This window comes from Taudactylus pleione, unplaced genomic scaffold, assembly GCF_031769625.1.
Source record: "Taudactylus pleione unplaced genomic scaffold, aTauple2 ptg000205l, whole genome shotgun sequence".
NCBI lineage: Eukaryota > Metazoa > Chordata > Amphibia > Anura > Myobatrachidae > Taudactylus > Taudactylus pleione.
Window position 1 is genome coordinate 2,627,087 of NW_028284607.1, and position 144,179 is coordinate 2,771,265.

General features: G+C 42.4%; 1 pseudogene and 2 gene segments (V, D, J or C); all 3 read right to left on the bottom strand.

Moving 5' to 3' along the window:
• Positions 1–13,459: 13,459 nt before the first annotated feature.
• On the bottom strand, positions 13,460–19,253 carry LOC148517957 (Ig lambda-1 chain C region-like). The segment is given in 2 exon segments: positions 13,460–13,779; positions 19,160–19,253. Coding segments are annotated over 2 exon segments (414 nt in total).
• A 3,938-nt stretch (positions 19,254–23,191) lies between these two features.
• Positions 23,192–114,936, bottom strand: LOC148517958 (immunoglobulin lambda-1 light chain-like; annotated as a pseudogene). The gene is made up of 4 exons (XR_015879236.1): positions 114,874–114,936; positions 114,458–114,788; positions 24,984–25,036; positions 23,192–23,746 (listed from the first exon to the last, which is right to left on the bottom strand). The product of XR_015879236.1 is annotated as an immunoglobulin lambda-1 light chain-like (transcript).
• On the bottom strand, positions 27,755–62,297 carry LOC148517959 (immunoglobulin lambda variable 5-45-like). The segment is given in 5 exon segments: positions 27,755–28,308; positions 31,426–31,464; positions 53,178–53,183; positions 61,783–62,097; positions 62,252–62,297. Coding segments are annotated over 5 exon segments (726 nt in total).
• Positions 114,937–144,179: the final 29,243 nt, after the last annotated feature.

Genomic DNA, 144,179 nt, shown 5'->3' on the forward strand with positions numbered 1-144,179 from the left:
AATGATGTTAGCTATATTTATTATCCAGATAGATTACCAACCAGGATGAAATACAATTTGCCAGAGTATATGTGATGTTAGATGTGTTTGTCCCATTGTTTGGTGCTAGTGGCGGTTAGTCCACACGTGCTACAGCTTAACCAGGTCTTAGGTTAAATAGAACAACAAGTAGCATAATACCCAGGGATATAATAGGTATAACAGAAGTGTAGAGGCAGCCTGGAGCTTATAAGTAATGCTGGGCATTGTAGTGTGCCGAGTGACTGGGTGGTTAAAGCAACGATGGATGTTAGCACTATGCCGACTCACTATAGCGGTGGTGGTGTAGTAAAGAGATGAGCTGTTCGGTTATGCTGAAAACCAAACACAAACGAGATTTGGGGTTTTGAGTAGTACCGAGTCCCAACTCTGGTCTTCTTGCCAAATTTGGAACTCTGTTCAAAGAAACGGATCTTGTGTATTATGGATTGCATGTAAGTTCCTCCCTTCTGATTTCAAGTGCTGTGAGGTGGTAAAAATTGACTGGAAATGGCTGGAAATTAATGTTATTGATGTTAATGATACTAGGAACAAAAACAGGTCCAATTTACATGATTTTAGCTGTTTTTACCAATATTTAAGAAAACCAAAGCTAACAGCAAACAGAAACACTTGACGGTGGTTTTGCCAAAACCGAAACACAGGGGTCCGCACACATCTCTACTTGAAAATAGTGTTGTTATTTGTTCACTGTAAATGCTAAGTTAGTTGGAGTTTGTACTACACAAAATATCACTGTTTCAGTCGATCTATGTGGTACATGTATGGTATGGTATGTACTTAAACATATTGTTATTGGAAAGGAGTTAGTGACATCAACTGTTTACGGATAAGCATTTTTACTTAAGAATACCATATAACCTTTCAACATTTCTAAATGTCATAAAATGCATTGTGCAGTGTGTCTAGAGATAAGGAAATATGGTTCCTTTATATACTGCTGGCCAACCACATTCACTATCACTATCCATTCATTTAGAGCAAAATTTTCTACTTAGAAGCAAATTTGTTCATCCAAGATGCATGGCCCACTCACAGCATTTATTATTTCTGTATACTGTACAGTATATTCACATTATAATATTGATGCCTTAAGGTGAATGTTTAATGTAATGTTAAGGTATGTTGTGGGATTTTTCAATTTCACATATAGATAATAGAAAACATCAAACTAGCTATACAGTTTGTAGAACACCACTATCTATGCTGTAATTATCTAACTAGAAACATTTTGATTTGCTGTTTCATTAATGTTTATGTAATGACTGATTTTGACTGTGACACGTACTTACCTACTCTCCCAGAAGCTGCGGGAGGCTCCCAAATTTTCATGTAGCCCCTCGCACCCCTGGAAGAGTGTCTGGATCTCCTGCATCCCACCTTCTTCCTAGTGAATTGGGTAGGATGGGGAGATAATTGCTGGGATTCGCAGCTCCATATGGAGGGGGTGAGTATAAATGAGGCGAAAATGCGTCATTTAGCCCCACACCCTTCCCACGGTCCCACGATTTACACCAGTTTATCATGATGGGGTGGGGCCTAATGAAATAGGAGCCACCCAAAGTGGGCAGTTGCACCTCCTCTCCGTACTTCTCTTGGAGAGGAGATCTAAAAAGTATGTCATGAGTGACACAGTCATAGTAATAAGAATAATGTAGTATGATGCACTTAGGTTTCAATTGTTATATTTTATAATGAATAATAACAAATACTTGATAAAGATACAATTGTTTATTGAATGGCTCACAAAGACAATGTGACCTATAATGACAGGTATTGTCCTAATAAGACCTGTTACAGGTATATGATGAAGGAAGAAAGAGTATGAAGAATATAGAAGATACAAGAATTCTAAATACAGATTAGAGAGAGAGAGATAGCACTTAACTGTGTACCTGAACAAACCATGTTGCAATGCAAGGGGTGTAAATACATATTTTTTTTTTGCATGTAGGTAGTATTTAATTATGTCAGAGTGATAGAGAGATTGGTATGCAGGAGAATGACATCCAGAATGCTGAAAGACCATTAAATTAATGGATACATTTAAAGTAGGAATAAAATAAGATAAGTGTAATTTTATATGGAGTGAAGATTTGTGGAGAAATATTAAATAATAGAAAAAGTGTACATAGAAATTAATGTGATTCTGGTAAATGTAGTACTTACTGAGGACGTTGAGTTGGGTTCCACCTCCAAATAGAAACCACAGTGCTTCAGCATAATACAAAAATGAGGTCTTCTGGCATTCAGGTGTGGGCAATAAGCTGCTCTCCAGCTGTTGTTGAACTACACATCTCATTGCCTTGCAACAGTTTTAACATGGCCAATTACCAAATCTGTGGCAGGGTAAGCTGGGATGTGTAGTACTACAACATGTGGGGGGGGGGGCGCTTATTGTCCACCTCTAAGTCATATGTCCTGTCCCAGACAACATTCCAATCCCTTGACTTGTGACACAGGACGCATTACTCAGTTAGTTATTCTATAGTAGCGCAATATTCCAGGGCTTGGTACAAGTATCCGCATGCTAGTTTTATTTGCAGAAAACACATTAATAAAGCATAAAAATAGAGGCTAGCCTGTCCGGCTTTAACTAAACATAATCATTCCCTTTCTCAGAGTGGAGGTACCTAGTGTTCCCTATCAATAAACAACAATAGGAGCACAGTACTTACAGCCAGTAATCACAGTGCCTCTCCACAGGCCTGCTGTTTGTTCCCCTGGTAGTGAGAGACTGAGACTGGCAACTGACACACCTTATATCAGTCTCTCACAGGTGCTCTGACCATCAGTGTTGCCAATAGTAATCTGTCCACCAGATAGAAGCCAGGAAGCTGGGCTACACATAGCTCCTATTTACAACTTTTCATGTGCTTTTATCACAGTACACATGGAATCTGTATTTCTGTTCCCAATATTTGTAATGAGTTTTTAATTTACTGTATTTAGGGTATGCAGTTGGGATGTCGACAGTCTCAATGCTGACAATCGGCATTCCGACTGTCTTATCCTGGCAAGAGTCTAATGACAGGCATCGAGATCCTGACGCCTGTCATTTTACTTATGCCGGGAGCCTGATGCCCGGCATCACGATCAAAGGTAAGCTGGGCACAGGGAGCAGACAGCTGTAGGGGGGGAGGGTTAGGTTAGGGGCTCCCGGGGGGGACTTAGGGTTAGGCACCCCCCCGGCAGGGTTAGGATAGGGGAAGGGGGGGTTAGGCACCCCCGATGGGAAGTTAGGGTTAGGCACCCCCCCGAGAGACTTAGGATAAGGCTGCGGGAAAGGGGGTTTAGGTTTAGGCACTTACAGGGGGGTTAGGGTTAGGCACTTAGGGGGGAGGTTATGGCTAGGCACCCCTAAGGGAGGGTTAGGGGGGTTGGGTTAGTTAGTACTTACCTTAGCTGCTGTCGGGATCTTCACTGGTGCCGGTCTTCCGGCGTCGGGATTTGTGTCCGGCGGTATTACATACCAATCCCGTATTTAGAGCGACTACTTTTCAAAAGGGCTCTGTGTATAATTAAACTGTGGATGTGGCGGATCATGATTCCATAAGCATTTCACTGACAGCACATTATTATGTGTTATGTGCTTTGCATTACAAAACAAGTTACCACTTTAACAGGGAAAGAGCTGAGTATTAATACTCTGTAGTTACTCAGTAGTTACAAAGCAATTACAAGATCTGTCTACAGCAGTGTTTCCCAAATCAGATCCTCATGACACCTCCACAGCTCATGTTTTGAGGATTTCTGTCTCTAAAAATGTGTTGGCTAATTACTGATCCAGCCACGTAGACTAAGTCACCTATGTCTGCTTAAATAAATCCTGAAGACATGTCCTGTTGCGGGTGTGTAAGGATAGATTTTGGGAAACACTGATCTACAAGGTACTATGCATTCATTGAACTCCCCAAACTAAAAATTATTTGGACAAGATTTTTGTGCCAAGCTTGGAACAAAAAGGGTGAAGGGCCATGTACATTAATAACATCAGTCTACTGCACAGCAGCCCTGGTGAATATAATGGGTTGCTCTGACTGTAAAAGTGATTGCTAGGATGGAGGTGATGCCCAATTCTCATAATTTCTGGGTCACTTATGGGTTTGTTATTTACAGAATTTAGCTGTAACTATAAATGTGCTGGTGAAACCAGATATACAGTATATAGGTCACCTATATTATTGGATACTAGGTAGTAATTCTCCTAATGGACTCTACATGTTTTGATAAACAATGTGATCTGTTTATAGATGGAAAAACTTAATTCTATGTCCTGTTGGCCAATTGTTTTCACCATCACAGAAAGATATTTAATGTCAATTTATCTTCTGTAAAGAGATATTCTTTTATCTAATGAACATGGCCCACACACAGCCTTTACTATACAAATATATATTAGTCTTACAACACTGTAAGTATAGAATTAAATATTATATTAAAGGATGTTTCTATTTCATGCGTAGATGTTAGTAGTCATTAAACTATCTATACAGTTGTCCGTACACCACTATCTATGTGGGGGATGAATGCTAAATATACAGATGTAGTCACACTCATCTATGCCGCAATGCGGGTGCATCACAGCATGGATGGTGCCACTAGTGTGCCCGCGGCTATGGTGTGACTGTGCATATGCACGCGCATACCACAGACTTCAATGCGGGTGCTTGCAGCCTGGCGATTGCTGCGCTATGCCGCAATGCATGCGAATGTGCAGGCACATCGCGGCAACAATGAGGCTGGCTTCATCTGTAAACATTGATTTCAATGTCTCATGTTTGTATAATGAATAGTATCTAGAGATAGTATATACGCATAATGCAGTATGATGGGATATACTTAGATGTTTACTGAATAATAACAAATACTTGATAAAGATACAATTATTTATTGAATGGCTCACAAAGACAATGTGACACACATAGGAAACAAGATATGGCTCATACAGATATTGGGCTAATGTGATCTGTTACAGGGATTTCATAGTGAGAAGAATATAAAAAAATGCAAGAATTCTAAATAAAGATAATCTGGGAAAATGCAACAATTTAATCTATCATTTGCTTCAAGAGGCAGAGACATTTATTGTCATAACATTGTCCCCATAGCAAGGAAGAAGTGTAACTTAAGAACTCAGGTCACTAGACGATAAGGCAGAAGAAGGGAGGGATGTTAAACACACTCTGATCTCTTCACTGTCTTGACAATGTCTTTGCCCTGATGTGTCACTTTGCAGGCGTAACCATTATGTTTGGTGTACTCAGAGGACGGCATGGTGAGGAAACTACTCCTCATGTATGTGTTGTCGCTCTGCTTGCTGACCATCGAGGTGTGGACTCCATTTGTCCACTTCACTCCATCCACCTGCCACTCCACTGTCACAGTGTTTGGGGTGTAATCACTCATAGCACAGACCATGGTGGCCTTGTCTATCTTCAACTCATCCTCAGATGGAGGGTAGATAAACACAGCCGGGGTCTTCACTTCACCGGCTGTTGGATGAAGGGAAAATGGACACAGTCAGAAATCTGACATAGAGTGAAGAAATAACATCTAATATCATCTTTAAAGTTTATTCTTTTTAGCTTAGGTTATTTACACATAGAATAGCAGATAGGCATAACTTGGAATTAGTAGTCACAAGAATATGAAATAGATCATAATATATACAGATTGTGGACATTATTATATTAATTAGCTTAGCCAGGAAGTAGCAGCAGGATACATAAATGTGCCAGTTAGAGTCAGGTGTGAAAAGTATTTAACACAGATAAAGTTCTTCCAATTTGGTTAATAATATCTATATTATGAGACAACCACAGAAATGTATACGCTCCAGCACACATACTGTACATGTATACATATGTCTTGGCAGTAGCAAAATGTCCTTGGTCACTCTTTGCTTTCTATACCTTTGCCATGTGATGTGTGATGGCTCCTACTGACCATTGTCAGAATAGAATTGAAAATACTAAATTATTTGATGCTGTAGCATAAATAATGTAGACTGACACTATCTAGTCATATAGTAATGATCACCTATTCTACACACAGCACTCACACTTCTGTCCCTATGTACAAATACCTCAGCACAATAATATTGTCCTCATGGCAACACTGGCAGAGTGACAGAATTAAAACTATTTGTTCTAGAGTGACACATTAAAATGTTACCTGTTAAACTATACATTTATTTATTTATTTTTCTTTTAGCAATACAGCACAGACAGTATAATGTCTGTATTGGCCCTGATTATCTAAAATAGTTTTTAGTAATTTCAAACACCATAGTCTATAAAATCTGTAATAATAATTTCACAGTAGCTTTACATAAACTGATATTTATAAATAATGTCAGAGGGAAAAAATTACCCAAACCATTACAGTTAAAGCAAAATAATTTCACAAAGGCAACTAAAAGTTGATATTATGAAAATGATTGCATTTAGGAAATGATCCTGCAACACTTAAATTAATCTAAATGTTTACTTTTCAACATTTTGCATCTTATATTCAATTATGCCAAAGCAATAGAGAGATTGGTATGCAGGAAAATGACATCCAGCATGGTGAAAAAACCTTAAATTAATGGATACATTTAAAGTAGGAATAAAATACATTTAATGTCATTTTATAAGGAGTGAAGATTAGTGGATACGTATTACATTAAAGAACTAGTGAACACAGAAATTAATATGATACTGGTAAATGTAGTACTTACTGAGGACGTTGAGTTGGGTTCCACCTCCAAATAGAAACCACAGTGCTTCAGCATAATACAAAAACTAGGTCTTCTGGCACTGTATACTTATGACATTTCTGTCAACTTATGGCAAGCTGGAATTGGAGGTAGACTAATCTTCTGTAAACATTTAGTCGTATCTCACCACTGACCTCATATCTACTGAATGGTGATCATTTTGTTCAATGTATGATGTATGATGCTGCTAAAGTAATATCACACCTCAGTAGCATAAAGAATAAAGTGTATTCTGGTTCAACCAGCTGAATATCTCAGCCATTAAGTCAAATGTCCTGTCTCAGACCAATCCCTTGTCTTGAGATACAGGATGCATTATTTAGTGCATCCTGGTAAGTACTTTGACAAGATCAGGGTAACAATACCGTCTCCTGTGGTAGACTGGTACACTTTCACACAGCAGCCAATTAGTAGCACAGTAGTTCAGGGCTTGGTAGAAGTATCCACAGCTAGTTTTATTTGCAGTACAAGCAAAAATAAAATATAAAAGAGAAACCTAGCCTTTACTTCTTTAACTAAACAAAATTATTTCTTCTCTCAGAGTAGAAGTACCAAATGTCCCTCTAACAAAACAACAGTATTAGCACAGTACTTACAACTAGTAGTCACACTGTCTCTCAACAGGCCTGTTGTCTGTTCCCCTGGTAGTGAGAGACTGAGACTAGCAACTGACACACCTTATATCAGTCTCTCACAGGTGCTCTGACCATCAGTGTTGCCAATTGTAATCTGTCCACCAGATAGAAGCCAAGAACCTGGGCCACAGATAGCTCCCATTTACAACTTTTCTAGTGCTTTTATTACAGTACACATATGGAATCTGTATGTCTGTTCCCAATATTTGTAATGAAATTTTAATTTACTGTATTTAGAGCGATTACTTTTCAAAGGGGCTCCGTGTATAATTAAACTGTGGATGTGGCGGATCATGATTCCATAAGCATTTCACTGACAGCACATTATTATGTGTTATGTGCTTTGCATTACAAAACAAGTTACCACTTTAACAGGGAAAGAGCTGAGTATTAATACTCTGTAGTTACTCAGTAGTTACAAAGCAATTACAAGATCTGTCTACAGCAGTGTTTCCCAAATCAGATCCTCATGACACCTCCACAGCTCATGTTTTGAGGATTTCTGTCTCTAAAAATGTGTTGGCTAATTACTGATCCAGCCACATAGGCTAAGTCACCTATGTCTGCTTAAAGAAATCCTGAAGACTTGTCCTGTTGCGGGTGTGTAAGGATAGGCTTTGGGAAACACTGATCTACAAGATACTATGCATTCATTGAACTCCCCAAACTAAAAATTATTTGGACAAGATTTTTGTGCCAAGCTTGGAACAAAAAGGGTGAAGGGCCATGTACATTAATAACATCAGTCTACTGCACAGCAGCCCTGGTGAATATAATGGGTTGCTCTGACTGTAAAAGTGATTGCTAGGATGGAGGTGATGCCCAATTCTCATAATTTCTGGGTCACTTATGGGTTTGTTATTTACAGAATTTAGCTGTAACTATAAATGTGCTGGTGAAACCAGATATACAGTATATAGGTCACCTATATTATTGGATACCAGGTAGTAATTCTCCTAATGGACTCTACATGTTTTGATAAACAATCTGATCTGTCTATAGATGGAAAAACTTAATTCTATGTCCTGTTGGCCAATTGTTTTCACCATCACAGAAAGATATTTAATGTCAATTTATCTTCTGTAAAGAGATATTCTTTTATCTAATGAACATGGCCCACACACAGCCTTTACTATACAAATATATATTAGTCTTACAACACTGTAAGTATAGAATTAAATATTATATTAAAGGATGTTTCTATTTCATGCGTAGATGTTAGTAGTCATTAAACTATCTATACAGTTGTCCGTACACCACTATCTATGTGGGGGATGAATGCTAAATATACAGATGTAGTCACACTCATCTATGCCGCAATGCGAGTGCATCACAGCATGGATGGTGCCACTAGTGTGCCCGCAGCTATGGTGTGACTGTGCATATGCACGCGCATACCACAGACTTCAATGCGGGTGCTTGCAGCCTGGCGATTGCTGCGCTATGCCGCAATGCATGCGAATGTGCAGGCACATCGCGGCAACAATGAGGCTGGCTTCATCTGTAAACATTGATTTCAATGTCTCATGTTTGTATAATGAATAGTATCTAGAGATAGTATATACGCATAATGCAGTATGATGGGATATACTTAGATGTTTACTGAATAATAACAAATACTTGATAAAGATACAATTATTTATTGAATGGCTCACAAAGACAATGTGACACACATAGGAAACAAGATATGGCTCATACAGATATTGGGCTAATGTGATCTGTTACAGGGATTTCATAGTGAGAAGAATATAAAAAAATGGAAGAATTCTAAATAAAGATAATCTGGGAAAATGCAACAATTTAATCTATCATTTGCTTCAAGAGGCAGAGACATTTATTGTCATAACATTGTCCCCATAGCAAGGAAGAAGTGTAACTTAAGAACTCAGGTCACTAGACGATAAGGCAGAAGAAGGGAGGGATGTTAAACACACTCTGATCTCTTCACTGTCTTAACAATGTCTTTGCCCTGATGTGTCACTTTGCAGGAGTAACCATTATGTTTGGTGTACTCAGAGGACGGCATGGTGAGGAAACTACTCCTCATGTATGTGTTGTCGCTCTGCTTGCTGACCATCGAGGTGTGGACTCCATTTGTCCACTTCACTCCATCCACCTGCCACTCCACTGTCACAGTGTTTGGGGTGTAATCACTCATAGCACAGACCATGGTGGCCTTGTCTATCTTCAACTCATCCTCAGATGGAGGGTAGATAAACACAGCCGGGGTCTTCACTTCACCGGCTGTTGGATGAAGGGAAAATGGACACAGTCAGAAATCTGACATAGAGTGAAGAAATAACATCTAATATCATCTTTAAAGCTTATTCTTTTTAGCTTAGGTTATTTACACATAGAATAGCAGATAGGCATAACTTGGAATTAGTAGTCACAAGAATATGAAATAGATCATAATATATACAGATTGTGGACATTATTATATTAATTAGCTTAGCCAGGAAGTAGCAGCAGGATACATAAATGTGCCAGTTAGAGTCAGGTGTGAAAAGTATTTAACACAGATAAAGTTCTTCCAATTTGGTTAATAATATCTATATTATGAGACAACCACAGAAATGTATACGCTCCAGCACACATACTGTACATGTATACATATGTCTTGGCAGTAGCAAAATGTCCTTGGTCACTCTTTGCTTTCTATACCTTTGCCATGTGATGTGTGATGGCTCCTACTGACCATTGTCAGAATAGAATTGAAAATGCTAAATTATTTGATGCTGTAGCATAAATAATGTAGACTGACACTATCTAGTCATATAGTAATGATCACCTATTCTACACACAGCACTCACACTTCTGTCCCTATGTACAAATACCTCAGCACAATAATATTGTCCTCATGGCAACACTGGCAGAGTGACAGAATTAAAACTATTTGTTCTAGAGTGACACATTAAAATGTTACCTGTTAAACTATACATTTATTTATTTATTTTTCTTTTAGCAATACAGCACAGACAGTATAATGTCTGTATTGGCCCTGATTATCTAAAATAGTTTTTAGTAATCTCAAACACCATAGTCTATAAAATCTGTAAAAATAATTTCACAGTAGCTTTACATAAACTGATATTTATAAATAATGTCAGAGGGAAAAATTACCCAAACCATTACAGTTAAAGCAAAATAATTTCACAAAGGCAACTAAAAGTTGATATTATGAAAATGATTGCATTTAGGAAATGATCCTGCAACACTTAAATTAATCTAAATGTTTACTTTTCAACATTTTGCATCTTATATTCAATTATGCCAAAGCAATAGAGAGATTGGTATGCAGGAAAATGACATCCAGCATGGTGAAAAAACCTTAAATTAATGGATACATTTAAAGTAGGAATAAAATACATTTAATGTCATTTTATAAGGAGTGAAGATTAGTGGATACGTATTACATTAAAGAACTAGTGAACACAGAAATTAATATGATACTGGTAAATGTAGTACTTACTGAGGACGTTGAGTTGGGTTCCACCTCCAAATAGAAACCACAGTGCTTCAGCATAATACAAAAACTAGGTCTTCTGGCACTGTATACTTATGACATTTCTGTCAACTTATGGCAAGCTGGAATTGGAGGTAGACTAATCTTCTGTAAACATTTAGTCGTATCTCACCACTGACCTCATATCTACTGAATGGTGATCATTTTGTTCAATGTATGATGTATGATGCTGCTAAAGTAATATCACACCTCAGTAGCATAAAGAATAAAGTGTATTCTGGTTCAACCAGCTGAATATCTCAGCCATTAAGTCAAATGTCCTGTCCCAGACCAATCCCTTGTCTTGAGATACAGGATGCATTATTTAGTGCATCCTGGTAAGTACTTTGACAAGATCAGGGTAACAATACCGTCTCCTGTGGTAGACTGGTACACTTTCACACAGAAGCCAATTAGTAGCACAGTAGTTCAGGGCTTGGTAGAAGTATCCACAGCTAGTTTTATTTGCAGTACAAGCAAAAATAAAATATAAAAGAGAAACCTAGCCTGTACTTCTTTAACTAAACAAAATGATTTCTTCTCTCAGAGTAGAAGTACCAAATGTCCCTCTAACAAAACAACAGTATTAGCACAGTACTTACAACTAGTAGCCACACTGTCTCTCAACAGGCCTGTTGTCTTTTCCCCTGGTAGTGAGAGACTGAGACTAGCAACTGACACACCTTATATCAGTCTCTCACAGGTGCTCTGACCATCAGTGTTGCCAATTGTAATCTGTTCACCAGATAGAAGCCAAGAACCTGGGCCACAGATAGCTCCCATTTACAACTTTTCTAGTGCTTTTATTACAGTACACATATGGAATCTGTATGTCTGTTCCCAATATTTGTAATGAAATTTTAATTTACTGTATTTAGAGCGATTACTTTTCAAAAGGGCTCCGTGTATAATAATAATTGTGGATGTGGCGGATCATGATTCCATAAGCATTTCACTGACAGCACATTATTATGTGTTATGTGCTTTGCATTACAAAACAAGTTACCACTTTAACAGGGAAAGAGCTGAGTATTAATACTCTGTAGTTACTCAGTAGTTACAAAGCAATTACAAGATCTGTCTACAGCAGTGTTTCCCAAATCAGATCCTCATGACACCTCCACAGCTCATGTTTTGAGGATTTCTGTCTCTAAAAATGTGTTGGCTAATTAAGTCACCTATGTCTGCTTAAAGAAATCCTGAAGACATGTCCTGTTGCGGGTGTGTAAGGATAGGCTTTGGGAAACACTGATCTACAAGATACTATGCATTCATTGAACTCCCCAAACTAAAAATTATTTGGACAAGATTTTTGTGCCAAGCTTGGAACAAAAAGGGTGAAGGGCCATGTACATTAATAACATCAGTCTACTGCACAGCAGCCCTGGTGAATATAATGGGTTGCTCTGACTGTAAAAGTGATTGCTAGGATGGAGGTGATGCCCAATTCTCATAATTTCTGGGTCACTTATGGGTTTGTTATTTACAGAATTTAGCTGTAACTATAAATGTGCTGGTGAAACCAGATATACAGTATATAGGTCACCTATATTATTGGATACCAGGTAGTAATTCTCCTAATGGACTCTACATGTTTTGATAAACAATGTGATCTGTTTATAGATGGAAAAACATAATTCTATGTCCTGTTGGCCAATTGTTTTCACCATCACAGAAAGATATTTAATGCCAATTTATCTTCTGTAAAGAGATATTCTTTTATCTAATGAACATGGCCCACACACAGCCTTTACTATACAGATATATATTAGTCTTACAACACTGTAAGTATAGAATTAAATATTATATTAAAGGATGTTTCTATTTCATGCGTAGATGTTAGTAGTCATTAAACTATCTATACAGTTGTTCGTACACCACTATCTATGTGGGGGATGAATGCTAAATATACAGATGTAGCCATGCTCATCTTTTCCGCAATGCGGGTGCATCACGGCATGGATGGTGCCACTAGTGTGCGCACACCATAGACTTCAATGCGGGTGCTTGCAGCCTGGCGATTGCTGCGCTATGCCGCAATGTATGCGAATGTGCAGGCACATCGCGGCAACAATGAGGCTGGCTTCATCTGTAAACATTGATTTCAATGTCTCACTAATAGTTTGTATAATGAATAGTATCTAGACATAATATATACGCATAATGCAGTATGATGGGATATACTTAGATGTTTACTGAATAATAACAAATACTTGATAAAGATACAATTATTTATTGAATGGCTCACAAAGACAATGTGACACACATAGGAAACAAGATATGGCTCATACAGATATTGGGCTAATGTGATCTGTTACAGGGATTTCATAGTGAGAAGAATATAAAAAAATGCAAGAATTCTAAATAAAGATAATCTGGGAAAATGCAACAATTTAATCTATCATTTGCTTCAAGAGGCAGAGACATTTATTGTCATAACATTGTCCCCATAGCAAGGAAGAAGTGTAACTTAAGAACTCAGGTCACTAGACGATAAGGCAAAAGAAGGGAGGGATGTTAAACACACTCTGATCTCTTCACTGTCTTGACAATGTCTTTGCCCTGATGTGTCACTTTGCAGGAGTAACCATTATGTTTGGTGTACTCAGAGGACGGCATGGTGAGGAAACTACTCCTCATGTATGTGTTGTCGCTCTGCTTGCTGACCATCGAGGTGTGGACTCCATTTGTCCACTTCACTCCATCCACCTGCCACTCCACTGTCACAGTGTTTGGGGTGTAATCACTCATAGCACAGACCATGGTGGCCTTGTCTGTCTTCAACTCATCCTCAGATGGAGGGTAGATAAACACAGCCGGGGCCTTCACTTCACCGGCTGTTGGATGAAGGGAAAATGGACACAGTCAGAAATTGCTCATAGCTTGAGAAATAAAATCTAATAGCAGTTTTAAAGTCTGTTGCTTTTTCTTAATTTTAATATTCATTTGTCATTTCACTGTAAAAGATTAACTGTATGGAATTAGTAATCACATGAATATGAAATATATCATACTATATACAGAGTGTGGACATTATTATATTAATTAACTTAGCCAGGAAACAGCTAAATATCTCTCACAGTAACAGTGATACATAAATGTGGCAGTTATAGTCAGGTGTGAAAAGTATTTAACACAGATAAAGTTCTTCGAATATGGTTAATAATATCTATATAATGAGACAACCACATAAATGTATACGCTCCAGCACACATACTGTACGTGTACACATGTTTTGGCAGTAACGAAAAAACTCTTTGCTTTCTATAACTTTGCCGTATAATGGGTCTGATGCAGAACTGGACGCAATTTGCGCTCGCTCGTCCAGAAAAATGGGCTGGCTATTTAAATTGATCGTTTGCTGTTTGCGGTCTGTTGACGCCTCTATGTCTGAACGAGCGAACAAAACATGCGGACGGTTTTTTGATAAAAACGCCCCCTGGCCGCTCGCATCATACATCATCTCCGCTATTTATTAGATTAATCGAGTACATCGAAAGGCGAATGAACTGCTCGCTATTCTTGTGGTTTGTTTTTCTTACCGCAATCATGCGAGCAGTTCTGGCTAAAAGACACCCAAGTGACATGGTCAATGACGCTGCTTTGTTAATTATGCACTCCCATTAAACGCCCGTTTGGACCATTTGGCACGCCTGCGTTCAGGTCTCCACTCCCCATTTTCAAGCACCTTCCCCTGTTACCACCCACAAACGCCTCATCCTGTCACTCAAATTACCAGGCATTCGCTATTTTGCGAGCACACGATTTCTGACCACACTGACTGGTTCACACATGCGTACTAAAACCCATACGCATGCGCAGATGTGCGAACATCGCTCCGAACGAACGAGCGGCTCTGAATCAGGCCCAATGTGTGATGGCTCCCACTGACCATTGTCATTGAAAATGCTAAATTATTTGATGTTATAGCATTAATAACGTAGACTGACACTATCTACTCATACAGTAATGATCATCTATTCTGCCCACAGGACTCACACTTCTGTCCCTATGTACAAATACCTCAGCACAATAATATTGTCCCCATGGCAACACTGGTAGAGTAACAGAACTGTAACTATTTGTTATAAGGTGACACATTAATGGGCGCGCTGTTACAGTTATTCATGTTGTAGTTTTGTTATTTTGCAACACAGCATAAAAGTTCATTAAGTTATACTATATATAGGTTTTGGACACTTCTTGTATATCTCTTACAGCAACAGTAATAAAGCTGTCAGTTATAGTCAGCTTTGTAATGTACTTACTATAAATGATGTTCTTACAATGAGGATAATAATATCTATTAATGAGACAACCGCAGAAATGTATAACCATAAGCACACATATGTATTTACAGTATATTACATGTCTAGACAGTAGCTAAATGTCTTTTGTCACCCTTTTCTTTTAACAATTTTCCTTTGTAATGTTTGATGGCTTCCAATGTCCTGTGTCAGAATAGAATTCTAAGCACTAATTCACTTGATCCTGTAGAGCAAATAATGTAAACTGTCACTATCTAGTCTTATAGTAATGATCATATATTCTACCCACAGCACTAACACTTCTATGTCTTTGTACAAATCCCTTGGTGCAATAATATTGTCCCCATAGCAGTAACTACACTGGCAGAGGGACAGAATTAAAACTGTTTGTTCTAGAATAGGCGAGCTGTTTTTGTTTTTTTTTGCACAACATAAACAGTTTAATGTTCTAATGTCTGTAGACTCTGTACTGGCCCTAATTATCTAGAAGAATTTATATTACTCTCAAACAGCATAGCCTAGAATTTCCCTGTAGCTGTAAATAAGCTGATATTTATAAGTCAGAGAGCAAATAATTATACAACTATTATAGTTAAAACAAAATATTTTCACAGTCAACAAATAACAGTTTATATCATTAAAATAAATGCAATTTAAGAAACTATCCTGAAACACTTTAATTAATATAAATGTTTACTTTTCAACATTTTGCATCTTATATTTAATTATGTCAAAGCAAGAGTGAGATTGGTACGCAGGAAAATGACATCCAGAATGGTGAAAAGACCTTTAAATGAATAGATGCATTCAAAGTAGGAATAAAACAAGATAAATATAATTTATATGCAGTGAAGATTAGTGGAGAAATGATAAAGAAAAGATGGCGTGAACACAGAAATGAATGTGATTCTGGTAAATGTAGTACTTACTGAGGACGTTGAGTTGGGTCCCAGTTCCAAATACATACCACAGTGCTGTAGCATAATACAAAAACTAGGTCTTCTGCATTGTATACCTAGGGCATTACTAGCATCTGATGGTAAGCTGGCATTTTAGGTAGACTAATATAAATGTTTTTTTCATGCCAGTCTTATCTAACACCTGATCTCATATCTATGGTGATGTAGCAATAAATGCTTCTCTTGTATATTTTCATGATGTTGCTACGGTAGTATCACATTTTGGTAACATAAACTGTATTTGGCATCGTCCAGCTGAAAAGCAAAACCAGTAACTAAATGTCTGTGTGCCAGACAGCAGGACACTCACATCCCTTGTTACATGGGGGCCAATGTGGAGCTGACCGCAAGTCGGCCATAATTGCTGCCACCGTTGTGCATGGAGTTGAATGTGTGTATTTGCTGTTATGCAGAGTTGTACAGGTCTCTGTGGCCAGGTCGGCCCTATCTGTACATCATCATCAGTGCGCACTTGCATCAGCCCCAGAGCCGGCCCTAGGCATAGACATTATAAGCCATTGCCTAGGGGGGACTGGAATGTCCAGGGGCATCTGATGTCTCTGATGCTGCCCCCACCCGGCACAGCCCCCCTGCCTGCCGCTGCCCAGTGGCGTAACTACGGAGGGTGCAGGGGGTGTGGTTGCTATGGGACCCAGCGGCTTAAGGGGCCCGCCGGCCCAGCGTTCACACCCCCTGCACCCTCCATTTGCCAGGCGCCCACTGAGAGTATGTTACCAGCGGGTGCCTGGCTCCATCTCTCCTCTCTCCCATCCCGGTGCCAGCGGCAGCCGGAGGATGGAGCCCACTCCTGAGCTCCGGCTTCTGGGTCCCGCAGTGCACTGTGGGTGTGACGTCATGACGTCACTCCCATAGTTCCGAGAAGAGGGTGCCGGGGACGGATGGCAGCAGCACTGAAGTGGGGTTTAAGGTAAGTATTGTTTTTTTTTTGGTGTGTATGTGTGTGCGGGGGGGGGACTTACTACTGGGTGCACTACAGGGGTCACTAAAGGGGGCATTATAGGGGCCTTACTACAGGGGCCTTACTACTGGGGGCACTATTGGGGGCACTATAGGGGCCTTACTACTGGGGCACTATTGGGAGCACTACAACTGGTGGCACTACAGGGGCCCTTACGACTGGGGGCACTTCAAGGGGCATTACTTCTGGGGCACTGCAGGTAACATTACTACTGGGGGCACTACAAGGGCATTACAACTGGGGCACTACAGGGGGCATTATTACCTGGGGGCATTTTTAGCAGGGGCACTACTACAGGGGGCATTATTAATACTGGGGGCACTGAGTAAGAGGCACCATTACAGTGGGTGTGTATATATATATATATATATATATATATATAAAATGTGTGTAGGGGTAGGGGGTACCAGTCCAAATTTTGCCTAGGGCATCAAATTGGCTAGGGCCGGTTCTGATGAGCCCTATTCTAGGTGCAAAATATCCCTTGAAAACAAGCGTATTTATGGTTCAGTGAATCTCTGTGCAGCCGTAGTCCCATCGGAACGCTGTCAGTGAGCATTACCTACATGAGAACACACTGTCACAGCTCACTTACATCCATGTTTTTGCGAGAGTAGGTGCGATTTTATTGCATATGACTCTGCGTCGCCCTTACCTACACACTCATTGGTTCAGGAGCACACGCAGAGTAAAAGTACACAAGATACGATCCGCAAACAGACTTATGTTCAACTATATTTTATTTTGCTGACAATATTTGTGATGAATGTTCAGTATATTTCGAACATCAGCTGCCAATAGGCTGTTATTTACTGTAATTATCATTTTAGGAGTGACTATAGAAGATCACAGTGCTATAAGTATTTCACTGCCAGCACATTATTATGTGTTGTATGCTCTGTATAACACATTTACTTATCACTTTAACAGGGAAAGAGTTGATTATTAATACCAGTGACTTAGTAGCTGCAAAACATAAACTGGTTCTATCTAGAGGATGCTATGTACTGAGTATTAGCAACTATAGGGGGTGAAGGGTCTTGTCCATTCATAACATCAGAGTACAGCACAGCAGACCTGGGGGCGCTAGTGATCGCTGTTAATGATAAGGGGATTGTTAGGTGGGTGAAACCAGATGTTTATGTATTGCCTTTATTATCGAGCATTCCACATAATCTTTCTCCTTTTCTAATAGATATAATACGTTTTGATAATCACTAAGATGTGTGACCTGAGGTGGAGAAACTTAATTCCTCTATATCCATTTTGACAATTCTTTTCACTGCTACAGAAAGACATTTAAAGCCATGATATTTAAAACATATTTAAAAAGATATTTAAAGCCGTACTTTGGAGAGAGATTGTTTCATCCAACGCACATGGCCCACAAACAGCATTTATTATTGCTATATTCATCTTACTCTATTGATGCATTTTAGTGTATGTTTAATTAAATGTTATCTTGCTGGATGTTTCCATTTCATGTGTAGATGTTAGTAGTCATCAAACTATCTATAAAGTTGTCAGTACACCGCTATCTATGTGGGGGATGAATGCAGCAAATATAAACATTGATTTCAATGTCTCACTAATAGTTTGTATAATGAATACAGTAGTATATAGAGATAGTATATCTGCATAATGTATGATGGGGTATACTTAGAGGTTTCACACTGAATAATAACAAATACTTGATAAAGATACAATTATTTATTGAATGGCTCACAAAGACAATGTGACACACATAGGAAACAAGATATGGCTCATACAGATATTGGGCTAATGTGATCTGTTACAGGGATTTGATGGAAGAGGAAGTGAGAAGAATATAGAAAATGCAAGAATTCTAATTAAAAATATTCTGGGAAAATTGAACAATTTAATCTATCAACTGCTTTAAGAGGCAGAGACATTTATTGTCATAAAACTGTCCCCTTAGCAGGGAAGAAGTGTAACTTAAGAACTCAGGTCACTAGAGGATTAGACAGAAGAAGGGAGGGATGTTAAATACACTCTGATCTCTTCACTGTCTTCACAAAGTCTTTGCCCTGATGTGTCACTTTGCAGGAGTAACCATTATGTTTGGTGTACTCAGAGGACGGCATGGTGAGGAAACTACTCCTCATGTATGTGTTGTCGGTCTGTTTGCTGACCATCGAGGTGTGGACTCCATTTGTCCACTTCACTCCATCCACCTGCCACTCCACTGTCACAGTGTTTGGGGTGTAATCACTCATAGCACAGACCATGGTGGCCTTGTCTGTCTTCAACTCTTCCTCAGATGGAGGGTAGATAAACACAGTGGGGGCCTTCACTTCACCGGCTGTTGGACGAGAGATAAATGGACACAGTCAGAAATCGGACAAAAAGTTCAGTGGTTTATTTTTTTACATTAATTTGTCAAAAAACATTAAAAAAGTGCAGAAAATAACTATTTTGTTGAATTAGAAATTAAAAGAATATGAATTAGATCCATAGTATATACAGGTTTTAAGCATTACTATGCATGAAAACAGTTAAATATATCTTACAACATTTGTGCCACATACTGTTATTGTGCCAGTTATAATCAGGCATTGTAATAAATATACTATTAATGATGAGCTTACAATGAGTTTAATAATGCATATAATGTATAAGGAGAAAACCTCAGATATTTATACATTCAAGAATAGATACAGTATGTATGTGTCAATTTTGTCTTTGCAATAGAAAATATCTTTTGTCATTTCTACATTTGGCTTGTAATGTTTGATACTCACTGACATATATCAAAATAATAATCTAGATACTAAATTAATTCCGTAGCGTTCATCAGGTTACCTGACACTGTATAGTCTCATAACAATCATCCTCTATTATGCTCATAGCACTCACACTTCTGTATTTTTTGTAAAACTACTTTGCCGCCGTAACTACACTGGCAGAGAGACAAAAGCTAAACTTATTTTGTGTATGTGACACTTTATATGGTGAGCTTTTGAATTGTGCAGTACATTGCTTTATGTTGTAACTGTATTTTGCAATACAGCATAAATTGTTTAATGTTTGTATTGATCATAATGATCTAGTAGTATAGAGGTATTTATACTACTCTCAGTCAGATCACAGTCTAGAAAATTTGTACCAATCTATTCATACTGTAAATCTATTCACAACATGTCTAAAAAATGAAATGTACTGTATGAATAATGTCATAGAGAACAAACCATTTTCATTTTTAAGTTTCCAGCAAAATCATTTATTTTAAGTTCCTCAAATAGCCAGACAATTGATTTAGTCTCTGCTACTTGCTCTTTGTTTGGAGAAAGAAGAATCAAACAATCAATATAGGAAGAACAATTTAATTACATTAAGTTAAAAATAAATCAGGCAACTACCCTGGAACACTTCAATTATTTATAGAGTTTTGTTTTCAAAATGTTCACATTAAATTCTATTGTGCCAAAGCAATACTGAGATGGTTATACAGGAAAATGACTTACAGAATGGTAACAGGACTATTAAATTAATGGATATATTTAAGTATGTATAAAATAACATAACAGGTGTGAATATAAGTGGAAAATATGAAACAAATGAAAAAATGGTGATATAAACTGACAAGATTTGGGTATTAATAGTACTTACTGAGGACGTTGAATTGGGTTCCATCGCCAAAAATCCATCACAGTGATTTATAGCTGTACAAAAACTGCAATGCGTTCTGTTACAGGGCACATATTATATTGCTGGTACTATGTCATATGTGAGGATGACTGGTAGAAGTGTTAAACACTTGTCTTAATAAACCTCTGAAATCATTCATCTTAGTCTGCATACACACGTAAAAATGTTCTGTCCAACCAACCAACTAGTTGATTGGTTGGAATGAAAATCTGGTAAGGTATGAAAGCAAATGACAATAAGCAAATTGCTCTCAAATGCTGGAAAATGGTCAAAAACTGTTGTTTGAACAAATTGTTAACATCAAACATTTAACAAACTTGTATGATGACCATTTTCATCTGTTTTCTGGCATTTAGGAGCAAATTGCTGATCATCAGTTACTCTCATACGTTACCAGATTTTCATTCCGACCAATCAACTAGTTGGATGGTTGGACAGAAAATCTTTACGTGTGTACCCAGCCTTAGAGTTTGCCATCCCTCAATATATCTAAATGTGGCTGTTTTATTGGATGTTTGCACTGGAGAATCAATCTTAGTGATGGCTCAGTAATTATCGCACATGTTCTTACACAGGATAATTCTTAACATTGGAGCTTTTAGGGGTACTTTTAGGAGAGGATAAAAAAAATTAGATTCATCTTTTCAGGTCCTCAATCCACTTTTATTATATCATCACTTAACTATAGTTTTTTTTTTAAATGTTAATCTACAGTGTTCTTGATCATGGCGCAATAATCTTAGAATTTCTTGATAGATACCAGTTAGAATCCTGGCACCAGCATCCCGACCGCCAGCATCCCCATGGTAAGTATTTTGATTAGGGGGAGGGTTAAGGTTAGAGGTTAGGGTTAGGCACTAGGAGCAGGGGTTAGGGATAGGCTGCTGGGGGGAGAATTATGGTTAGGCTGCGGAGGGGAGATTAGGTTTAGGCTGCGGGGAGGGTGGGTTAAATTTAGGTGTAGGGTTAGGATACTTACTGACAGGTATTCTATCCTAACCCTGTCGGGATGCCTGCATCAGGATTCTGACCGCCAGATTCCAAGATCTGGCATCCTTTACCCAACCCATTTGTAAAGTACTATCGTACCTTGGTAACATAAACTGTTTCCTGGATCATCATGTACTGTATGTAAAGCACAACATTTAAATGAAATGTCTTGGTCCCATACAATAAAACACTCCCATGTGTGGCGACACAGGCTGCTTCATTCAGTGCCTCCTAAAATGGACACTTATAGAAGATATATGTTTTTGTTCCCATCATTTGTAATGAATTTCAGGTCCTGGATATCTAGATCATCAACTGCCAATAGGATGCTTTTCAGTGCTATGTGTATCATGATTGGTGGCAAATAGTACTATAATTATGTCAGTGCCAGCTCCTTATTACAGCATCTGTAATGTGCGGTGTATTACATATATAGTTACCATTTTGACAGGGAAAGTAGTGATTCTTTTCACCATCGACTTAGTAGCTACAAAGCGTAACAGCACTAAGGGGGAGAGTTAATAAAGCTTGGAGAGATAGAAAATTGGAGATAAATAGCACAAAGTCAGCAAGCTCCTAGCTGTCATTTTTCAAACACAGCCTGTAAAGTGACAGTTAGGAGCTGATTGGCCCCTAAATCTACAGAATACTTTGAAATGAGTGTAATTTTCAAAATTTACAAACAATCAGAGTTTTTCGTCATAACATCAGTATACAGCACATTGGATTATCATCATGTCAGTACCATCTATGTGGCATACTTATGGCTTGTTATGTACTGAATGTAACTGAACTGGAAAGGCTTTGGGGAAACCAGCAATTTAGGGATCAACGTATTGAAGTATACTGTGCAATATTTTTCCTTCAATAATGGAAACAACATGTTTTGAATGATAATTAATGCGATGTGTAACTAGAGAAGGAGAAACTTGATTCCCCTATATCCTAAAGCCAATTTACTTACTTTGAAGACATACTAATTAATTTAAGGAACATGGACCCCACACAGCCTTTGTTATTCCTATATATGTTCATCTTTCAAAATTGATACCTTGAGGTAAATGTTTCATTAAATGTTATGTTGAATATTGTTTCTATTGTTTCCATGTCATGTGTAGATCTAGAAAGTTGTCAGACACCACTATCTACGTAGGAATGCAGTAAATATCTAAATATAAACATTTTGGGTTAAATGTCTAATAGTTTGTATAATGAATGATTTTGACAATGGTATAATGATAGTAAATAAGCATAATGTAGTATGATGGGGTATAGATAGAAATTTTACATGGAATAATAACACAAATTTGATAAAGATACAATTATTTATTGAATGGCTCACAATGACAATGTGACACACAAATGAAACAAGATATGGCTCATACAGATATTAAGCTAATGTGATCTGTTACAGGGATATGATGGAAGAGGAAGTGAGAAGAATATAGAAAATGCAAGAATTCTAAATAAAGACAATCTGGGAAAATGCAAAAATCTAATCTATCATCTGCTTTAAGAGGCAGAGACATTTATTGTCATAAAATTGTCCCCATAGCAGGGAAGAAGTGTAACTTAAGAACTCAGGTCACTAGAGGATTAGACAGAAGAAGGGAGGGATGTTAAACACACTCTGATCTCTTCACTGTCTTGACAATGTCTTTGCCCTGATGTGTCACTTTGCAGGAGTAACCATTATGTTTGGTGTACTCAGAGGACGGCATGGTGAGGAAACTACTCCTCATGTATGTGTTGTCGCTCTGCTTGCTGACCATCGAGGTGTGGACTCCATTTGTCCACTTCACTCCATCCACCTGCCACTCCACTGTCACAGTGTTTGGGGTGTAATCACTCATAGCACAGACCATGGTGGCCTTGTCTGTCTTCAACTCATCCTCAGATGGAGGGTAGATAAACACAGCCGGGGTCTTCACTTCACCGGCTGTTGGATGAAAGGAAAATATACAGTCAGAGATCTGACATAGAATGAGGAAATAACATCTAATAACCTTCTTTGCAGTTCAGTGTTTTTGTATTCTTAACCTTCAATTGTCATTTACACACAGATGTACAGAAAGTAACTATTTTGTAGAATTAGTAATCATAAGAATATGAATTAGATCCATAGTATATACAGGTTTTAAGTATTACTACGCATGGAAACAGCTAAATATCTCTTACAACATTTGTGCTACATACAGTAATTGTGAAAGTTATAATCAGGCATTGTAATAAATCTACTATAAATGATGAGCTTACAATGAGTATAATAATGCATATACTGTATAAAGAGACACCCTCAGATATTTATACCCTCAAGAATAGATATGTGTAAATGTTTGTCTTTGCAATAGAATTATATATTTTGTCATCTTTTACTATTTCTACATTTGGCTTGTAATGTTTCATAGATCTCACTGACATATGTCAAAATAGTATTCTAGATGTTAAATTACTTAATTCCATAGCGTTCATAAGGTTACCTGACACTGTATAGTCTCATAACAATCATCCTCTCTTATGCTCAGAGCACTCACACTTCTGTTTCTTTGTACAAATACCACGGCACAGTAACTATACTGGCAGAGGGACAGAAGCTAAACTTATTTTGTGTATGTGACACTTTAAATGGTGAGCTGTTGAATTGTGCAGTACATTGCTTTATGTTGTAACTGTGTTGTTGCAATACAGCATAAACAGTTTCATGTGTGTACTGACAATAATGAATTAGTAGAATTTATATCACTCTCAGTCAGATCACAGTCTAGAAAATCTGTTTAAATCTGTTCTTACTGTAAATATTTGAAGGTCCTCAACTATCAAGATAATTGATTTAATTTCTGCTATAGTACTTGCACTTTGTTTGGAGAAAGACGAATAAAAAAATCAATATGGGTAGAAAAATGTACTTAAATTAAAAATACATCAGGAAACTGTCCTTCAATTATTTAAAAAGTTTTTTTTTCAAACTGTTCACATGATATTTTATTGTGTCACAGTAATAGTGAGAGTGGTACATACAGGAAAATGACTTATAGAATTGTAACAAGACTATTAAATTAATGGATATATTTAAGTGAATAAAATAACATAACAGGTGTGAATTTAAGTGGAAAATATGAAACAAATGAAGAAATTGTGATCTAAACTGACAAGATTTGGGTATTAATAGTACTTACTGAGGACGTTGAGTTGGGTTCCATCACCAATAATCCATCACAGTGATTTATAGCTGTACAAAAACTGCAATGTATTCTGTTCCAGGGCACATATAATATTGCTGGTACTATGTCATATGTGAGGATGACTGGTGGAAGTGTTAAACTCTTGCCTTAATAAACTTCTGAAATCATTCATCTTAGAGTTTTCCATCCCTCAATATATCTAAATATGGATGTTTTATTGGATGTTTGCATTGGAGAGTCAATCTGAGTGATGGCTCAGTAATTATCGCACATGTTCTTACACAGCATAATTCTCAACATTGGAGCTTTTAAGGGTACTTTTATGAGAGGATAAAATAAATGAAATGAATCTTTTCAGGTCATTAACCCATTTTTAGATTATTATATCATCACTTGACTTTAGATGTTTTTTTGAAATGTTAATCCATAATGTTCTAGATCATGGTGCAATAATCTTAGAATTTCTTGATAGATATTTGGTCATTGGTACAAGTTCTTGTAGCTAATGGATATAATTGTTGGCTGGGAATCCTAATGTGAGCACTAACTTGGAGGTAGAGTAGATTAATAAACTTTCTGTTACATGTCTGTGGCACACTTAAGACATTAGTGTTTCAGTGTTTCTGGATAACTTTGTTATACCTTACTTTAATGATCTTTTTCTGTATTGATCCTGTGACTGTTCCATTCTAACACTGTAGACTTGACAATAATGAAATACGTTTTATATTAGTTGAGTTTGTTAACAATGCTATGCAGTAGTTTACTAGAAAAATCAGGTAATCTGACGTAGTATACATAGGGAACTACTTACAAAAGAAGCCAACCAAAGTTATAGTAACCTATTTAAAAATATGTTCAGGCCAGTCTTATCTAACCTTTCACTTCATCTCTATGGTGATCTATGCAATAATTGTATCCAATATGATATGATGTTCATAAAGGGATGTAGTTTAATTCCTGGCTGTCGGGATTCCGGCGCCGGTATCCCAACACCAGTCAGAATCCCGGCGCCAGCATCCTGACCGCCAGAATCCCAATGGTAAGTATTGGGGTTAGGGGGAGAGTTAGGGTTAGGGGTTATGGTTAGGCATTAGGGGGAAGGTTAGGGTTAGGCTGCTGCGGGTGAGGGTTAGGGTTAGGCTGCGGGGAGGGATGGTTAAGTTTAGGGGTAGGGTTATGGATACTTACTAACAGATGTCATATCCTATCCCTGCCGGGATGCCTGCATCAGCATTCTGGCCCCTGGGATCCTGAGTGCTGGCATCCTGAGTGCCGACATCCTTTACCCATCCCGTTTGTAAACTATTATCATACCTTGGTAATAAACGGTTTCCTGGATCAACATGCATGTAAAGCACAACATTTAAATGAAATGTCTGGCATCCTGGAATGGTCACTATAGAAGATATGTTTTTGTTCCCATCATTTGTTATTTCAGGTACTGGATACCTAGATCATCAACTGCCAATAGGATGCTTTTCAGTGCTATGTGGATCATAATTGGTGTGAATATGGAGGTAAATATGGAGGCACATGGTACTTTAATTATGTTAGTGCCAGCTCCTTATTGCAGCATCTGTAATGTGCGCTGTTTTACACATATAGTTAGCACTTTGACAGGGAAAGTAGTGATTCTTTTCACCATCAACTTAGTAGCTACAAAGCGTAACAGCACTAAGTCTACAGAATACTTTGTAATGAGTGTATTTCTCAAATTTACAATGAATCAGACAAAGAGTTTTCCATCATAACATCAGTATACAGCACATTGGATTATCCTCATATCAGTACCAGCTATGTGGCACACTTATGGCTTGTTATGTACTGAATGTAACTGGAACTGGAAAGGAGTTGGGGAAACCAGCAATTTAGGGATCACTGTATTGAAGTGTACTGTGTAATATTTTTCCTTCAATAATGGAAACAACACGTTTTGGATGATAATTAATGTGATGTGTAAATAGAGATGGAGAAACTTGATTCCCCTATATCCTAAAACCAATTTACCATACTAATTAATTTAACGAACATGGACCCCACACAGCCTTTGTTTTTCCTATATATGTTCATCTTACAAAATTGATACCTTGAGGTGAATGTTTCATTAAATGTTATGTTGAATATTGTTTCCATCTCATGTGTAGATGTTAGTAGATCTAGAAAGTTGTCAGACACCACTATCTATGTAGGAATGTAGTAAATATCTAAATAAACATTTTGGATTAAATGTCTCACATTGGGCGGAATTCAATTGTTTTCGCGGCCCGCATCTCCCGTCTAAAGTGATAGGAGATCGCGGGCCGCTATGCAATTGTTCAAGATTTTCATGTTGATCGCGCCCATAGAGGTCAGGTTTAGCCGCGTAAAGCAGCTAAACCCGACCAAAGTGCTGGGCACGATCGCAAAAAGTGATGTTTGGGCTCCCAAACATGTAACTTTTCACACATTTCAGCTCTCATCCCCCAGGGGCTGCGAGCTGAAATGTACCGCTTGGCAGCTGATCGTGCCCGACAGGAGCAAGAATAGAATAGCTCCGTCGGGCGCGATAGGGGCTGAAAAGATTTGAATTCAGCCCTAATAGTTTGCATAATGAATGATTGTGACCATGATATAATGATAGTAAATAAGCATAATGTAGTATGATAGTGTATAGTTAGAAAGTTTACATGGAATAACAACAAATACTTGATAAAGATACAATTATTTATTGAATGGCTCACAATGACAATGTGACACACAAAGGAAACAAGATATGGCTCATACAGATATTAGGCTAATGTGATCTGTTACAGGGATTTGATGGAAGAGGAAGTGAAAAGAATATAGAAAATGCAAGAGTTCTAAATAAAGATAATTTATGGAAAACAACAATTTAAATTATCATCTGCTTTAAGAGGCAGAGACATTTATTGTCGTAATATTGTCCCCATAGCAGGGAAGAAGTGTAACTTAAGAACTCAGGTCACTAGAGGATTAGGCAGAAGACGGGAGGGATGTTAAACACACTCTGATCTCTTCACTGTCTTGACAATGTCTTTGCCCTGATGTGTCACTTTGCAGGAGTAACCATTATGTTTGGTGTACTCAGAGGACGGCATGGTGAGGAAACTACTCCTCATGTACGTGTTGTCGCTCTGCTTGCTGACCATTGAGGTGTGGACTCCATTTGTCCACTTCACTCCATCCACCTGCCACTCCACTGTCACAGTGTTTGGGTTGTAATCACTCATAGCACAGACCATGGTGGCCTTGTCTGTCTTCAACTCTTCCTCAGATGGAGGGTAGATAAACACAGCCGGGGCCTTCACTTCACCGGCTGTTGGATGAAAGAAAACACTTAGACTAAATAACATAGTAAGAAAATAGACGCACAATTAGAACAATGGCTGACAAAATTTGTTTCATTTTATTTCAATTTTTGTTTTATTAATCTTCACTGTTATAGTGTATGTAATATAAACTTTTATATTGTGACTGTTAGACATGAGTACAACTAATCTAACCCATAACAGACTGACTGCATTATATTTTGGTTTACCACTTGAAAATATGAAAATTACTGTTGTATATGTGCAATGACCTAACCTCACAGTACATTGAGCAGTTAACTTACTACTAGAAATACTTGTACTGTAGGAAAGGGATACAGGCAGAGAACAGGCATTCCAAGCAAACTTATGTATGCAACTTGCTTTCATAGTTTTACTAGTTATTCACTCACATACAGACATGTAGAGATCCAGTAATTATAAGATCATTATTGCAACTCGGCTAACAAGACAAGATATAAGCTTCCATATTGTTGGTTATACAATACACATGTACTATTGTGATCTCAGTTACTGATGTTATGTGCATTTACTCTAACTGTGCAACTACACATATGTGTAACCTAACCAGAATAGAGAGTTATTAATGACATAGTTGACACACAGAGAGATGGTGGTTTGACCATCATATTAAATACACTGTGATCTAGTCTGAATAGAGCAACAAGCACAATGCAAATGCTCCTTTAAAGGTAATTAGGACATAATTATACTAAAAAAGATATTGTGTGAATTATATTATTTTAGAATGAGAGCTATTCTAATACTTCAATGAATTGCACATCACATAACTAAAATAAATACACACTAAAGCTACTCTGTTTATTTAGACACAATAACTAAGTAAACAGTGATAATATCCCAAACTTTCACTATTAAAACTTCAATGACAGATTTTTTGCTTTTTTGAGTTTGGTCTTCGGTTGTGACTGATTTGAATAGCCATCATCTTATCTAGATATAGGTGTCTTCAGAAGGTTTAAAGTACTTAGAACAGATTAAGTTTTCTGAATTTTCTGGTGCAAAAGTAATGGAGACTGGGTCACCTGTACTTTACTAAGGAGCCCTTGAATCATGGCCTAATAATGATATTTGTCATTTGGGAACAGAGTTTCTGACCTATAGTATCAACAGTAATACAGTGCAGTTTACTTTGCGAGAAAAAAAAAATCACAAATATGTTTTTCATTAACAACGCTGTCAGATATATAAAGAAAGAAATTAAAATAAGAGAATATAATTATCATCTGATAATTACATTACAGTTTCAAAGCTACAAACTACATACAGTATATCAAATGTATGGCTTGTAGGTACTAATAGAGGATTAGGGGTAAAATATAGAAATGAAGTAATGAGTACATGAAGAAATGTTTTTTATGGTATTTATAATACTTACTGAGGATGCTAAGTTTGGTTCAATCTCCAAATATTCACCACAGTAAAAGAGCACTGTACAAAAACTGTAATACCTACTGTTCTTCTCTACATACATTGCTTGGAGTAGACAAGCCAATTGTATATATGGGGATTGCTGATGGAGATGTTGAACCTTTGAAATTATTTATTTAAGAGCTCGTCATCCCTGTTCTATATACAGTATCTCCACAGGGCCATTTACTCTGGTTTATGCACTGATGAAACAATATAAGTGACTGGACAAGGATTCAGCATCCATGTTCTCACATAGGATAATCCTTAAAATTTTAGCTTTTCAGGGCGTTCCTTGAGTGATGATTCAAAAATACTGTGAACCATCTTTTGTACTCATCCACTTTTTGTTTTTTTACACCTATATTTCATCCTTTAACTCTGTTTATTTTAATATGTGAATATTATGGAGCAGGGCACAATAATATGCTTATAATTGAAAGACAATTGTTCACTGATACAAGTCTTTGTAGCTATTGTTAATAATAGTTTGCTGGGAATCCCAAAGGACAAGGGCAATTGAATTGATCCTCAATGCTAGTTTATTACAGTGTCAGTGCCATTGATGGGGCACTCAATGAAGGAATTCACTAGGTATAATAAAAAATCAGCTTATTGTATCGCAATAGTAAATATAAATATTTAAAAATGCTTATGTCTGTAATATAAGTTATAAATTTGTTACTTTCATATTTAGCACTCTTATCATATCTAGAAATAATAAAATAAAGATACAACCTGCTATAGTAATTCATATTAAACTGATATTTTATGTTAATTTTTCATAGACTGTTATTCATATATTTAACCGATTGCATTTATTTATGTACATTGTCATTTAAATAAAATGCTAACTTTTTTTAAGATTCACTGGAATCCAGTCCTCATAAATAACATTATATTTGTATGTACCTGTAATGCAAAATTGTATCTAACTTGCGAAAGGGAACAGTCAGAAAGTCACAAACTGTAAAAATCACTGGCTTAAAGTATTTAATGATGTTAGCAGTCGTGCCAATAATAAACTATACACACTTTAAATCATTTTACAGAGGTCTTTTCAGAGTTTTTTATAAGGGTGATTGTGGTGTTGTAATAGTTGTGCTGTTTTAATAAACAAAACATACAAAAAATATGTGCACTAAATCTTAAATAAAAAGTTTTTTCGAAGGTTGTGGTAGGATTCTTTTTCAGAAATGATATATACATAGATATTATGAGAAACATTTAAATTTAAGTTTTCAAGATAAACAAAATGTAAACAGTATGTGCTTTCAACATTCATGATTATTATTGCAAACAAAATATATTATTTATAAAACCTAGATGGAGCTTTTTGCATGGTTTTCACGTTTGTAATTGCTAGATGTTCTACAAGATTATAAACATGATTTATTTTATCATTATTTCAGATACAGTACACCATGCAACCAAATATACAAAGAAGATCAGTCAGACTGTCTATTTGTGTATTTAGTGTAGAGAATTTGTGATATGGCACTTTGATTGCATTTTGAGCAATACCTAAAATACAGTATTTCCATTTGTGATGTCTAGTTACCATGATAGTTGTTGAATTCTGTTCCTAACTCTTGCCTATTGTAAATATTTAGACAAATCAAAGAATTGGAACATTAGTTATATTAAAAAAAGAATAATGAAATGGTACTTACAAAGAACAGCCAGTTTGGTCCCGTCCCCGAAGATGAACACTGTAGTATAACCCCGTTCAATAACCATGTCATGTTTGTCAAACATGTACTGGTTCATACAATTTAGACTCATAACATGCAGGTGTCTTATTGTAAACATGGTTATGCCTAATAGGATCTAAACTACCTTTGTAATATATTCAAAATACAACTGTACTGAGCAGCATATAACAACCCAAACATTATTGCTGTATAATAAATTTGCCATGAGCTAGAAACAGACATGTATCCTGATGTTCGATAGCCTTCTTTAGCAGTATAGAATAGAATAGAAATGGGATTGACAAATGGCCTTGTAGAGTGTGACTAGAACATTTTCTTGATGTCCTATACAATAATTGTTTAGTAGTAGATTACTAATTAGATGTCATTTGAAAAATCATACAAAAATAAAAAAATGACTTAGCTTTTGGCAACTGTTTCCTAGCTATGGCTGCTTCTTCAAGCTGGGCAAATCAATGTACACAGTGGAGAGGGGCAAAATTTGATTCTATTGATATGGTTTATTGGTGGTACCTGGGTGGTTACAATAGGTGTCTGTGTGTGTAAAATAGAGGTTAGTCCACACAGTTTCTTGGTAAGAGCAGTAACAAACAGGGTGAAACAGCAGTACAGCAGTAATACAAGAATACAGTGGTGGTCACTACTGATGCTAGTGGCAGTGGAAAATAGTTGTCTCACCTGAGGAGCTAAGTACTACACATGTGTGCAGTGCTGGCACTTTAATACAGTGGCGTGCACATGCGCAGTGACATCATCACACTGAGGTCATTGCTACATAGGGGAGGAGGCAGCGTAGAATCACACTCCCTTCTTACACCCTTTCTAATTAAGTGATGTCTCTGGTCACATTACACTTTACTCTAATATTTTTTGCAAAGTCCACCCATAACCAAAGATACAGCATGGGGTAATGCAAAAAAATAAAATAAAACACTGAGGTAAAGCTGTTTCTTGGAAAACTAAATCTCTGGATTTTATAAGCTCTTTGCCTGTAATGTCCCATAGTCTGTATTATTTACTTTCTTGGCAGTATCTAAGCAAGATACATTCACTGCTTTGGAATCCAGCTTACTTCTCTTCTCTTTGGGTATGTGTGCATGTTCTCTGCACCAGAAGACTCTGAGATGATGATTGATGTTTGGCTTACTTCAAGACCATGCCTCTAGCAGTGTTTTACCTTTTACAGCTACTGTATGGGGCATAGATCTTCAACTATACTACGGTAAACACTGCTTCTGCCCAAAAACAATTGGAGTCTGCTATTTTGCTGATTACTTCACTTTTGGCTATAATGAAGTAAACGTTTGTCATTCTTTTGAAGTCATTGATGAATGTCAGGAAATATTGATATCTATTTTATTTCCAATGGACCACACACATATGTTTGCATCAATACAAGCGGTAACTCAGCTCTGTTGCTGACTTTGGGAAGGGACAGCAGGATTGCTTATGCTTTATACAGCTCTCACATGCCACCTCTCTGGATTGTTCATGGCTATTCCCATCACCATCACTTCAAGGAGATTCTGGCCTTTATCAAACTCTGTGTGGCCTAGCCACCAATGCCACAGTTCCATAGATTGACTTGAATCAGAGGCCATTATCACAGAACTTTCTCTATGTCTAGGACAGTGTTTCTCAAACTTGGTCCTCAGGACCCCACACAGGTCACATTTTCCAGGTCACCCAGCAGGTACACAGGTGTATTAATTACTCACTAACACATTTTAAAAGATCCACAGGTGGAGCTAATTATTTCACTTGTGTTTCTGAGAGGAGACCTGGAAAACATGCAATGTTTGGGGTTATGAGGACCTAGTTTGAGAACCTGTGGTCTAGGATGTACAGTTGCTAGCACCAGGTTGCTGTTGCTATCACAGTCTCTCTTTTATTTTGTCCAGCACATTTTCCCTCTGCAAACTTGACCTTGAATCCTTTTCCTTCTAGGATATATATGGCGATAAGGTTGGTCCCCAAATCTGGTACGAATAACACATCCTGGATGTCTGTTTCACTTGTTATTCTCAGGTGCACTATGATTGTCCTGTCTTTTTTTGGCTGTAAGAACTTTGTCTCCAATCTCTCTGACTGCTGTAGGTTCACATGTGCTTTATGAACCATTCTTGATTGCAACTGAAATGCCTTGTGGCTCCCAAATCCATGTACCTGCAATCCTTCCAATCTACTGTATAATAGTGAAAGCTGACTAGTTTCTTTTATCATATGTCTTCTGTGCACCATTTGAATATTTTAGTCTACATTCAAAGGCTTTTTGTCCTTTGTGAAAAGAGCAGAACTCTCAGTTTTTCTCTCAACTTGTATGTGTGCATGAAATGTCAGCAGTTTAGCCCTCATGATCTCTGTGATAGCTTGGTCACACAGAATTCCAACACCACTAATATGAAATCAAATTCAGCTGTAAAATTCTGCATCATCTTTATTGCAACCTCCTCATCATCCACCATGTCTCCTACAGATATCAATGTGTTCGTTAACATATCTGCATGCACTCCATTTTGCATTACCCAGTACATACCTCAGTTTATGCTCCTCATTAGACCTTTATCTACATAGACTGCCTGTTGGGATATCCACATGTCATGTGCTGACACTTTCCTGTGAGTTATGGAATGCATGTGCTTTACCACAGCTAGCCAATGGCTCCAATTGCTCTATCCTCTTCATCAGGATTTTGATTTCACCTGAATAATTTGTGATTTTCCACAGCTTTTCCTGCATCAGCTGCATTTCCATAGCAAATTTTCAGGTGGCATAACTCTCTGAGGGGTCTATTTACTAAGCTGTGTTAGGAGCTAAAGTGAACGGTGAAAAGGTACCAGCCAATCAGCTCCTAACTGCCATTTTTCAAACACAGCCTGTGACATGGCAATTAGGAGCTGATTGGCTGGTACCTTATCACCATTCACTTTATCTCCTAACACAGCTTAGTAAATAGACCCCTGAACCTCTTAATTTTGCAAAACTCATTCTGGCTGCTGCACTATGCATTTTCTGTATTGATTCAAAAACAGGAATTTTCTGTATTCTTTACATTTGGGGTGCCTGGGCCCATAACCTACTGATATGACATATTGGTGGAACCTGAGTGGTTACAATACAGTAGGTATCAGTGGGTGTAAATGGAGGTTAGTCCACACAGAAGGTCCTTAACCAGGCTTGCAGGTTTATTGGTAATACCAGTAACACACAGGGTTAAACAGTGGTAACAGCAGTAATAGTGGTAATACAGGAGTACAGTAGTGGTCACTACCTGAGGAGCTAAGTACAGCATATGTGTGCAGTACTGTGACACTCTAACACAGTGGCATGTGCCGGGTCGTACTGTGACATCATTCCACCATGGTCAATGCTACAGAGAGGAGGAGACAGCGCAGGAGCGCACTACCCTCCAACAGATTCAGTCTAGCTGGCCCATGGTATATAATATTCATTATATACAGTATATGAGATTAGCACAAATTGCACCAAATTGCACAAAAAAGCCCTGTTGGCGCACCACGTACTTTGCAATTTAGCTGCGCCAAGCGTCCCGCTAGATACATTTTTTTTTTCAAAATATGCATTTTATTCACATAATAATAGGACAAAAGTACAAAGTAAGGTTACCCTGGATACAGACACTGTCATTGCATGTAACTTCTGTGTGTGACTATGGGTAAAAAAAGCAAAAGACAGAGGTCCCGCACCATTTATCATTATGCTTAATCTGTGACTTTATAAATTTGTATGTGCCTACTATTACAATAAGATGCAAAATTCAATTTAAGTAAGAGTAAGAAATGTGCAGGAATCGCTACTCATGGCGGAGCTTCTAAGCCATGCCAGGTGTTATGTGCAATAAGGTGCAAAAAGAATGTGTATGAAGTCTGTAGCTGTTACTGTCATACTTAGCTGTAACTGAGGGATCACAGAGCTGGATTCAAGTAAAATTGGTTATTGGACTAACAAGTATTAAAAGGAGAAGATTTTTCGAATGTACCCTTTTTAATATAGATTTTTGTTACTAGAATAGGTACAAAGTATGCATACTTTATTCAAATGCATCTGTTTAATTATGTGCATATTATATATTATTTAATTATGTTTTGCTTTAGTTAGTAAAGATATGGCTCAAACCCGATGGTGTATTAATAATTTATTACTTGAACCAGGTCTGTAAATAGCTATGGGCAGAATGCAGAGGTTCTGTGGGCGGCACCTTCGCCGCCCAACGCCCATTGCTCTTGGCTAGCAGGGTGCCTGGAACAGGACCTGCAGCCAGGATTGCTGCTGCAGCACCCACAGAGCGTCCTGTGGACACTTCAGACAGGAACCCTCCATACTATATGCAACCGATCAGGCGTCCTGAGGATGCCCAGTCAGCATGCACTGACCGGAGCTGCCGGTAATGCCCCCTTTGCATGACATTAGTGGGCGTGGCCAGCACAGGGCGCTGATGTGCCCAGTTACTCCCCTGAATTGGACCCCCATACAATCCTGAATAAGTACCAACATTTTATAGCTTACTGGACCAAAGAATTATCTAGCAATTCCTTTAATGGAGACATCTAGCCCTATGCTAAGTTGCCCAAACACTGGTATTGTTGAAATTATGCTAGTTAGGTAGTCCTGTGTTTTTAGTTTACAGTGGCATGGGGAAGAAGCATATAGTAGGTTTTGTTCAAAACACTTTTTGGTTAAAAATGGAACAGAAAATCGCCCAGCTCTGTAACATACTGATTCATACATATATAGAACTCAGCATTTACAGTTCACACTTAATTTTTTTTAAATAAAATTATGGTCTAAACTTTAAAATATATTTATAATGTTGCATTTATTTATAATGTTGCATCTCACAGTTTAAAACACAATTTTTCTTTGAATTCAAAATCTTTTTTCAGCTTGACTTTTGCAACATGAACATGAAGTATGAACATAATGAAAATTCCCTTATCTTTTTTCAATAACCATTTGGTAGGGTTCTGTCTTTTAGAAACTCAGGGACTTTACGGTTACAAACTTAAAGGACTTTTGCTCAGTCCATCAAAGTCAAACCTCTAGTCTTTAATAAAGTCCAACAAATACTTTTAATTCAGATTAAATAAAATAAAAAATTCTAACAAAATACAGACTTAATATTGAAGATTTCTCACTTGAAAAAAAATAGGAATATATCGGTAACAGTGCTCTATGGTAACTTAATTCATCTACCGTTATCTCTTCATAATTCCTTATTGCATTTATTCTTGGTAAATCTGTCAGTTTAGCAGGTCCCATAGAAACCTATGGGGGCTCCTTTGTGGTCGGAAAGGGACGAACAGTAACAGTAACATTTGCAGTTACCACCCAATTGATACAATGCAAATATTCTTAAATAAAAATGCTCCTACAGTCAGGTGCATAAATATTGGGACATTGACAGAATTTTCATATTTTGGCCTCTATTCAAAACCACAATGGCTTTGAAATGAAAAAAACAAGATGTGCTTCAACTGCAGACTTTCAGATTTAATTTGAGGGTAATTACATCCAAATCAGGTGAACAGTGTAGGAATTACAACGTTTCTATATGTGCCTCCCACTTTTTAAGGGGCCAAAAGTAATGGGACAAACTAAACAATCCTAAATCTAACTTTCACTTTTTAATACTTTGTTGCAAATCCTTTGCAGGCAATTACAGCCTGAAGTCTGGAACGCATAGACTTCACCAGATGCTGGGTTTCATCCCTGGTGATGCTCTGCCCGGCCTCTACTGCAAATGTCTTCAGTTCCTGCTTGTTCTTGGGGCATTTTCCCTTCAGTTTTATCTTCATCAAGTGAAATGCATGCTCAATCGGATTCAGGTCAGGGGATTGACTTGGCCATTGCAGAACATTCCACTTTTTAGCCTTAAAAAACTCTTTGGTTGCTTTTGCAGTATGCTTCGGGTCATTGTCCATCTGCACTGTGAAGCGCCGTCCAATGAGTTCTGAAGCATTTGACTGAATATGAACATATAATATTGCCCGAAACACTTCTGAATTCATTCTGCTGCTTTTGTCAGCAGTCGCATCATCAATAAATACAAGGGAACCAGTTCCATTGGCAGCCATACATGCCCACGCCATGACACTACCACCACCATGTTTCACTGATGAGGTGGTATATTTTGGATCATGAGCAGTTCCCTTCCTTCTCCATACTCTTCTCTTCCCATCACTCTGGTACAAGTTGATCTTTGTCTCATCTGTCCATAGGATGTTGTTCCAGAACTGTAATGGCTTTTTTAGATATTGTTTGGTAAACTCTAATCTGGTCTTCCTGTTTTTGTGGCTCACCAATGGTTTACATCTTGTGGTGAACCCTCTATATTCACTCTTGTGAAGTCTTCTCTTGATTGTTGACTTTGACACATATACACCTACCTCCTAGAGAGTGTTCTTGATTTGGCCAACTGTTGTGAAGGGGTTTTTCTTCACCAGGGAAATAATTCTTCTGTCATCCACCACAGTTGTTTTCCGTGGTCTTCCAGGTCTTTTGGTGTTGCTGAGCTCTCCCGTGCGTTCTTTCTTTTTAAGAATGTTCCAAACAGTTGAGTTGGCCACACCTAATGTTTTTGCTATCTCTCTGATGGGTTTGTTTTGATTTTTCAGTCTAATGATGGCTTGCTTCACTGATAGTGACAGCTCTTTGGATCTCATATTGAGAGTAGACAGCAACTGATTCCAAATGCAAATGTCACAGCTAGAATCAACTCCAGACCTTTTACCTGCTTAATTGATAATGAAATAACGAGGGAATAGCCCACACCTGTCCATGAAATCGCTTTTGAGTTGATAGTCCCATTACTTTTGGCCCCTTAAAAAGTGGGAGGCACATATAGAAACCGTTGTAATTCCTACACTGTTCACCTGATTTGGATGTAATTACCCTCAAATTAAATCTGAAAGTCTGCAGTTAAAGAAAATCTTGTTTGTTTCATTTCAAAGCCATTGTGATCAAAATATGAAAATTCTGTCAATGTCCCAATATTTATGCACCTGACTGTATATGTATATATCAGCTCTGCCTTAAAAAAGGAGTTCTAGCCTAGATCCATATTGTCTCTCAGCCATAGTAAGATAAAGAAGTAGAAGCAAGTAAGCGTTAGGTTCTGTTTGGTAATTTAAAAATTTGCTAAATAAATAAATAAATATATATATATATATATATATTATATATATGCTCAGGAAATTTGAGTGATTAATATAGTTCTTAGCATGTAGTTAAAAACAATAAAATCCAGTGGCAAACAGCTGGAATGACTGGACGTTTAACTGGACATTTCTATCCTAATGATGATTGATATCAGTATCTGTGAATCATTTCCCCATCAAGTGTCATTTTTGAAACTGGATGAGGTAATTTTACTTACTGATACTTATCAACATCAACCATGTTCCGGGTTTCCATTTTACAGACTATCCAGCCCATCCATCTGCTTTTCATTAAAGTCTAAAGTTTTTACCTATATTGTAAATTTGATAAAGCATTTTATTTTATATTAATATCATTGCTCCTGTGTTCTTATTTTTTTGGGTCAGTAAACAGATCACTGAAGTTCTCGAGCAATTTTGAGTTTGTAAATCTCAAGAACAAAAGAACATTGAACTGTCAGGAATTTTCTTTCCATTCTTCTTACTTTAGTCATTGTTAGTGTGAGTGAATGAATTAATGAACACAGAGATCTCGACAAGCCATATTATTAAATACATAACAATATTAATGCTTAAAATTAAATAAATGGGACCTTGAACTCATCACCATCACTACAATTGTCTCAAGCTGCAAACTGCACTTGGTAGCAATAGCCATTTTTATTTTAAAGAAATTGCAAATAAAGGGACTTTGACATGGTTTTGCCCCTTGTTACTTTAACCCAGTAGAAACAACTGTACACATTCTTGCTGTACACATATATGGCAAAAATATTTACGTCTTAGAACCGTTATAGGGATACCTAAGCGAAGTACTTTCTTACAGGGTACTACGCTAAATGCTAGGTGGGGTTTTGTTTCCATCAACACTGTGCAAACACCATTTTACACTCCTTACCAAGCGGAGACGGCACTGAGCTGGGTATGACTCAGCATCACCCGTAATTGTGTACGCTTGACTCTGGAGCATTCACAGTGCAAAAACACACGACACATCCATAAAACTGACTTTCATTCATCTCCGCATCAACCCCATTGACTAACAATAAAGATTACTAGGCCCAGCAGCTCTCCATTCTATATGGAAACACAGGTGATGACATCACAATGATATCTGGGAGAAGCAAGTAGAGAGAGCATGATTTGCCTGCAATGTGTTCTCTACTAAATACTGTATAGGAGAGCTATATTAGTCGAAGACTACTTGTTATAATTTATTATTGTTACACAAGTATATCATTGTTCATAAACAGTAAATAAACAGTATGCAATGCACTTACACTATCCAAACAAAATACAATGCAGAGCGTTTTGTGATGACTAGTATACAATGAAGAGCTTCTATAATGTCCAAAATACATTACTGTATGGCACCTTTATCTGGTGTCTAATATACAATCTACAGCCTTTTCTGATATCTAAAGTACTGTACAAACACAACCCAAAGTGTCCCTTCTGTTGTCCGGTATATATTGCAGAGCCTGAACTGATACTCAGCATGCACTACATATCCCATATTAATTATTTGTTATACATCTCATCTGATGTCCAGTATGCCATCCAGAGCCAGTTTGGCTGTATAGTGCACATAGCCTAGCACCAGTTGAACAAGAGTGATTCACCTCAGCAAATCATGTTCATAACACATTGTTGGTTTTGGGCTAGGAAATATGACAATGGTTATTAGAGAGCTCATTGAGGAATAAAAGATTATGCAGATACAGATGGTGTGAGCTAGTATTTCCACAATTAACTTAAAAAAGGAATTTTTGGATGTCCAGTGAAATCCGAGTGGCAATTGGAGTCCATGGAAGAAAGGATGGTGGGAATCCCATTAGCCACACTGCCTGATTTTACTTAAAAACTCTTAAGTGGCCAATATGACATGTCCCAGTCCTACACTAAGTAGGACTGGGACACTCTCACAGTTAAGTAGGTGCAACATGACAATTATTACTGGGAGTGTACACAAACATGCAGGTGTTATTTACTAAAGTATTGTGGCTAAGGGATGGATGTAAAGCAAAGGATTTGAGCACAGGCAGCGGTATATAGTAGCTAGATGTCCCTGGTCCCCATTACAAATTTTAACTGGGATTAACACATTTGACACATATATTGGTACTGTACATAAAAGGGAATCGTTATAGCAGACAGTTTAAACATTGTTACTCACCCTACTTAGCCTGTGCTGTAGCTAGCATCAATCAATCCTACCACAATACAGTATTGATTTGTATGGTCCTTTAAAACACAATTAACACTTAGAGAGCATCAGTTTTGGCTTTAGCATATTTATTATGCCATAGCAGTCCTAGGCCACCTTCTGATGTCAGTTGAAAAGACATTACAGATGTAAAAATCTTTCAGCTGGGTCCTCTTGGTTGTTACACATTCCCCCTTTGTATGTAGATTAGCTCTCAGTGATTGGCAGACATAACACTAGAGTTAGAAAAGTGACAGCTGTAACTGACAAAGTAAAGTAGTTATGCACCATTAGCAGAGCAGTCATATGAAGAGGATATGTCTGGGTAATATGGATGGTTTTACAGGGTTGGCATTTGTTGTCTCTGTCTCCTAGACAACTCTCACCTAATAACACACAGAGCTGTGGGGTGTCACTCTGCAAATCTTGAGTAGCATCTGCTGGCTAAAATGCCAGCTCATGCATAAGGCAAAGGCAGATATAGCAGGAGGCAAAGAAGGCCTGTTACTGTATTTACAGTACATATTAAAGATCGGCGCTGACCCTCTTGTTTTGGTTTTGGATCTGGATTCATCTTCATGTTTTGGTTTTGCAAATCCACCCTCATGTATTTCGGTTTTTGATCTGTATTTTTTTTAAATAAAATAATAAAATCATGTAATATGGGCCTGTTTTTGTTCCTCAGTAACATTTCCAGTCATTTCTAGTCCACAGTTTACAATATTGTTCATCATTTTTTGTATGTAGTGGTAACGGAAGGAAGGATTGATTAGTTAGTTAATTTATTTTAATTGTTTGACTGACAAAGAACATTTATGAGGGAAGAGGGGGGGGGGGCAGCAGGTCAGTCTCCTAATATTTGTTTTCTATAACCCTTGTCGGGAATCCATGGCTATTAATATTAACATTGTATTTTTTTTTTTATTTTTTTTAAATGTGTAGTAATGTATTCGAGCAAACACCAATAACAATGTTTGTCTATGCAAAAAAGACCAACCCCAATGCCCCCACAAATACAGACCATTATGACAAGAAAAGTGGTGCAAGATGGAATTGTCCTTGTGCTCTCCCACCCTTATGTTGGATATTAAAAAGGACATGCACAGTTTAACAAACCAAGCACTTTAGCAACAGGGACTGACACTTTTGTGGCTGAAGTCCTTGGTTTGTTTGGGCCCCCACAAAACATTTTTTTGGAAGGACTTCCTCCAATCATTAATGAGGTGGTTGATGACAAAGTTGTTGGTGCTATTAGTAAATAATTTTTTTAAACACTGCAGTAAGTAACGGTGGCACCTACTGAATGTTAAGTACAGTGCCTGAACAACACACACTTTTATTTTTTTAAATGCTGTGATTGACAGCACTATTAGTAACGATGGCACCTATTGAACATTTTTTTATGTACAGTGCCTGAAAAACACAAACATTTTAACTTTTTTAACACCGCAGTAATGTTATCACCTACTGAATGTTATTTTGTTAAGTACAGTGCCTGATTAACACCCACATTTTTTTTTTAAACACTGCAGTAAGTAATGGTGGCACTTACTAACATTATTTTTCAAGTACAATGTATTAAAAACACAGACTTTTTTAAACATTGCGATTGACAGCGCTATTAGTAAAGGTGGCACCTAGTGAACATTATTTTTTTTAGCAGTGTCTGAACATGTCATGAACACAAACATTTTATTTATAGAAATGGTTTGGCTAACACTGACACAGTCACAGTTCTGCAGCCTAAAGCCCTTCACTGATGATGATGACACTGAGTGTGACACACAGTAGCTCACAGCCCTTAATCACAGTGTCACAGTCGCACTGCAGCCTGCACAGCAAGTAGATGGAGCTGGGAGTAACATTTGGTACTGGAGCAGCCATGGCAAGCGATGACTGAATATAGTCAAGTCAAGATAAGACCTCTATTAAAAACCACATGACCTGCCGTTGAGTTAATTTCTGACCTTCAAGCCTATTTATAAGGCTTTGTAGAGCACTTGTACTGACACTCTGATCTCCTGCCATGTGGCCAGTGTGAAACTGTCAGGCTTTCGGATTTTTGTGTTCCCGGGGATGACAATAGTCCAACTTGTGAGTACACCAGGAAGGCCTTTTATACCACTTACTGTACTGGGATTGGTAACCTGATTCACATGACTAAATCCTGTTCCGTCATTGGTGGTTAAGGAATCAGCTGACCTGTTCCAAAATGACTGCACCCACTACACAGAACTGGAAGGACAAAATGCTGGAAACATAGCAGGCCTCAACTCTGAACAATATGTAGCTGCCAGAGGGCTGCAGGAATGCTGGGATCCCTGTCCCCACAAGAGTGTATTGTGTACAGTATATGGAACAAATTTGGATATTCACCCGTATGCTGAGTTGTACACATCTCTTCAGCTGGCCTGCTCCTATCCCTATGCTTGATTTGATACTTTTCATCATTGTCAGTGCACACTTGCACCAACCAGGCATATTTATTCATACACACAACTTCGGGACCACCCGGAGAGACTAAAACTGGGGTTTGGGTGCGTGGCCATGTCCCCACCCACGAGGCCATGCCCCTTGCCACAATGCCACAATGCCGCACGCACTGCTAAGCTGCCCACCCCTACCCACACCTTATGCGTCAACAAGTAGGGATGCCACTACACAATAGCATCACAAAATAATTTTCACAAAAAGAAAAATAGGCTTCCCTCAATTGAGAGGTGCACTAGTGAAGCATACTGTAAGACAGTGCTTCTCAAATCCAGTCCACACTAACAGCGCATGTTTTCTAGGTCTCCTCACATTTTCGCAGTAGTAGGCAAATATGCATACTACTGCGATTATGTAGGCAAATATGCCTATGACTAAGATTATGTAGGCAAATATGCCTATGACTAAGTGCTAACATGTGCGAAGTTGACCAATGTGTTTTGAACGTTCATCTGCATTCAGAGCCGCAGCACAAAATTCGGTGCTCCTGGGAGGTAACAGGGTGGTGAAGCTGACTTGTGTGTATTGAGGCATGTCACTGAAATGGCTGCATTTAAAGACGCGCAGCCTCTCACACATGAGGCCATACTCAAACGGAGAAACTGCTTCTGCCAAATGCCTGGTGTAAGTTTCGATGGTGTGATCAATGGTGCATCTAAAGCTGCACGGTGACGGACATGCACTCAAGATCTGCAAGTGGGCATTTCAGTTGTTTGAAAATTGAATCCAGCATTAGCATAAAGATGCAGCCACATCTACATCCACCTCTGAATCAGACCCTATGTGATGTTATTGAATATATCATCTTCTGTTCAGAAACATTATAAGTGAATTTTATGCTGCTGCTTATATTAATGTTTATTTTAATAAATATGTCTTACTTTGTAAATAGTGATCCACATTTCCCATTTTTTATTATTCAAGCAAATTATGATTAGGAGATTTATACTGCTTTTTGTAGTGGTAAAGCAGTCTTACTCACTGGCATACTACCGCTGAGGAAGTCCATGAGGTGAGATATAGCTCCATCCGGATGAAACGCGTTGGTTGTATCTGCTGATCTAATCTTCTTCAGATAAGCTGTTATTTTCTCTATTTATTGTATGAGCAATTATATACATAATTGTGTTGTCATTTTTAAAAACCATCTTGCACTATGTATGTTTGTTTTTATCTTGTATGTGTTTTTTGGAGTCCTATTAAACCCATGAAAAAACCATACTGTGGATGACTTCGTGTGGACCTATGTGAAACTTTGATAAGCCTAATTATTCTATCCATATGGTACGGGTTCACTTATAAGTTGTATTCAATTCACATTAGTGACATTTGCACTCTATTGCACTAGGAAGTGCCTTTGTCATTTATTGTATATATATATATATATATATATATATATATATACAGTCAGGTGCATAAATATTGGGACATTGACAGAATTTTCATATTTTGGCCTCTATTCACCACCACAATGGCTTTGAAATGAAACAAACTGGATGTGCTTCAACTGCAGACTTTCAGATTTAATTTGAGGGTAATTACATCCAAATCAAGCGTACGGTGTAGGAATTACAACGGTTTCTATATGTGCCTCACACTTTTTAAGGGGCCAAAAGTAATGGGACAAACTAAACAATCCTAAATCTAACTTTCACTTTTTAATACTTTGTTGCAAATCCTTTGCAGGCAATTACAGCCTGAAGTCTGGAACACATAGACATCACCAGACGCTGGGTTTCATCCCTGGTGATGCTCTGCCAGGCCTCTACTGCAAATGTCTTCAGTTCCTGCTTGTTCTTGGGATATTTTCCCTTCAGTTTTGTCTTCATCAAGTGAAATGCATACTCAATCGGATTCAGGTCAGGGTATTGACTTGGCCATTGCATAACATTCTACTTTTTAGCCTTAAAAACTCTTTGGTTGCTTTTGCAGTATGCTTTGGGTCATTGTCCATCTGCACTGTGAAGCGCCATCCAATGAGTTCTGAAGCATTTGACTGAATATGAGCATATAATATTGCCCGAAACACTTCTGAATTCTTTCTGCTGCTTTTGTCAGCAGTCACATCATCAATAAATACAAGGGAACCAGTTCCATTGGCAGCCATACATGCCCACACCATGACACTACCGCCACCATGCTTCACTGATGAGGTGGTATGTTTTGGATCATGAGCAGTTCCTTTCCTTCTCCATACTCTTCTCTTCCCATCACTCTGGTACAAGTTGATCTTTGTCTCATCTGTCCATAGGATGTTGTTCCAGAACTGTAATGGCTGTTTTAGATGTTGTTTGGCAAACTCTAATCTGGTCTTCCTGTTTTTGTGGCTCACCAATGGTTTACATCTTGTGGTGAACCCTCTATATTCACTCTTGTGAAGTCTTCTCTTGATTGTTGACTTTAACACATATACACCTACCTCCTAGAGAGTGTTCTTGATTTGGCCAACTGTTGTGAAGGGGTTTTTCTTCACCAGGGAAATAATTCTTCTGTCATCCACCACAGTTGTTTTCCATGGTCTTCCGGGTCTTTTGGTGTTGCTGAGCTCTCCAGTGCGTTATTTCTTTTTAAGAATGTTCCAAACAGTTGATTTGGCCACACCTAATGTTTTTGCTATCTCTCTGATGGGTTTGTTTTGAGTTTTCAGTCTAATGATGGCTTGCTTCACTGATAGTGACAGCTCTTTGGATCTCATATTGAGAGTCGACAGCAACTGATTCCAAATGCAAATGTCACACCTAGAATCAACTCCAGACCTTTTACCTGCTTAATTGATAATGAAATAACGAGGGAATAGCCCACACCTGTCCATGAAATCGCTTTTGAGTTGATAGTCCCATTACTTTTGGCCCCTTAAAAAGTGGGAGGCACATATAGAAACCGTTGTAATTCCTACACTGTTCACCTGATTTGGATGTAATTACCTTCAAATTAAATCTGAAAGTCTGCAGTTAAAGCATATCTTGTTTGTTTCATTTCAAAGCCATTGTGGTGGTGAATAGAGGCCAAAATATGAAAATTCTGTCAATGTCCCAATATTTATGCACCTGATTGTATAAATATATATATATATATATATATATACATACATACACAGTGAATCCGGAAAGTACTCACAGCGCGTCACTTTTTCCACATTTTGTTATGTTACAGTCTTATTCCAAAATGGAATAAAGTCATTTTTGTCCTCAAAATTCTACACACAATACCCCGAATGACAACGTGTAAAAAGTTTATTTGAGATTTTTGCAAATTTAATAAAAAAAAACAAGAAATCACGTGTACATAAGTATTCACAGCCTTTGCCATGAAGCTCAAAATTGAGCTCAGGTGCATCCTGATTCCACCGATCGTCCTTGAGATGTTCATACAGCTTAGTTGGAGTCCACCTATGGTAAATTCAGTTGATTGGACTTGATTTTGAAAGGCATACACCTGTCGATTATAAGGTCCCACACTTGACAGTGCATGTCAGAGCACAAACCAAGCATGAAGTCCAAGGAATTGTCTGTAGACCTTTGAGACAGGATTGTCTCAAGACACAAATCTGGGGAAGGGTACAGAAAAATATCTGCTGCTTTGAAGGTCCCAATGAGCACAGTGGCCTCCATCATCCGTAAATGGAAGAAGTTCGGAACCACCAGGACTCTTCCTAGAGTTGGCCGGCCGTCTAAACTAAGCTATCAGGGGAAAAGGGCCCTAGTCAGGGAGGTGACCAAGATCCCGATGGTCACTCTGACAGAGCTACAGCATTCCTCTGTTTAGAGAGGAGAACCTTCCAGAAGGACAACCATCTCTGCAGCAATCCACCAATCAGGCCTGTATGGTCGAGTGGCCAGACGGAAGCCACTCCTTAGTAAAAAGCACATGGCAGCCTGCCTGGAGTTTGCCAAAATGCACCTGAAGGATTCTCAGACCATGATGAGACAAAAATTGAACTCTTTGGCGTGAATGCCAGGCATTATGTTTGGAGGAAGCAAGGTACCGCTCATCACCAGGCCAATACCATCCCTACAGTGAAACATAGTGGTGGCAGCATTATGCTGTGGGGATGTTTTTCAGCAGCAGGAACAGGGAGACTAGTCAGGATAGAGGGAAAGATGAATGCAGCAATGTACAGAGACATCCTGGATGAAAACCTGCTCCAGAGTGCTCTTGACCTCAGACTGGGGCGACAGTTCATCTTTCAGCAGGACAATGACCCTAAGCGCACAGCCAAGATATCAGAGGAGTGGCTTCAGGACAACTCTGTGAATGTCCTTGAGTGGCCCAGCCAGAGCCCAGACTTGAATCTGATTGAACATCTCTGGAGAGATCTGAAAATGGCTGTGCACTGACGCTTCCCATCCAACCCAATGGAGCTTGAGAGGTGCTGCAAAGAGCAATGGGTGAACTGCCCAAAGATAGGTGTGCCAAGCTTGTGGCAACATATTCAAAAAGACTTGAGGCTGTAATATGCCAAAGGTGCATCAACAAAGTATTTGTCAGGGTTCAGCCTAGGATCGGCTATCTCTAACCTATGTGCCTGCTTCCCCTGACTTCCTTGTGGTCAGACGCCTTGTGCAGTGATAGGCGAGATGCTGAGTATTCTGCCTTAGGTGCTTTCTGCCCTGTGGACTTCCATGGTCAGCTGTGTGTGTTGGGGAATCAGAGTTCCCAACATGAGTGCCGCCATGACAGTTTCTTCTCATGTGACAGTCCTCCTAACCAATGGTAGCATGATCTCAGTCAGCTGATGCAGTGCTCCAATTATCTGCTACCCCTGGGTATAAATCCGCCCCCAGAACTCCAGGAAGTTGTCTGATCAAAAATTGTCACTCCTAGTGTTCTAGTTGAGTTCTGTTCCAGGTTCCCTTGGATTCCAAGCCTAAGTTCCAGTGTGATTAACATCCCTACCTGTGCATGCTGGTTCTGTGATTTCCAGCTACAAGGTTGTCCTGAGTGTCTCACAGCTGCACCTCTGTGATTACAAGCTGCAAGTGTTCCCTGTGAGTAGCAGTGCTAATTACATCTCAGCCTGTGAGCTTTGTTTCCAGTGACTGTGCTATAACATCTCTGCCTGTGTGCCTAAGCCTCCGGTGTTTTCCAGTGAGTAACAGTGCAACCTAACATCTCTGCCTGTGTGCCTAAGTCTTCAGTATTTTCTTGTGAACAGCAGTGCGACCTATATCCCTGCCTGCACATTAATACCAATGTTTCCCTCTAGTGCACCCCGCAGTGCAGTAGTGTGTCTGCACATTAATACCAGTGTCTCCCTCGAGTTCACCCCAGAGTGCAAAAGTGCATCTGTACATTAATACCAGTGTCTCCCTTGAGTGCACCCCGCAGTGCAGTAGTACATCTGCACATTAATACCAGTGTCTCCCTCGAGTGCACCCGCAGTGCAGTAGTGCGCCTGCACATCAATACCAGTGTCTCCCTCGAAGTGCACCCCGCAGTGCAAAAGTGCATCTGCACATTAATACCAGTGTCTCCCTCAAGTGCACCCTGCAGTGCAAAAGTGTGTCTGCACATCAATACCAGTGTCTCCCTCGAAGTGCACCCCGCAGTGCAAAAGTGCGTCTGCACATTAATACCAGTGTCTCCCTCGAGTGCACCCTGCAGTGCAAAAGTGCGTCTGCACATTAATACCAGTGTCTCCCTCGAGTGCACCCCGCAGTGCAAAAGTGTGTCTGCACATTTATACCAGGGTCTACCTCGTGTGCCATCTCATTGCGCAAAGTGCATCCACACACCATTACCTGTGTCTCCTTCGAGTGCTACCTCATTGTGCAAAAGGGCGTCTTCACGTCATTACCTGTGTCTCCCTCGAGTGCCACCCCGTGGTGCAAGGTGCGTCCGAGCACCGTTACCTGTGTCTCCCTCGAGTGTCAACTCCAGTGTACCTCAAGTGCTAATTACAAATACTCCACAACTATCATCTCCAGGTGGATCTCCCGGTGTAATAGTGCCTTTGTTAGGCACTTCCCTTGGGTCACTGATATTCGAGTCTCTATTCCCACAGGGCTCGGATACCTGGTCAAAGGATCGTGACCTGCCTGCAGGGAGCAGCTAATCCCATATCCTGCTTGGAGGGGTCACTGGCGAAAACCTCCCTGTAGGTTAGACTCCGCACCTTTGACCAGGTCTCATCAACAACCAAGACCTGTAGATGAGGAGCCCTGATATCCAAGCCAGTTCCCCGAATTCTTCCAACACCACCATCACAACCCCTCACAAGGGGATTCCAGTACATCAAACCTGACAGTATTGAGCAAAGATTGTGAATACTTATGTACTTGTGATTTCTTAGTTTTAGTTTTTTTAATAAAATTTACAAAAATCTCAAAAAAACTTTTTACACGTTGTCATTATGGGGTATTGTGTGTAGAATTTTGAGTACAAAAATTAATTTATTCCATTTTGGAATAAGGCTGTAACATAACAAAATGTGGAAAAAGTGACGCGCTGTGAATACTTTCCAGATATATATATAAAGGTCTGTTAGAGAGCGCTTGAGTAACTTTGCAGTTTATACTGGAGAATTAAGAAAAGGCTGTACTGGATAAACACTTCAGCATACTACTATTGAAGTATAAAACATTCACATATAAAAACCTAGTGGTTTTTGTGGACAAAAAGCTGTTGACACCCTTATAAAAACATAATACAATTTATTACAATAAAAACATTTTGTACAGTACCAATACAATTTTAGATGGTGCTGATTAGGTTTACAGGGTTCCACATTTGAACTTTGACAATTCACCCTTAGGTTTAAAGCATGTATTTGTAGTGATGTAGTCACCAAATTAGGATCAAAAACACAGTTACCCTACGCATTTCGTCTCCTTGGAGACTTCTTCAGGGGTTAATCTTTGTGCCTTCACATAAAGGAATACATATTGTAAGTTCCAATTGGTCTCAGATATACTGGAACGATGGATATTCTTAGGAAACACTTGGTTCTCAGCAAAAGATGGCAGATTAGCACCTGAGATATTCAAAAGAATCAAAATTCTTTATGTACTGTATGTGATCAGTACTGGGTAGTTGAATCCCACCTGGGTAAGCAGAGCAGCACATTCACCTTCTTTCCTTATGGATTCAAAGTGGCTCCCAACTCACTGACGACTATAGTGACCCGCGGTCAACGATTCACCTGGAATTAGGTCATATTGGCTTTGTCTCCTCCCCAATGACCCGCATTTTGCCTTGAGGGGACAGGGTTTTATAACATGGTTCCTGCTCTCGCGTATGTTGGGGTGAGGGTTCTGGGTACCCCTGCAGTGCATTCCACCAGTGAAAACTGCTGTTCTAATCATAAAAGTTTTTTAGTTTTCATTACTGTATGCTTTGTTTTATTTGACAGCTAGCTCCAGGGGCTGATTGGGCAACCGGAAAAGCGGGACACTTCCTGCTGGGCCGGTCCCATGTCCCCCTCTGCTCCGCCGGCCGTTCATAATTCCTGCCTGGCCGGACTGTGCCGCGGCTGCCACGATCGGAGCTCGATTCCAATCAGGCAGTGCCGGTCAGGACTTGGACGGAGTTTCTGCACATTAAACTTTTCTAATATGGCCGTGGGAGGGCTGCTGTGCCTGTGCAGCCAGCCAGCCAGCCACAGCAGAACCTCCCATGGGCCTTTGCATCTTAACGAGGGTACGGGTATGCTGGGTCTGCAAGCAGAGAGGGGCCACAGCTGCTGACCAGACCAGAGCAGATCCAGAGGGGTTTGTGCAGTGTGCACTCTTATGTAGCAGTGGTCAATATGCTTTAGAAAGTACTTGTACAGACAGCCCTGCCCCCTTACTGCCTGGGATTCAAGAATGTATAGTAGGGGACGACCTGCTGCAAGCTATCCATGCCACAAGTGATTTGTTACACACTGGGCTGGAGATGCCGTGCTGCGTGATTTATAGACACAGCGTCCCAATCTGTGTGTCATGTATTTATAATTCAGTATTGTGATTCATGATATATATATTTAATGTATTTATATATCGGGTTATGTGGAACTTTTTTCTCTGTGGTGAGGATGTGCCCCAGTGTGTGGGATGCACGTGCACTAGAGAAGAAGGGGCGGAGTGATACGGATGGGAGTGATTTGGTCCCTGACAGGGAAAGAGGGACCAAGTTGAGAGAGAACTGTGTCCTGAGCGGCAGAGCGGTGTTAGGCTGCCGGGCACACGGGGGGTGGAGCCGGAGAGGGAACCCGTCACAGCCGGAGCTATGAGAGCAGCTGCAGCTGTCAGCAGAGTTCCCAGCTCACCAGTCCAGGGTGTTTCTGTATGCAGCCATCAGAGTTACCAGCAGGGTCTTGCTGTACAGCATAGTGGAGGCTGACATCATAGGCACCAGTCAGCTGTTTGTAAAGAGGAGGACCTCCGTACTTCAAGAAAAGCTGCTAGAAGGGTGTCTTCATGTATGTGGGCAGTGGCAGTAGTGCCAAGCCCATAGTTATTAATCCAAACTACACTACACTCAATAGCTATCAGGCATACCTTTATCACCTGCATCAATAGCTGTGCTTCATAAGTGAGCTGGAGGCATTGAACCTAATAGTATAACTGACTACGGGAGCAGTAAGAGTACTCCCACTACTGAAGCCATAACTTATACTGCATTCCCCCAAATATTCTTATATAAGAAGATGTTTGGGGGAGAACTGAGGAGATGCAGTAATAGGCCGTCCCATGTTTTCTGTCATTAGGTCAGCTGACCGTTTCCAGGGTGAGGCAGCTCAGCTTTTACTAGAGAGATTCACTGAGCAGGAGACCCTATGTTACAGCAGCTCAAAATGGAGGATACTTGTGGCCATTTAAGTAGATACATTTTAGTCTTATTTTATGACTTTTACATCTGCTGATTTTGTTTCATCAGTAATTGTCAACTGTTTTTGAACTATATCTACAAGTGGATGTGTGTTTTATATTTGTCTCTGTGTGAACATCCATAAAACAGTTAAGGTGCCCATCCACTAGGCGATGTGGGGACGACGGCACGATTACATCTGGAGAAGTTTGGAGAGGTCTTCCTCCCGGATCCTCGGCGGTGACGGGCAGCAGTCCTCGGCGATGGCGGGCAGCAGTCCTCGGCGGTGACGGGCAGCAGTCCTCGGCGGTGGCGGGCAGCAGTCCTCGGTGGTGACGGGCAGCAGTCCTCGGTGATGACGGGCAGAGTCAGCAGGGCACTGGTCTCTGGCAGCGGCTCCCAGCAGCGGACATTCCATGGCAGCAGCGTCCCTCTAGACAGTGAGTGACAGCGCTCCCTCTCTTGACACTCTGCTTTGTGGTGGCGGGTTCATCCCCGAACATGGCAACCTGACGGCAGTCGTCAGGTTGACTGTTATGTTCGGGCGATGATAGATGTTAAAAACGACCAGCGGGCACGCGCATCGTTGGTCGTTTTTAACCTTTTACTGCCCGATTTGCGGGCGATTACCAGTGATGGAGCGATAACGACCGGCGTTATCCCTCCATCTCTAGGTTTAATCGCCTAGTGGATGGGTAGCATTAGGGGGATAAAAATTAATCTTTTAAAGTGACTATTGCATGACCCATTGAACATTGACTCTAAGGGGAACAGTTATCTAACTGGCTATCAATATCATATACCAGTGCAACTTTAAGGTGTATGAATAACACCATTATATTTGAAAGAACTTTTGCAATACCGGATTTACAGTATAATATAACATAGGAGACAAGAAGACACTGCACTCAACGTTGCACTAAGCTTTTAACCATTAGAGCTTTATTATAGATCTCTTGAACTTAAGAATTACTTTGTTCAGTTAAAATTCAAGTATAAATATGTACTGACTGTATATGTCATTTCTGTCATGTATATGGAAGTACTGGTTACTATTTCATAAGAAAAACGAATATGAAACTGTGTAACTATATTTAAAGTCATACTTGACGACTTTTAGGCTGTCCCATCCGGGAGGGGACAGCCTGGACGACACTCTGTACACAGCAGGTGGGCGGAGCGGGGGGCGTGGCGGCTTAATCACGTCATCTTGGCCCCCCCGCTGTGCAGAGTCCGTAATACAGGCACTGTACTGCGGGGGGCGGGGCTTCGATGACGCGATTTAACTGGAATCGCGTCATCTGATCCCCCGGACTGCATACTAAGTGGCCAGCAATGGAGGGTACTGGCTGGCTGCGGCTAGTTCTGGGAGACTTGCCTAGTCTTCCGGGTGGTCGGGAGTGGCACACGATTTTCGGGAGGCTCCCGACCAAATCGGGAGGGTAGGCAAGTATGGTTAAAGTGTATTATTTGCTTGAAGGGGACTGGTAAGCTTGGTGACACAAAAGGAGACAAGAACAGGTCTGAATTCATAACTTAACTGCTATAAGTTTTTAGGTCACCCTAGATTATTTATGCATAACCCAATTGGAACATAAATGTTACTTTTCGTATTGGTACGCTTACCCCAGCAAGCCTAAACTGCCGATACTTGGGTGGAGGCACTGATAGAAAAAAGATACACCACTTAACAGGAGATTAAAGGTAAGAAAATATTAGAGAGTAAGGATTTTAGTAACCTGGTGACCCTTTACAGAGGTAAAAAGGGGGGTTACAACTAGCTCAATGTTAAAATCTGTAACATTGTCGGAGAACGAGACATAATTGCAAACTGATGGGGTGGATATTAGAATGTAAAAAATGGGACTATCTTGGGGAAAATGGGATGAACGTTACCACGGCATTTTAACTACCAATGTTTGGGGTCACACTGGAGATGGATTCTGTTGCCCAGCTCTCGGGTCTAGCGGTAGGATCAACTCTGTATAGTACTGTAAGCTTAAAAGTACGTCCAAGTATTTGAAAAAAGTAGTTACTTTGTGGCTTTAATTTATTTATTTAATAGTAAATGTTGCTTTTGTGTTTCTATTGAGGAGTATGCACATATGATTCTATGCACCATCTCCCTGCTGCTTTGGATACTGGGCCTGATTCAGAGCTGGACGCTCTGACCAGAGCGCTCGCTCTGAATCAGGGCCCACCTACCTAAACTTGGAGCGGTGTCCTGGCCACTCGCATAGCTGTGGGTGACCACCCACAGCATATGCGAGCGGCCAAAAAGACCATCGCGACCATCGGGCTTGCGACGAGACCCTGCGGTAGGGTCTCGGTGACCGCAAGCCCTGGAGTGATTTTGGCTCTATCAGAGCCAAAAGCACTCCCACTGACATCACTAGTGATGTCAGTGGTGCCGGACCCAGACGGTAGGCGTTCCCATGGGAACGCCTCCGTCTGGCAGCCACGCCCCCGGCACGCCCACCAAAGGGGGCGTGATGTCAATCAACATCGACAGCACGCCCCCTTTGATGCGAGACCCATAACGACGGCTACCCCGTCGTTATTCGGGTCTCGCGCATGCGCATGACGGAGCTCCCTCCGTCATGCGCATGCGCACTAGGGCACCATCGACCCGCTTGCGAGCGCTCAGCGCTCGCGAGTGGGTCTGAATCAGGCCCACTGTTCTCTATAGGGGACATATTTATTATAAAATGCAGTGTGCCCCCAAATATTTAGAATCCTTATTGCTGCATATCACAGCAATAAAGATTTTTTATTTGTTCAAATATACCAATTTGAATCACCTGGACACAGGCTCTGATAAAGGCCTGTCCCGATAATCAGGAAGAAGTAAAGTGATTGCATCTATGAGAACTTTACCTCTGGGCCTCTTCACAGCTACTGTATATGTGAGACTTTCAAGCTACGCAAGCGCAGCCCAGTAATGGCTACAATGTGCAGCAGGGCCTCCTGCAAACTCTCAATATCAGCAAACGCTGAACCTGCAAAGCGTCCCAGACAATATCTATGAAACACTGTTGCAGCCTTCCTGCTCTATCACTACACACTGCCTGAAGAGTTGGTATATGAAGGATATCCCAACTCTGCCACTACAATGTACTGTGGGCCTGATTCAGAGCCGCTCGTAAGCGGCCGCTCGTTCGCTCCGAGCGATGTTCGCACATCTGCGCATGCGTATGGGTCATAATGCGCATGCGCCAACCAGTCAGTGTGGTCGGAAATCGTGTGCTCGCAAAATAGCGAGTGCCTGCTAATTTGAGTGACAGGATGAGGCGTTTGTGGTAACAGGGGAAGGTGCTTGAAAACGGGGAGTGGAGATCCGAACGCAGGCGTGCCAAACAGTCAAAACGGGCGTTTTAAGGGTGTGCATAATTAACAAAGCAGCGTCATCGACCACGTCACTTGGTTGTCTTTTAGCCTGCACTGCTCGCATGATTGCGGTAGGAAAATGCTACCACAAGAATAGCGAGCAGTTCATACGCCTTTCGATATACTCAATTAATCTAATAAATAGCGGAGATGACGTATGATGCGAACGGCCAAGGGGCGTCTTTACAAAATAGCGAGCGCATGTTTCGGACGCTCGCTCAGACATAGAGGCGTCAACAGACAGTAAAGAGCGAGTGCTCAATTTAAATAGCCAGCCCCTTTTTCTGAACGAGCGAGCGCAAATAGCGTCCGGCTCTGAATCAGGCCCTGTATATGTACTGTATTTTGTATATATGAGCAACTGAACAGGACATCTTATGCTGTATGCAATTGTACGGTAAAGGCAGAACGTGATTATGCCTGCTAGGAGTAAGGTGCAAATATATCCTGATGAAGATGATGACTTGTTGCCAACAAGAAACGTTCTCTATTCTACAGATATAAAGGCATTTTGATATGTGTATGGTTCTGCATGCGGGTTGAAAAAATACAGTATTTTTTGGTTATTATTTATTTTAAGAATTAAGCCCAAGTTACCAACTTCTCTACATCAGCCAATAAATGTTTGACCGTATACCAAATATTTTTGATTGTTAAATAAAGAAAAGAATAAGCTTGGAGAGCCCAGTAATATAACTGTTCTTAATCCTCATGAAGTATAATATGATTTATATAATTGAGGCCACTGAGAATTGATCTACTCAGTTTTGTAAGTGTAAATCATCTAGTGCCTTGCAGAGTACAATATGTCCCAATAACTTCTAGACTAGAGCTAGAAAAGAAAATCCCTTTTTGGGGGCACTCATTTATAATGTATGAAAGTGAAATATAAGTTAGTGAATTTGTAATAAAATATAACCATTATTGTTACATGGGTTAAAAAGAAAAGGGATATAACAAGACTTAAAAAAAGAGAGATTAGACGAGTCTTCCCTTAAATCAACCTGAATTAAGACTACATCATATTTATTTCTTAATAGAAAATTTGTATTGGCTATTCTTAATGACAATTTATGTGGCAAAAATTATTTATCAACACTATTTATCAACAGTGATAGAGAGATCAGGTTGGTAACTGATATTGGCCGGAGGAAATATAATTAATCCAAGATGAAATGGCAGAAAGACATTCAGTGACTCGGACCAATACAGATGTTGATAAATCTGGGGAGGATAGGTAGATTTGAATATCATCCGCATGCAGATGGTACTGAAATCCAAAAGAGCGGATTAGTTTGCCAAGAGAGGTGGTATAGATTAGGGGTGTGCACCAGCCACTTTTCGTGTTTTGATTTTGGATCTGGATCTTTCTTCGTGTTTTGGATCTGGATTGGTTTTGCCAAAACCACCCTTCCGTGTTTTCTAGGAGTGGCACTGAAGTGGCAGACAGGATGGCAGTTTGAAAAACCAGTCCCCAAAGAGTACATAAATCAAAGAACAAAAACAGGTGCAAGATGGAATTGTCCTTGGGCCCTCCCACCCACCCTTATGTTGTATAAACAGGACATGCACACTTTAACAAACCAATCATTTCAGCGACAGGGTGTGTCACATGACTGTGGGTGAAATGATTGGTTCGTTTGGGCCCCCACAAAACAAGCTGGCAATTAATCTGTCCCTGCACAAACTGGCTCTACAGAGGCAAGATGTCGTCCTCATCCTCCTCATCCACCGATTCCTCACCCTCATCAGTGTTGTGTACATCTTCATCCTCACAGAGTACTAATTCGTCCCCACTGGAAACCACCACCAAAGGTCCCTCTGTACTTTCTGGAGGCTGGTCTTCCCAGAAGAATTGATAATTAATTTTGATGAACATCATCTTCTCCACGTTTTGTGGAAGCAACCTCCTACGCCTTTCGCTGATACGGTTCCCGGCCGCACTAAAAATTCTTTTGGAGTACACATTGGTTGAGGGGCAATTTAGGTAAAATAGAGCCAGTTTGTACAGGGGCCTCCAAATTGCCTCTTATTCCTGCCAGTACTGGTATGGACTGTCTAACATGCCTACTTGGATGCTGTCACCGATATAATCCTCCACCATTCTGTCAACGGTGACAGTATCATATGCAGTGACAGTAGACATATCAGAAATTGTTGGCAGGTCCTTCAGTCCGGACCAGTTGTCCAAACTTGGTCCTGCCTGCCTTGCGTCACCTCCAGCGGGTTGGTTAGGATATCTAAGTTGTTTCCTGGCAGCCCCAGTTGCGGGAGAAAATGAAGAAGGAGCTGTTGACGTGTCACGTTCCGCTTCAGCTGATAGTGTTTTCACCAGCAGGTCTTTGCACTTCTGCAGACATGCGTCCGCCGGAAAGAGAGACACCACCTAGAATCAAGCACGGTGGCCAAAATGTAGTGGTCTGATTTCAACAGATTGACCACCCTCGAATCCTGGGAAAGCGAATGAAGGGCTTCATCCACAAGTCCCACATACTGAGCGGAATTGCTCCATCTCAGCTCCTCCTTCACTTTCTTCAGCTGCTTCTGCAAAAGCCTGATGAGGGGAATGACCTGACTCAAGTTAGCAGTGTCTGAACTGACTTCACGTGTGGCAAGTTTGAAGGGCTGGAGAACCTTGCACAACACGGAAATCATTCACCACTGCGCTTGAGTCAGGTGCATACCCCCTTTTTTGCCTATGTCATAGGTGGATGTAAAGGCTTGAATGGCCTTTTGCTGCTCCTCCATCCTCTGAAGCATATAGAGGGTTGAGTTCCACCATGTCACAACCTCCTGCTTCAAGTGATGGCAGGGCAGGTTTAAGAGTGTTTGCTGGTGCTCCAGTCTTCGTTACGCAGTCGCTGAATAGCGAAAGTGGCCCATAATTTTTCGGGACACCCAAAGCGTCTCCTGCACGCCCTTGTTGTTTTTCAGAAAATTATTCACCACCAAATTTATTGTGTGAGCAAAACATGGGACGTGCTGGAATTTGCCCAGATGTAATGCCCGCACAATATTGGTGGCATTGTCAGATATCACAAATCCCCAGGAGAGTCTAAGGGCTTCATTCAGAGGCGGCCGTATGGTCTACGACCGCACGGCCGCCTCGATGTTTGTCCAGTGCGCATGCGCACGAGTGAGCCGGCTCCTTCGTGCGCATGCGTGAGACCCACTATGACCGACAGTGCCCGTCGTAGCGGGTCTCTTTCCAAAAGCTGTCGATGTTGATTGACAGCTCGCCTCGTTTGGAAGGCGGGCCGGGGGGGTGGCAGCCCGAACAGAGGCGTTCCCATGGAAAGCTCTCCGGGGCTTACGACAAGTGAGACCCTACCCTAGGGTCTCGTCGTAAGCCCCGATGGTCACGATGGTCTATGAGATCCGACAGAGGATCACAAGGTTTTGCTTTGCGCCTTGGATCGCCCCGAATCCCTGAAGTTCGTGAGGGTCCGGTTCTCAGGGAACTGGATCCGCTCATCTCTACATGAAACAGGAAGATTTTGTGCACAGATAGTAGCAGGTGGGTTGGGTGAGGGAGGGGTTTAGAAGCAGTTTAAATGTATTAAAAAGTCGCTTGGAGTTAGAAGCTTGAGCAGAGATTACAGATTGAAAATATGTTTGTTTGGCAGCGTCCAGAGCATTACGATAAGAGTTGTAGATAAGAGTTGTAGATAATCTTATATGTTAGGAAGTCACTTGGAATACGAGACTTATGCCACTGACGTTCTACTTTACGTGAGAGTTTTTGTAGATGTCTTTAGAATTCCATGGTTGACGTCTAAGTCTATGTGGTGTGTGATGGGTAGCTGGAGCTACTTCATCGAGGGCTTTTTCTAGAATCTGGTTCAGGTGTGATGCAGCAGTCTCAGGAGAAGTGAATGTAGAAATTAGTGAGAGTAGTTGTTGTAGAGAGGTGGATAGTTGTTGAAAATTAATAGCATTCATTTTTCTGCAGGTTTCAGGAGGTTTGGTTGATTTTAATGACATTGAGGTTGATGTAATGGAGGAGAGTGTGCAGGTGATAAGGTTGTGATCTGAGAGAGGGAAAGGAGCATTAGTGAAATCAGAAATTGAGCATAGTCTGGTGAATACAAGATCAAGGCAGTGGCCCTCCTGATGAGGAGTCAGTCCATTGGGAGAGGCCAAGAGAGGAGGTTAAAGAGAGTAGTTTGGAGGCATGAGGAGATTGTGGACTGTCAATGGGATATTGAAACCACCCATAATGATGGTGGAGATGTCTGAGGATAGGAAGAGAGAAAGAGGGGAAAATCCTGATAGAATATACTTCAAATTATGTGAATGTGAGTGAAGGTACCTGTGGGAGAACTGTGTATGTGAAACATTGGGATAGTAGTGTTCCTACTCCACCTCCTTTACTAATACCAGGCCTGGAGGTGTGTGTGAAGCGTAGTTCACCATGTGAAAGTGCAGCAGGGGAGACAGTGTCTGATTGTGTGAGTTATGTTTCTGTTATCGCCAGAAGGTTGAGGTTAGTTGAAATAAAGAGGTCATGGATGGATCTTAGCTTATTGCAAATTGAGCGTGCATTCCATAAGGCACATTTTAGTGACTTGGAGGGTGAAGGGAGGCATACAATGTTTATGAGGTTAGCTGAATTTAAAGTCCGTTGTGGGTGTGGCACGTGGGTTAGGCCTGGATTTGGTGATATATCAGCTAATTAGATATAAATATATTTGTGGGATTTGTATAAAAGATTTTTATGGCGACAGGTTGTGGATGTTATTGTCAATGTGTATAGATTAGTTAAAATCTCATAATACAGATTATTCAATGGAGAAATACCCTAGTAGTATCTATTCACATAATGTAATAAGAAAACTTAATAACACTCCTAATGAGTACTATGGCAGGTTAGGCATATAAAATTTAAGGTCTCTATTGACCGGTATAATCCCCTTGTACTAAATTATCACATAGGTACTATTGTGTCTTTCTGTAGTCAATGTATGGTCTGGACAGATAATGATAAAAAATTAATCTATGTCCAGACTCTGTAGCCAAGATTCATGCAAAAAAATGTGCATATAAGATACAATTATAATGTAATCAAGGCAGTGAACAATAAGTACTTTGTTAGATATCAAGTATTACAGATCTAAAAATTGCTGCAAAATAAATCCTGAGTACATGATCTGCATTACAAAAAGATGCTTTCAAGTTAATCCTTAATATATGGTCTGCATCTCTAATGTTCACTTTCACAGAATAATTACTACATGCATACGAGATGTAGTTAAATATAGTCCAGGCAATAAATAATAAGTAACTCATTAAATATCAAGCATTACAAATAGTTGCTTCAAAGTCGTACAAACAAAATAACATAGTACTCAGGGCCGTAGCTAGGGTAGTGCGGCCGGTGCCATCGCACAGGGCACCACAGGTCAGGGGGCGCTGTTTGGGCCTGTCAAATTTCTGTTTATTATCATTCTTGCTTGTAGCTTCCTCTTATTTCATCCCCAGCATCTCCTGGCCTCCCCTATCTCTTACCTGGCCCTTTCCCATGAAGCCATGGCCCTTTTTTGGGTGCATTATGTCCCGTTGAAAAATGAGGGGGCGCCAATGCTCTTTCTGGCACAGGGCACCAAAATGTCTAATTATGGCTCTGATAGTACTTATGTGATAATTTAGTACAAGGGGATTATACCGGTCAATAGAGACCCTAAATTTTATATGCCAAACCTGCCATAGTACTCATTAGGTGTGTTATTAATTTTTCTTATTACATTATATGAATCGATACTACTAGAGTATTTTTCCATTGAGTAATCTGTATTATTTTCACCACATAAATTATCACTAAGATTACCCAATAGAAATTTTCTATTAAGAAATAAATATGATGTAGTCTTAATTCAGGCTGATTTAAGGGAAGACTCGTCTAATGTCTCTTTTTTTGAAGTCTTATTATATACCATTTCTTTTTAACCCATGTAACAATAAAGGTTATATTTTATAATAAATTCACTAACTTTCATACATTATAAATGAGTGCCCCCAAAAAGGGATTTTCTCTTCTAGCTCTAGTCTAGAGGTTTTTGGGATTTAGGAATATTTTGTATACTTTATTCCGGTTAGCACCGCCAACACACGCAGATATCGATATTTGAGTAATATAAAAATAATAGTTGGTCTAAATATACTGTACATATTTATAATCCTGTGCGGGATCAAACTTATTCTGTTTGGTGAGAGTACAATATGTCTCAGTTCCCTATCAGAGTGAATCAGTGTGGAACTCTTTACCAGAAGGATGCCACATACCACAGTAATAATCTGCATCATCTTCTAACATAATTCCTTTAATGGTTAGATAACCTGTGTTCTTTGAGCTATCTTTGGATCCGGAGAAACGATCAGGAACCCCAGTGCCATGGTGTTTGCTACTGTCATTGTCATACCACAGAAGATACTGAGGTCTATTCCCTGTTTTCTGTTGAAACCAGTACACATAGCGATCACTTATGCTGAATCCACTAACTACACAGGAGTATGTCTCTGTGCCTCCAGGAGAGGCTAATGCAGATGGTGTTTGTGTCACAGTGAACTGAGCAGCACAATCTGAAAACACAAAAACATGGACAAATATCAGCTAAGAACAAACAACACAATAGAATAGTTTTGCCGGATTCAAATATCTTTTAAATGTATAAGAATTCCTAGATTCAGAATATTTCCTGATAATAATACTGCACAGCCCAGTCTCCCCTCTTACATGTGCAGAATAGGATAACAGTGATGAATGGTGCAGCCCAGGACATGATGCAGATGACTGAAGACAATATCTCTGGTTTGGACTATACTTCTCCAGATCATTAAATATAGGCAGGTGTGAAAGATAGGAAATCTATGTAAATGTGATGAGGGCGGATACTGCCTCCTCCTTCCCTACTTCTGGCTACAAACATGCAGTGAGCCCCATATACAAAGTGAAAAATGGCTGAGACACGGCACACACTATCAGCTTAAAGGAACTGGATTTTTTCCAAAAGCAGATGATTGTGGTAGAGATGGGAATCGAATATTGTTTCATCAGAACCATCAATGGTTTAGTTCCAATGGCTAACTCTGCAATGTTGAGGATCCAATGTTTCCTCCCCTTTGCAAGTTTTTTTTCCGATATTCTACCAATGTATTGGGGGTGAGGGGGCATCCAGGCACTCTCCTTTGATTGACTTCCACATATAGGAGAATATATGTTCATTCAATTACATCTCCCAGTATTTAAAACACACATTTCTCAATATGCCATACCTGGAACTTTAACTCTCAACCTCTTACTCTGCACTCAGCCACTTAACACATGGAGCTATTAATTCCTGCATAGGCTGGCCTTTAATTCTAACTATATAAAGCTAGGTGACACTGTTCATAGTCAGTTTACACCATTGCAGCTAAGCAGATTTATGTAGTGTGCAACCACTCTTCCAATCCCTTGTAATCACACATGGGGCCTGATTCATAGGTGGACACAGTAGAGTAGAACCTGCGACTTTTCCTCACCTCAGCGCCAAGGGAAGGGGGGGAGCTGGTCCTGATGTACCTGGTCAAGGGCTCACTGGAGGGCCTCCGTCTGCCACTGCCCCCCTCTCCACTGTCAGCAGCACCTAGCACACACTGCTGTGTGCTGAGCTGCAGTGAGTACAGAGAGACTGCTGCTGCTGAGCCCTGCACCAGATAGGTGGGGGTGATCACACTGATGGCCTTTCCCCCCCCCGATTTGCCCCTGGCTGAGAGGCAAAATGGCACCCCCCTTTGTCAGGGGGTATGGCCATGCCTCTTTACACTAGGTCTGCCCCTTCTCATTACCCTGGCCCGGCCAGACTCTCTACCTGTGACCATTCTTTATTCTACTAACCCTTTAACTAAACTGTCTGCGTTCCTTTCCAGCCACTGGATCCTGTCTGTTACATTATGATAGCTTGAATACCCTGTTGGTGCATATCTGATTTTAAAATATATATGAATCTTGATATTTTCCCTTAAATAAAGCACATGGATCCAATGGCATCTCAAGTTTTCCTTCACGGTGAAACTGTCGGCACTACCATAATTACATCACATAGAATTTTATACCTGCCCTCCTTAGAGTCTTTAAAAGTTTCACATGATTTTTGTTAAACCCTTGTGCAGATCAGCCTATTAGCAGCAATCTCTCATTGCACCAAACACACTCCAAAAAGGAAATACTACGAACAGCTTGCCAATGATAGTTAAAGCAGCATAAGCGGTCTATTTACTAAGCAGTGTTAGGAGACAGAGTGAAAAGTGATAAGGTGCCAGCCAATCAGCTCCCAACTGTCATTTTTCAAACACAGCCTGGGAGACGGTTGGCACCTTATCACTTTTCACTCTGTCTCCTAACACTGCTTAGTAAATAGACCCCTAATTCTTTAATGAGGGCAGTGCTAATATCCTGGAGGCTGAGGGATAGGGAACCTGCACAGCATATTTACCCATTTCTATTAAATAGAGGGACAGAGCACCTAGGCTCTCCCTATGCTCTGCCTGACCCCTGGTGGCAGATATGAAGGACACCCCAACTCAGCCACTACCATGTCTATGTATGTATTTTACATATATGGGCATCCGCACAGGACTCATCTTATGCAGTATGCTATTATCTATACAGTACTTGTTCTGTTTGTATGGATGAATTCACAATCACACAGTTTTAAAGTAAGCTGTTTGTGCTTGATCCATGAAAAGGTGTGACCAATAGTTGTGGTGGGGTTTAGGACATTTTGGGTCTTCAGTGTCCTTCATTATAAATCTGAAAAGTGTAATGTTTGATGAACAGCTTAAGTGGCTAATGCAGAATGAGAACAACATCATCTGTGTAGCATATTTTGCGTGATTTCGATCTACACATGCTCATAAAGGGGATGCATGCATACACGCATGATTGTAGTCCTGCAAACATCTGACATGTATGACTCCCTATGACTGGAGAAGCAGAAGAGATTGGATTAGGAGAATTGTCTAACGCAGATCAAGGGCCTGATTCAGCATGGATAGCAACTGCAACAGTGTACGCAGATTGATCGATGGTGTGTACTGCACATACGTATACATTGCGATCACCCAAGCAGAATAAAAGCCATCGCCAAGTGAGTGACAGGTTGTGAGCATTTTGGGGTAGTGACATGGAGTGGTCAGAGAAAAGCAGATGCGTCTCTCCGTTTGAAGAACGCCGTTTCCTAGGAGTGCATAAATTAGCCACTGAGACGGCATACACAGCTTGAGTACTCACTGCGTATAACAAGACTTGCAGTTTCTGCGGCAGGTCAGACATGCAGTAATTCTGTGTGAGGGGCTGATGTTACTCGATGTCACCAATGTATACACAGGACTGCAAGGTATTACGTATGTGAGATACCGGTAGTGGACGCCTCTATGCTGGCTGTGCGAAGGCTCTTCGATTGCATTCATTAGCATATTCTCGCAGGAGACCTTCGTGCGATTACTGAGTTGCGATCGCAGTAGCGATCCATGCTGAATCAGGCCCCAAGTACGTTAAGGTATCTTTACTCATAGGTAGTTCATGCAGAACTATCATTATTATTATTATTATTATTATTATTATTATGTATTTATATGGAGCCACAAGTGTTCCGCAGCGCCTTACAAAATATATAAACAAATACGTGACCAAAGACTTACAGTACAATAAAATTGAATGCAGGACAAGGACATGGATAATATACATTGCTACATTAGTGACTACAGCACCCACATAAGCAGCAGAGCTTAACCAATAAGTGTTAGGTGCCCTATTGGGGAGTAAGAAGTAGAGAAGGAAGGAGAAGCACAAGAGGGTAGAGGGCCCTGCACATAAGAGCTTACATTCTAAAGGGGAGGGCAGACAAACAGGTGAGACACAGATGGGGTAGACGGGGAGGAAGGCACATATAATAATTTTATTTATATAGTGCTTTCTCCCCTAGGACTCAAGGTCCTAATTAAAATCAACCTAAACCTAGATAGCACAATAAGCATATTGCAGGGTTGGTGCAGACATTTTGGCAAATAACTTCCATGGGTTATATATTCCACCCACAAAAGGTACCAAATGAGGCACCCTTCTTGGGCGCACTACGTAGGATTCCCCTGGGTGGAATAGCTTACGCCTAGAAGAGATTACACAAAATGGGTGTGGTTGCAGTGTCCTGATGCTCGGAGTAGGGTCCCACCATAATAAATCATAAAATGGAAAGAAGCGCTAACCTTAGAGATCATACAAACACATGAAAATACAATTAGATATTAAAAAATCTCATAAATTTAATTACCAAGATGATTATCAAAAAAATCTCTATCGAGATATACACACTGTAAATACACAGCTATAAATAAAAATAAATAAATCATTAAAATGCATCAAGGACTTTTAGCACAATTTCAATACATAACACCATATAACCACGGTAACCTGATATTGCACATTACTCTCATACAGAACCCTTGTCTGAAAGGTTTAAAAAAAAAAAGGGGTCAGTTATTGTGAAAGCAATCCAGCATGGATCTGATGTAATAGTCAGAGTATTTAGGTGGATAAAAAAGGAATGGCCTTCTAGGTGCTGAATGATCTAGGCTCAGAACAAATTCCTCTGTATAAGGAAAATAATATATTGATATATTGCAAAAAGGGCTGGTCTCTGTGCCCTGATGGAAAAACAGAACACCAAAATTGTCAGGTTCAGTAAGTGCTTAGCAGATGAATATGGCACTTCACTAGTATTGCTGGGTCATGTTGTACTCCATTCTATAAAAACAATCCACAGTGATGACTAATAGTCTCTGGCCGTGTACTGCTCTCTCTATGTTGTATGCTCACATCTGAGTTACTCACGTGGCGCAGCACTGTGCTTACGGTGGGGGAACAAAGGACCAAATGGTGTCTGTGTCTCCACTACCCCAGACCTCCTCTCCATCTCTGGGTTCTCCTCGTGCAGTGCTCCTCACCGTGTATACCGGGTGTGTGGCGCCATACTGGGAAGCACACGCTGACACTGAGACAGCTAATGTCCGGACACGTGATAGCCTACCAGGTGATGGATCATCACGTGAAGCGGGAGTCCCTGGGATCTAGACGGCAGAGGCTACGGGATGGAGCTGGTCATCCAACAAAAACGTCACTTGTGCAAAATATAGGAGGGTGAGCTTGACGCTTGACGCGTTTCTCAGCCGTATGAAGGAGGCTGTTTCATCAGAAGTAGCACCCCCTGTGATGGGCCATCAATTTATATTGGGTTTATCCAATCCAGAGTGATTCCACTCCTGAGGCATTTTGCACCCCTTATTACCTTCTTCATATTAAGTAAGCAGATGGTTATAGTAAAAATATATTTACTTTTTCTTTCCCATATATGAGGTAAGTAAAATCACCATGACAGATCCTGATACAAACAATATAATAAATAAAATGTAATCTAAACATGAGACAGCACCCGAACACAGTCTCAGGGGCATTGAAATGAAGGTGATGTGGCAGCATTCCTGTGCTGCTGTGTTTGAGAAATGGTTTAATTTTTGGTTACAAAGTAGTCAAAAGTCCAAATCCAATTCAAACTTCAGTTCTAACTCCATTCTTCAGTTGACATGCTTAAGATGCAGGCTATAATGGCAGGCCTGGCTTTAAAAGGAGTCCCTTTTGCAGGAGAGGCTAGGTCAGCTGGTAAAACAAACTTTCAGTGCAGACTTTTCGTGCAGTGAAAAGCATCAGATATGGAAGATGGCATTAGTTTACCTAGAAAGAGATGAAAGATGATATTAAAACTCCACTCTGGTTCTAACTCCATGCTTCAGATGACATGCTTAAGATGCAGGCTATAATGGCAGGCCAAGCCTGTGTGTGCAGGCTTAAAGAACATACCTATACATATTGTATCATTGATGTAACCACAAGATTAACCTCAATTAATCTTGCGGCTACGATGTAGCGGTTCCCACCATAGACTTCAATGGGGATTTCTCACCATAGAAGGCTATGGGACACACAGGCTGGCCGCATTCAGCTAATCAGGGAGCTGCTCCGACGGTGATGCTCCCTGATTGGCTGGCGGCCCCTTCACTGATGGGGCACATGTGTGCCCCGGTCATTTCCGTGGAGCAAAGGTATGTGTACACACATACCTTTACTCAGTCCGGCATGGATCGGGTTTTTTGGCGTTTTTTTATTTTAACCCCTGGATTGCCTACTTGGACAAGTGGACGTGATCTACGCATAGGAGAGGTGAGTATGGATTTTTTTTTTCAGGTACACCCCTATGGATTACTTTGGATACTAGGTGAGTATGTGTGAGTGTGAGTGTGAGTGTGCATGTATGTTTTAATAAAATTTTACATTCACGGTGTATGTTTGTTTATTTACGTATTTCTTTAGTTGTGGAACTACAAGTGCCAGCGGGCCCGTAATGCCCCGCATGCTGGTATTTGTGGTTCTCCAAATACCAGCATGCAGGGGAGGCTTGCTGGTACTTGTTGTTCTACAAATAAAGACAATATGGAAAATTTATTTTTACACTCTACACTAACACTATCAACCCGGCACCCACGGGCATGGAATTGGTATGAAATACCGCCGGCCGCATGGTTCGATTTCCGTCAGCGGCAGCCCGACATCAGCAGAGTTCTGAGCAGCGGAAGCCCGACAGCGCTGGAAATCCCGATCGTGGCTAGGTGAGTATCTACTAACCTAACCTAACCCCCCTAACCCTAACCCTCCTTAGGGGTGCCTAACCCTAACTTCCCCCCCAAGTGCCTAACCCTAATCCCCCCTCTAAGTGTCTAACCCTAACCATCCCCTTCCCCGCTGCCTAAACCTAAGTCCCCCGGGGGGTGCCTAACCCTAACCCTCCCTCCCCTAGCCTAACCCTAACCCACTTAGGGTTAGGCACCCCCCCGGGAGCCCTAAACCTAACCCTCCACCCCGCGGCTGTCAGCTGGCGGCGCCCGGCATCACTACGATCGGGATGCCGGGTGCCGGTCACCCGGCGTCGGGGAAATGCGGGCATCTACATCTAAATGCCCGGCATTTCACCCTTGCCGGGATATGACAGTCGGGAAGCCGGCTGCCGGTATTTAGGCAGTCGGCTTCCCGATTGCATACCACGGGCATAGGGTGCCGGGGATAGCCCCGGGCTATCAGTCTAGGCCTGGGGTGCCCTGGAGAGGGGTACCCCTTTAATGGGGGGGTGCCCAACTCCCCAGGGATCCCTGGCCTGGACTGACTAGCGGTCAGGGATAATGCTTTGGCCGGGGACACCGGTGAAAGGTTTTCCCTGGCTGTGGCATAATCCCCTCGCTAGAATGAGTTCGGTGCTGTTTCTGGAATTTTCAGGGGACCCCTACTCATTTTGTCCCCTGATTTTCCAGAACCAGGACCAGCTCAACAAAGCCCTGTGCTGGTTCTTAATATACAGGGGCCCCCTACGCATTTTGACCCCTGTATTTTTAGAACCAGAACAGGCTTTATAAAGCCCGGGGCTGGTTATGCTTTTGGGGAGGGGTGCATGTCATTTTTTCTAATTTAAAAACATTTAACATAAGTACACACAGAAACATGTACATATCTCATGGATATGTGCATGTTTCTGTGTTAATCTGACTTGCTCAGGATGTACTCGCTAGCCTGAAGCAGGTCTATTATATGGGGACTTTTGGTAATCTTTTTTTTGCGAGTCTGAAACAGACACTCTATTACATTGGGCGAGTTGATTGTTTTCAATGTGAAAACATCTGGATGCGAGTTTGAGAATGGAGAGTTTTAGTAACTCTGAAAAATGCGAGTTTTAGTGAACAGACACCCTATTACATTGGAGAGTTGTGAAAAATTGCGAGTTTAGCACCAAACTCGCAATTTACCAAACCAGACTACCTATTACATTTGGCCCAATATCTCTGATTTGTATTACACTTCCCCAGATCATTAAGTATAGGCAGGAGCGAGATATAGGAAATCTATGTAAATGTTAATGTGATGAGGGTGGATACTGCCTGCTCCCAGGGGCGCCGAGAGGGGGGGAGCGGGTACTAATTACCCGGGCTCGGGCATGCCAGGGGGCCCGGAGCACACCAGTACCACTCTTTTTTTTTTCAATGTCAATCACTTTGATTACACCTCTGTGCGGGCGCCCAGCGGGCAGTGGACCGGGAGGGGAGGGACTCCGAATGAGTCACTGGCCAGTATGTTCATGACCTGAAGCTTTGTTTCCTTCCTAGACCTGCACGGTGCCGCCTCTGCGGAGCTCCTGGTCTGTGGTCTCGCGATATGATGACATCATCATCTCGCGAGTCTCTCTCTTCTCCAGGCTCCGGGGGCACTGAGGGATAGGCAGGACGGCTGTGCAGCCACACTGTGAGTCAGATGAATTGGGGGCAGGGAGGGTTTGTCTGTCGGATCTGTGCGACTCGAGCCTGTGAGGAAAGAGCGCACTGGCTGTGAGTGACACTGTAGTGCTGGTAAGTTCAATATACATGCATCCATTAGTACAGTGATTCCCAACCTCGGTCCTCAAGGCACACTAACAGTCCTGGTTTTAGTGATATCCGTGCTAAAGCACATATGGTTAAATCAAAATAACTGAGGTACTAATTAAGTCACCTGTGCTCAAGTACGGCTATCCTTAAAACCTGGACTGTTAGTGTGCCTTGAGGACCGTTGCTGGGAAACCCTGCATTAGTATATTCAGAAGCATGCGCCATATATTGGTATTTTTGCCATGATTTCTTTGTGAATATTGTCAATATAAAACTGTGGGTTTCTAGTGCACCACACACACACAAACATATACAGTATATGTATAGATATATATGGTGTGTGTAAATATATATATATATATACACACACGTGTATATATATATATATATATATACTGTATATCTATCTGTGTATATGCTATATAACTCCTGTATATGCTATATATATACTCCTCTAGTGTAGGGCAGAACGCCGTGATAGCGGTCTCCCCTACGCAGACACAAACACACAGCTGCACGGAGGGAGCTGGTTGGAGCTCACTCATGAGCTCCGTCTTCTGGCTCCCTCCGCGCGTAATAGAACAGAGCAGAGCGGACGGCGGCAGGAGCGGGGATTCAGGTAAGTTTTTTTATTTTTTTTTATTTGTGTGTTTTTAAGGGGGCGCTACTGGGGGCACTGCTACTGGGGGGCATACAACTACTGGGGGCATGCTAATGGGGGCACTGCTACTGGGGGGTATACTACTACTGGGGGCCTACTAATGGGGGCACTACTACTGGGGGCCTGCTAATGGGGGCACTACTACTGGTGGCCTGCTAATGGGGGCACTACTACTGGGGCTCATACTACTACTGGGGCACTGCATAGGGGGTCTTACTACTATGGGGACTGCATAGGGGGCACCACTACTGGGGGCATTGTGTAAGGGACACCACTGCTGGGGGCATTGTATAAGGGCACTACTACTGTGGGAATTGTATAAGGGGCATTACTACTGTGGGCTTTGTGTATAAGGGTCACTACTGTGGGCATTGTGTAAAAGGGGCACTACTGTGGGCATTGTGTAAAAGGGGCACTACTGTGTGTCGTAACATAAATAAGAGGCACCACTTTATGGTGTAATGTGACTCAGGGACAATATGGGCCTGATTCAGACCCGCTTGTGAGTGCTGAGCGCTCGCAAGAGGGCCAATGTTGGCCCAGTGCGCATGCGCACGATGGAGCCGGCTCCATCGTGCGCATGCGCGAGACCCGGATAGCGACGGGCAAGCCGTCGCTCCATGTGTCGTACCAAAGGGGGCGTGCTGTCGATGGTGAGTGACAGCACGCCCCCTTTGGTGGGCGTGCCAGGGGCGTGGCTGACCAGACGGAGGCATTCGCATGGGGACACCTACCGTCTGGGGCAGGGCCCATTGACATCACAAGTGATGTCAGTGGGAGTGCCTTCGGCTCTGATAGAGCCAAAAGCACTCCAGGGCTTGCGACAACGAGTCCCTACCACAAGGATCTAGTCGCAAGCCCGATGGTCGCGATGGTCTTGACCATCGTGACCATCTTCCTGGCCGCTCGCTATGGCTGTGGGTGGTCACCCACAGCTATACGAGTGGCCAGGAGGCAGCTCTAAAAATTAAGAAGGACGGCCCTGATTCAGAGTGAGCGCTCTGTCAGAGCATCTGGCTCTGAATCAGGGCCAATGTGCGGTTTAATGTGAATAAGATTGTGCACTGTGACTCTTAGGGCCATAGCCCACTTTATAAACAAGTACTGTGATTCTGCTGGCCGTACCCCACTGGGTGGGTGCACTTTTTTTCATTTCTGCCACTGCTGTGTGGCAATGTGTCATAGATGTGCTTTAAACTGTGGTGTCTGTGCCGCTGCTTTGTCGCTTGGTAACCAGTCAGCTCACTGCAACATTTAGCCAATAATGGTGAAAACTATCATTTAAACTGTGAGGTGGTCTAAATTGACTGTAAATGACTGGAAATTAAGGTTATTGAGGTTAATAATACTCTAGGAAAAAAAAAAGCCAAATTTATGTGATTTTAGCTTTTTTTGTATATTTTTGTAAAAAAATCCAAATCCAAAGCCAGTCACCACAGTTTGGCAAATTCAAATCCAAAGCCGGACGAAGAATTAGAACCAAATCCAAATCCGGCAAAAATGGTCCGGCGCACAACCCTATTAAAAACTTCTCACAAGTGACATATAGCTCTGAGTGGCATGTAGGAGAGTTTTGGGCAGCTAAAAATGCAGCTTTTATGGGACCGTCCTGCCATCCTAATAGTGAACACTTTTGTCCCACCTGACGGGAGGTAATTATGTTATGCTCCTGTGAGTGGGAGCTTCTCACAAGTTAGACAAGCCCCCAAAGAGGTGCAACCATCCCGCCAACATGCTGTGACCACACCCCCTCCAGGGGGGGCCCCGGTAAGATGTTGTACAGGGGCCAAAGATTTCTCTTGGTAGCCCTGCCTGCTCCTCCTGTACTTCTGGTTGAAAAAACTCAGTGAGCCTCATATATCATGTGCAAAACGGCTGAGGTTGAGACATAGGGTAATATCTACTTTGAAGAGGTTATTTGTACAAGTGGGCCTGGATCTCCGCCAAAAGCACATACAATTTATTGAGCAAGGAGCGAACTTTGTACCAGTGGTGTAGCCAGCTTTTGATAGGAGGTGTAGCGAAGGTTGAAAAATAAGGTGCCCCAGACTCATATGTTTCAAAGGTCAAATATCATCATGTAAATAAAAACGGTTGTATTTGCATCATTTGCTATCATTTTTAGATTTTTTTTAAAGCTTTTCATTCGTATTATTATTATTTTAGCTTAAGTAAGATTATGGCCCGTATTCAATTTGGAGCGAAAAGCCGGAATTGGCGAAAAAGTTTCGCCGATGACGTCATTTCCTCAGGTGGAAAAGTGTCGCCGTATTCAATTTGAAAGACTTTCCGGCTAGGTGGAAAGTCAATGCAATGTAATAGGCGGAAAAGTTTCGCCTATGAATAGCAAGCAGAAAAAAGAGCAGAATTGTGGTTTCGGGGTACAACATTGTGGGAACCCCTGTGCAGTCCCCTAAAGGTAAACTGCATCAAAAAATAAAAAAAACACTTTTGAACACCCCAAAAAATCACTTTCATTTTGGGGGCGAAATAAACAAATGTCGGGGGACAAAGTTAAAAACTAGCGAACTTGACTCTAGGGGGGTCCCCAAGTATGCTCCAGGTGTTTTTTTCATTGCAGGGGCTTGCGGCAGGTGGATTTTTCACAATTTTTTAAACTTAACTTTAGCAACTTTTAAATATGCTGGCCCCCATTTTCAAGTACCCCAAATATACTGGGATAAGTTATTTTCAGGGAAAAAAACTCCTGAATACTATTCTGCACCACTTATACAAAAACTTTATTTAGCAGCTATTGAGCCCGTTTATAAACACCAAGTACCTTCAGCAAGCCAAATCGGAGGTAACCATAGCTAACCCCCATGTCAGAGCATCTTTTGGGGGGTGTCAGGCTGATTTTCCCAAATCTGACAGGACTTTCCGCTTGTTTCAGTTTCGCCGTGTCCCGTGCGCAATACTTTTCTGCATGCAAAACAGGCGAAGTAGGCGGAAAGTCCGGGAGTCGAAAAAGTATCGCGGGTGCGAATCAAATTGAATACGGCTCTATATCTACAATATTTTTTTATCCTGTCCTTACAATTAGGATATGTTCCCTTACCTTTACATATCAAAGAAAGCATATGACCAAAGTGATGTAAGTTGTAACAGTAGAGAATGGTAGAGAAAAAGCTATAATCACCAAGCATCAGCTGAATTTCCAAATTTAATACCAGTTGATGCACCAGTCTCCTAGTCCAGTAAGGGCAAAGTAAGTTGTTTCTTTTTTTGGGGGGTGCTGCACACGTCGCTACAGAGGAGTAGGGCTTGTCTTTCACAGTTTAGCTGATATTGGGATGACGAGCCCCACTCGTCCTCTGCAGCGAAGAGGTTAAGGTGGAGATTTTTTTAGTTGGTAATGAGTGAGTTAATGAATATTAATTACATTAAAGGATGATGTGGAGAGCAATTAGTGATGAGGGTGAGGAAGTTAATTATTTAAGGGACCAATTATGTGGAATGGGTTTTTATGGTTATGCTTAATAGGTTAATGATTTTTGAGGAGGGGTAAATTAACGATGAGGAGATGACTTGTGCAGGAGACAAAATTTTTTCCCAGTTTTGTATGGTGGTAAAAAAAATGCTCTCAAATTGAATGGCGGTCTCATAACTGCTCTATGTAGTGTATGGGGGTCCCAAAAATGTACTCTGTATTGTGTGGCGGTCACTAATTTTTTTTGTATTAAATGGCTTTGAAAAAACTTGCCTCTATATTGTATGGCAGCCACTGCGATGCTGTGTTTACTCTATGGCGGTCAAAAGTGGGTGTTTACTGTATAGCGATCACTAAGTTCTGGCTGTGTTGCTTTACACTGTTTCTGTAGTATATGTGTGTGTGTGAGGGTATTAAATTAAATTTTGAAACACCTGGGTCTGAAGTGCCTATTTTTCAAACTTTGATTCACCTGATGTCTAAAGCTAGCTATGCCACTGGCTGTGACATGCCCCTTCCAATTGAAAATCTCTCTGCACACTATAAATCTGCCTACCTGCAGTGGTGAAAATGTGCTCCTTTTTGTTGCTTTGCTCTCAACTCTTCATCTGTGGATTTACACACAGACATTGAAGTTCTAACATCTATCCATTATCCACTTATTCACAAATATTTTATATAAAATAATTATTTCCTTGGTATGCAGTATTTGGTGTACATTTTGTTGCAAAAATGTTTTATGTCTTTTCTTTTTTTCTGGATAAAATAGTCTATAAATCCTCAGAAAACTTTATTTTAAGGTGATGACTGTTTTTAATTTCAGTCAAGAATTACTCTTATCTCAGGGCTTGATTCAGAAAGAAATGCGTTGCTAATACGAATGCAATCAGCCGATTGTTGCATTCTGCACAAGCTTATGCACCGCAGTGTGCGTGCGCGAGCCAGTCACTGCGATCGTGACTGCGATCGCAGTGACTACACAGACCCATTGCAAAGTGATTGACAGGAAGTGCCGTTTGTGGGTGGTGATGTGGCGGTGGTCTGCGCAACGCAGACGTGCCAGTGCATTTCAATGCTGTTGCAGGGGCGTACATAAATTATCCACTGCAATGCCCTATGCAACCTGAGGTCTCATAGCGTGTGTGGAATTGAGCAATTTCTGAGTAAGGTCAGAGCTTGTGCAAGTGTGTGTGAGGCTGTGAGGGATCCAATGCGAGTTCTGCAAACTATTACTAAAAAATAAAAAAATGCAAAGTAAAAAGAAATCACTTTATATTAAGACTGTGTAAACCCAAATTTGCATCATATTTATATTTCTGAAATTCAACTTTTGTTTCAGACCTTTTCATGTACAAATCACTTATGCACAGTACTGTATTTATAGCACTTATAGTTTAGTTTGGCGGAAGGACTATAATTTGCTTAATTTTCAAACCAAATATAATGTACAGAAACCTTACACATCACTGATAATAATCATGACCAAACTGACAGCTTCACTGGGTCACGTATACAAACACAAGTGAACATGTTCAACTTACTCAGCTAAAAGTGCTACCAATAGTAGTTTCATTTATAGGAATATAAATACAGTATTAAGGGATTAAATATTTTGGGTGCAAAAATGTGACTTCTGAGAAAGACAGGATAGGTAAGAGCAATAGCTATGTTTCTGTATCCCTTGGTGTGACTTGTTTATAAACTACCTTTAATAGACTCGGAGATGTGCTGCTTACATGTTGTATACTGTCTCATGTAGTGCAGCTGCTCATTAGTAGTTTATCTTTAACTGTACATAAAAAAAGAAGAAGGCTTTTTGACTGCACCTGGAATCATTATGTATCACCGTGATACTGATATGTTTCATCAAAATATGTGGTGCAGTAATATTCAGCTTCATCTTCTGGTTGCACACCAGTGATCACCAGATACCAACTTCTTTGGGGCACATCGTCCCTCACCGAGAACCTATTAGGGATTCCAGGTCCGATGCCCTGTGTGCTACCTGTTCTATAGTGGTACACCATTCGTATAGTAGTGCTATCAAGTTTTTTCTGCAGCCAGATAACTCTGTAGATGTCAAAATTTTTCCCAGTACTCAGAGTACAGGGGATCTGAGTGTTTAGCCCTGCTGTGACTTCTGTGGAAGACGGTTGGACCAAGACAGGATGAAAATCTCCATCTGTTATGAAATAATTCACATTTCCATTGAAAGTTATTTGGAACAAATGCAGTACAACTTAAACTTAATATAATTGCAAATATGCAACAACATTTAAATAGTTAATGTGCACTAATAAGTATTCTAGCATGTCTCTTTTGAATCATATTTTATGTAGTATAGACTGATATATAATTCCCCATTCAGTTCCCTGAATACAATTATTATAACACTTTAGTGATTTAGTTTCTTGGTGCCTCTAAGCAATTTCTATTCCCCATATGAGTTAGACTTACTGGAGAAATGTGTCACCAATAATACAAAAACTGGAGCCCAGATCATTGTGAGACGGATGACAGGTTCTGTTGTAGCTATAACGAGACCAACATCATCGTGATCAATTTAACTTTCTCCTTCATTAGTCATGCAAATATAGTGCAAAGAAGTATGCAAATTATAGATGGTGCAGTCTTTTTGACTATAAATTACTTAATGTAATATACTTACATTCTAAGATCTTTATCTCTACAGTTATAGGATATTGTACTGTATACTTTGAAAAATAATAAAAAAAGAAAAATGTATAATATAAAAATGTACACCATGTTCTATTTATGTTTTTAGACAATATATATGTACAGTTCACAGTCTCTAATCTAAATTACAAGAAAAATGTTTAGAATGGATAAATGGGATTGTCTAAAAGCTGACAAACAGCTAACAACATGGACATTATAGTATGCTCAGTAACCTAAGAAAAATGGACATATCTCATGATGAACATGAATTCTTTATGATGATGTGATGCTATAAATTTATAAGATTCCATTAGATACATTATCAAGTGAGGAAGAATGTATTTTGACAGTTTATATCAATTGTTGGTCATATATTGTATACTACATGCAATTTGGGCCTGATTTAGAGTTGGACGCTAATGCGATTGCAGCTGCGATATCATACAGAGCGCAAATGCAATAATATGAGTACGACACATCTGCTTTTTATTAACCACCCCCTTTCCTCCCCCAAATGCTGATTACCTGTCACTCACTTTGCAAATGGATACTCTGTGCGTGCGGAAAGAATCGCTGGATCAGAGAAGATATCGCATTAGTGTCCATTTCTGAATCAGACCCTCTGTCCTCATTATCTCATTGTTTTATTTTTATTTAAAGACGCAATTGTGTTTCTTAATTTTATAAGTGCTAAAAGACCTGACTCCAAAGCAGTAAACTTTTCTTAGTGTCAGAGATTGGGTATCTTACCTTTATTTATAACAGAAAGCCTTTGGTATGAGGTAATCAGTTTAACACATTGAAATTTGCAATCAAATATTTGATATGTCTTTGCTTGCCTTGTTTTTGACTTGCACAAATAAATGCAAGGATATCATGATCTTGGAGTCATTTCTTCCTTCCGCCATTCATTGCCATTTGATGATGATGATGATGATGATGATGATGATAATGAAGGTTTTCCCTTAAGGTTCTATGGTAACATAACCAATAGGAAAAAAACACTGCGCTCTGATAATTAAGTGGAAACATATGAGTAACACCTTAGTATATTTAACTCAATTTATTATCTCTTAAAAAGATATTAAAATAATGATAGGACACACATAGAAAATGACATATAAAAACACATAATAATCACATAAAATCAGCTGAGGAAGCTATATAGAATGTGAACAATAAAGGATAATTAAGATGTGAATACAGATAAAGGAGATGATCAGGCTCCGATATTAGTATCTCAATCCTTTACTATTGACTATAAATATATTAATTATGACAATCTGTGCCAAAAAGTAAAGCTGCAGCTAAGTAGCCAAATACAGGTGTAATCAGCAATGCATTTAAAATGAAACCATTGACACAGTCTAGATAATGGTAGCTCTCCCCTTTACAAAAAACAGAAGCCTTTAGTGTTATGTCCAACACATGTATCAAAGTCCTGGATACAGTGGGTTAACCCCAACAAATTGTAAACTTGAAGAACCGCAAGTAAGTCTGTATCAGGAAATGATTGTAGATTCCTGAAATATGTTGCAGGACACAAACATAGGTACCTGAGAGTTTATACAGTGATGGAGGCCATAGGTTTACCTGTGAAGGCTGCTATCACGATCTCTGAGTGTTAGAAACACAGGACCTAGTGTGGCTTAACGTGGGTCAGCACGGCCAGCCAGGGATTGACGTCCGGCAGAGGTAGATGTATTGCAGTGCACTGTGTAAAGGAAATTAATACCAATCTCCGTCTGTGTGCTGACGTCCAATAGACCTTGTTGTTGATGAAAGCAATTTGAGTTGTCTTGGTAACTATAGCATCTGCCCAATGTGCCACAACAAACATCATAGTCGCAGAAGATTCCTGTTGCAGCCAAGGGCAAACGCAGGATTTTTACCCCCGGAGTGCAGTATTGTGCATTGCTGCTGGAGTCAATTTCAGGAATACTAGCTATAATGATAGGCAATAGTAAAGCCCAGCATTTTTATACATGATACTGACCAGGCTGGGATTGAGTTTTCAAAGCTACACCTGTGTGGAAGCCCTTGCTCTTAATATGATTGATGTTCCTCGTTTACCAAGGTATTTCAATTTTTGTCTACTACCACCTAGACCTTAAAAGGGATTTGTTTTCTTATTGAAAAACAAAACCGTTGTGCATCAAATAAGGGGGAAAGGTAACATGAAAGATTAGTTTATAAAGCACCTTAATGATAAGATGTGCTTACACTACTATGATTACGTTTATAATTTAGCTTAGAATTCCTTTTTACTAAACATCCCACCCATCCTGGAGCTGCTAAATCAACTTGTACTGTGAGTACACTCAACCCATCCAGTTTGTGAAACTGAATTTCCTTAGGAATCATGGATAGATGGATAATGAATTGTGTTCCTTTAAGACTAACTGGACTAGGATAGTTGATATAAAACAAAGGAGATTTATCTTTATTACATATAGTAAAAGTTGCTGGAGAGGTAAGACCAAATTAACATAAATCATCAATCAGAACCCTTGGTATACTGAATATTTTCCCAGCGTAATATTAGACAAGCTTCCTGGGTAGTTTTAGTCTACCTTCACCATCTTTCTGATCCACTTACTCCCAACCTGATTATAATATCCCTATCATTAACAATCCAATACTTTAAATGTCCTCCCCACCTTTTGGTAGATGCAATCCCATACATATCTAATTTCCTATAAATTCCCTCCTCAGTCTCCAGTATCCCACTAGGCTTCCCACTCCTTCATTCTTCAGATGCATAGGTAGTATAAATATTTAATGCTTGACAAGGAATATAACACTTCAATAATATCACATCAGTTTACTTAACAATAAATGACTCAACCGGTTATTTTTGGACAAACGTTGATACACTTTATGGCTGATGTAATTCCAAATTTGTTTATCATTTAAAGTATTACAGTACAGTGTGCTGGAAATGGCTATGTCCAAGCTCCTCCTGATGTACTAACATCTATTTGCAGCATAGTTGACTTTACAAAACATATCCTTTAGTAGCTTCTACTATTAGTTTGCTTGTCTTCCGAAAGTGGAAGGAGATACGAGATCTTTATTATCCTCAAAAGTAATTGTTGCTGGAGTTGCTATAAATCAGAGGATCCCCTCACTTTTTTTGGATCTACTGTAGTCTCTAAGTATCTATATAGGCCCTCATTCAGAGCAGCTCGTTAACAGCAGTACGCTCGTTGCGTTCCGATGTTGAGAAACCGCGCATGCGTCGGTGTAACACTGCGCATGTGCGTGCGGCTTATTGCAAGCTTTTTTTGTCTCGTTCGTCAAATTGCGTACAGGAAGTGACATGTCAAATGTGATTGACAGAACAGGGCGTTTTTGGGCGTTGACGGGGGTGGAGATGGAAAAACGCAGGCGTGGCGAGGCGTTTTTTGGGCGTACATACATTATCTGATGCGAACGTCAAATGTGTTCGTACCAAGTCATACGTCACTGGATGATCCTCTTTCCGTTCAAACTGCTCGCACAGCTTGGGGTCTGGATTACTCGACCACATTGGCGATGGCCTTCTCCTCCGTCCCGGCCCTCCACGATGTTTCATCGATTAATCACGGCTTGTCAGAAAAACAATCAGGTTTGAATTGAAAACCAGCTTGTAATGTGTTTTGAAAACAGTTTTTTGGGTTAGCACAAAACCGTACGCAGGTGGAAATCATAGCTGTTAATTTCAGGATTACACAATCAATTAGCGTACATTTGTAGGTATGTTTTTTTTGGTTTGTATTTGGTTTTTGTGCTATTGTAACAATAATGTCATCATGTTTGTGTGTATTTTTCCATTTTGCTTTTTTCTGGAGAATTTGCATCCTTATGTAAATTTTAAAGTGTTCCTTAAAGAGCCCTTTTTTTTTTTTCCTTTTAATTTTTTGAGAGGTCGTTTTTGCCTTGTGGGCCAGGATTAACTGTAAACCATTTATAAAATAATGTCAGAATACAATGTCGAACATTTTTTTTAAATTTATTGGAAACTAAAAACATTTTCTGGCCCATTTTTGTCCCAAACTTTTTTGGCAGTGTTATTCCAATAAAAATTATAATTTGTGCAAACATAAAAGGTATGGAAACTTAAAACAAAAAATTAAAAACAATTCACAAGAAAGGAGAGGGAAGTTTTGGCCAGAAAGGAATATGGGGCAAGCACAGAAGGAGTGTGGGAAAAGTAGCCAGTGCTGTCAATGTTTTTTCCCCCGTTTGGCTGGGGGAGGGTGGGTGCCAGACCGGGTCCGGGATGTCATCAGGCTGGCCTGTCCAGAGGCAGATGTTGTGGCCTCTGGACTAGGCACAGGGCTAGGCACATTTGGAGGATTGGCTGATGTTGTGCCAGAGGTGGAGGATCCTGATGTTCCGGCAGGAAGGGAGGTCGGCTCCACCATGTGCTGGCGAATGAGCTGCTCCAAGGCATTGGCATTGCGGAGGTTTACCCTGGTATTTTCCGCCAGGGCCTGACCAATGGTCACGTTGGCCGCAGCATTTTGCTCCAGGGCCTCAGCCACCCATACCAGACTGGCGTCCATCCTCTGCAGAATCTCCGTATGGAAATCCGATTTAAAATTGAGTTCTGTGAGGAGGGACACTGCCTGCGAGGGGGATTGCCCAGGACTGGCTTCTGCAGGGTCCTCAGCCGGATGTACTGGTTCCTCCCCTGCAGAGCCAGCAGAAATTCTGCGGCCAAGGCTCCCCTCTGTAGCAGACTCATCCGCCTGTGTCTCTGTTTGAAAAATGAGAAAAGAGTCACATTAGAATCTACATATTGGCACAATAACATTTCAGAGTTGGTTACATCACAATATTTACCTATGACAACATGAGGAGCCGCAAAGTCTGGCATGTCCGTATCCATGTTGGACACGCCAAACACCTCCACAGCCTGCACACACCCCCTGTGCCAGCTCTTCTAAATCATTCAACTCCAATGACACAGGGGTGGGACCCCCACCCTGTCCCCCTTGCATGCCTAGCCCTGTCCGCCATTTTTTGTTTCAGGCGATATTTGAAGTCTTGCCATCTGTGGGTGAAAAGTAACCATTATTCCGGGTTTTTTTTGGTTTTGGTTTTAGGGGGGTCAAGTTTTTACTTACCGCCGTTTGACATCCCGGGCTAGACGGACATAATCACCCACCCTATTGACAGCACTGGCTACCTCCTCCCACATTCTCCACTTCTGGCTTGCACCCATATTCCTGTCTGCCTGTGGCAGGATGTCCACACACTTCTGAACCAAAACCTCCATCTCCTTTCTTGTGAATTGTGGCTGTCTTTTCTTTTTCCCTGCTTTGGCCGGAATACTGGGCCCAGCAGCCTCTTCCATGTCATCCTCCTCACCTATTTGTTTAAACGTTGAGAAATTTAAGCTTGCAAACTTTCACTATATTATGTTTCAAAATAATCCTTGTTTGTAAATGCATGAAATACTTACTGGCAGACTCTTGGCCATTGTTTCCCTGGTCTGTAGCCATTTCTTACCTCCAAACAAGAAATACACCAGAACGTTTTGTTTGGGTCGTGACGTATTTATACATGCGTCCTTATTTTTCATCCGCATCATTGATTGTGCGTTCCTATGATCCCTCCTTAATTTGTGCGGGAAAAAAACACTATTTATGGCTTGGGGCGTCTCGAGTCGAGGTGGCGGGTGTTGGTTGTTGGAGGTTACGTTGGTAGGAGTGGATTGTTGGCGGGGATTTGTATTTGGCGTTGTTTGGAGTTGTTTTTGGTTTGTCTTTTTGGAGTTTTTATTTACGTTCGCTTTTTTTGGTGTGGTTGTTTTATTTGTCGTGTTATTTTTTTGCAAGTTTTTGTCCGTCTTACTTTTGTTCACTTTGTGTCTCCTTCTTTTTGTAAAATTTGGGTCGTTAATTTTTTACAAAATCTCCTTTGTTAGGTTTCTTTTGGCTCTGCCCCAACAACCTTTTTATCCGGCGACTTATATATCCTCTATTGGTAAGTTTTTTTTTTCACTTGCTTATTAAATGTTCATGTTTTTTTAATCGCAACTTTGTTTGACCTTACACTTTTAACCTTTGGTTTTGTGATTCCAAAATGTATGAAATAATTAGCGCTTTTTTATTTGCTTATTTTTTGCCTTGTATTTGCGAACTAATTAGCGCTTTTTTATCTGCTTATTTTTTGTCTTGTATTTGCGAACTAATTAGCGCTTTTTTATCTGCTTATTTTTTGTCTTGTATTTGCGAACTAATTAGCGCTTTTTTATCTGCTTATTTTTTTACTTGAAATTGGTTGTGATTTCCCTTTAGCAATTTTTTTTTAATTTTGGGCCCAAATTGTGGTAGTCTGCGCACTGTCGTTTTGCTCTTTGCCCAAATGTGTGTTTCTCCCCTTTTATGTTTTGTCTTGCACCCAATTTAGAATCCTAAATGGCCACCCTAAATTGTTGCATTGTTTGTTTGTTATTATTTATAGTTTGGGAAAATCATGACAATACCCCGGCATGTAAGCATCATTGGATTGTATCGTCAAGCTAAGTAATTTTTACATTATTTTTGGCCAAAAAAACCTTACATTCAATTCTTGCCATTTCAGGTTGATCTTGGTCGGATTGTTCTGGCCATGCTCCCGGAAGCCGACCAACCTCAATCTCGTCCCAGGCATAGGCATCGTAGGCGTGCAAGGCCCCAGATATATCGAAAATGTGTCACCCTTTTTGGAATGCCTGATGATGAGGTGTTAAGACGCTACCGTCTTCCGCCCCAAATCATCATAGACACTCTCTCATTAATAGAGAGTGATCTTGAGCGGAAAATTGACAGTCCTACAGCAATACCACCACTTATGCAATTTATGGCGGTGTTACATTTCTGTGCCTCAGGATCGTTTCAAACAACGGTGGGAATAGTGGTGGGAATCTCCCAATCCTCCTTTTCCCGGATCCTGGGGGCAGTGATGGAGGCCCTTTTCAAGCACCTCCATCATTTTATTCAAATGCCTAAATGCCTTTGGATATGGGTGCCCTTAGTGTGGCCAAGGCAAATTTTTACCAAATAGCTGGTTTCCCACACATCATAGGGGTTGTGGATGGTACTCACATACCACTTCAGCCTCCAGCACGGCTGGAGGCCATATTTCGCAACCGGAAACACTATCACTCCCTGAATGTAATGGTGGTATGTGATGCCTCCCTCCAGATCCTGTCCCTGAATGCAAAATTACCCAGAAGTGCACATGACTCATTCGTCATCCGGTATGGCACAAATTAAACAACCTACAAGCTGGTGATGCGTGGCTTCTGGGTAAGTGGAGACCTTTAGTACATAACAATTTTAAGCTTGATACACAGTGATTCTGATGTTGTCACTTCTTTTTCACAGGAGACAGTGGCTACCCTTGCACATCCTGGCTGCTCACTCCTTATTTGGCTCCCACACCAGGGCCACAAAGTAATTTTAATTCCGCACTTACAGCCACCAGGAAAGTGGTGGAGCACTGTATCGGCCTTTTAAAAGGCCGATTCAGATGCCTCCACCACTCTGGTGGCGAGCTCATGTATTTGCCGGATATGGTTTCAAAAATTGTGGTCCTGTGTGGGATATTTCACAACATCGCCATAAGGAGTGGTGTCCCAATGCAGCCAGAGGATGCCTTGCCTGAGGATGGCCCCCCCGAGGTTGGTCGGAGGTCAGTATGTGGGGGGGCCATACGCGATGATGTGGTGGCCAGATATTTTAGGTAATTATTGGCACAAAAGAAGTTCTTTGACACAATGTGGTAAGGATTTTTGGAGACCATCTAATTAATTTGTTTTTTGTTTCCCATCTTCTGTTTGATTTCATAATCTTTGGGACTCAAACGATGACTACTTCGTGCTACCCAAAACAAACCTTCTTGGGGACACATTGGATATATATTCTGGAACCAATATTGAAATGCAACATTTGTGGAATCATGTTGGCATGCTCATTCGTCAACCAGTTCTTTATTTTTCTTTACTTTTTTCATATGGTGTTTGATGGGTTTTTTTTTTGTTATCACTGTGTGTATTGTTTGTGAGCCAACACTTTGTTTTTTTAGTTATGCTGTGAATAAATTTTTGGAGAGTGTAATTTTGCAAATTTTATTGACCATTGCAAGCAAGTGTAACCAGGTTCACCCACGTTAAAATTGCTTAAGGGTTAATCCTGTAATGTCGCAATTTGATCTAAATTTAAATATGCTTTCTGGGTCAAAACCAACACCAAAAGGTATTATGTACAATGAGTAGGCTTTGTAATCTCGGGCTAAGCAGGTTGCCCCCCAAATTGGAACATGTAAAATGTAGTAATATAAAAATTGTAACACACCAAAAAAGCCCAAGCACATTGTTACTGTTAGCTGTTTCATGTGCCTGTTTCCTAAAAATCTACAACACACAATCTTAGTGACATTAATTGCAAATACTTGCTGGAAGAGTCTACTTATGTCAGTGTAAACAATCTAAGATTTGGAGACAAGGAATGAGACAGAACGCTAAGTTAAAATTTTTTAATACGAAAAATATTTTAAAATGAAAATAAAAAATTATGGACGCAGGATCCCAGACATACGGTCAAGGACCACCAGCAGGCCGATGACGTGGCCCCGCATCACTTGGACGCACCCGGCTAGGTCCGCCAAACGCCTCTGGTCTTCTGTGGGTTAGAAAAGTGTGGGGCTTAATACATAATTAATGAAACCCACTGAAAAAACAAGCCAAACAAAGGTATCCAAAAATGACAATATTGTGACCAAAAGCAGATTTAACCCAAAAAACCAAAGGACACAAAAATGGACACCCAAAAAATTGCACAAAAAAAAATAAAATTTTGACATGTGGGATATGTGTATGGGGAAATCAGCAGTAAAAGGTAAAGACAAACAGAGATCTACCCAAACTTCTGACAAACCAAAAAAAGGAAAAGGCACAGACACAGGATTAGATCCAAACATTTTAAAACACAAAAAAGGATAAAAGGGAAACATACCGTTCAAAATGACGCCTGGCCCAGAACCAACTCCCTCGTCCTCCTCGGAGGTGGCAACATTCCCCAACGAGGTGGGAGGGGTGATTTCGGATTCAGGGGAGGGGGTAGTTATGAGAGGGGTGGTTGGAGGGGAGGGGGAATTGGGATGGAGGGGAAGGAGCCCAGAGGGATGTGCCACAGGGTCTGTGCAGGCTGGGGAGGAGGGGGAATTTAGGGTATTTTGGGGTGAGGATGTTTGGCTGGGGGTTGGGGAGAGGGGCCGAGAGCGCCGTCTTTGACGGCGATGACGCCGTAGTCTTCGCTCTGCCCCTAAATGATGGAAAACAAATTGTGATTATTTTAGAACATCACCTTGTTAAACGCTAATTTTTTACGCCCAAAATATGTAAACATGCCTATGCAGATATGAGTACAAAGAATAAATAGGCCATACATGAAAACATGCCCATGCAGATATGAGTACAAAGAATAAATAGGCCATACATGAAAACATGCCCATGCAGATATGAGTACAAAGAATAAATAGGCCATACATGAAAACATGCACATGCAGATATGAGTACAATGAATAAATAGGCCATACATGAAAACATGCACATGCAGATATGAGTACAAAGAATAAATAGGCCATACATGAAAACATGCACATGCAGATATGAGTACAAAGAATAAATAGGCCATACATGAAAACATGCACATGCAGATATGAGTACAAAGAATAAATAGGCCATACATGAAAACATGCACATGCAGTTAGGGCCACAAAGATAAATATGAAAACCACAGTCAAAAAAACTTACTTTCCGCTATCTGCATGCGAAAGCATGCCAGCGAGCGGGGCGTCCGCAGTTGCAGGTCGGACCACCTGCGCTCCAGCTGGCCGATCTGGCGGCGTGAGCCAAAGGAACGCAGGCGGCCACATACCTCCGCATATGCGGAACACTTTTCCCTATTGGTGATGGGGGGAGGCTGGCTGGTGATCCGCCTGTCCATCACCTCAGTTAACACCATCAGCTCGCGCCTGGTGAATGCCGAGGCTCTCATGATGGCAATGGTGTATTTAAAAAAAAACAATTTTAATAAAGACCCGAAAAAAAATTTGATTGGCTAATGTATTTGGGTAATTAACAGGACAAATTCTATTGGTTGGTGTATGAGTCATGTGTTCGACAGGGCCACAAATCTATTGCGAGTTATGATAGGCTTGATGCAGTGACATGCGTAAGCTAATTTAAATAAAGAAATGAACCCAGTAAAATATGCGTAGTTAAAAACAAAGAAAACAAATGGATAATTGCCTCAAACATGTATTTTGACAAATAAAAGCAAATGTTTAAGCCGTACGTATTCTGCGGGTAAATACAAACACGGACAAGAGTAAAGTTTATTGCATTTCCCAAAAAAAAAAAAAAAATGACGAGCAATTAAGAGAATTGATATATTGATTGGCATGATACGATTGAGGGAGGTAGGCAGAATAAAGAAGCAGGTAATCGGAATCTGACAGGCCCACTTCCGGGTTGGACTTGTGCGTGCATTCCCTGCAAGCCACATTGGGGATGTACGCTCGCTATTTGACACACTCGTTAGTTAGAGGAGGGGTCGGTATTTTTTGGGGAGGAAGTTTAGCTGCGTTCAAAATTACGAGCGAGCGCTTGAATTAACATATTTCTGTACGTACGCCGAACGTACGAACGGCCACTTGCGTCCGGGTCTGAATGAGGGCCATAGGCCCTCATTCAGAGCCGTACGCTCTGAGCAGAGCGCACGCTCTGAATGAGGGCCGGGCTCCATTTTCATGGAGCGTCCTCCTGGACGCTCGTATAGCTGTGGGTCACCACCCACAGGCTATACGAGCGTGCTTTGTGATGGCCGCGATGGTCGAGACCATCGCGACCATCGAATTTGCGAGCCGGAGCCTGCGGTTGAGGTTTTCAACCGCAAGCTCCGGAGTGATTTTGGCTCTATCAGAGCCAAAATCACTCCCACTGACATCACTAGTGATGTCAGTGGGCCGGCTTCTGACGGGAGGCGTTCCCGTGGGAACGCCCCCGTCAAGGAGGCACGCCCCCGGCACGCCCACCAAAGGGGGCATGCTGTCAATCAACATTGACAGCACGCCCCCTTTGATAGGACTTTCCTTCGCTCGTCGCGTCTGGCGCATGCGCACGACGGAGCTCCCTCCGTCGTGCGCATGCTCAGTGCATAACATCGACCCACTTGCGAGCGGACAGCCGCTCGCGAGTGGGTCTGAATCAGGCCCATAGTTCCTTTCAAAGCTGTAATAATCTAAAAATAATACAGCATTTAATCTGTCTTCTCTGAAATAGTGAAAATGGATGATAAACTTAGTTATTATGCTGAGGAGCAGTGGCAGAACTGATGGAGGTGGTTGCCACTGGGTGCTAGCACTGAAGACCTCCTTCATTGCCCCAGGTTCCGGTTTAGGTGCCCCAGAGCCAGGTAGTGGCGGAGTGTAAATAAACTACAAAATCCTCAGCGCCTGTTCTGCACAATCAATATATCCTTTTGTATTTTTTTCCTCCACTCCCTGCAGCAGATAATTAGAGGAATTGTCAACCTCTAGAATATGGTGCTATAAAAAGGCCCTCATGTACAGAAGGAAGACAAACCAGCTTGAAAAGGCCACAACAGTGGCTGAAACACGTTGCTGTTCTTAAAATCTACATACTACTGGCGGACATTTGCTAATTTATTTTCCTTGGCTGACAGGGACTTGTTACACATATTCCTGAGGCTATGCGTGATTCCTGTTCCTGCTGGATCGCTTTCTTCCCTCAGTGTCTCCGACCAAAGAGAGACATGTAACCACCAGCCGACAGGGCCGTAGCTAGGGCAGTGCGGCCGGTGCCATCGCACAGGGCACCGCAGGGCAGGGGGCGCTGTTTGGGTCTATCAAATTTCTGTTTATTATCATTCTTGCTTGTAGCTACCTCTTATTTCCCCAGCATCTCCTGGCCTCTCCTATCTCTTCCCTGGCTCTTCCCCATGAGGCCATGGCCCTTTTTTGGGTGCATTATGTCATGACGTCACTCCCATTACCCACTGTGGGAGCCGGAAGATGTCTGGCTCTAGCAGTGGGAGCAGCAGCCGATGAGAGTCTGTCTGACTCTCATCAGCTGCTAAAGCAAACACACAGCTGCAGCGCCGGCGGCTGTGTGTTTGTCACTGTGTAGCACTGACCGAACTTCATCCGGTCAGCGCTACACACGCGGTGCAGCTGTGTCACAGAGACACAGTCTGCCCGCGGCCCGCATGGTACGCAGCTGAGGCACCCTTCACTATGTGGCACCTTATGCAGCTGTGTACCATGCATAACGGGAGAACCGGCCCTGGCTGCGTCCGACACACAGATCGCGGCCCTCAGAATAGGTTCCCCTATACAGGTGCTGTTGAACTCTGGATGTAGCGGGGAAGACTTTCAGCGTAGTCGACAGGCTGGGTCAGAACCAAATGGACAAGACGGTACCAGGGAGCAGACATATACAGGTCACGGATTATCAATGCAGTATCAGGGTTCAGACAAAATCGGAGTCATGGACAAAGCCAAGGTCAGGAACAGGTCATGAGACATGCCTTAAAATTTCTCTGCAGAACGGCGCGCACGCTCCTAGGTGAGCCACGGCTGCCTGCACAGCCACACAGCAAGGTGGAACAGAAGCAGATGCCTCAGCAGCTGGTGCCGGGGACTCCATACCCACTGCCCACCACCGCTGGAGATTCCAGTGCTGCTGAATGCCGTAAGTAATAGCCGGTGTCCGGTGCACTGTGACATTACCCCCCCTTCTAGTTGGGGGCACCGAACATCCCACAAATGGTTTGTTAGGAAAAGTCCAGTGGAACTTCTGAAGGAGCTGAAGTGCATGAATATCTGAAGTTTTGACCCAGCATCGTTCCTCAGCATCGTTCCTCAGGGCCATACACCCTCCAATCCACCAAAAACTGAACAGCTCCTCTAGAAATCTTGGAGTCCAAAATCTGTTTCACTTCATAATCCTCTTGATGGTCTACCAGAATCATAGAAGGATGGCTGCAAGGAGTTGAGAGATGATTAAGTACCAAGGGTTTGAGAAGAGAAACATGAACACATTTGGTATTCTGAGAGTGCATGGAAGTTTCAAACAATATGCCACTGGATTGATCACTTGTAGAATCTGAAAGGGACCAATGAATCTGGGAGTGAATTTAATCATTGGAACTCTTAATCTCAGATGCTTGGTTGACAACCATTCCCAGCACCAGACTCCTCCTCCTCTTCCTGTCCGCAAACAGTTTATACCTTGAAGAGGCTTTGCACAATTTCCTCTTTATCATCTTCCAGATCCTGCAGAACTGGTTCACTGTACCACGTACGGCTGGAAGTGATACTGAACGAAGGCCTGGTAACTCAGGTAACACTGGATGCAGACCATACTGAATAAAAAATGGAGAGTGTCCTGATGCCTCATGATAAAGATTATTGTGAGCAAATTCAGCCCAAGGCAACAGAGAGACCAAGTCATCTCAATTGGCTGAGACATACATCCAAATTAATTTGTCCAATTCTTGGATTATTTGTTCTGTCTGGCCATTACTCTAGGGATGATAGGCCGAAAAGAAGCTCAGATTAATGCCAAAGCACCTGCATAATGCTTTCCAGAACTTAAAGGTAAATTGTACCCCTCGGTCGGAAACAATGGCCCTCATTCAGAGGTGGTTGCAAGAAGCAATCGCTCGCTCTGAATGAGGGCGTGCGCTTCTTTTTATTCTGTGCGGACTCCTGGTTGCTAGCTAAGCTGTGGGTTACCACCCACAGCTTAGCGACCGACCAGGGTGATGGTTGCGATGGTCAAGACCATCGCGACCATCGGGGCTTGCGACGAGACCCTAAGGTTGGGTCTCGGCAACCACAAGCCCCAGGGAGCTTCCTGCTCTGATCGAGCAGGAAGCTCCCCACTGACATCACTGCTGATGTCAGTGCGGCCGCCCACAAAACGGCAAGCATTCCATCAGGAACACCTCCATTTGTGTAACCACCCCCCTGCCCTGCCTACAAAACGGGGCGAGCTGTTGTTCAACATCGACAGCCGCCCCTTTTGTAGTGAGCTCCGGAGCGAGAGAGTTTCTTTCTCGCCCCGTGGCTTGCGCACGCGCAGTGCAGCCGCTGCACGTGCGCAGGACCAAAACATAGAGTCGGTTGCGAGCGTTCAGCGCTTGCGACTGACTCTGAATGAGGTCCAGTGTTCTTAGGAAACCCGTGCAACCTAAAGATTTCTCTTTTAAATACTTCCACCAAAATTGGTGCTGAAAGTAGAACCTATACACCACCACCAGAATTGTTTTGAATCCTTGGCATGAAGGCAGATCAGTCATGAAGTCCATAGAAATGTGAGTCCAAGGACAATCAGGCACTGGTAGTGGCAACAGGGGACCTGATGGAGAGTGCGGCGGAACCTTGTTCTGAGCACAAATATGACAAGCTGCTACGAAGACCTTAACATCTTGATGGACCATTGGCCACCAGTACCTCCTGAGGATCAACTCCAACGTTTTTTTGACTCCTGCATGCCCACTGAAACATGATGAATGTGCCCACCGAAGTAATTTGGCCCGGAGTTCTGGTGCTATGAATGTTTTTTCCAGTGGAATCTTGACCTTGTTGGTGACAGCTATGAAACAAGCAGGGTTTAGAATGGCCTTGTCCTCCTTTACTTTCTCAATTTCAGCAGAACTAAATGCTCGAGACAGAGCATCAGCCTTGATGTTCTTATTACCTGGCCGGTAAGTAATCACTAGATTAAACCGATCAAAAAATAACAACCATCTGGACTGACGATAATTTAGACAGTAGGCTATCCTGAGGTACATCAAATTCTCATGATCGCTATAGACTGTCACCAGAAATTTAGCTCCCTCTAACAAGTATCGCCATTCTTGAAGAGCCAACTTGATGATTAGTAGTTCATTATCTCCGACAGCATAATTCCTCTCAGTCAACTTTCGGGAGAAGAACCCACAGGAGTACCACCTGTTTTCTTTATCCTTCTGTGACAGTACAGCCCCAACACCAACCGTGGAGGCGTCCACCTCCAAAAAAAAAAGGTTGGTCACAATTCGGTTGTGTCAGAATGGGTGCTGAAAGGAAGCACTGCTTTAAATGGGTGAAAGCCTCCTCTGCCTCAGTTGACCACACATGAGTGTCTTGACCCTTTCTGGTAAGAGCAGTGATGGTATCTGTGATGGACGAGTAGTTCCTGATGAACTGGCAGTAGAAGTTGCAAAAACCCAGGAAGTGTTGTATGGCTTTCAACTCAACTGGACGGGACCAATTGACAATGGCGGCAAACTTCTCTGGGTCCATTCGAAGGCAGGAACCAGAAATTATGTACCCCATAAATGTTAGTTCCTTTTGCTCAAAGGAGCATTTCTCAAGCTTGCAGAAAAGCTGATTAGCCCGGAGTCGTGACAGCACCTCACATACATGTTGGCGATGACTTGCTATATCCAGGTATACCACTACATGCTTATATGATAGATCCCGGAAGATATGATTCATGTTCTTTTGGAAAACAGCTGGGGCATTGCTTAATACAAAAGGCATGACTAAGTATTCATATTGGCCATCACGAGTACTAAAGGCCATCTTCCACTCGTCCCCAGCTCGGATTCTGATCAAATTGTAGGCCCCTCGAAGATCCAGCTTGGTGAAAATGTTTGCCTCTTTTATCCGGTCTCAGAAGAGCTCAAAAATCAGAGGTAAGGGAAACCGATCCTTAATGGTAATTGAATTTAGGCCCCGGTAATCGATGCATGGTCTCAAACCCCCATCCTTCTTCTTAACAAAAAAGAGACCAGCTCCAGCAGGTGATTTAGACTTCCTGATAAACCCACGTTCCAGGTTCTCTGGAATGTATTCAGTTACTGCCTGTTATTCGGGAAGCGAGAGAGGAAAAATTCTTCTACAAGGCGGCACTTGTAATAAGTATATAGTGCAGTCCCACTCCCGATGAGCAGGAAGCATCTCTGCTGCCTTTTGACTGAAAACACATCTCTGAAGAACTGGTAAGGAGCTGAAAGTTGATCTTCTGAATAGACGACTGAGGTCTGAATGGCACGATGTGGTGGTTTGACAGATGATAAACAGCCATGACATTGAGAACCCCATGACAGGATTTGAGGTTCTCTCCAGCCCAAAACAGGAGCATGCTTGCGGAACCAAGGAAGACCCAGGATGATCAGACTCTTGGCTGATGGGAGTATATAGAACGCAATCAATTCCCGATGGAGAGCGCCCACTTGCAGTGAAATCTCTGTCACCCGAGAGTGGATGGTAGCTGTAGGAAGTTTATTCCCATCCACTCCAATGATACAAAGGAGGCGTTGTAGCGGTACACTTGAAATTCCTATTTCTTAGACCTTCATAGCAGAAATTAAGTTGCCATAGGCACCCGAGTCTAAAAAGGCCTTAACAAGTAATGACCAGAGTTACATCAATGGAAAACTGAGAAGCAATATTGTCTTTTGGGGTGTGTTGGAATGCACCCAATCTGACCACCCCATGATCAATTAGGCCTTCTCATTTCCCAGACGTCTCGGACAGCCAGAGACAAGATGACCTGGTTCACCACAATACAAACAGAGTTTATTCTTGAACCTCCTCTCCCTCTCTGTGGCAGGAAGACAAGACTTTCCAATCTGCATGGGCTCTTCTGGAGGTTTAACTGGTGCCGTGAAACCGGAGCAAGCTTGAAATTGAAGCGAGAAGACTATTCCTTTTCTCGTGCTCTCTCTCCACCCGATATACAAGGAGATTAAGTCATCCAAGGAAGTTGGAAATTCCCTGGATGCGAGTACATCTTTGATTTGATCCGACAGTCCTTGCATGAATGCAGCAACCAAGGCTTCGTTGTTCCACCCTAACTCTGAAGCAATGGTTCAAAACTGTACTGCATAGTGTCCTGCAGATTGGTTGCCCTGCTTCAACTGCAGGATTGCTAACCCTTTAGAGGATACAAGCCTGGGTTCATCAAAAACCTTCTGGAAAGCTGCTAGAAGCTCAGTGCTATTGTTGACCATAAAATCATTCATTTCCCATAGCGAAGAAGCTCAAGCCAAGGCCTGACCAGACAGTAATGAAATCAAATTAGCCACTTTCGGAAGAGAAACTTAGCACCTGGACCTCAAACTCGATGAAACAATGGTTTAGAAATCCTCTGTAGCCTTTAGGATCCCCATCATACTCCAAGGGATTCAGAATTCGTATTGGTGCAGAAGCATCTGCAGTCTGTATAGTCACCGTTGGAGGTGGAGCTGGTTTTACCAGAGGTGATTGAGCGACACCAATTCGTTGCATCAGCATTTGCTAACACTGCATAATCTGAACCTGGTCTTGTTCTTGTTTCTCGACTCTGGCGAAGAGGTTCTCAAACAAATCACCTGGTGAAAGAATACCAGCAGTACCCATGTTTTTGTGGCCAGAGTATTCTGTCGCAACTCTCAGGTAGATAATGGATGCAACCCATATTTAGGGATTGACAAGACCTATTTCTGAGGCGTGGAGTGTAATCTGGCGGCGGTGTTCACCAGGGACCCTTGCAAGAAGGTATGGACTTGGCTGCATCCGACACACAGGTCGCGGCACTCAGAAATGTTCCCCTATACAGGTGCTGGTGAACTCTGTATGTATCAGACAAGTTTTTCTGCATAGTCAGCTGGCTGGGTCAGAACCAAACGGACATGATGATACCAGGGAGCAGACGTATGTAGGTCACGTAGGATAGCCAAGGCCAGAACCGGATTATCAAAGCAGTACCAGGGACCAGACAGAGTCACAGACAAAACCAAGGTAATGAGAAATGCACAGGAACGCTGGAGTAAGGTATTGGAGCACCTGTCTGGTGCCAGAGACTCCCTCTTATAGGAAGGAGTTCAAATCTCGAGCCAAACATGACTTTGCGTTTGGCGCGTCTGTCCCTTTAAATTCCTCTGCAGATTGGCGCGCATGCTCCAAGGAGAGCCGCAGCTGCCTGCATTTGCAGCTGCACAGCAAGGGGGACCTGGAGTGGATGCCTCAGCAGCGGGCACAAGGAACTCCCCACCAACTGCCCGCCGCCGATGGAGATTCCAGTGCTGCCGGACCAAGTAAGTAATTGCCGGTGTCCAGCGCACTGTGACAGGAGGGTAACTCTGAGTGCTGCTGAAGTTGGGGTGTTGGGCAAGGTAGAGTGTAACTCTTGGTACTGCTGGGCTTGGTGTGTTGGGCAGGGGGTTGTAACTCCACATGCAACTGAAGGTGGGGTGTTCATATAAGGGGGAGTGTGTCTCTGGTTCTGCTTAGGTTGGGATGAATGTAACTGGGTGCTACTGAGATTGGGGTGTTAGATAGAGGGGGGCATGTGTCTGGGTGCTGCTGAAGGTTGGGTCTTGGTAGGAGGGGGAGTGTGTCTATGGATGCTACTGAGGTTGGGGTGTTAGGGGGGAAGTCTGGGTGTTGCTGGGGTTGGGGTGTTGGTTGGGAGAGTGTAACTGGGTGCTGCTTAAAGTGCGGTCTCGGTAGGAGGGGAGTGTGTCTCTGGAAATAATATGCCAGTGCTCCAGTACTTTTTTCCTCATGAAGTCTAAAGTGATGGTGTAGGTGCTACACGAGTTTAGCTTATATGGTCCTGTGTGAATGAGAGAAGCTTTTTTCCTTGGGAGATCTTCTCTGTGGGGACATTCAATCCTCACAAAGGCTTCCTCAATGTCCCTCTTGCTATAGCCCCTATTATAGACTTGATAAGGAAAAATGTACTAGGGCACTGGCATATTATTTCTTCTACTGACTTGGTGCTTTCAATAACACTCGATGATATCCCCAGGTTTGCCTACTGAAGAGGACCTAATCTAAAACTGACTACTCAAACAGAGCAGCGAACATCATGCACATTTGGCTAACCACAAAACCTTGGGCCTGATTCATTACAGATTGCTATTGTGATCGCAGCTGCGACACAGATCTGCTGCGATAATATGCTAATGATTGCAATCGAAAGCCAACAAAAATACGCCCAAAGCCAGCATAGAGATGCCCACTACCACTTTCGCTCATCCGTAATAGTTGCAGTCCTGCATATACATTGGGAACATTGAGTAACCTCGGCCCCTCACACACATTTACAACAGGTCTGACCTTGCTCAGAAATTGGTAACCTAGCCGCACGCAGTGAGAACTGAAGCTGCGTATGCCATCTCAGTGGCTAATTTATGCACGCCAATGCAACGGCGAACAAACGGACTAGCATGCCTGCGTTTCTCTGACCACTTCCTCGTCACCACCCCAAAACGCTGCCCTGACATCACTCACTCTGCGATGGCTTTGTATCTCCGTAAGTGATCGCAGAGCAATCGCAATGATAACTCACGTACGCGAAATGCATGCACAGTACGCAACAACTGGCTGACTGCGTACGCTATCACAATAGCGATCCATGCTGGATCAGGCCCATAGTCCTTTACAGATCCAAAAGTGTTGTTGATCAGGTATAAGTATTACCAATTGGGAGCAATATGTCACAATTAACACTGCTCTGGGTCTCTCTGCTCCAAGGTTGCTAAAGGTGCCTGAATGTTTTTTAAAACAAAAGCGGCCGTCCTCATTCAGAGTGAGCGCTCGCTTTTTGCGAGCGGCTCTGAATGAGGGCCCTAGTGCTCTCCATCTGTTAGCACTGTAATTTACTGTCAATGTGCTGTCGGTAATCTGTGACACAGGGTTGAGCATAGCGCAGATGTCAAGATCTCCCTGCGCTCTACCCTGGAGGTTTACACAATACAGACTGAACTCACATTGCTGCTAATTATTTATTATGAACATCACAGGGCTGTTTCCGAAATCCATCTACACCTTTATCTGTGTATACTTATGGCTCTAATTGTGACCTATTGTTGCCAATTGCTAATACTCCTCCTTATCTTTTTAGGTTTATTTATTGGGCAATGAGGCTTGGGCTGGCTCCATGAGCTGAGCTGTGGCTGAGTGGGCACCAGGTTTGCTGGATATGGGTACGCGGTCTCTGGTGTGAGGCCTTGATGGAGTTACTGGTGTCGTCAGTGGCTAGCTGGTTGGTTCTACATAGTGCATGGCCATTTCAAAGGGTTGGAGCTGATTGTCCATTTGAGAAATGTGTTAGCAGAAGTCAGAAATAATATTATCCTATTAGGTTTATTTATTTGGCAATGAGGCTTGGGCTGGCTCGATGAGCTGAGCTGTTGCCAGGTTTGCTGGATATGGGTACGCGGTCTCCGGTGTGAGGCCTTGATGGAGTTTCTGGTCTCGTCAGTGGCTAGCTGGTTGGTTCTACATGGTGCACGAAAGGGTTGGAGCTGTGTTAGCGGAAGTCAGAAATAAATGGCCTGGGGTGAGCATGGAAGTGGCTCCTCAGTTAGTCTGGTGGGGTGCCCGTGATCATGAAGCCTTGGATAGGGTGATGAAAAAAGTTAATGTTGCTTTGTCTCTGTTTGATCTGTTCTTTAGACATATGGTTATTACTAGGCATAGTTTTTTGGTCCCAGAACTTGCTCTGTATTTCCGTCCTGTGGCATTCACCTTAATGCTCATAGCCTTGGTTTGTTCATTACAGACTTGATGTCATTTTTTGATTAGCTCTAATTTTTGTTAGAGATGAGTGGATCGGATTCTGTGGGATACGAGTCCACTGAAGCTGCAGCTCGGGTGTTCCCATCTGACTCGGATCCCACTTCAAGGCCGAACGTCATCCTCTCAGCGTCGGATTCTCACGGGAGTTGGATTCCATATAAGAGGCCACTGCTGGGACTCTGCACCATTTCATTCGCACGCTGCCGAATGCTGCACCTCTCTGCTGTATTGGTTGTGCTGCTGCTGTGTCTGGACCCACAACAAGTGGCTGGCTGTGCTGTTAAGTGCCTGTGTATGGGGTACACTGCTCGCTGCTGTATGCTGCGCTATACTCTGCTGTATTGGCTGGCTGTGCTGTGTCCAGGGTCACAAGTAGCTCGTTGTACTGTTAAAGTGACTGTGTATAGGGGGCACACTGCACGCTGATGTATGCTGCGCTGTACTCTGCTGATTAAAGTGGTTGTGTCCAGACTCACAATTGGCTGTTAGTACAAGGCATGCTGATGTATGCTGCGCTGTACTCATGCCCATCTGCTCCAGTGTAAAAAGCAAGTAAAAAACATTTTTTTTAATGTTTAAAAAAGTTTTTAAAAAATGTAAAAAGTAAAAAAACCTGTTTTTTGTGTGTGCTGTACTCCAATGTGTATACAAGTACTGCGACCTTGCAGGCCGTATCCCACTGTGTATACTGTCGCTGGAGGGCTTGATTTGTTAAACTGTGCATGTCTTTTTTAATATCCAATGAAAGGGTGGCTGGGAGGGCCCAAGGACAATTCCATCTTGCACCATCTTTCATTTCTGCCACTGCTCTGTGGCAATGTTTCATAGATGTGTTCTAAACTGACATGTGTTTGTGCCGCTGCTCTGTCACTTAGCAACAAGCCAGCTCTCTGCAGCCTTTGGCCTAAAGCGAAAGAAAACAATATTGTGAGCTGTGAGGTAGTCAAAATTGACTGTAAATGACTGGAAATTAATGTTATTGAGGTTAAAAATACTCTAGGAACAAAAATGGTCCAATTTATGTGTTTTTAGCTTTTTTTTGTAAATTAAAAAAAAAAATCCAAATCCAAAACATGTCACGGCGGTTTGGAAAATCCAAATCCAATGCCGGACGACGAATCAGTGCCAAATCCAGCAAAAATGGTCTGGTGCACATCTCTAATTTTTGTTGCAGGGGAGGGGCAGGGCTTGTGGTTCCTGACTATGGCAGGAGAACACTGCATCTCAATTGCTTTCTGTGTGGAGCAAGAAAGAGTGGTGGGGCACTTGCCTTCTATTATATGGTAAGTTTGTCCTACTTAGTGTGGGGGAAACTGGGCGCTTCTAGTGTGGAGGCGTTTGTACTGTGCCTGTGAGGGGGAGATGAGTTTTCTGCACCGCAGGTGCATCTGTAAGGGGGAGGTTTTAGTCGTCCCCTAGAAAGGCTACATCTGAAGAGGCTAGAACTGAGAATGCAGTGCCTCCTAGCCACCTTTTCAAGGTTACTGTATATAATTAAATTAAAGCTGTGACCTTTTAGCCAAGATGTTTTTGTGTCCATGTCTTTATCTCATTAGCTTAAGTTAAGTTTATATGTTAAGAGGTGTTTCATGTGGTAATTAGGAATAAACCAATGGAGATCTTATAATTAACTATGTTGTATCAATCTAGTTTATTCTTATTAGACCCCGTGTAGGACCTAACCACTACTAACCAATCAGAACGTCTTTTTCACACTCTGAACAATAAGAGCAAAGGCACACTTTATTGGTAAGTTTACTGAGTAGTCTACTAGGAGAGTGGTTTAGAAGTCTGCTAGGAGAGGGATTTAGAAGTCTGCTAGGAGAGGGATTTACAGTAAATTTTTCATGGTGTTGATGTTTTTATTTGCAGAAAAAAATATCTATATATTTTTCTATGTGGCATTATTGGTTCTTGCAGTTTCCGGATGCCAAGGGATTCTGCCACTAGTATTTCTATATACTACAGGTGCCAGCATGTTCTGGCTTCCATAAGTAAGCTTGCACTTGTAGATCAAACAACACTAGGCCTGATTGAGTAGTGCAAGACTCCAGATTATTGAGTGTGCAGAATTGGTCCTGCGTGGTTGCACGCAGATTGTTCAATGCCTCTGCCTGATTGCCAGGCAGAGGCATGTAAGGGGAGGTGCGAGGGCGGACGCTGTTTCCGCCACCATTTTCCGGGAGTGGCCAGCCCAGGGACTGTGTCCTGGGATTGCAAGTTGGCCAGCCTGAGTAAGCTGAGGCTTACTTAGCTGGCTGGCGGCCCAGCGCCATCCACCAAGGTCGATGGCCGCGATGGTGATCTGTGACCTCCGTCGTAGTGCTGGGATCGCAAATGCAGCAGGGGGTGTCATACACCTCCTGCTGCAATTGCATTATTGCAATGACGTAATTGCAAAGCTGCCTGCGTGCAGCTTTGCTATTGCGGCCCTTGCTGAGTCAGACTCACTATACAAAAGCATTTTATGGCTGAAAGGGCAGTGTTTAGTGTGACCTGTTTCGTCTATAGAATTAAGCAAAACATGTGTAACTGTAAATGGGGTTATGTAAGTGGGAGTATGTGGATGTAGTTTCTTTTTTTAAATAAATAAAAATATTTTGTCACAGTGCCTGTATGCGTTTTTTCAGGGTATTTTTACATGTGCACTACAGGTCCCAGCAATTGATGAATGTCAGGGCATACTGGCACTTTTAGTTCTATAAATGGTAGCATGTTCTAGTCTCAATGCTGGCACTTGTATTTCTATAAGCAGATTAGTCCTGCCATGGCTTTGCGGGGTGAATAGAAGAGCCACAGGACGGTTTAAACTGCTCCTTGTTATACATACTTGCCTACTCTCCCGGGACTTTTGGGAGCTCGACTGCACGTGAAAGTGGGCGGTTCGGAGGAGCGATGACGCGATTCAGCACTGACCGTAGCCCCGCCCCCTGCTTTGTAATGCCAGTAATATCAGCATTATAAAGTGGGGCGGGGGCGCAATGACACGATCGTGCGGACACCCCCTGCTCTGCCAAATTCAGCTGCCCCCACCCTCCCTGCTGCACCGACCTGGCAGCCCGCTCCCGGAAGGGGCTGCCAGATAGTCGGCATGTATGTTGTTATAGTGTCATCATGCAGAGATGTACGTTATTCCAATGTTCATGCAGTTGAGTGATTATCGGCCATCTGCGCATGCATCTGAGTCGCACTGCGCATGCATCAAGGTACATTACCATATTTGCTCTTGGCAACTTTTCATTTGAAAAGTGATTGACAGTTAGATGCCATTTGGGGAAGGTAACAGGCGTGTCCCAGCCATTTTAGGGGCATGTCATAGCCTGCGTCTGCAACCTCATACGCAGATAAAGTGGTTCCGACGTCTCACTTCGGACAGCCATTCTGCACAACCATAGGGGTACTCAGGTGGCCGATTATTGAATAATCTGTGGCGGCTGTGTATTTGCACGCAGTTGCTTGGATTTGCGATGGTGCCGGTGGGCTTCTCAATACATAATCAGGCGACATTTGCATACGGGATCGTAGCTGCGATCGCATTGGTGTACATCCCTGAGTCAGGCGCCATGTGCAGTACAGAAATGCCTTTTTTACTCAAAAGCAACAAACCTATTTCCAACTCTACATGGGTTCTAATATGTCACAGAAAGCACATTTGAATTGTTTTAATCCTTTAACTAGAGATATGCGAGTCTGGTCCCCAAAGAACCGACAACACGGAATTTGGGGATTCTGAGTCGAAGGAAGTCCGAGTTCGGAATAATTTTGGGTGTTCTGAATTGAACTGAGTCCCGGTTCGGTCTGCAGTCAGTTTAGAACTCGGATTTAAAAAACAAACTCTGGTTTTGGATTGCATGTAAACATTTCCAAACATGTCCAAATAACATGATTTTAGGCGTTTATTTTCTTTTTCAAAATTCAGATCCAAAACCAAAACATGTGAGGGTGGTTTTGCAAAACTAAAACAAGATGAATCCGGATCCAAAACCAAAATAAAAACACGGGGGTCCGCACACATCTCAACCTTTAACATTATTCTGACTGTTGTAGTTCGGTAAGTTTTGAAATATAGAAGTTTTGGAATTAGTCCAATGTTACAGTCTTTAATGTAGACATCCCATAAAACTGATCTAACCCCTATTATTTATAATTATTTGTTTATTAACAGTTTTTATCACAATATTCTTTATGTAGTGATTATCTTGAAGAGATTTATGTTCTTTAGCTGCTCCAAAGAATCATTGTAGTTACAGCACAAGCAGTTTTGTTGCTGCTTCTCTATATCTGTGACACACTGTGCGCCAGCCTTCATCACTCCCTGTATTACAGTAATAATCAGCCTCATCTTCTAGAAGAACTCCGGAGATGGTTAAAGTGGCCACATCATTAGTGCTTGCTCCAGAGAACCGGTCCGGTGTGCCTGATGCCTTTTCTTTATCTTTGTAAATAAGCTGGTGAGGAGCACTGCCACTTATTTGTTGAAACCATGTTACATAATATTTACTAGACAGCTGCTCTCCTGCACATGTTAATATAACAGTCTCTCCTGGCTTTGCAGACATGTTAGATGGTTGATTCAGAACATACTGCCCAATAGAACCTGTGGAGGAAAGAGAAGTGAAACATGAAATCATAACACACAACATGTTGTATCAACACAGTATCATAAAAGTTACTTATACTATCAGAAATTGTTATATAGGAATCTCACTTACATGTGCAGAAAGAGATGAGAGCAAGGATGATAGTAGACCAATACATGATGAGGAACAGCTGCTCTCTGAGACAATGATGTGTAATCGCCCGTAGTGTTATTAAATATCCCCTGAGCTGGGACACACCTCTTTGTGCAAATGAACACATTAGGTGATATACATGTAGCATTTAGTGTCAGCAATATAGTTTGTTGCCACAGCTATATGTGCAGTTGGACAATATACTAGAAAATCAGCACCTAGAAAGAAACCCTAAATCCAGATTCTCCTTATTATCAATGTCTGCAGGATGTGATAGCTATCACCGGGAATCGCAGGGGCTTTGATGTGTGGAGAAGCTAGTTACCATATATTTAAGAAGGACAATTGCGATACTTGTAATTCCAGCTATCTTACTTTTCTTTTTCACCTCATTATTAGAATGGCTATAACAGCTGCAGTACAGAGAAAATATGCTTTATTATTCAAATAAAATATTTTTCTACTTTAAACAATATTAATATATATATATATTTTTTTTCTATGCTTTTCATTTTTATTTCTTGTTTACATTTTTAATTTTAAAAGAATATACTCTTGGCAGCCTGGGCCCCAGGAGCAGTAGGTATGTGTGTGCATGCAGTGCCAATTGAATTTACTTACTACTGCTGGCCAGTATCACCAGTGAGGCCTACTTGATATATAGACCCCTTAATAGTTACCTATTCTACTGGAAGCTGTGGGTTACTCACTCATTTTTCAGGTACTCACCTGACCCCTGGAAAAGTAGGTGGATCTGCCACATCCAGGGCCGGCGCCACCATTAGGCAGCTTTAGGCAGCTGCCTAGGGGTGACGGCCACTGGAGGACGCCGCTCGCTGTCCTGTTATGTTAGTGACACAGACAGTATATGGGAGGCTGTAACGAGTAGCCAAAATGTCAGGGTATAGGTATTGAACCAATATCACTTTATATAATGTTCCACCTCTCAATATTCCGTTTCCAAGGATCAAAGTGAAGAATTATTCTTGCTTAATTCTCTCTGGTCTTCTCTTATTAAAGGATGGCACACCCAAATCACATATAGTTGGGGTGTAGTTTCCAAACAGGCAAACAAGTGTCGAAACCAAATAATTGGATATGATTGCTTGTAATTTTTATCTGATGATTCTGTGTCAGCGCAATTGCGATATGCATAAATATGTTGGTATTGCTTAAGGGTTTGATCAGAGCCTGGAAAAACAGGTTTTTGTGTCTGTGGGTGTTTGTAGAAACTTCGCATACTAATACAATTTGCCTGTAACAAAATTAATTAAAAATGTACAGAAACCAGTATGCTCAAAGTAAGCAATCTAAATGTAAAATTAAGGGTTATTGTCAAGAACCTGCAAGTCATTGGCAGTTTTGTGCTTCTTTGTTCAGTACTAGTCTTGTCCAAAGGAACTGGCATTTAGACTGTGAATAGGTAGAGGAAAACCATTGAATTAGTTAATTAGAATGTGGCATCTTCAAGCCGTGATTCTCTCTTCCCCCCCTGTTTAGAAATAAGAAGTGGACTCCCACTTACACCTCGCACTGTAGTTTTAAAATATGTTAGAAATGGATAAAATATATTAATTCATCACAAAATACACAGAATTACATAAACACACAAACATAGACACATATTTACATATAATCATAAATAAACACACATTGATAATTGTATATACATTCATTTAAGTACACGTGGACTCGCGTGACGTTAGTGAGGTATATACACCTTCACGAACATTTCCTTAGTTTAATATGCAGACACACATTAGCGACCACAAACATATATATATTTACACTCATAAAAGGTTCCTGCACATTATGGTTTATAATAAAGATATTGGTCATGAAAAGAAATGCATGTATTTGATATTAAAGGTATAGAACACTGTTATACATGTCATGTTTAGTATCAAACTGATGCACTGTTTATTTGCAGATTTCCGGTTCCATCGGCAAGGAGATCGCGACATGCATCTGCAAGTTATGGATCATAGAGAGATAGGCATTGAAATATACTCTGTAATGTAACGTAAACTAGCCAGTTTAGACTTGTTTCTAGGGAGGAAGACTACATAAAGGAACAGCTACAAGATCAAGCCATCCCCCTGATGATACCATATGAACTGTCCAATAAGAAGATCATTCAGGAGCAAGAACCAATGAAACAGTGTTTGCCTGTCTCTATTGTGTTGCCATTTCTTGTAAGAGTATATAGTATTGCACAAATGGGCTAGACCTCAGTCATACCCATAGAATGATCGCAGACGTCAGAATTGATCACTGGGACCTGGATCCGGGGTGCAAGCGTAATGTATTGACTGTACCTTGTGATTGTATAATTTGTTTGCGCTAATTGTATTTAGATCACAGCGTGTAACTATCTGCTTTTGGTGAATAATATCTTTTTGTGCTTTGGAAACACAATCAAGATCTGAAGAGTAATTATCTCTTGTGCGACTTATTACGCTAAGTAGCGACATTTTTGAATGTATAGATGGGTAGGAATCCATACAAGCATATGTAGAAATTTTCAGAGTCTCCCGGGATCGACTAGTGGACCTGCTGGCAGTCTGGAAACGTCCCCACATGGTACCTTTTACACACACCAAAGCATTTCAACTCATGGTTTACAGACTCTTCCTCAGGGTATGCTTGTTTGGGTGTTTAGAAACTACACCCCAACTATACGTGATTTGGGTAAATTGTTATATATTTTTCATACAGTGTATGGCCGACCCATGTGTTAATTCAGAGCGGCGGCCGCAGCACTTGTAAAGCCAGCCGCAGCCACCGCTATGTTGACCAACTTGTTCAGGCACAGACAATTTCTTATGATGGCCTGGGTGCCCCTGTAGTGTCTGAGAAGCAGCCGCAGCACTTGTATAGCCTGCCTGCTTTGTCACAACAGAAGTAGTGTCACTGTCAGTGGCCGTCAGCACTGTTGCTGAGATAGCTCTTGCCAGCCAATCACCCATCCCCTAGTACTTCTGCATACTTTCCCTTTATCTCCTTCTCTCTTCCTCTCAGAGACGAGGAGCGAGGAATGGATGCCGCCTGGGTAGAGAGAGGTACCGGTCAGTCTGTAATCATCATCAATGACAAAATCTATGTAATATATTTTATATTTATTAATCAGGGTGCAGGGGGAGCAGCTCCCCTGCACTTGGTGATGCTGGAAGAGGGTGCCTGATGCTGGCTGAGAGATGGATGATTGTCCAGGTGGTGGTGCTCGCCAATCAGAGCCAGAGAGTTCAGACTGTGAGACACACTATGACTAGCCTGTCTGGGGGTCCCAGTGTCTGCTTCCTCCTGGGTGAGTGCTGCCTGAGACCTCCCCCCAGCTCCCTCTCTCTCTTCCCATCTCCATATACTGTACATCTATATATTTCCTGCCTGTGCCCCACCCATAAATCTCCTGCCTATGTTACAGGCTGCCTGCGGGTTGCAGTAAATGTCATGCATAGTGATTTTTTTCTATATTTGCTTTGGGAGGGGGCGTTTCTCTATTTGACAGTGGTAGCTGTGGAAAGTCACTCTAAGACACCACCTCCACACTTTCCCATGAGTGGCTGGAAAGTGGGTGGGTGGAGGGGAGGTAGCAGAAGGTTTGCCTAGGGTGCCAAGAAATGTTGCAGCGGCCCTGCCCACATCCCACCAACTTCCTAGTGAAGTGAGCAGGATGGGTAGTGTAATGATTTGAATAGCAAATCTGTGGGGAGAAGGCAGGGCAATATGATGCGATTCAATGAAAATCATGTAATTTGTTTCCACCCCTTCTTTTTAGACCCTTAGTTGGGCGATTCAATCCACCCAGAGTTGAATAGCGCCGTGATTCGCTACTCTGCTAAGTATTACAGATGTGAGACAAGGGAAAGTTAGGCTTTGATCGCAATGCATTTGCATATCACCGCTGATATTACCAACAGCATTGCGTGTGCATTAGCAGAATAGCAGTCCTTAGTGAATCAGGCCCTGAGAGCCTTATTTATCAACAAGTTTTATCATTCACAATGAGTGATAAAACTCATTGCATATGATAATGGTGCCCCAGCCAACCAGCTCCCAACTGTCATCAGTTTGAAAAATGACAGTTGGGAGCTGATTGGCTGGATCACCACTTATCATACACAGTGAGTTTTATCACTCGTTGGGAATGATAAAACTCATTTATAAATGAGGCCCTGAATGAGATGCAGATATCTTATAGCAGTGATGGAGACTGGAGAATGCATCAGGTACAGAATGCTGATAGCAATGCTGGAGACCAGTGAGAGAGTCTGATTCAGAGGTGGACACAATGTTGATGTTTGCACTGTTGGCCAATGTTTTTTGTACTGCACATACATCTGAGTAGCACCACTCATACTGTACATCCTGATGGCTGAGAGATGGCAGACGCAGAGAGGATTTGGATGCTGATTGATTGACAGTGACCGTTTGTGGGAGGTAATTGTGGTGACGAGTCAAATGCAGGCGTATCGCAAAAGTTTTGTGGACATGTCACAGCCAGTGACTGCTTCTTTGTACACAGCTTCACTGGCCCCAGCGACTTAGTTCCAATTAGCCTTCTGACCATAGAGTTCCTTAGAAGTTTGACAGAGCATCCGATGTGCAACTGATGATGCATTTTGGTATGCAAGTTTTATATTAGAGATGCCTGCGATGGCAGCATTAGCATATTTTTTCAGTACTATTGGTAATCGTTGTTTGCTCTTCTGTGTTGTGTTATACCTATGTGGTGTGTTTTTTGCTTGAAGTTCGAACATGCTGGAGTGAAGGATCTGTTTCATGTTGTCTGTCCTTCCTGATTTGAATCCATTTTTTGCAAGATTTCAATAATTAACTCATCTGGTTGACAGTCCACTTTCATTTGGACATTGCTGGGTCAGCGGGTTTTGGCATATTCTTGGGGGGTCTTAGGTTGCACGGTGCTGTCCAGAGTCCTGGCACTTTGAAGGTCTCACTTCTAATTTTTTGCTGGAGCCTTTTCCCTTCATTGTGGCTATGGAGTTGGAGTCTAGATAGTTGTGGTACAAGGACATTTTTTCTTGTGCAACAACCTGGGCATTGTGCAACACATTCACTTCTAAAAACCCGCACTTTAGTAAATATACCCCATAGAGTCTGGTAATGACAGCCTAACTGAACAAGACAGTCTTTTTCTGGACACTCACTTATGGAAGTTTGTCACATTACATTCAGGATATCCCAGACATTTTGAGAAATTGTATGATGTCAACCTAGGTCAGGACAGTTGGATCTAAACGTGCGATGTTACATCTGAAAGAAGGTGTCCATGCTTCACAATATTTTCGGTCCATGCTCAATATTTTGGAATTTTACTTGTTGTTTTGCTGGAACTTTTGAATTTTGCACTTACAAAAATTGTTTTTTTTGCATTCAATTACAGCATTTATTTGCAGGCGAAGGGCACATTTACCTTGGTGGCTTGTGCCCCTACCTATGCAAACATCTAGCTAGGCTAGTGGGTCTAAGAAATAGTATTTTCCCCAGAAAATGAAGAACACCCAATATATATAATGTGGCTACAATGTGGCTACAATACATTGATGACTAATAAGTTATCTGGGAGGGGATGAAAAAAAGCAGTTTGAAAACTCAATCAATTGTTTGCATCTTAACTCTCTCAATCTAAAGCTCACATCAAAGATCAGTCAAGTGTAATGGGATTTTCTGGATTTGAAAATTAAAATTTACTAATTTGGTACCTTGACTGATCAAATAGAAAATGAACTGCTACCAACAGCATTTTACATCATAGCAGCTCCCATTTTCCTCCTACCTTGAAAATCATTCTCAAACCAGAGTTCTAAAGATTAAGAAAGAATTGTTTGAATTTGAATATTGTTATTATCAGAGCCCAAGAACTCACAAACATATTAATAAACAGGAATATAAAAAGGAATGCGTTAAACAGCCCTTCTAGTCACGCCATTCCATGGCATTACTATGTAGCACCAAGAGCCTTTTCGTGCTAAGTTACAGTGTCATATCCGCTAACACTGTAACATCAAAGCTATTGGGCGGTTATCATTTTAATCGGCAGAAGCTGCATGTGCGTCCTGTTTGCATCACTTTGCGAATAAGACGCATTTCAAGGTAAAGAGTCACACGAAAAGACGCTCAGCTCTACCAATCACACAGTACTCATGTGTTATGTTTAATGCAACTTGTAGCACATGGAGGTAAGATGTATGTGGACACATCTGTAATTTACCTATTGGTAAGAAGGAAAACAACTCAATGCCATATATTGCAGAATTTTGCAATGAATGGAAATAAATACAAGTTACTATTCAAAGACATTGGCATATTCTGAGATCAGATTCTGTTTTGGCAGATATCATTGGCCAGATGGTTTCCATAAGATGAAAAAGTTCTCCCAATATGAGAGATAAACGTAACCTAAACCTAACCCACAGCCATTTTCCCAACAAATCGCACAAATAAAAAATTATCAGTGGTTTACATCAATGCAATAAATGTAAAGCCTGATAATTTATACAGAAAACAATGGGAAGGGGAGGACAACTTTAACATCAAATACAGCATAAGAGACTACATAAATCCAACTAGAATTATCTACTGCATCCAGTGCAAGTGTCTAAAGAGATATATTGGAATGTCCACCGGCCCCTTAAAAACACCTACTGTACACTTTACCTTAGATATATGTTATAACATCATCTGTCATTTCCATTACATTACACATTTGATTTGTATTTTTTCAAAATTATTTCACTTTAACAATTTTTTAGGGATGTAGTCAGGATCTGCCCAGTCTGAAGACGGCCATGGCTGCATGTGCCACTCCGCCAGCACCAACAGCCTGAACAGCTCCGATACATGAGCAGACCGGGAACCTTTGCAGGATCATATTAAAGACCACATTTTCACAGTAAGCGGCTGGTTTTCTTTACAGAGGCTACATTTGTCGACATTAATTGACTGACACTCTTCCTCACTCCATTTCTATAGAAGTTTAACCCACCACTATCAGATTGGTCATTTCAGCAGTGTATCTACTCTCAATTTGCATTTGATTGAAAACATTTTGGGAAACTTTATACAATTTATAACATGGTTTTTTACATGTGAATCCTTGCACTCAGCTGTGTGTTGTTTATAGGATTACCATATGGATTTGTCATATAACAACTCCAAGATAAAGGACTCATTAGTAATGGATTGAATATATATCATTTAAACCAACAAGAACAAAGCTGTGCTTATATTAAATATAAAATTGCTATACCTGTTTGGCTGTGGCTGTAAAAATAGTTCTGGATTTATGCACTTTCAATTTGGCCTTATATTTATTTATTGTTTATTTTTTAAATTATGTATGTATGTAAACATTTATTAAATATTTTTAACTTTCTTTATTTTTATGGTTGTATTTATCCCTGTCTTGTGACAGTGCTCCAGTTGGCTATGATATTTTGTATTTATTTAAACTTAGCATACCACATATTTACCCTTCCATGTATCAACTATATTATTTCTGATCTCTCAGTTCATGAGTCATGATTGGCTGAACAATCAATAGATTAATCAATATAATATCAATCAAATGAGTCATACCAGTGATTCCCTGCCTAAGGATATTTAACTTAGAGGAACCCCAAATGCTGGGTTTGACCTTTTGATAAAGCCTAATGTGAGACACACGTCAAGATGTAATAGGGGTGTTCTCACTCGCTACTAGCGAGACCCCCTCTTGTAGTTTTCATATCAATTATTGCTTTATTTATTTATTATTGCTTTATTGCACCTGTGTTCAGCAATTTAAGTAACATAGGGGGGTATTCAATATGTGAGGGAAAAGTCTGTTCTGGACTTTTCACTCCATATCGGAGGTTTAACGGGGATAAAGTATCGGGCGTGCACCCGCTTTATCCCCGTATTCAATTTGAAAGCTGCAAAAAGGGGCCCGGCGGAAAGGTAAGTATCGGGAAAAATTTGGCAATTTTCAGGAAAGCATTCAGGGACCCCCCTAATGATGTCCTGACATTGGGCATCATTATGGGTACCCCCGTTTTGGCCTGCGGAAGGCAAGTATGCCTTTTAACTAGCAGCGGCAGGTGTTTTTTAAAAAATTACCTGCCACTACAACCCGCAATGAAGAAAACACCTGCCGCATCCTTGGGAACCCCCCTGAATTAATTTAGTTAGTTTCAAACTTGTTCCCTTTTTTTTTTTTACCCCAAATTTAAACTTTGTTTTTTGGGGTAACACGATTTTTTTCAAAACTTTTTTTGACACAGATCTTTTTTAGGGGACTCTCCCAGGGGTGCAGGCTATTTATTTTAAGCCTGCACCCCTAAACCCCTATTCTGCGCTTTTTTACGCGACCTATTCAGTAGTGAAAGTTAGCCCCGTTTTTTTTCAAAGACTTTTCGCCGGCGAAAAGTCTTTGAAATTGAATAAGGGGATAATGAAAATAGGCAAAAATTACGTCATCGCCGATAAATTATCACTGATAACGGCCTTTTCGCTTCAAATTGAATATGGCCCTCAATGGAAGTTATTTTTATGGGATTAACCACATGATTAGCAATTCAGGAGATTTAAGGGATGTCATGTTCATGGAATTATTATGCACAATGTTGTTATTAAACTGTTATAAATTAGTTTATTCCACTTACAATAACCAAAAATAACTAATAATAAAATGTATTCTTGTTTGGACAATAAATATGTAATGGAAATAAATATCTCTTTATTGCTCTAGTATCAGTTGCACACTGAACTTTCAGTGTCCTGGATAGTAGCTGATTTGCAACACTTTTTTAACTTACATTATTTAATATACAATGTTGCCAAGATTTTGATACGATCTAGGATTCCTCAGACACATCTGACTTTGGGTCTGGTTCATAGGGCAGTATTCAATTTGGTTCGAAAAGCCGTTTTCACGTGTTTTTGGCGGAAACTTTTCACGGATGACGTAATTTTCGCCTGTTTTGATTTTACTCCATATTCCATTTGGAAGACTTTTTGCCTAGGCAGAAAGTCAATGCAATGTAATAGGCGGAAAAGTTTTGCCTATGAATAGCAGGTGGAAAAAAGTGCAGAATTGGGGTTTTGGGGTGCGACGTTGCGGGAACCCCCGTGCAGCCTTCATACGGTCCCCCAAAAGTAAACTGTGTCAAATAAAAAAAAAAAATACCCCAAAAAATCACTTTGAATTTGGGGGCGGAAAAAAAAAATGTTGAGGGACAAAGTTAAAATCTAGTGAACTTGACTCTGGGGGGGGGGGGGTCCCCAAGAATGCCCCAGGTGTTTTTTTCATTGCAGGGGCTTGCGGTAGGTGGATTTTTCACAATTTTTTCAACTTAACTTTAGCAACTTTAAAATATGCTGGCCCCCATTTTCAAGTACCCCAAATTTGCTGGGATAAGTTATTTTCTGCAAAAAAACCCTCCTGAATACTATTCTGCACCACTTATACAAAAATGCTTTTTAGCAACTATTGAGCCCATTTAAAAACAACAAATACCTTCAGCAAGCCAAATTGGAGGGTACCATAGGGAACCCCCATGTCAGAGCATCTTTTGGGGGGTGCCAGGCTGGAAAGTACAAATCTGAAAGTACTTTTCGCTTGTTTAAGTTTCGCCGGGTCCCGTTTTACTTTCAAATTGAATACGGCGATACACGGGCACGCGCGCAACACTTTTCCACCTGCAAAACAGGCGAAGTAGGCGGAAAGTCCGGGGAGGCATAAAAGTATTGCGGGTCCGCTCAAATTGAATACGGCTCATAGTTGGGAATAGAGTTATACCCCTTTTGCACCGAAATAAAAATCCCAGGTTGATTCATGTGAACGAGCATCAACCTGGGATTTTTGTTGGTGTAAATGGATCCACCTGGGTTCAGGGACCCAGGGATCCAACTCGGCTTGGGGGGATGTAGTTATGAGACCGACAATGGAATCCCGTCAATGAACTAAGATGGGTGTCGAAATACCGACGCCTATCTTAATCCCGACACCGAAATGCATGAGGTAAGTACGGGGCGCCCTTAGCAGTGGCGTAACTAGGGTACTTGAAGCCCAGGGCAAATGTAAAAATGGAGCACCCCCCACCCCATGTGTGCGCGCGTCAAAAAATAGGCATGGTCACTTAAAAATGGGGCGCGTCAACATGACACACATCCCTTTATCATCACTCTGAACATTCCTTTCCATATGCACCTTAACCCCAGCAGTGCCCCTTATAAAGTACCCCCAGTATGCAATGTCCCCAGTTGTGATCCCTCTTATGCAGGCCAATAGTAGTGCCCCTTATACAGTACCCCCAGTAGTGGTCCCCCTTATGCAGCCCCTCATTAGTTCCCCTTATTCAGTGCCCCCAGTAGTGGTCACCCTTATGCAGTGCTCCATGTAGTGGTCCCCCCTATGAAGTGCTCACAGTAGTGGTCCCCCTTATGCAGTGCCCCCAGTAGCAGTCCCCACACTGGCAGCGATGTGTGTGTTAAACTGCACAGCCTAAGCCCACCTCCCACCCTCCTCCTAGCGCTATTGGGTAAGCGCTCAGGGGTAGCACACAGCCGCAGGAGCCGAGGGAGGAGGGGGAGGAGGGGGGAACATCATGGAGCTAAGAGGCAGTGGACACTGGGAAACAATGAGGAGACAGCTCACAAATGACCCAGAGCTGGACTCCCGGGACACAGGAGAAGATCACCCCACCGAAGGAGGAACTTCCAAAGGAACAGAATGGAAAGCAGATTTTCCACAGTAGAGCTGGTTGAATGCAACCTATGCCATGTTACTCCAGGCCATGCCCCCCCGAGTGAAGGGGCATTTTAACAAAGAGCTTATGCCCATAAAGCTATGCTCACATACTTACTACCGTACTGTACCTACAGTTTGTAGAGGTCACAAGGCATATTTGTTATGGGTCCTTATTGTCACACACAAAATATGGGACCACTGAGTCCAGTGGTGTGTCTTTATGCCCATCAGAATTTTGCAGTGCTGTCCCACAGATCCAAATACTTACCTGCATGTGGCTGGCAACTTCCTGCAATCACCACGCTTCGTGATCGGTGGCTCGCTACGCTCTCCACAAGGTTATGTTTCTTCTCTATGCCCACATGGATGGTAGTGAATGACATTGGACAGTAACTGATGACATCAGGGTCCTCTCCATGAAGGGAATTTAGATATTACCATTCCTATAGCTCCAGTCCATGGGTACCACCATCTTGGAATGATGTCACTTGGACATACAGCCAATCAGTGAACAGGAGTCCCTGCTCATGTGATTGGAAGGGCCAATCACCAGTCAAGGTGCCCTACTTAAGTCAGGAAGTACTTGTAAAGGGTTACTAGTGCAACTCTTCCAGAGGCCTGTTCTGCCGTACACTGATTGTTAGGGGTAAATTTACTAAAGTGAGAGTTTTTAGAAGTGAGTTTTAAAAGTGATGTTGCCCATAGTAAACAATCAGATTCCACTTATCATTTAACTAGCACCTTCTAGAAGATAATAGCTAGAATCTAATTAGTTGCTATGGGCTACATCACTTTTAAAACTCACTTCTAAAAACTTTCACTTTAGTAAATTTACTCCTTAGTACCACTTTAAATATTCAACTGCCATTTTGTCAATATAGTCCAAGGTGTCCAAAGTATCAATGTTTCAGGATACTTTAGAGAATTACTTAGGCTGGTAACAGATCTCCAGAGCAGCCACAGGTGGTAGAATTACACTAAGTAAATATAGCGGGCAATTGAGGTGAAAGTGGTTAAACAGAAATTAAAGCAGGACTGTGACACAGCAAGCTCTGTCATGCCCAAATTAATGGCTGCTATGGCACCATAGCACTTGAAGAACCCTACAACACGCATTACTATAAATAAATAAGCAAAAACACATTCTAAAAAAATACTTTATTGAAATGAAAACTCTCCAACAAAATCCTTCCTTTATCCATCTGTTGCTCACCTAATTCCAAATAGTCCACGTAGTATCCCTATTTATTTATTGTGATTATTATCAATATTATTACACATAGCAATATCATATAGATAAAAAATGTGGTACTTATTTAGAGCAAAAATGTACATATGGCTGCAAAAGAAATGTATGTCATTTTAGCAGTGCCCTGGTTAGACACACACACTGTCATGAATAGCAAATTAGTATTGATGCATACAAGATGTTATGAGATTTGTATATGCATGTCAAAATTCAGCAATTGTTTGATAGCTGAATCATTACAAACAGCTGTCCCCCCCTAGTGTTCCCACTACTACATGCATTTTTTATTTCTGAATTAGCTCTCTATATTTTCAACTCACTGTGATATACACCACTACCAGCATAGAGAGCACAATAATATTGTCCATCATCCTCTGGCTTGACTTGAGTAATTGAAAGTACGGCTGATCCACCTGATATGGATCCAGTGAATCGGTCTGATGTTGTTGAGGGTTTAGAGTTTTGGTTGCCCGTACCATAACTTCCCACTACAAGGTTAGGGCTATTCCCAGGTGTCTGGTAGTACCAGGCTGGGTAGTTACTCCCAGTTACTGAGCCACCGCTCCGAGAACAGGACAGACGGATGTCACTTCCAGCAGACACAGACTTGTCATCATCCTGAATCACAGTAAACTGAGCCACAGAATCTGAAACAAGAAATGAGAAATGTAAGGAAATAGAAGCCCAGAGCATTTATGTGGTTACCTGAGTGTACAGATGTTTATATCTTACAGGAGCAATACGACATCAGAGTGATGAGGCAGACAGTCCAGGACATTGTGTAGGAGGAGAGAGCTTTGCTTTAAATGACAACAGAAAGTAGCTTGGAGTCATCAGCTCCCCTTTAAGAATCCAGCAGAAATAGGATGTGTCCTAATATGTAAATGATATGTGATTTCAGATCGTACTAAGGCCCTGATTCAGAGCCGCTCGCTATTTGCAGTCGTTCGTTCTAAAACAAGGGGTGGCTATTCAAATGAACCGTTCGCTAATTGCGGTCTGTTCACGCCTCTAAGTCTGACCGAGCGAGCAAAACTTGCGGTTGTAATTTTGAAAAATACGCCCCCTTGCCGCTCGCACCATACGTCATGTCCGCTATTTTTTAGATTAATCGAGTACATCGAACAGCTTATGAACTGCTCGCTATTCTTGTGGTTGGTTTTTTCAACCGCTATTTTGCAAGCAGTTCTGAGTAAAAAGAAAAACAAGTGACGTGGTCAATGACGCTGCTGTATTAATTATGCACTCCCTTAAAACGCCCGTTTTGACCTTTAAGCACGCCTGCGTTCGAATTCCACACCCCCGTTTTCAACCACCTTCCCCTGTTACCACCCACATACGCCTCCTTCTGTCACTCAAAATAGCGGGCATTCGCTATATAGCGAACAAACGATTTTCGGCCGCACTGACTGGTTCGCGCATGCGTATTAAAATCCGTACGCATGCGCAGATGTGCGAACATCGGTCAGAACGAACGAGCGGCCGCTTGCGAGCGGCTCTGAATCAGGGCCTAAAGCTGGACACACACTAGACCAACTTACATCCAACCAGCCAACTTGTTGATTGGTTGGAATGAAAATCTGGTAAGGAATGGGAGTAAATGATGATCAGCAATTTGCTCCTAAATGCCAGAAAACAGATGAAAATGGTCGTTCAGACAAGTTTGTTAAATGTTTGATCTAAACTATTTGTTCAAACAGTAGTTTTGGTCCATTTTCCAGCGTTTGGGAGAAAATTGCTGACTGTATACCTTACCAGATTTTCATTCCAACCAATCAACTAGTTGGCTGGTTGGACAGATAATCTTTAGATGTGTGGCCAGTTTAAGAGTCAAACATTCGCAGATATTCAGTGTAATTCTTCAGTGTAATAAGACAAATTTTTATTTATTTGTCCTACAAATGGTTCATATTTTTCTAAGCACAGACAAACTTGAATATTTAAATTTCTTAATATATTTTACCTTTTTAACTACACATTTTCTACTGTATTTCAATTTTTACCTTTTGTTAATCTCGCAAAACCACTGAAATTACAGGACAATGAAGACTGAACCAAGTGTAATTAACAGAGAGCTCAGACAAAGTAAGTATGCTTGGAGACAACAGCATAGCTGATGGTCCCTGAATCTCGGGGGAAAATAACACCCCACAAATAACACCCATCAACCTCACCTACTGATTTTCTGTTACAGTGAACCTGTTTGTTTAATGGATAATGGAAACATTCTCCTTCTAACCTGGAATAACATCTATACCAGCTAAGTGGGTGAAAAGAGAGGAAATGAGCCAAGCAGCCCTGAACTCTCATAGTGCACTGGGATCACAAAAAGCCCCCATGCCTTTGGTGTGCCACAGTTTACAAGTCACTGCTTGGACATGTGAATGGATTTTTCTCTAGTCAGCAAGTGTCAATTAATGAATTTTACTGGCAGTTTCAGTGTGTTGAAAACCTGAAACCAGGTGTAGTGTGGAGCTGTGGCACCTGGAGCAAGTGCATGCCACTGTGTCCTACCCGCCTTCTACCACACACGCGCTAACAGACACATATGAAGTATTGAAGTCATACTTGACTAATTGTGTTTTTCTGGTCCCAGATAGGAGACGCAGCTGACCACTTTAGGGGATGGGCTCGGACTCTCATGCCATTCACAACATTTTAGCCACACTCCCACCCTACGGACCCATGATTCCTGACAATTATTTTCCCATCCTGCCTAGTTTACTAGGAAGTGGGCAGGATGTGGGTGATCTGCCCACTCTTCTGGGGCTGTGGGCGACTACTTGCAAAATTAGACAACTCCCACACCTTCTGGGAAAGTAGACAAAGTATGATTGAAGAGTGTTTGGGGAGGGAAGTTGAAGTGACAAAAAAAACAGCAGGGAAAGTCTGTCTCTAAAAGGTGAGACACTAAGGGGGCAACACTAGGGCAGCACTTGCGACAGGGGTGTTTCAAGAGAGGAAGGGGCCGTGTGCAGCCTCCATGTGGGCTCCCTCCCCTCTGGCAGTGCAGTAGACTCTGGCTTTGTGCCAGAGTCTACTGTGCATGCACATGGTCTCCAGAAACATGAAAATGACCACTGCATAATTTTCACGGTGATTACAGCCTGCAGAACCAGCTGACATGGGACTTTGAAGAAGTAAGTATACTAATTATATGGCTGCAGGGTGTGCGGCCATCTATAGTTAACCATCGATGGTTGTTAATTTCCACTTGTTGATGGCCATCCGTAGCTACATTCCCTATCTGAGACAGACTGAGACAAAGAGCTGGCCTGTGCTAGGATGAGATCAGCAGCTTCATGCTGAGAATGACAGGCTGGTATGCCATGTGCCTGTGTAAGATGTAAACTGACACCCAAGAGTGCAACACCTAAAATTATTTACTTTTATTTGCTGAGTTTTGCAAACAGATTTATGCCACTCCCCTGTGGCCGGAGGCCAGCCCCACGTGTGGAATGGCGGCCGTGGCACTGAAGGGGTTAACCCCCGTGCTGCGGCGCCATTTTTAAATGGACACCGGCGCTGGGCGCCATATTTAAAATGTATTAGCGGCGCTAAGCGCAGAGTGTTTTAAATGAAATGTTTTACCTACTACGGGCTGGACCCTCTGCTGGTGGCCGTGGCAGCGCTGCTACCTCCCCCCGGGAGACTGTTATTAAGTGCTGCAGTGGCTGGAGATGGGCTCCGGGGGCGGCAAGGTAATGTTAACTCCTCTGCGTACAGCGCCGGGGGGTGGGTGTAGGAGCCTCTCAGTGCTCCACCCTGGGGGCCAGGAGCTTAGCTCCCAATGCCCCAGCACTACGTGACATAAGGAAGCCACTGCAGCCGGGATGAGCATCCCGGACTGCAAGGCAGAGTGGCCGCACGCTGGGTCGGGAGTGCTAGCTCCCGATACCCGTGTGGATGAGCGCCAGGTGCAGCACGGCCTGGGCTATTTGGGGATGACTGCTGGGCCCGGGAGCTCAGCTCCCGGCGTCCAGCATTAAAAGGCAGCCAGGCTGGGTGCTGCACTGTGGGGGAAAGTCCGGGCAAGCCGGGCCCCCATGCGGCGGTGCAAGGCTAGGAGGTGCTGGGGACTGGGAGCTTAGCTCCCGGCGCCCCCAGCACTCCATGGGTTACCGCCAGTCACTCCGTGCTGGCTGCTTCCTGTGGCCAGGCAGCGGAGTGTACAGTGAGCCACTGCAGCCTGGTCTGAGTCCCTGGGCTGCAGGGATTAGGGGCTTGCATGCCGGGGGACAGGGAGAGCATGGTCCCTGGACCCAGTGGCGTAACTAAGGCAGGGCGAGCGGGGTTCGTGCCCTGGGCGCCGCCGGCCAGGGTACCGGCCCACCCGCCCTAGATAGCCAGTGTAGCGCCGACCGCAATGAGTGCGGTCAGCGCTACACATTTGCACAGGACCGGCGCTAGGCTTCCAGCGCCGGTCCTGTGCTGCACGCCTGAGCCCGTTCCCTCCCCCTGAGTGCTTGCCCAATAGCGCCAGGAGGCGGGCTCAGGCTGTGCATAACACGCATCGCCACCAGCGCTGGCGGCGATGCGTGTGTTAAACAGCAGCCAATGAGAGTCAGATAGACTCTCATTGACTGCTGCAGCACCCACTGCAAGAGCCGGACTTCCGTCCGGCTCCTGCAGTGGGTAATGGGACTAATGTCATGACGTCAGTCCCATAATGCTGACCGCGCCAGCCCGGGTGGACTGGAGGGCGGGAGTGGCATCGCGGACAGGAGCAGGAGCAGCGTGGAATCAGGTAAGTATGTTTTTATATATATTTATTTATTTTTAAACCTATCTGCACAACGGGGGAGGGGTTGGCTACTACTGGGGGGACCTCTACTGGGGGAGGTGTGGCTACTACTGGGGGTGCCATTGGGAGGACCTCTACTGGGGGGGCTACTCTGCTGGGGACTACTACTTGGGGGGGGGGACTACCACTGGGGGCATTCTAAAAGGGGCCTATTACCAGAGGCACTGCACTCGGGGGACCACTACTGGGGGCAATAATAGGAAGGGCCACTACAGGGACCACTGGATAGGGGGGGGTCACTACTGGGAGCCTGCATCAGGGGGACCACTACTGGGGGAACTGCATGGGAGGGGGGGACACTACTGCTGGGGGCACTATATTAGGGGCACTGCGGGGACCACTACAGGGGGCACTAGATAGGGGGGATCACTACAGGGTGCCTGCATAAGGGCACCACTACTGGGAAAACTGCATGGGGGGGGACTACTGCTGGGGGCACTATATAAAAGGGCACTGCATAAGGGGATACCGCTACTGGGCGCACTGCATTGTGGGGACTGCTACTGGGGGCACTGCATAAGGGGGAACACTACGTGGGGCACTGCATTTGGGGGGGCCACTACTGGGGGTACTGAGTAAGGGGAACTAATTGGGGGCTGTATAAGAGGGACCACTACTGGGGATACTGTATAAGGGGCACTACTATGGGCCTGCATGAGAGGGGCCACAACTGCATACTGGGGGTACTGTATAAGGGGTACTACTGGGGTTAAGGTGCATATGGATAGGAATGTTCAGTTTGAAAATAAAGGGGTGTGTCATGTTGACACGCCCCATTTTTAAGTGACCACGCCCATTTTTTGCCGCGCGCGCACATGGGGGAGGGGGTGCTCCCTTTTCAAATTTGCCCTGGGCTCCAAATACCCTAGTTACGCCACTGGCACCGACAAAAGCAGTTGTTCATTTCCAAGCTGAAACGCAGACATATATGATTGGACTGTAGTGGCTACAATGTATTGTGCTACCTGTTTGTAATCCTTCTGCAGAGATTTGTAATGATTTGTATCTATGAATAAAAGCCTGATGAAGCGGAAGCACAGTAAAATGCATTGTAGACCACACACAGGGGGTCATTCAGACCCGCCCGCGAGCAAAGGACGCTCGCAAGCGGGTCGATGTTGTGCGCATGCGCACGACGGAGGGAGCTCCGTCGTGCGCGAGACCCGGCAAGCGACGAGGAATACGTCGCTCGGGGTCTCGTACCAAAGATAGAGCCAAAATCACTCCTGGGCTTGCGATGGCGAGACCCTACCGCAGGGTCTCATCGCAAGCCCGATGGTCGCGATGGTCTTGATCATCGCGACCATCTTTTTGGCCACTCGCATATGCTGTGGGTGGTCACCCACAGCTATGCGAGCGGCCAGGAGGCCGCTCCATTTTCAGGTAGGAGGGCACTGATTCAGAGCGAGCGCTCTGGTCAGAGCGTTCGGCTCTGAATCAGGCCCACAGTGAGATATTTTTATGTTTTTTTAATGCTTTTTTTAATTCTCTTATACTGTCATTGTTTTGCAAACTGTATTATATACTCTGCACTGTCTTGAAAGTTTCAATCGATGTGCCTCTAATAAGAGCACCAAAAATCCAGGGGGGCAATTTACTAAGCCCCAGGTTCGCTGAGGTTTGCACATCGCCAGCAAATTGAAGCACCTGACCACTGAACTTACTATATTCAGTGGGATTGATTGGGTTTTCTAAACCACTGTTAATGTCCATCTGTTTTGCGGCCGCTTCATACAACCATAAAACCACTACATCTATCTGGCCAATCTAGAGGAGTGGAAACACAATGCACTCATAATGAGGGCAATCATTATGTATTGTACGCGGAGGCAGATACTCTAACATTGCTAATTATCTTATAGGGGAAATACTATTTTATTAATATACTAGTATATGGGACCCTCAGTCTCCACCCCTCGTCCCGCCCTCCACTCTGTCCAGCCCCGCCCCCTCCCTTTTGTTCTGCCCCCCATTGCTTCATCCCGATTCCTCTCCTCCATCTCCCAATCCCAGCGGCCAGTCCTCCTCTTTTAGGTCTGTCCTAATTATCAATGTTACAGTATCTCCCTCTTTAATCAGGGCTGGATTCAGAGACGTACTGTACATTCTCCTGAGGATGAACGCACACCTCTGATGGTTAGGGGTCTGTGCCTGCGAAGGACCCATTTTGCACATATGCATTCTCGCTCGCAGACCCCCCCAAGCCACAGCACGATTGAGGGGTGGAGCGGGGGCGTGCCTGGTTGCCGTTCCTGTAAATGGGGGCGTGTCACTCACACCTGGTTGCCGTTCCTGTAAACTGGGGCATGTCACTCCCACCTGGTCGCCGTTCCTGTAAACGGGGACGTGTCACTCCCACCTGGTCGCCATTCCTGTAAACGGGGGCATGTCACTCCCACCTGGTTGCCGTTCCTGTAAACGGGGCGTGTCACTCCCACTTGGTTGCCGTTCCTGTAAATGGGGGCGTGTCACCCAGGTTTTGTGGTTGTGCAAATCCGTCCATCTGTGAATCAGAATGATGACATCCCTAAAGTGAGTAGCAGATTCGTGCTTGTGATAGTGCAAGCCTATCCGCAGACTGTTCTAGCATCTGTAAACGCAGCTGTTACCATTAGTGTCAGCACCTACACCGGCCCCATGCTGGGTGCAAGAAATCCGTCAGGAACAGACGTCCCTTCCCCGTACACACAAACCCAGAACTTTAGACACACGCCCAGGACACGCCCATAACATCAGACACAGCCGATACGTGCGTCTTGATTCTCACTGCCCAGTTGCCGAACAGACGCCTACTTCATGTAAGTCTTCATCTGCAAAAGATGTGACGAGCACGCACCTACTGTACCAGCGACTTTGGACGCATCCTGCAGCGCATGTACGCAACATGTTCTGCGATTCAGACACAGATGCTTTGTAATCGGGAGATGAATCGGTATCAAAGATGCATCCAAATGAGAATCACCCCCTGTAAATGTATTGCCATTCCTCTCCTTCTAATGGAGCCTATGGCACAAGCATCGGGTTCTTCCAGCCACCTCGCCCGTCACAGACACCTCGGGGTATATATACTAAAGTTCAATTTTAATCAATTTTGATCGATTTAAAATCGATCAAATTTGATTAACATAGTTGTTGTATTTCTGGGGCTCAATCCCACATTTACTAACACTTACAAAAACAAATAAAAAATTGTCTGACAGTAAATAATGTGATTTAGCCCCAGAAACACAACATTGATGTTTGATCAAATTTAGGGCCCGATTCAGACCCGCTCGCTAGGATGCGTTCGCATGCAGCCAGCCGATGTTTGCAATCTACGCATGTGTACGCATCACAGTGCGCAAGCTTTAACCAGTCCATGCGATTGCGAAACGATCACCCCTTAAGCATAGAAGGCTCACTAGTCTGAGTGACAGTACGAGCCGTTTGTGGGTGGTGACAGGGGTTGATCGATTGAAACGGGGGAGGGATGGTGTGAACGCAGGCATGTCTGAGCGTCTTAACGCCGTTTCATAGGCGTGCATAATTAAGACTGAGCGTCACAGTACACATCACATAGTTGAATTTCACACTGAAGCACTCGTGCTTGCGGTCAACCACAAGTGCTGCGTACGCTACCGATGGTACTTGATGTTACCGATGGTTGTATACATTTCCTGGAGATGACGTGTATAAGTGGGCATCTTCAGACAGGCGTCTAGCTACACACCATGATCGCACACCAAGACATAGTGGACCTGCTAATGCCTTGTCGGGTGATCGCCGGATTTGCATACTTTGGCAGCTGACGGCTGCGTGCGAACGCATCGAGCGAGTGGGTCTGAATCGAGCTCTTAAATCGATTAAAGTCGACCCTTAGTAAATATACCCCCTCGTGTTTTCCAGGCAGATTTGTTGAAGGGTTTCTAATATGCTTGTAATGGTAAAAACATTTGATGATCCGTTGTATTATAAAATGTGGTTTCTCTGCGGTTTTGCGGCTTTTTTAAGCTTAGTAAATCTGGGGGGTGCAAACCCGCTGGCAAACCGCAACAAAAATCCCAGGGATATGAAATCCACTGCTTAGTACCCCCCCCCCCCCCCACACACACACACACGAGGCTTAAAGTTCACCCTCACGGAGATTTCACTATAAAGTACTATCTAGGCCGCAGCAGGCTTCCTTCTTTCTATATCCACCCATTTGGAGGTTTGAGAAAGCTCCTCTAACGTCATTGGCTACAGTCCGAACAGATTTTTGGCGCCAGCCACTCTGTTGCTAATGCTATATATATATATTTAAGGTTGCATTAAGATATGCAAGTGTGCGTTCACATATTTTCAGGTACACAAGGGGGTATCATTTATGTACAACTCTAGATCACCCCTAACAGCATCCTGGGACTGTCGTACATCCTGGGACTCGTACACTCATGTGTGCATTGCCAGTTGAGGTGCCTTTGTTTTACACATCTGCTGCCCTACTAGCTTATCCCTACTGTCAAGTATTGGAGCACAATTGAATTTACATGTTAATGGTGGGAACGTCATAGCCTCCGCTTTACTGTAGATAGCTGCTGATTTACGAGTCTCTATGCAAAGACAAAGTGCCCAGCCTCACAGGTATCAGGGCTGTCTAGGGATAGCTAGTGGTTGTGCTTAATACTGATATCCGGAAACCCCACTGCTCGCCAATACTGCACCGTGGCTCTCACAATCACAATATGGGGTATATTTACTAAAGTGCAGGTTTTTAGGAGTGGAGATGTTACCCTTAGCAACCAATCAGATTCTAGCTGTTATCTTCTAGAAGGTGCTAGATAAATGATACATAGAATCTGATTGGATGCTTTGGGCAACATCTCCACTTCTAAAAACCAGCACTTTAGTAAATATTGTAGCCATATTTTATATATGGCTAATATTTCGGGAAGTGTATGTGGACATATCTGTATGTTTGGTGTATACTTCTAGGTATATATGGATAAACTCTTGTGTTTAGATGTTATTTATTCAGAAATGATTGTCACTGTAATATAGGTAGGAAATATATATATCGAATATATGAGAATATATAACTGCATAAGATAAAATCTATGTAATGGAGTGCATTATATGTATTGTGTATAATAACACTGTAAGGATATTGGGTCCTGGAGGTAGAGCCAGTAGCAGTGACATGAGGCTACCTAGGCAAGTGCTAGAAATGGCATGAGCAGCTAGGTAGTCTATTAGTAATGCAAGGACAGGAGAGAAGGGTTTGTGCTGCTGGCAGTTAGGGACTGGTCGCACGGCTGTAGAGTGGGGATATATAGGTGCTGAGGTGGCAGTTAAGTCAGTCTGCAGTTCCCCCTTGAGTGCTCAGGTCAGATAGTCTCTTTGGTACCGCTTGGCTATTAGCGACGGTTGGTGGCGGCGCCGGAGAGCCTACGGCACTGAAGCCAGTGAGATCTCTTACCGTGAGCTGGGAGAAGTCACCACAGGACCTGCTGAGCTCTGGCGGGCCGCAGACTTTGTAGCAGTGAAAAGGGGCGGCGGCTATTCCGGAAGATCCGGATGTTGGTCGTAAGCAGGCTGTCGTATCAGAAGGGTGAAGAAGCAGAGAGTCGCCTGACAGGCAGTTAGAGGCGGAGAGCCGCGACAGGCAGCTACAGAGGCAGTGGGCGTGGCCTCCATTCGGTCTCCCTGTACATCAGCTAAACAGTGTAACAGAGTGGCAGTTACAGGCAACTGTAGCCCTAGCCCACCCTTCATGATCAGCTGAGTCGCAGCGCAGGACGGAGCGAGTGAGTAGATAAAGAAAAGTAAAAAAAAAAAAGCCACAGTAGTCCATTAATCGCTCTGAACTCAGAGATATATATAGTATAGAAGCTGACACCTATACTGCGGACACTGAGTTTCAGACTAACAGGGAAAGGATAAGACTATAAGACTAATACAGTCATTGTATGGAGACAGAAGCTAATTATTGGTCTTACATTATCATTTATAAAGGATTCGGGGAGGAAAAGGTAGTTTGAGGAAGAATCACTTCAGGAATGCTTTTGGCTCTCAGCCAGCTTATATAAGAAAGAAAGACAGTATAATGTAGCTGTATAAACAGCGCTGGCTTACCTCTACGGACTTATATGTCATTCTTCTAAACGTGTCAGTGTATATGGATATACATTTGCAGCAGTATTACTAAGGAAGACTGTGTTGAACTTTAATGGACTTTGAACTTCCTTTTGTGCTGCCAAGTGATACTAGGATTTATGCTCAGGTGGTTCTGGACACATTAAGGACCTTTATCTGCTACATTAAAGAACTTCATAGGCAGAGACTAAACAACATTTTATGTGTAAAGGTATTAAGCTTTATAATAGTTTATATTAGTGTAAAAGGTATTCCATTTGCATATGGAAGTACGATTGGTGTTATATGTGTAGTGAATCCTGTATCAATATGTTTTTCCTCTGAATTTATGACATATGTAAATACAAAGTGTTAACCTACTATAAGCAGTGTGCAATACTTACCTCTAGGAATTGGAGGAGCGTCATCAAGGGAAGCCTGTGGAGAAAAGTAACAAGTGTTAATGCACCAGTATTGTATGAATTACATATCACATTAAATTCATCATATTACACCATATAACTCAAACAGGGCATTCCTAGGCTAGCCCTATAACCCCAGCCTAGGTGGAGGCAGATATGTTGTAAAGTATAGTATCTGGTAACCTAGGGTCTCTTTGCAAGGTACGGGAGAGAGGGTTACATTATATACCTAAGTCTATGAAGACTATAAACATTACTCTGTACCACAGGTGCTACCTTCACAACTGCTCATTTTTCTTTTTAACAGTTTTACTATATATTAGCTGTTAAATAGCGTGGTCACTCCTTCATTCATCATATAGAAATATCTAGCAACAAGCATTTAAACACATATACACCCATATGCGGAGCTAGCCACGCCCTTTGGGTGGAGAATGACACGCCCCCTCAACGGTGCGTGGCTCATTCTACTACCAACTAGAATCTCCCTGAAACTAGTATTCAAAAGTAGAGAAGTATGTTGTAAAGTCGCCAAAAATACACCTGAGAAACTTACTAAAACAACAGAGGTGCCTTTGATTGATGAGATAGCGGCAACTCCGATGGTGGTTCATGTAGGGACTACAACGGTATCGGCGTCTCCCAGGCAGGATCCGACGACTTCCTAACAATGGTATCTTCCCGGGGCCCTACAACAAGGTGGATTCCAGTGGTTACCACATATTCACATATGATGATATTTAGTTGTACTGGTTCCTGCAAGCCAAGAGCAAGACATGATAAATACTGACCTGCACTAAATTCATTATAATCTCCCCAAATCCCTAAGGATTTACTGCTTTCACCAATAGTTGTGTGTGTTGCATTCCGAATGTTAATTGTCTCAGTATGAACAGATTTCCTAGCAGTGAATGGGTTAATTGACCAGGAGATGAGGAGAAGCGGTCAGAACTGCACTTTGATACATGGTGGAAAAGTAACTGAATATACTGCTAGGATCCGTCCCCAGAGAGGGATAATGTATCACAGCGACAGCTCAACGCTGCCCCCTCCTGAACATGGGAGGCCTGACAGTTTGGGGGGAAGTTATGTCCCTGATTTGCTTTCTTCCGTGTCAATCTCCCAAATCTGGCCCAAGGTGGATTAGGGAAGCAGCAAACATAGTAAAATCCATCGTTAATATGCTGCATAGAGTTTGCAGGTGACAGGGATGAAGCTACAGAGGTGGTCAATAAAGAAATGTAGTTTTTGTTTTTTATGTTTTTTAAAAAGGGATTATTTTAGAATAAGGATCCACAAAACAAAATAGTATAGTTGGAGCTTTTGATAATTTATATTTATAATATAGGGCTTGTTCCAGAGTTGAAGCAATTCGGCCGCACAAGGGCGCTCGGAAATACATGCTGAATTTTGCCTATATTTCACCCCTATACACCCACCTGTGAAAGTAGCCGCCATCTCTAACAGCGCACATTTGCACCAGTCCTATATCTGGCGCAAGAGATCTATCTGAAATCAGACAGACCTCTGAGTGTTTTACCCTCTGAATAGCCACAATTGCCCTTGACACAATGATAGCACACTTACCCGTATGTGTGATTGCCCAGATACACACACTTAGCCCATACTTGCGTACTCTCCCGGAACAAATCGCGAGGCGCTCCCGGCTAACCGGAAGAGTGGGCAAGTCTTCCGGAGCCGGTCGGCACCTACCTGCAGTCAACCACTTACCGAGCGAAAGTGGGCAATCCGGGAGGCCGATGAGGCGATTCACGCTGAATCGTATCAACCTGGTCCCGCCTCATGTTTCACAATACCAGTAATCGCGCTCACCAGCCGGCCTACATTGCTACAAAAAAACGCTCCCCCTCTGAACCGACCTGGCTACATCCTCCCATAGGCGGCAGCCAGGAATTTGCCAAGTATGACTCAGCTACAAGTGGGGATCCGGCCGAGATGCTATAGAAAAGGGGGAAGGGGGTGGTATGGTTCTACTGTCACTTGAAACAGAGGGCCTGATTCAGAGCTGCTCGTAAGCGGCTGCTCGTTTGCTCCGAGCGATGTTCGTACAACTGCGCATGCGTATGGGTCGTAATGCGCATGCGCAAACCAGTCATTGCGGTCGGAAATAGTGCACTCGCAAAACAGCAAGGGGCTGCTAATTTGAGTGACAGAATGAGGCGTTTGTGGGTGGTAACAGGGGAAGGTGCTTGAAAACGGGGAATGGAGATCCGAACGCAGGCGTGCCTAACGGTCAAAACGGGCGTTTAATGGGAGTGCATAATTAGTAAAGGAGCGTCATCGACCATGTCACTTGGTTGTCTTTTAGCCTGAACTGCTCGCAGTGATAGCGGTAAGAGAAACCTACCACAAGCACTGCGAGCAGTTCAGACGCCTTTCGATGTACCCGATTAATGTAATAAATACCGGAGATGACGTGTGATGCGAACGGCAAAGGGGCGTCTTTACAAAATAGCGAGCGATTTTTCGTTCACTCGCTCAGACATAGAGGCGTCAACACACCGCAAAGAGCGAGCGCTCAATTTAAATAGCCGGCCCCTTTTTTGGAACGACCGTCCGCAAATAGCGTCCGGCTCTGAATCAGACCAAGAAAACAAATAGCTGTGATGGCCTGTGCACAATAGACTTCAGCAGCTGTAACTGGGAGGTGATTGCCAATACCTCCCAACTAATGTGTACACAGACAAGGAAGAGGTGACTAGCGCTGAGGTCTGTAATCAATATGTAGTATTAAAGCCCACATTCTGTCAATAAAGAAATGAATACACATTTAATAACTCAATAAAATAATAAAAATAGGATCCAGAGTGCCATCATAAACGAATGACAACAATAACAGCTAGAATATAAAACCTGGGGGTCTATTTACTAAGCTGTGTTAGGAGATAAAGTGAACGGTGATAAAGTACCAGCCAATCAGCTCCTAACTGCCATGTCACAGGCTGCATTTGAAAAATGACAGTTAGGAGCTGATTGGCTGGTACCTTTATCACCATTCACTTTATCTCCTAACAGCTTAGTAAATAGACCCCCAGGTCATTAATAGGGGCTTCCAACTTAGTGCAGATATGTCTGCTACACATCAAGGGCCTGATTCAGAGATGGACGCAAAGGCGATTACACATGCAATCGAGCGATTGTTTGCCATCGCGCATGCATATAAGCCGCACTGCATCACGGACGCACAGAGGAATCCAGAGTGAGTGACAGGCTGTCAGCGTAGGGGGTGTGACAGGGGGTGGTCTGAGAAATGCAGGCGCGTCTGTCCATTTTAACGCCGTTACATGGGCGTGCATATATTAGCCACTGCGAGTGCATGTGCCGCTATGCGTGTCAGAAAAGCTCCCAAGGCTGGGGCTGGTCAGACCTTCCCGCGAGACCAAGATGGCAGCTGATGTGTAGCGATGTTACCGATATTTGCGGAGGTATGCGTCGTTGCATGCAGGTAAGAAGGAAGCAGTGGGCGTCCTTATGCTCGGGTGATCTTTGCAGCCTATTTTCGCCACTGCGTTGCGTACTAAAACACAGCTGTAATCACAATAGCGTCCGTCTCTGAATCAGCCCCAAATCCTATTTGCCCAGATAAAAGGTGAATAAACTAGCAGTTTTCTCCTGGGGGACATAGATTAGTGTCTCCTATTATAGCAAGAAAACATGGTAAGACCCTGCGGAATAAAGCAGCAAGGTCCTATAACAGTGATTCACATGAAAGGAGAAGTCTTCCCTGAACAACGGATAAAATGTTGCAAATATATAGCAGCTGCTACTGGGTGTTACAAATTCTGCAGACTTTAAAATCTAGAACATATACTACCGGTAGTTGCGATGGTCATCCTTGTAGATGCTTGAATCCGGTTTTCAATTTCAGCTTGTACAAGTGGAAACACCGCTTTTATTCTGACGCTGCCGGTCTGCGGTCTCCCACAGCTGCGAGGCACTAATTGTGTGTGCTGTATGGATTTCCAAGGCATAACAGACAGCCGCTAATGGTGTCGTTTCAACTGGATTCGCCGCTGGAGTTGGTGTTGGTATACAATCCGATGATGTGTCCACTGTGCTAAGCCAGATGCTAAGTGTGGAGCGCCGGCAGCTATATACACCGGCTGCCTGGAAGCCACGTTGGTCTCTAGAATGAACGGACCTGCTGGGGGGAGGAGCTTCTGACACGTTTCGTCCACATGACTGGTCTTTGAGAAAGTTTTGCTGAAAACCAAACACACCCGAACTTTGGGGTTTCCAAGTTGAACCATGTCCCACTTTGAATTTCTTTGGGGTTCCAAATACAAGCAGGTCGATTTTCCCCCACTGTGCATGCTCGAGCCCCAGCAAGCCCCAGCTCACTACAAGACGGGGAGGCTGTCGATGTTGATTGACAGCTCGCCCCATTTTGTAGGCGGGGAGTGGAGGTGGCTGCACAAACGCAGGCGTTCCCTTAGGAACGCCTGCCATTTGTGGGCGGCCCTAATGATATCACTCGTGATGTCAGTAGTGGACTTCCTGCTCTATTAGAGCAGGAAGTCCACTCGGACTTGCAGGAGCCGAGAGCCTACCGTAGGGTCTTGCCGCAAGTCTGATGGTCACGATAATTGTGACCATCGCCAGGCCGCTCGCACAAGCTGTGGGTGGTCACCCACAGCTGTGCGAGCGGCCTGGAGGCCGGGAAAAAAAAAAAGAATGCCCTGATTCAGAGCGAGCGCATGGAAACAGCATACGCCTCTGAATCAGGCCATGAGTCCAGATTCAGGTCTGCTCGCCAAGTTCCGATCTAAAAAAAACGATATTGCATAATTTGGATTGCATTTAAGTCCTTCCCTCGTGATTTCAGGTGCTGTGAGGTGGTCAAATTCGATAGGAAATTAATGATATTGATGTTAATAATACTCTAGGAACAAAAACAGGTCCGAGTTACATGATTTTAGGTGTTTTTACCAATTTCAAAAACAAAAACCGAACCTAAACACTTGAGGGTGCTTTTACCATAACCAAAACAAAGACCCCAGTGCACAGCTCTAATAAATATACAGACTTAAATTGGATTTTTTATTTTTTATGTTTTGCAATTTGGATCTGTCTGTGAAATACTGACCTGGACTCCAAATGTACATAAGTACATCAAAGGTGGATACCCTCGGAGATTACTGACCTCCAAACTGATAGCAATAGGTGCTGACACACTAGGGCAGGGGTGGGGAACCTTTTTTCTGCCGAGGGCCATTTTGATATATATATAACATTATTTGCGGGCCTGGTGCAGGCCACGCCCCCTCCGTGTGATGTCACATGGGGCGGGATCACAATCGCCAGTAATTACAGCAATACCCGGAGCATCCTGAGGATGCTCCAGGGAGCTGTTAGGGCAGCGGTGTGACCCTCTGAAGCGTCCTAAGGACTCTCCAGACGGCACTGCTGCATAGATTCTGGCTGCAGGGTGACATTCTAGGCACAGTGCTAGCCAGATGAGGCTAGCAGAAAAAAGCTAAGAGGACCAGACCAAATGATTGCCTTATACAGCCCCTGAGCAGGAGTTACCAGACAACTAAAATACTGCACCTGCATAAGCATCACATGTATTACAGTATAATGAGCTTCTTCCCCAGCAGGGAAATGTCTATTACAATATAATACATAGGATTTCTCTATTTCGGAATATATTGATAAACTCTTCCCTCACCCTGTTGGCGATCATTGTAAAACACGTACAAATTAAGAATCAATTGATCATTGGTCTTATGTCTGTAGCCAAACAACAGGCTTCTTTTAACCCCTTCACTTCAGAACATGTTGGTAGAAGACCCCTAAGCTTGTCTTACAGCTTAATGAGGAAACCTAATGCACATTAAGGGGCATATTCAATTAGCCGGCTAATTGTCGCGCTGGTGGTGATTCAATAAGCGGGGACTCCACGCGCGGGTGTCCACGAGACCCCACGCGTGAATCCCCGCTGACGGGCTTTACCTCGCACCTCATGTAGGTGCGAGGTAACAACTGCACAAAGCCGCCCTTGTCGGCCTCGCGCGCGTCAGAAAAACACACTGTTTCCGCACTTCTCGCGGAAACAGTGTGTTCCCGCGAGCGAGGGCTCATTTACCGGTGCGGGGAAAAAGCTATTTTATTGAATAGCTTAACCACGCGCCGCGGGACAGTCGAGCCTCAATTACTCGCGGGAGAAGTCCCGCGGGTAATTGAATATGCCCCTAAAAGTTTTAATGACCAGTTAATTTGCAGATTTATGAAAAGCAGGTAGAGACACAAGATGTAATGTCCGAAGATGCATATAGTGTATTACTGACCTGGCAAATTATCATCGTACAGGATTAACCCTTACAGTCTACAGTACAGCGTGTGCTTCCTTCTCATGTGGGCAGTGGACAATAGTAAGGAAAACAACATACTGTATACAGTACAAATGTGACAAACTTAATTTAATGATAATGGAATGTTACACATTATGGGGGCTATGTACTAAGAGAGAGAGATCAAGTGAATGGAGATAAAGTACCAGCCAACCAGCTCCTAACTGCCATGTCACATGCTGTGTTTGAAATTAGACAGTTAGGAGCTGATTGGTTGGTACTTTACCCCCATCCACTTTATCTGTTCCCCAAGGCTTAGTACATAAACCCTTAAGTACCACGTATCTTTATAGAGGTCAATAATGGAAACACTACATGTATAAGTTTTGGCAGGCTGGGGTCATTGTTACAGAGAATGGACTAGATAAATGGGTCAAGATGGGGCATTAGCATCAGCCGTTAGCTCTTTTCTGGCATCAACGAAAAAGTACAATACTCCTAAGTGCGCAAAATAATATGCAGCCTCCTATAACACTAAGAAGAAGTAACATCCAACGTCAGTAAACAATTGAAAATACATATAACGTGTTATTGGATTGGCGCTTGATAGTAACCTAAATAGGTCAAATTGACCGAAATTACCCACAAATTATTAGGGAAATAAGTATTCTGTTTTATTCAAAAATAAACATACATAAAAGACATCAAGGATAAAAATTAACAGACATAGGAGTGTGGTTCCCAAAAAGAAACCTCACCAAGAAAAGGCACTGCGATGGACTGGTGCTCAAGTAGCATAAGGTCCCGGGCTCAGCAGCTCGACACCACCGCAGTAAGCTTTAATGAAGTCCAAGGTAGGCTCTGGTTCCATACACTCCCTTCAGGTTTACATGCGAATGTTGTTGCAACGCGTTTCGAATTCACCAGGATCCTTCCTCAGGCAGTGATAGGAATGTAATGAAAAGTGCGCCATATTTATACCTCCCAAAGGTTCTTTTCCCACTTCTATGTATTGTGTTCTCCCCGTTGTCACTTCCGGAAGTGACATTTGTGTTCCACCATCTAAATTCCGTCCGAAAAACGGAAACTTGTGCATTCCACCTAGCGGAGATTTTGGATTTCGCGTTTGATAACACAGAATTATGTGGATGTACATGTTTCTTCAGCAATTCATGAATATATGCATGCTTGTGTATTTCACTATTACTTTTAATACAATTAAGAATGTATAGAAATAATTGAGAATATATAAATTAGTTCTGTGAGTTGCAGAAGACTGTATTTGTCGAATGGATTCAGCCTAGAGCGAATAGGGATTGTCTATCCCCTTTAAAGTAGGCAAATCCTGTGTCTGATGCAGCAGCCATCTTGTTTAGTGGTTAGCAATAAGAATTGTAGATTTAAATTGTCAGTATATAGCGTGTACAGACGATGAGACAGCAAGTCTCAGATTTTATAAATAAAAAGAGTTAAATCAGATAGCCTTGGTCTACAAGAAGCAGGAGCTGAAGGCTAAATGAGAGAAGAAAGAGAAGATAACATATTATATTGTCAATATTTTGGTTAGGACATATAAACTATTAGGGTTTAGTACGTATGAATATTAAATAAATTAATATTCGCCATTTTTGGGTTAACTGGAGGTATAGCCAAAAAGTATAGTATAAAGCTCATGAGAGAGCAGTCAGGGAGCACTCAGAGGAAGGAGGAGGGAGCACACAACGAGGGTGCTGGGTGTGGTTGCCGTACATATGTATGAAAGTGGCTGACTGGTATACTGCACTGGGTGTCACAAATTTATTTTACAAATATTCCCTACTGCTGCTAATATAACCTTTTGTTGTAACTCTGCATTGGCAAAATACATGTATAATTATGCTGTCTTTAAGTAAAAGTATTGTCATTTATTTTAGAATCTGTATTGGTGTGAATTATTTCCTTTCTTCTTATAACAAGTAAATCTAGAACACATCGTGTTATCACGTTCCACCTCTATTTGATAGGGGATAGACATCAGGCTTCAATCGCAGCCATTTTGTTGTGGTTGTATTTTCCTTTCACTTTATAAGCGGATCTTGCATACATTATGGATGACAGGATTAGCGGAGGTATTATATTGTGCCGGGTTAAACTATACCATTCTTGGTATTCCGGTAATGTCCATCCCTCAATCGGCAGAATATATAAACAGATACATCATGGGGTTTATAACATAAAAGATAAAGGGCCTCATTTACTAATGAGTTTTTTCACCGAAACGAGTGCTAAATTTCACTGTGCATGATAATGGTGCTCCAGCCAATCAGCTCCCAACTGTCATCTGTTAGAAAAATTACAGTTGGCAGCTGATTGGCTGGAGCATCATGTATCGTACACAGTGACATTTATCACTCGTTTTGTAATGGGGCCAAAGAGAGAAAATATCTGTTAATAAAAACATAGACAATTCTTATTAAAATACAAAAACTATACTTTACCCATACTACATAAAACTAATTAGTAATTTTGAGCTAAAAAACTATAAAACCAGAAAAATAATTTAAACTAAAAACCACTTAAGCTCAAAGTCGAGATTTAGACCTTTTGGTGATAAGTTGTCCAAATTGAAGATCTATCTCATTTAATTTGTTGCTAAGCATTTGTCAATGTTTTTTTTATCTCCAATGTGGTTTGATTAATTGGATATCTAAAAGCTTTTTATGTGATTTTCATTTTTATTATGTACAGACAGAAAGTGCTCTGAATAGGAGTGTGTATTAAGACCTTTTCTAACATTAGAAATATGTTCGGCTAGGCGTATTCGGAAATTCCTCGAAGTTCTACCTACATAAAATAAACCACATGTACTGTACATTCCAGTAGATACTCTAAATTTCTGGAATGACATGTTATAAATTCTCTGATTTTGTAGGATTTTCCTTTTACTTCGAATTCGGTGATTTTCTTTTTACCAATATTCTTTGACACAGTTGTTCTGCACATTAAGCATGTACCACATCTATGAAAACCCACATTTCTCTCACTATGTGGGTTTTTTTCTTGAAGGATACTCCTAAGTAATTTGTCCCTCAAACAGGGAGCCTTTCTATAAATGTATAATGGTTTTTGGGGCAATGCTTCCCCTAGAACTGGATGGTTCTTGAGGATTTTCCAATTATTCTGTATAATATTTTTGACTTGTTTGTGGTATGCTCCATATTGTGTTATGAATGCCCATTCATAACCATTATTTTTGTTTAATTGTAGTTTTGGTTTTTCTTGTAAAAGGTATTCTCTCTTTATTACACTTAGGTGTTGTTTGGCATTATCAAGTAGAGAATTGGAGTATCCTTAAGCTGGCCACACATTAGACCAACTTACATCCAACCATCCAACTAGTTGATTGGTTGGAATGAATATCTGGTAAGGTATGGGAGTAACTGATGATCAGCAATTTGCTCCCAAATGCCGGAAAATGGACAAAAACTGTTGTTTGAACAAATTGTTTAGATCAAACATTTAACAAACTTGTCTGACGCCATTTTCATCTGTTTTCTGGCATTTAGGAGCAAATTGCTGATCATCAGTTACTCCCATACGTTACCAGATTTTCATTCCAACCAATCAACTAGTTGGCTGGTTGGACAGATAATCTTTAGATGTGTACCCAGCTTTATGCTTTAAACCTTTGACTCAATTCTTCTAATTGTGTATTTAAAGTGCCTTCTTCCATGCAGTTCCGCTTTAATCTTTTAAATTGACCAGGTGGTATATTTTCTAGCCACTTGGTATGGTGCTCACTTGTAGTCGCAATATATGAATTAGATTCGGTTAATTTTTTTGTGCGTATTAGTACAAATGTTTCCATTCTCTATATAAATAACCAAATCTAAAAAGACTACTTCTGTCTGACTAATATTAAAAAACGAAATTAATATTAAAAGAATTGTTATTTAAAACATCACAAAAAGTACTTAAAAATGGTGATTCCCCTCTCCCCTTGTTAGCTCTTTTCTGGAAAAAAAAATACCTGAGGTGCCAGAAATTGGGCCTCATCCTTTATTTTCAAGGGAAAAATGTTGTACCTTCCTTACTATATGGACGTCTCCCCGACAGATACCAGAGGGATGTCCAAATGACAGGTGCACAATTCACATTATTGTGGTCTCAGACTTCCTGTATAAGAAGCCTTTTTTGGCTAAGACCATTGGCACTGGCGATACCCCTATCAGACTGGGATCAGAGCTGGATTGAGCTGTGGATAGGGGGATTGCATGCTCGGGGCCCTCATGCAATCCCCTAGTCCAGGCCACTTCTAATTCCTCTGTCACAGTGCGCCGGACACCGGCCGCCACTTACTGGGTCCGGCAGCTCTGGAGTCTCCATCAGCGGTAGGCAGGTAGTTCCCGGCGCCTGCTGCTGTGACGTCCACTCCGGGTCCCCCTCAAGCTGGCTGGAAGTGCAATCAGGTGCCAGAGTATAGGCTCCATACCATACTCCAGCGTTCCAAAGTACTTACCTGCTATCCTGATCTTGACCTTGGCTTGTTTGTGACTCCGAATTCGTCTGACCCCTTGTACCGCTCCTGATATCTGGTTCTGACCCTGGCTTCTCCCTGCGACCCATTTACGTCTGCTCCCCGGTACCGTCTCATCTGTTGGTTTTGACCCCGCCTGTCGACTACGTTTATTCTTCTGTACCGCATCCAGTGTTGACCAGTACCTGTATAGGGGAAACCTAACCCGAGGGCCGCGACCTGTGTGTCGGACGCAGCCAAGTCCATACCTTCTTGCGAGGGTCCCTGGTGAATACCGCCGGCACATTAGACTCCGTGCATCAAGCATAGATCTAGCCAATTCCCTAATACGGGCCGCATCCACAATCCGTCCTAGAGTAGCGACATCCTCCTCTACGCATGTATCCCCGTCCCATCTCTCCCTCTACTCCTGCTTCCATTGGTTGGGGCTTTTATTCTATGCACAGTCCCTGAATCTGGTAGTGTAGCTGCGGTTCACTGTAACAGAGGCACTCAGAAATTCCCCATCTGTGTACCTGCCCCCCGTCCTTCTCCATTCGTAGAGGTGGGAGGTATGGGGGGTGCTGGTTTCATTTGTACAGAGTCCGACAATTTCTGTTGGCAGCCCTGCATGTTTGGTACAGCCAACATTACAGTGCACATTGTCATGATGCCTCTGCCCACACATTGTGGGTGACAGGATGTGGGTAGCTACGGCTCGTGAGCATGGTGGGTTCCGCCCCCAGGACATCCCGACCTGTGTGACAGCACCAACTGCACTGCCCTCCTTACAGCCCTGTCTGCAGGTAAGTGTATCTGCATACCGGCGATCGCAGAAGAGGGGGGAGATATATCACAAGTTTCATCCAATTGTATAATAACGACACGTAACAGTTAAAATAGAACAATGTAACAATAATCAAACGTTGCCAAAATGTTTCTTCAGAGCAATAGTTTGAGAAACACTGATAGCTGTCAGACATCTTTGCGGGTAGATCAGAGAAAGTGCTGGATAAAACGATGGACAATTATAAAATAGCCTGCATAAATATTTTACAAAGCACTTAAATGGAATGTATTTTGGGAATACATAGATAATTAGAGCATGTGATGGAAATGACATCTTGTATGTGGCACAACAGTGATTGATCTGTGCAGTAGAACTATTTAGAAATGGGACATTATGTTGAATAAAGCTAAATTGTACAGATGAGGCAACAGGCCTGATTATGAATCAGGCTCAAAGTGACAGTGTCTTCGTGATGCCGCGGCATTCTGATTTACTGCACTAATGCGAGTATACGTATGGCTTCGCACCGCTCACTGGTTCTCCGTCCACAACCACCATCATTAGCATGGGCACGTGCACCTGCCCCATGCAAAGATCTATCAGAAAAAGGCATCCCTTCCTTGTACGCACGGGACTCCAGCTACATGCCCCTGGCATACCAGACAGATCTCTTGCATGCGACCACAATGTTGCAGCCTAATTGCCGCAAAAAAATATCCTATTCAGAATGGACCTGAGATACGCAAAATAAGTATAAATTTGCGCAGTTTGCAAAAACTCCTTATTTGCGGCCATATAGCGAGCTGCGTCTGATTTAGACTCAGGCCCAATGTCTATCTCTTTCCACCTCTCTCTCTCTATAGCTGTCTCTCTCTCTTAAGGGATCTGTTCATCATCAGAGCCAGTGGATACTTAAATACCGGAGCAATTCGTCATTGCTTCAATGCGGGGACAGTTTCTCCGAAAATCAGATGTCTGCGTGATCCCTAAAGCTGCTATCGAAGTAGCAGTGTTACTTACCCCAGCCGGGTCTACCCAGTGCGCATGTGTGACCTGAGCACAGGTCTGGCAGTGACAAGGCGGCGGAGGGATCTGCTCAGATCCCTCCTCGCTACCTGGGACCTACTTCCCATAGGAATAAGCGGGGTCCCGGGGATAAAGGTCATCAGTGTTGGTTCTCGCAGGCAAACTCTAAAAACTTTCAGTTTTCGGAGTTTGCTGAATACTAGACGGCCCCATCAGGCCCAATATCTAACCAATGTGGAAATTAGTGTTTCCGCAGGGGTAACAGGCCCATTTAGGATGGTAAATAGGCCCCATAAGTCTCTTTCTTCATCACATATCTCTAATTCTCGCTTTCTCTTTCTTCTCTTGTCGACTATATTTTCCGACTCTCCTGCTCTCTCTTATCTACTCTCTTCACATACAGTTTATTACCTCCTTACTGAAGTTTATGTGACATGCCTCCCTAGGAGTGTCTCTATTTCTTTCTGAACTCCTTTGGCTGGTTCTGAGCCTATTCCCTGATGTGATCAGTGCGATAGCTCAGGCCTGATAGACCTGCTCAGTGATAGAGGTGAGCGGCTCCGTTCTACTCAGTTAGGCTCGGATCTTAAAAATGGCATCTTATTGGCTATCAGGCTCTCATGTGCTTTGGATAGCCAGTAAGATAAATCCGAACTTGTGTTAATTTGGCGAAAAGATCAGAGTAGAACCGAACCGCTCGTCTCAGTGTTAGATAACACTTTTTGCCCCTTCGAAGCCTGAACATAATTCATCCTAAACAATTTTAGGAGTACCCTTGGCCGCTTATGGTATAAAAGGTAGACAGTAAAAAAGTTGTCAGTGGCTAGATAGACACCAGGGGCCAAATGTAATAGGGTGAGAGTTTTCTCACATTTCCCATCGACCAATGTAGTAGTGTGAGAGTTTACTGCTAAACTTGCACATTTTTTAAACTCTCACTCTATTATATTAGACCCTAGATGTTAGACAGTCAATAGGTCAACAGGGACAAGAGGTCGACATGGTCAAAAGGTCAACAAGAGAATGGTCGGCAATGTTTTTTTTTGGTTTTCTAACCCTAATCCTCACCCTAACCCTCGCCTTGGTGCCTGACTCTAAGCATTGGGGGAGGGGCCTGCCCCTAACTGTCCCTTCTAGTGCCTAACCCTAACCCTCCAGTAAGTGCCTGTCCCTCCTACCTGGTGCCTAACCCTAACCGTCAAGGTAAGTGCCTAACCCTCCGATAAGTGCCTAACCCTAAAGTAAAAAAAAAATGTGTCGACCATTTGACCATTTGTACCTATCAACCTTCTTCCATGTTGACCTTTTCTGTGTCAACCATTTGTCCCTGTCGACCTACTGATTGTCTAACATCTCCGGCGAGTTGAAATAGGGTGTGAGCTTTAAAAATGAGCAAGTATAGAGCTATACCCGCACATTTCCAGAACTCACCCTATGTAATAGGGTATGAGAACATGCAAACTGGCATGTTTCTCACACCCCCCCCTGCAACTCACAATGGCAAAACACACATCCAGATGTTTTGCCATTGTGAGTATACAACTCGGGCAATGTTATAGAGTGTGAGTGTTTCACTCGCACACTATGGGCCAAATGTAATAGGGTGAGAGTTTTGAAAAAGTGAGAGTTTAGCAGTAAACTCTCACATTGGTTGAGTTTTCTCTTCAAAATGGGAAAACATCTGAATGAGATTTTAAAGCGTGAGAGTTTTCTAAGTGTAAAAAAACATGCAAGTTCGCTCTGTTACTTTGTTTTTGGACTCTATTACATTTACAAAGTTTAAAAAGTGTCAGAAACTCTCACTTTTCTAAACTCTCACCCTATTACATTTGGCCCTATTACTTCTCAAAACTCGTAAAAAAAACCAGACCTGCTTCAGGATAGCGAGTCTAGCCTGAGCAGGTCTGAGTAACACAGAAAGATGCACAGATCCAAGAGATCCATGCATCTTTCTGTGTGTTTAAAATAAATAAACAGTAAAAATAAAAAAATTACAAAATGAAGTGCGCGCCCCCCCTCCCCCCAAGCATAACCGGCCCCAGGCTCTGTTGAATCTATCCTGGTTCTTAAAATAAAGGAGAAAAATGCGTAGGGTTCCCCTGTATTTTATGAACCAGCACAAGGTTCTGTTGAGCTGGTCCTGGTTGGGGAAATACAGGGGATGTATTTTCCATAACCAGCACTGGACTCTTTCTAGCGGGGGTGTAATACCACAGCCGGGGAACCCTTTCACCGGGCCCCCCGGCCAAAGCATTACACCTGACCGGTAGTCTGCCCAGGCCTGGGATCCTTGGGTAGGTGGGGCCCCCCCAATAAAGGGGGTCCCCCTCCCCATGGCACCCCAGGCCTGGGCTTATAAACACCTCGGATAGGAAGTGTATGTGTTTACACATACCCTCCCTCCGCGCGAATAACCAGGACCCAAGTGAGACCTATCATTGCAGGATCCGTCAGCCAATCAGCGGGCGCCTCCGTAGGAGCTGCCCACTGATTGGCTCTAAGCGGTCAAGCTGCCTGTCAGACTTTCCCCCATAGGCCATTGAAGTCTATGGTGGGAACTGCAGCTCCTATGGAGGCGCCCGCTGATTGGCTGGTGGCTTCTGCAAAGACACAACTCACGTGCATAAACACATATCCTTCCTCCTATCCGAGGTGGATTACTGTGCCGTTTTTTTAACCCTGTGGATGTCTACATGGACCAAAGAGCACATGATCTACACTAGGAATAGGTGAGCATGGAATTTTTTTTACAGGTGCCGTGGATTCTACTGTACAAGGGGACGTGAAGGACTACAGGGATTATAAGTGAGTATACATGAATGAGAGTGTGCTTGTATGCTTTAATAAAACTTTACTTTCACGGTGTGTGTGTCTTGTGGTTATTTTAATATTTCTTTTGCAGGTGAACTACAGGTACCAGCGGGCTGTTAATGCCCCATATGCTGGTACTTGTGGTTCTCCAAGTACCAGCATGCGGGGGAGGCTTTCTGGGACCTGTAGTTGGCCAGCAAAAGACAAAATTATTAAATCTACATTTTGCACCATACTTTTATACACAATCAACCCCGGCACCCACCAGACAAGGGTGCTGGGGATAGCCTCAGGCTATATGGGAAAGATTTCTTGACTGCACACCCTGAATATATATATAATGGGAGGTGCTACCTGATGAGACAAATTGCAGGCACAAAAACAGACAAATCTCAGGTGCACAACTCCAAATTATTAATAATATATAAATGCAATACAATTTTGCAATCAATAGAGGTTTTTAGCATAATCTTGGCCAACGTTATGGGCCTACCCACCATATCCAGGTAACCTCTGTAGGGTAGGTCCCTAACATACTACGATTCAAATCCAGAGCACAGGACACCCCCAAACTAGCCCAGCTAAGCCACCCCAAGGCACCGCCATAGTAAGAAAAGTGCAGTGTGAAAGAGATAGTTAGGAGCAGCTACTGCTGCATATAAAGAATGAAAATAAAAAGTGAGGTACATATATAATAAACAAACAGTGAAGGGTTAAAATGTGTTATAAAAGAAAAATGTGTTATAATGCGGTGCCCTAAAACAGATCAACAAAGGCAATCCAGGGGGAACCAAGCCCCAAAAATGAACCAAAGTTGCACTACAGTATATAATGTAGTGCAACTTTGGTTCATTTTTGGGGCGTGGGTCCCCCTGGATTGCCTTTGTTGATCTGTTTCAGGGCACCGCATTATAACACATTTTTCTTTTATAACACATTTTAACCCTTCACTGTTTGTTTATTATATATGTACCTCACTTTTTATTTTCATTCTTTATATGCAGCAGTAGCTGCTCCTAACTATCTCTTTCACACTGCACTTTTCTTACTATGGCAGTGCCCTGGGGTGGCTTAGCTGGGCTAGTTTGGGGGTGTCCTGTGCTCTGGATTTGAATCGTAGTATGTTAGGGACCTATCCTACAGAGGTTACCTGGATATGGTGGGTAGGCCCATAACCTTGGCCAAGATTATGCTAAAAACCTCTATTGATTGCAAAATTATATTGCATTTATCTATTATTAATAATTTGGAGTTGTGCACCTGAGATTTGTCTGTTTTTGTGATAGCCTCAGGCTATCAGCCCAGGCCTGGGGTACCCTGGAGAGAGGGACCCATTTATTGGGTGAGTCCCCAACACCCAATGGATCCCAGGCCTGGGCTGATTAGCGGTCAGGTGTAATGCATTTGGCCGGCGGACACCGCCGCTAGAAAGAGTCCGGTGCTGGTTATGGCCCCTACTCATTTTGTCCCCTGTATTTCCACAGACAGGACCAGCTCAACAGAGCCTTTTGCTGGTTCATAAAATACAGGTGAACCCTATGCATTTTTTCCCAGTATTTTAAGAACCAGGACAGGCTCAACAGAGCCCAAGGCTGATTATATTGTGTGGGCGGAGACGCACATAGTTTTTTTTTTTTTTTACTGTTTACTTATTTTTTAAACACAGAAGCCTTCACGGATCTCATGGATCTGTGACAGCTTCTGTATAACTTCATAGGAGAAAACTCACCCGGACTCACATAATGTAATAGCCTCAAACTTACAAGTTCACAGGCCATTACAATTGGCGGGTTTTGAGAAAGGTCCGAGTTTGTCTCACACTAAAAACTTGCAACTTATTACATCTCGCTCGTGGTGTCTATCTAGACACTGTAAACAGTGGCGTAAGTAAAGGGGGTTCTTGCAGGGTGTGTACCCTGGGCACCATCGGACCGGCAATGTGGGGGGGGGCAACGTCGGCCGCGGTGCAGGACACTGAGGTCAGTGTAGTGCTGACCGAACAGAGTTTGGTCAGCACTACACACAGTAACAAACAGACAGCCGTCGGCCGGTGGCTGTGTGTTTGTTTTAATTAGCAGCAGAACCGGCGCCAGGCTGCAAGGCCACACCCCTTCCCTCCCCTTGAGCGCTTACCCAATAGCACTAGCGGGAGGGTAGAGGGCGGGCTCAGGTAGGGAGCATGGCTGTGCTCCGGGTGATGGACCTCCCAGTCTGTGCCGGTGCCCGCCACTGATTAGCAGTCAATGAGAGTCAGACAGGCTGAAGCTCACTTATGAGCTTTGTCTTCCGGCTCCTGCAGTGGGTGGTGGGAGAGACGTCATGACGTCTCTCCCATAATGCAGAGCAGGCCGGCCCGTGAGGAAAGAGGAGGTAAGTGTTTTTTTTTCATTTTTTTATGTGTGTGTCTGCTGGGGTAGGGGGGCACCACTACTGGCTACTGGGGGCACTGCATCGGGGGGTACCACTACTTGGGACTTCTAGTACTAGGGTACTGCTTCAGGGGGGGACAACTATTGGGGGCACTACATTGTGGGCACCACTACTAGGGACTACTACTGGGGGCACTGCATTGGGGGGCACCACTACTGGGGACTACAACTGGGGGGACTGCTACTGGGGTGACTGCTTCAGGGGGGGGACAACTACTGGGGCACTGCATTGGGGGGAACCACTACAGGGGACTACAACTGGGGGGGACTACTACTGGGGGCACTGCATTGGGGGGGACTGCAACTGGAGGCACTATATAAAGGGCACTGTATAGGGGGGACTACTACTGGGGGCACTATATAAGGGGCTTACTACTGGGGGCATTGCACAGGACGGACCACTACAGGGGGCGCTGAAAAATGGGAACCACTACAGAGGCATTGCATAAGGGGAACAACTGCTGGGGGCTTACATAAGGGGGACAACTACTGGGGGCCTGCATAAGGGGGACAACTACCTGGGGCACTGTAAAAGGGGCACTGTATAAGGGGCACTACTGGGGACATGCATAATGGGGATCACTCCTGGGGGCACTGTATAAGGGGCACTTCATATGGGGGATCACTACTGGGGGCCTGCATATGGGGGATCACTACTGGGGGCACTTTATAAGGGGAACTAATGGGGGGCTGCATAAGGGGGACCACTACAGGGGGCACTGTGTAAGGGGCACCGCATATGGGGGATCACTACTGGAGGCCTGCATAAGGGGACCACTACTGGGGGTACTGTATAAGGGGCACTACTGGGGGCCTGCATATGAGGGGCCACTACTGGGGGCATTGCAAACTGG